Below are 142850 nucleotides of genomic sequence, written 5' to 3' on the forward strand. Positions count from 1 at the left end.
ACACCATTTTTCACTGAGATTGCTTAAAAATGCAAAATCCTTTATAACCTTCATCTTTTGTCATTTCACTGACTACAACAGCTTTCACTTTGTTCTCAGATCTGATTCACTCAGTAATACAAATATCTGTAAACTCTGTGTCACACACGACTAGTAACCCCTTGAAATTTCATCAGCATACTTGTCACAAGCATGCAAAGACTGTCAGACTGAGGGACCCTCTCTCACAGATCACAGAGTTACCCCTGAACACTTTCAAACCCAGTCCTCAGCAGCTTTCAGCTGCCCTAGCCATACAATTTATGATCGTTCTCAACACAGACCCTCCTCACTTGAAATGCTTTGTGAGCTATGCAAGTAGTTAATAATTTATTAATTTCTCCTCCTGGTCAAGAATGAAGTTGCATATTTTGCAAAACAACATTTCTTTCTGTCCCAAGCTGTTCTCTAAAAATAGTTAATAAAATTGTTCAAGGCTGAAGCTAAAGATAACACTCTCATTTAATTTATTTTTTAGTGGTAATGGCTCTACAAAGTAATGTTACGTCTTTAAGTGCTGGCCCCAAACAGATCTCTAAATATTACCTTTTCAACTTTAAGAAAGACATGGTGACATCTGTTTTCTCACAGCAGATAATTTGTAAGGCCAAGCAGGCTTGTGATCTGGGCTGTCATGAACCACCATCAGCCAAATGAATATCTCCCTGGATCAGTAGTACCTCAGGTGAGATGGCTGCACTGCCCCAGGTGAATAGAGGTTACACCAGGACACCTTTCCTGTAGCTCCAAGAAAATCAAAGTCCACCAGCCTATATTTCTTTCTTTGTAATGGTTACTGCCACCCAATCATTACTTAGGTAATCCACTTGGACTTTTCTCTTAGAACATTTTTTGACTTATGTAAGAGCACAGCCAACAGTATATTTTAAATATAATAAACATACTTTAGCTTTTAGACATACAGAAGTCCTTTCTGCTAAGAAAGGTTAAGGTTTAGGCCAGCACAAGTATATTGGGCATATATGGTAAGGTTTTGGTGGGCACCTGGCAGACAGCGAAGGTTAACCCACAACAACGTGCAAAATGAAGTATTATTTATAAAGTTACTTTGATGCATTGCTGCAGAAATCCTTGGGATGTAAAAAGACTGGAGTCTATTATATGCTCTGTCCTCTCTAACTGGTCTTACAAGAGGTCAGTAATTTCAGACAAGGGATCTCAAATATTTCTATATGGTGCTAATCTCGAGTCACTTCTGAGACTAGTTTTAAATGACTTAAACAATTCTGCTATTTCCCTTGAAGTCTTAAAACAAAAGGCTTCCCCATTCTCTCTCCTACATTTCCTCTTCATTTCATACTGTTATATCTAATTACACAACAATTCTTTTCCTAGCCTGATATTTATGTTGTTTAAAAACATGTTGGAAGTATTTTTAGACAAGACAGTTAACATAATACAAAGCCATGTTTCTCTGATAAATTCAGAACTGCAGCATAAAATTTCACTTCCCATGACTTTAGACATGAGATAAAAGTCTATGGGAGAAAAAACAAGGCTGAATAAAGAAACTGTGTACCACTCCCAGATCAATGAATTCAGAGGATGAGACTCCAGCTGTCATGCTCTTTGGAATTCTGTCATATGGCCCAAGTAAGAAACAGATATAAATCTCATTTCTTGTGCCCTCTGTTTTTTGTTGTTGTTGTTGTTGTTCGTTTTTTGTTTGTTTGTTTTGTTTGTTTTCCTGGAGAGCACCTTGTTCAGCACTTAGAATCATAGAAAGATTCAGATTACCTGGGACTTGTGATCCAACCTCCTACTCAGAGCATGGCCAACTTCACAGTTAGATAGGGTTGCTCCAGGCCTCATTCAGGAGAGTTTTGAAAATCTTCAGGGACAGAAATAGCACTTGTTCCAGTGCTGAATGAATCACACTCAATCATGGGATACTCCTTCCCAATTACAGTATTTTTTTCATAGCTAAAGAATCATGAGATCAGTGGTGAGTTTGCATGTAATTTATTAACCAAACAACACACATCGTGCTGCAAGTATGACTTCCGTAGTCCAGACTACCCAGTTTTACCAGTCATCAGCTTATTCTTAGTCTGTCCCCTGCAGTTTGGTGAAACTTGGGAAATTCCAAATAAACAAACCACAAAACACCCCTCTGAAGCCTTATTTTGGAGTTCCTCAACAGTCAACAGGTGGCAACTCCTTCAAACTTCCCCTGACTCCAGGATCATTCATCTAGTCGAACAGTTTCAAGGCAGCTTTACAGAAGAGGGATTAAAATAAAAAGTTTTGTCTGTGAAGGATGATGGTCATTTTTAATAGCATCATTCCCTTTCCTGGTTGCCTGCAGATCTCAGCAGTCCCCTAGATTACAACCCTGAGATGACATAAATATTTTAACAAAAACAGAAACTTGGAACACTTTGCCTTTCCAAATATTCATTGCCTATATCACCAGAATATTAAACAGTAAGCAGAGAGACAGCAGTGACACTTGGCCTAAGGCTGGCACAGCCAAGTGATGTTTAAGAATGCCTCTTTGAATTCTGAAGCACTCTTATGTTCTTTTCTGTTCATGTACCCCTGCTTTGAAGTTCATAAACATTCCAATGAATAGCTTTTTGATTCATGTGAATGCTTGAAAAATATCTATTCTCTCCAAAATGCCTGCACATAATCAAGTTTTTCAATGCAGTGGCACAAATATTTACTATTCAGCATTCTACTTAAAAAATCTGTGCTTTAGTCTACGAAAATCTATGTAGCCATGCAACTACACATATATCACAGAGGGTAAATAGTCAAACTGAATAGATTGCACATGTAAATTGAAAAGTGTTCATCTACATGAGCCACTGAATAGATTTGCAGAATCCAGAAACAGTTTATAAACATTTCCTGAATAGTAAAAAAACTATATTTCACTTGAATAATTTGTTAGTTCCTTAACATTTCTGAGTTTTAATAATAAAAAATAAGCAGTATTTTCACTTCTTGAACCATTACTCCCTAGTAGATTGTTTAAAAGCATGAAAACTACCAGACATTTAAGGGCATTTCTGTGCTTTGATTTTTTTTCATTTGTATTGATGACAATAAAAAATGTGAGTCTGCTTCATTTCTCACATGTAGATGTGATAGTTTGGTACTTCAAATCATCACAGCATTGCCTTGGAGAAAATAACCCACTCCAGCAATTGCCTCACATAGGACCTGCTAGAGATTTATTTAGTTACAAAAGTTTTAATTATTAAAGAGATTGCAGTGTTTTGCAGTCTTCACAAAATAGTCTTACTTAGAGAAAAAGCAAAAAGTTGTGACTCAAGGTCCAGCATTTACCAAAATTGCTACACTTCAGATAGTCCCAAGCAAAAAAAAAATGAAATCCACAGTGCACTGCACTGTTAGTATAGTTGACTGGAAGTACTGTGACTGAAAGTACTCTTTGTGAGATTAATTCTGCATATTAAACTTATGCTTTGAAACACTGGGTATATCCCCAGATATGTTTTTAGCCTGAATACAAACCTTACCTTTTGACGTTGTGGAAGGGCAGAAATAGCACAAGGCAACATGAAGCTTTATACAAAGCTCATTTTCCACCAGGAAAAGCCAACACAATGACCTTTTGTTGGCATTTCTCCTGATTCCTGCTGAAGGAGGGTGCATTGAGATAATACTGGCAGGTAGATGCAAAGCAAAGCAGGTAACTAAATCTTCCCCCAAACTGCTTGGACCTATGCCAGGCATTGAGTGGATGCTTGCCAGGCTCTGAGCTCAGAAAGTGCATGGTCTGGTGTGGCTTCCACAGTGTGTCCTCAGCCCAGCCATTCCTACACTAAGAGGAAATGAGCCCTTCATCTCTGTTGCCTGCAACAGGTTGCTATTACACAAAGCACTTGTGGTTTGACTTGTTTGTTATGAATTCACTGCCTTCCTTTCTCAAAAAGAAACCTCTTGATCTTTGAAGTGGGAAAGAGGTTTTTTTTAAAAAAAAAAAAAAAAAAAAAAAACTTTTTTCTTTGAATCTAAACTCTTTACCAAGTTACATAAGCACTCTGTTTGAAGTTTCCATTATGCAAAAGCTAGTATTTGTCTTGTAGTCATGGTCCACCTTCACTGAATTCTTCTGATCTCTCAGATAATTTGATTATCTCTTATTTAAAATGACAGAAGAGTGCCCCAGTCTATTATTGTTTGGATCACTACCTATTACTAGAACTACAAAAAAGGCAGATGTAAGTCACACACAGTTATATTGCCCTCATCCCGGTGAGAACAAAAAAGCCCTTAATAGAGCAAATGTCCTGGAGATGAAGGAGTCTGACACTCTCACATTACTGTGCAGCTCTCTCCAAAGTACTCTGAGGATGACATTGTGTCACAGCTTAACGAATTACCATGCATCAGCTGAGCTATGGTCATTATCAGTATTACCGTGCTCTGAAACCATACAAAACCTCAAGGAAAGCATTTAAAACAGATGCACATTTTTTTGAGTTTCCTACAATTGCAGAGCATGATTGTTTCAACAAAAAGAAGCTTGACTAAGAAATTTTTGACACACATTTTCAGAATGTGCTGCACCTCAGCTAAGACATAATTCTGAGTAATATGAACAGGCCTGATCTGCTGCAATGCAAAACTTTTTTTTTTTTTTCCTTAAATCAGTACCAGCAATTTACACTAAAAACCCTCTGAGAACATCCCAACAGTACATGCACAGACATTGTGTACTTCAGTGTACACAGGGACAGACAATGCAAATGGTAGTAATGTATTCAATGCTTAATTTTTTCCTTAGTCTTCAAAGTTAAAGCCTTGTCTAATTTCTCTGTGCTTATCACAGAGTTTGGTAAGGAGAAGTATAGCCAGCAATGGGAGAGTAACTGATTATAGATTTGTGGTGGTTTTGCTTGGGTGGGCAGTCAAGCTCCAGGTCAGCCACTCTCTCACTCCCCCCCCTCAAAGGGAAAGGGTGAGAAAATATGATGCAAAGGGCTCAAGGGCTGAGATAAGGACAGGGAGGTTGTTCAACAATTATCATGATGGGCAAAACAGACTCAGAGTAGGGAGATAATAAAATTTATTGCCTATTACTAACAGGCTAGAAAAGTAAGAAACAAAGGGAAGAAACCAAAAACACCTTCACCCCCCACCCACCCCCTTCTACCTCCTCCCCAACAAGCAGTGCAGAGGATTGGGCAATGGGGGCTGGGGTCAGTCCCTGATGCTTCATCTCCGCCGCTCCCTCCCTGCCCCTGCTCCCCGTGGGGTCCCTCCCACGGATGCCGTCCTTCCCCAGCTGAGCCTGCGGGGGCTGCCCACAGGCAGCAGCTCTTCAAGAACTGCTCCCCCAAGGCTCTGTACCATGGGGTCCATCCCCCAGGAGCAAACTGCTCCAGCACGGGTCCCCCACGGGTGGGCGGCAGCTCCCCCCAGACCCCTGCTCCTGCGTGGGCTCCTCTCCACGGGCTGCAGCTCCGGCCCGGGGCCTGCTCCTGCGGGGGCTCTCCATGGGCCGCAGCCTCCTCCAGGCCACATCCACCTGCTCCACGTGGGCTCCTCCACGGGCTGCAGCGTGGAGATCTGCTCCGTGTGGGACCCATGGGCTGCAGGGGGACAGCCTGCTCCACCAGGGGCCTCTGCACAGCCCGCAGGGGAACTGCTGCTGCCTGCCTGGAGCACCTCCTGCCCTCCTGCTGCACTGACCTTGGGGTCTGCAGGGCTGGTTCTCACTCCTCTCTCTCCCAGCTGCTGTTGAGAAGCAGCTTTTTTTATTTTTTTATTTTTTTTTCCCTTTCTTATATATGCTTTCACAGAGGCACAAACAACATCACTTAATTGGCTCGGCTCTGGCCAGCAGCAGGACCCTTATCTAACATGAGGCAGCTTCTGGATTCTTCTCACAGAAACCACAATCATGCGCCCTTGCTACCAAAACCTTGCCATGTAAACCCACTGCAAGACTATACAGAAAAACTAATCCAGATCTGCAAGATTTGCCCAAGGGTGCTGCAAGTGCTGGCTGATGTGATAGCAAGGCCCCCGCCTACCATCTGTACAAAATCCTGATAATCAGGGAAGGTGACCTGACTACAGGGAAAAGACCAGTTAAGGCCAGTCTCAAGCAGAGAAAGCAGCAAGGCACTATAGGCCCATTGGCTTCACCTCAGCTCAGGAAGAGACACACAAACCACCTCCTGCAATCCATTCCTAAGCACATGAAGGGCAAAAAAAGATACAAAGGGACACTTAGCAAGAAATTTCACAGACCTATCATCCTGCCTGACCAACCTCACTGTTCTCTATGACAAGATGACTGGCTACGGGGATGGGCAGAGAGCAGGGGCTGTAGCACACCTTCACTTCAGTCAGGCTTTTGACACCATCACCCACAGCATTCCCATTTTTGTAGAGCTGGACAAACAGACCACTGGGCTATGGCATTGCACCCAAAAGAGCAGAGATCAATGACTCACTGTCAGACAGAGTGCCCCAGGGGTCATCAGTGGAGGGAAAATTGTTTAACATCTCCATCAAGAACCCACCTGAAGGACAGACCTCACACTCAGGCACTGCATTAAGGAGCATAGCTGGCATGCTGAATGGCACAGCTTAAATCCAAAGCAACCCTGAAGAAGGGGAAGATTGGGCCAACAGGAACCTCATGCCATTCAACAAGGAGAAGGACAAAGTTTTGCAGCTCAGGTGAAACAACACGATGTATCACCACAAGCTGGAAGCAACTGTCAGTTGCTTCCAAGGGACTCTTCACAGTTGCTTCCAAAGGACTTCAGTTGATGGCAGACACCAGGCTGAAGAAGAGACAGCAGTGTACTCACACTGTGCATAGAGCAAACTACAATAGGTCACACTTGGAGGGCTGTGGACAACATGTCCAAGCAAGTTTATTATACTTGTCTGGTCAGCACTGGTGAGAGCACACCTGGAATACTGTGGCCAGCTGTGGGAACCCAGTTCAACAGGGACAGAGAGAAACAGAAGAGGGACTGGCAGAGGGCTACCAAAGAGGCCAGGGACCTCAAACACAGGAGCTTTGAGGAGAGGTTGCAGGGACCTGGGCCTGTTTTGTAAATGAGGCTAAAAGGAGAATTCATAGCAGCTTACACTGACTTGAAAAACAGTTACAAAGGTAACACACACACACACACACACAAATCTCTATAGAGTCAGGAAATAACAAAAGAGGTAACATCTACGTGTTACATTTTGAGAAGTTCAGGTTGAACATATAGGACAGCATTGCACACTGTGAAAGCACACTGCTCAGCGAGATCATGGATTCTCCATCCTCGGAGGTTTACAGAAGGACCCAGCTGGAGAGAACCCCAGTTGGCCTGACCTAGTGTCAGGAATCTATCTGATTTTAAGTGGGAAGTTCTCTGTGAGCTCCAGCGGTCCCAGCCAGATTTTTCTATGACTCTATGATATTGAAATGATTGTGTCCCTATGTACATAGGAATGCTCATTCAGATGTATTTCAGCAGAGCAAAATATCAGGGGACAGGAGGAGAGAAGGCAAAGGGACCCACCAGTCCCTGAGTTTAGATAACAAGCAGATGGTGCTCAGAATCACAGGTTGGACTCAGGTGCCTAAAATCCACATAAGGACTTCATGGCTTTTGAATATATCTGTTAAGGAAAATACGAATCCACCGCTTATATCACAGAATGCCACTTTGTGACTTTTGCCCAGAGAGGTAAGCAGGCACCCTGAAGCAAACATTGCCTTGCTTTTGCAGTTAGGTGGGAAGCACGTGCACGTCTCTTCCCTCCAGTCCCCTAATCTCAAACTAGCCTGACTAGACTAGCTGCCATTTCTTATGATTTGTTAATAATACAGTCCAGCAGCAAGTCTGCCTGAATACTCTTTTGAGATATGGAAGAAACTACAAAGAGGTTTTCCTCCAGAAGAACATTTCCTTCCGGAGATATTTTGGGAGTGTAGACTATATGACACTGCAGTACAGGAGACAGAAAAAGGCCCAAGAGTTGTGTCCAGCATGTATACATCTTTCAGGGGATCAGAGGACAGATGTTCTCCACACCAGCAAACCCACCCGGCTCAGTGTATACTGGCTGAGGTCCAAAAGCATTATAGCTCTGTTCTACAATTTGACATTCAATCTAAAGAATTCCCCTGCATGGGCTAAACTACTTCTGCAATTAGATAGTCTCCTGAGGTGTCAGAGAAGCAGCAGTAAATTAGCCGCCAGAGCCTCTGAACTAGGCCCACTGTTTAAACAGCATATTGAAAGTGGCCTCAGGCTAGTCTCGCCTTCAAGGCTAATGAGCATCATGATACCCTCGTGAGAAATCTCCTGACCAATCCTCATTACTTGACTCCCTTATCTGCGTTTTCCTCCTCTCAGCAAAAAGTGAAGGATTCTTCAGGCTCCCCTTACCCTAAGCATATCCTGTCCCTTTCCAAGAAGCTTTGTCATTATTTTCCCTTGTTCTGTGCTGGTTCTTATAAGCCAGACAGGAGATCAAATGTTTGGTCTAAATCTCCACAACTGTGCATCACTGAATTGCACAGTGGAGCCAGCCATTCTTCCAGGTCTCTAAAGAGCTAGCATGCCCTATCGCAGGTCTTCAAGCTTGAAGTCTCTGAACTGCAGGCATAAGCCCACTCAAGACTTACAGCTAAGCGTATTTTAAGAGATCTTTATCCTCTCAGGCATGCAAGCCCATGAAACAGTTTTTTTTAACTCTCTTCCAGTTTCCTCAGTTTGCACATAACTCTGCCTCTCTGCTAATAATTGTGTCACGTAAACCCAGCTCCTTCAGTGATTTTTGTATGGAAATGCTCTTCTCCCCCACTGTTCTCCTATTGCAAATGCCTATCAGAAGAATTGATCCCTCACATCTCCTCACCTCTGGTAGGAATGAGAACTATTTCTACTGTGTATGTTCAAACTGTGAATATGATGTCAAATGACAAATCACCTGTCCTCCAAATCAGGAACATGGATTTAAAAATCCTAACATAATTAAAAAATAAAAATAAAAAGCCCTCATGTAGCAACCACATTCTGGTTTCTGAACATTTCAGACATATTCACATCACATGTTCTTTCCTCTAGAAATGTTAAGGCTAGAAGCAAGCTTTCTTTTTTTTTTTCTTTTTTTTTTCTTTTTTTATAAATGAAAGAAGAGACTTACAACAAAAGTATCCATCTGCAGGATCTAGGTGCTACAGACACACAATAAATAACAACAGGCTCAAGATAAAATCGGGACCCTAAACAGTATGGTTTATCCCCAAACCAGATGTATTTTACTTTGACTTTCACAGTTGGGTTCTGCCTCTAGGCTTCAAGCTTTAGAGCACACTTGTAGCCTTTTTCTTGCTCTGTGTGGTTCAGATGGAAATCTGTGACTGATCGTACTTGGCCCATGGGATGAAAAGGCATAGGATGTAAAAAGTCAAGAAAATTTCTGCAGCCCAATGTGTTGCATTTAGCTGGGCCTTGTACTCCCTTCAAGGATTTCCTCTCACTCTCCTTCCACTGTTGGATTGCAGTTCCACTGCAGTATTTTTTCAGGCGCTTCAGAAGATGCTTGTGAGTTCTTATATTTTTTGGTCCCTTTCAAAAGAAGTCTCCTGATATTTTTTTTCTTTCTATGAAATATAATCCTAAAATTATTCTTTTTATACTCATAATCAGGGTAATGATGAACCTGGAAATAAAAGGCCTATACACTTATTAACGGTTTCCATTATGACTCTTGGAGGAGGATTATATAAACAACAACAACAGGACAGAAACATCATGCAATCTCAGTACCTTCCAGGGCTGTATAGTTACTAAAGAAAACAAGCGTCGCTGATATATGAGACAGTATGCTGGGGATTAAGTAGCAGAACATAGAAATTCCTTTTGAAAAGAGATTTAAATTGTGGAAACAAATGAGAAGTGAAAGGAGTAATGAAAAATATCCAAAGGAGAAAATGAGAGAAGCATGATGCAGAAATGTCAAGGGATGAGAAAACTCTGGTAAAATGAAACATTTGAATTGGCAGGTGGTAAGGGAGCTGAGAAGAATAAACAGAACAGCCATAATAAGAAGGTAAGAATAATAGACTAGCAGCAGGTAGTCTTCAGAAAAGATGGGAACAATGAGGAATGGTGAAAAGTGACAAATCAGTCTGATCTGCATAAGCTTTAAGAGACTGCAAAGAGTATGTAGTGAAATGAAAAAATAGGCATAAATGATATGGTTGATGTTGAGGTGCAAAACAAGAGAACCATGGAAGAGCTTATCCACTGAACCAAAATTAAGAAACTTGGTGACTGCGCTTAAAAATATACATGCCTGTTTTGACAGTGTGGGAGAGAAGGGTCTAGGGCAGAGCACCACTTGTTTTTAAAAAGGTATTTTCTTGGCAATAACAACCAAAATGACACAAATGTTGCTACTGAGAAAAGAAAGATGAATAGTGAGAATCAGAGAGGAAGAATCGAATTTCTGTTTCTGTTATCTTTAAAGCAGTTGTATCTCTCCAAGAGGAAGATAAGGGAGGTAGAAACAGAATTACTGATGAGAATGTGAGCTGACAAGAAAGAAGAAACTTACCTAGGTGCTATGAGCATTCCAATATCACTGGCCAGGAGCAAAAGTGCTGCTGATAGGGTAAATGTAAAGATAACATACAGACTGAAAACAATACCCTGGACAACCTTCTAAAAGAAGCACCTCAAAATAGTTAAAAACTCAAGAAAATTCAGTCAGTGAGGTTAGAAGATAGGTGAGCTAAAACCCCAGTACCATGATAATAAAGAAGAGGGAAATTATCCAGTGTTAAACACAGCTCAGGAGAGTTGATTCCTGTGCAAAGCAAGAATGTGTGGTAGTGGAATGACACAGAGCAAGAGCATTAAAGAGCTTCAAGGGCTCGTCCCTTAATGCTTAAGGACTATCGTTAAGGTTACGTTTTTCTCCCTTGGAATCTCTTTCTAACTTAGTGCATTCCTAGCTTGGTGGCGTACAATGATTTGTGTTTGCGGTTTCTCTTCCCAGAGAGGCAAAGCAGTCATATGGCAGGGGGAAGGAGCAACATCTAAAGTGCACAGAATACTAGCCACAACTTCTCTCTGCTACAATAAGTATACCATCACTGCCCACTCAAGAAAATGGGAATTTTAACCTTCAGCTGTAGCCCAGACAGCCCTAGGGAAGACTTCAAAAACAGCAGAATGAAAATGTTAAATGACTACAGCCAAAATAAGTCACAGGGCAAGAATGAGAACAAGGACTAAAGACTCTTCTAGTCTGCTGTTCACAGAATAGAAAGAAAGATGCTTTAGAAAGCAATCTTCTTGCATCTCACAAAAAGAAAAAAAAAAAAAAAAAGGAAAAAAAAAAAAAGGTTGATCCCAGCTTACATAGTAGGAAAACATTTTAAGTTTACAAAGAAATATAGAGAAAGAGCAATCAGAAATAAGGAAGAGAAGGCACTGATAAATTCTCTGTGAGACTGAAAAAAGAGAAGTGTAAGACAAAAACACTGATCAACTGAACTTCAAAGAATTAAAGTAACATGAGTTATATACTTGTACATATCTTAGAGGAATGATCCCTGTAGGTGAAAGAAAACATGTGCATTACATGTACCTTGATTAGTTTCAGCAGCAACTGTTTTTGCTGCCGTTTTAAATAAATAAGGAATTGTTTATTTCTGTCTTAAAATGTCATGTAGATCTACTGGAAAACATTCAGCAATCACCAGTGCTAACTTCAGAAGAGGTTGCTCTTTAGTCATTACTGAATTCCAGTACAGCACTACTTGCAAGAGTCAAAACTATACTGAAAAGACATTCCACTCCAATCCCACGTTTTCACTGACTCAGGCCTCTCTAGGGGGAAAAAAAATGGACAGAATCATTTCATGTTCCTAAGTACAAAGGGAGCTTTATTTTTTTCCCCCATTAGGCTTGAGAATTATTCTTTGGACTACAGAGTTTGCAAAGACAGCGTATGCATACAGATAAACATGAGCATGTGTATACCAGAACAACTTTAAAAGAGCATGAAGAACATGAGGAACATGAAGTCAAGCCCTACATTAAAGTGAGAATTAAGACTGTCAGAATAGCTTACTCTCATGCTTTCTCCCTGCTTATTAATTATTATTCAGCATCTTAATCACATTTTTTTTTCTTTTTTTTTTCTTTTTTTTTTTGCGACACCTCATGGAGGAGAGTATACAGCTGTCTGACTGTCCCCCACATCTACATGTTTCTATAGCAAAGAGCAGAGAGAACATTCCTCAAAACAGGTAATGGGATTCTTCAGCAAGCAAAGAACAGTACTGGTCCCCCCTTCTACTTCCTTCATGCTGACGGAGACCCCTCAGTACTGGTCTCCCCTTCTAATTCCCTTCTTCTCCCCTTCATGCTTCCCTCTTTGAAAAAATGGTGTTATAAATTTAAAACATGCCTGTTGGCCTGCGTGAGCTGCATTTCCTCAGCAGATTATCCCTGATCTCACTGCCCTTGGCAGCATTAGAGGGGTCACATTTTTACACGGCTGAACTAGTTGAACAATTTCTTCAAAGTATGAAATAAAAACATTCTTTCCTTCAAAGCATCCGTGCATGCTTTCTTCTTTATTCTGTTTGTTCAGTTTTTCTTTTTAAGTCAATAAACACTTCATACCTTTTATTCATTGCAAGAAAAACAAATTACACTCCATTCCTAGTATCTGCATTCTGTTTATGGCATCAGCTGCTGAAAATTAAGCATTTCAAATGTTAAGGTTTAATTGCAATCCCTAAATGATGTTCTCCGCAGCAAAAGTTCTAACTGCATTTGGCAGGAATGGAGTAGGAAGTGACATCTCTGATTTTCTTCTGCCAAGCCTCAATGAGTTGCTGTGTCCTCCTTTCTGGTTCCCTGGAGAGAGCCAGTACAGTAAACACCAGCTTCCTAGGTACTACATGTAGCAGCAGCAGCCACATTTGCAAAGGTCACCTAGCAGAAGGCATTCCTGCCAACTTTCTTACAAATTCAAGTGGTAATCATGAACTATATAATGCAGGGTCTGCTTATAGTTAGTAGAGTGAACCTGAACTGCATGTTATGGCTCTCATTTGTTATAGCCATAAAGAGTATAGGAGATGGATAGGGTACGGTGAACATAAGGTAACCTAAAACTCACCCAGTCCCTTCATACAGTCAAAACATGGAACTTCAGCCTTTCTGAGGCCCTGGAAAGATGAGACAGCCTTTTTTCAATGTTTTTTTTTTTTTTTTTTTTTTTTTTTTCTCTTTGAAACATGTATTCTCATACAAGTCCAATAAAGGAGATTACCTTCAACGCTGAGTCAACTTTCATTTCATATTTTTTTGTTTCCTAGACAGACTAATAGGATTATCAGTACTATATCCCGAAATTCATATTCAAAAGCAATAGCAGCCAAACCTTTGCCATGGAGACCAGAGTACTGTGAAGGTGTTGGTTTTTTTTAGTATTTTTTTATGTGTGGTTCTTCAGAAGGCATTAAAATGCAGTCAATAAACTCATCCAGCAGAGAGAGACTATGAAGGAAAAAACAGTGACATGCCTGTAAGAATCCAGGTCTACTCGTTCTGAAAAAAAAAAGAGAAAAAAAGAAAAACTATATATATATTTCCTTATAGGAATTCTTAATTAGTTAACAAACTAATACATCTGAGGCATGATGGATTTGTGCACTCATATTCTCATTTGGTAAGAAGAGTTTTAGAGTTACCATGGGCTCTTCAGCTGATAGCCTGCTCCTGCTGATCCCACATATGCACCCCTTCTTAGCCTCCAAGTCATGCTGCTGTGCATGTCCCTTTCTATATGCACTTTCAGAGCTCTCCTCTTCACAGCCCTGTATCTGCCAAACCAAGCCCTGCTCCATTTCACTGTGGAAGCTGTCTTCTCCTCTTGCATTCTCCTCAGAGGTGTATAGTCATTTCTGTGATCTCCCTTCCTGCATCCAGCAGTGCAGCACCAAAGAGCAGTAACTCCAAAGAAAGTCTCACTGAGCCCCAGGTGACGACCAAACAGTGCTCCTGAGCCTGAAGATGAAGACCAACAAAGAGATGGAATACGTTCAGTGTAAAAGGAGTCCTTGAAAGAAATAAGCCGCTAGGTGGGTTGCTGCTGTGCACATGTAAACTGAGGTTTGGGGGGGAAAATAACTAGACAAGGTTCTGTTTTTTTTAAAAAAAGTAAACAATGGAAGACATATACCTCATAGACAGGGAACTTTTTTTTTTTTTTTTTTTTTTTTTTTCTAGTACCCAGGCATTCCAGATCTGCTCCTCACAAAAATAAATAAATAAAATAAAAAAATCTCCCACTGGACTGTTTTTCTTTAAGCTGCAGAGCACAGTATTTTTCTCCAGTGCATTTCTCAGGAAGGCCAGAAACAAACTTGCACAAAACAGTACAAGTCTCTGGCAGACCTGCAGCCTGAAAAAGTTCACCCTCTAAGATCAACAAAGCTATAAGCTTCTCTAACTTGCTGGGCATTATCAACCAGAAGTCATGCAACCAGCTTCAAGTAATATCTATTTTTAATATCCATCTTAAACAGTAGTATAAACTATTACGGATAAAAGAAAACTTGAAGAAAAATTGATAGATCTTGCCCTTATCAGCAACAAATCAGCCTGGTTTACCTCAATGGCCTCTAAAGTAATAAATGAGGGAAGAATCACCTGAAGTTTTTCAGCTATTTTCAGACTTCTGCCTCTTGGCTGTCTGCCTGTGAGAGTTTGCATCTCTGAAACAGCCTCCCTGATGCATTGTTTCCTGAAAACAAAGAATACAAACAGGCAAGCATAATTATTCTCATTGTCGGGTACTTGAAACAAACGGCAGGAGACATAAATAATGAGAAGACCTATAAGCCTGTATCTGATGAGGAATAATGAATTTTTGTAAAGACGGAGAAAAATTGAAGTGCAAAGGCATGTAACGTTTTACACATTAATAATGTAATCACATTTTCTAAGATCATGGATCTTTTTATTTATTTATTTATTTATCTTTAAGTGGGATCATAGTGTTTTGACTTACTTTACTGACATACTTTATCTGGATCATTTCATCTACTAGCATTACCAAGTGACTGTAGGAGAACAGTCCTTTTACTGATTGACTTGTTTAACCTTAAAGTACCTGAAGTGTTTTTTAGCTGTATCCTACAGGAAGACCAACACTCACCGCTAAAAACAGTTCATTACCAGTTTTCAAAAGTATGTGTGAGTTTTAAGTAGCATTTGGGGCTTATCATTAGCAGTAACACTCAAAAGGCTAAATATACCCTGGAACATCATGAACTAGCATTACAGTTGCTATTGGAGTTGGTTCTGTAAAACAAAATTCCATTTCACCTTTCTCTAGCCCCAGTAAAGCATTTCAGGGGTCTCCAGAGGCCCGGAAGGATAACAATAAAACCTTATTTTGCCAAGCTGATAGCTGCAAACCTCTCTCAGATGCACTGCGTTTTCCCTCTGGCTTAGATGCCAAGAATATTTCAGCGCTTGTGGACTACTTCACTAGTAACACATTCATTTTTCATGCACATGTTCATCTTTATGTGCCTTCACAGAACTTCAATCTTTCTAAGAATTTTGAGAAAAAAGAGCTCAAGTTTTAGGTTATTTTTTCGTTGGAAAGAAATGAATCACAGAATAGATTATTTAGATCCAGGTCACTGGGAGCAGCATTTTTTTTTTTTTTTCCAGTGGGACGAATACTTTACCCATAACCCTGCTACTATTTTGGACTAAAAAAGGGGCAAATTTTATAAATAAAGGATCATTTCAACACTAGAAAGCTAAAAATAAAAAATAAAGAGCTCATTATCAGATTGCAAATAATCATTTAACAAAACGAAACAAACAAAAGATTTTAAAAATCTTTAATTAATCCTTCTAACTGCAGATAGCTAAATCGTCATTCCAAATTCTTTTTCATCTAAGTGTCAATCAGAACCTTGGCTTGAAGTCTGTGGTTAACATTCAGCCTTCAGCATCTCAGATTTTATTTACTACCTCAGTATATCTAAACTAGAAGCCAGTCATTTATTGGTCCAGGAGGACAGGAAAGGAAGGAAGCTCCATGTCCATCTGGCAGCCACTGAGTTATGGAATATAAGTTAAATAAACTGCAGCTCTTTATAGATTATGGCCAAACATACTTGCTGCATCCAGTCTTCAGGGACCCTGTCATGATCAACGTCAGGTTGATAAGGAACAGTGGACAAAAAAAAAAAAAAGCAAGTTATAAAGACAGGCTACAGGAACTGACTTCACCATCCATGAGATCATTTAGTGTTTGAACTTTTCAGCATGAATTTGTTAAGCAGAATACCACAAAGAAAACAAAGACAGACAGCAAATTCCCAGCTTTGAATTGGCCGTGTGGACAATGTGATTCATTATAAGATTCCTCTGTGTCTCCAAAGGACAGACATAGATATAGACACACAGCTCCATTAAATGACAAGGTTATTTACAAACAGATCCTGCCTGCAGCTTCTTAGAGGGGTGCGGCCAGAACATGCCTGTGACCTCCTTTGTTGAACGTCTGGTACACAGATGGACTGGAACAAAACTGTACTCCGTGCATTTACCTCCTGGAACAAAACTGTACTCCGTGCATTTACCTCCCAAAAGTGACTAATGCCCAGACTTTCAGAAGGATTCTATATCCCATCTCCTCCATTTCCCAGTAGACACTGTTGAAGTCTAAGCACTTCTGAAAAATCTTGACCAAGATTACTAGTTTCCTGAACGTCCACTAACTATCACGTCTTTCTACTCTTACTATTAACAATAAATGAATAGTCTATCAATTCTGGGCAAGGAGATTGCACGTGGTTGTGAAAGTATCTGAGCAATCTCAGCAGTATGTGCCAGCTCTGAATATGGTGTTTTTAAAGTGCAGTTATAGTTCACTGCATGTTTAATTTTTCATAGTTTTTAAATTTATAACTATTGCCTATTTGTGGTGTAGGAAGGTCTGGAATCAGAAGGTCGATACTGGATCATTTTGAGGTCTAACCCACAAATGATTTATTCCGTGGTGCCAGCTAGAGAATAGAGTTGAGGATGCCTGCAGAGCTTTCTGAGGAAAAACAGTCTTCTGAGAGTGGTCAATGCATTCAACCGGAATTCTGCAGTCTGCCTCAGACATGGGGCAGAAACACCTGCCCTCCCAGTTAGCAATGAGCTACTCCAGGCCCGCAGTTTACATGACTTAAACCACAGGTGATACAAGAAGTATGAATCATAGTACCAAATGTACTGATGGGATTTTAGTATCAGGACGTCCAAGACCCCAACCTTGACCTCTGCGCTGTGCCGCCATCTGAGCCTATAGTGCCTGGGCCAGCTGCACTCTGAGGCACTTCAACCTGCAGCTGTAGTTCTGCCTCCCCTTCCTTTGCTCCTGCCCCTTTCCACAAAGGAGGGGTGGTGCCATCTATGCAGACCCTCTGCTCTAGTGGTGTGACAAGCAGAAATCAAGCTCATTTTCATATCTCCTCCCTTTGGTCAGTGGCACACCACTTTTTCCCTGACAAAGGGATGAGGTGGGGCAGAGAAGAGGGTATTGTGTATGAGGGCTTGAGGGCTTAGGGTAGAAATAAAATGTTTTGGGGTGTGGAGGTTTCAACAGGAGAAAGGGCCTCATTCTCCAAATGGAGATGAGCTCACAACCTGAGAAATCTTGATGGGGTAGAGGACCTTGCTCCAGGGAAGATGTGGAATAGGGGCCTCAGCACCCAACTGGGTGACAGCCTCTACCACAAAACTATGTCTTCGGATAATTCTTGAGTTCAGCTCAGCCAGTCTCCAGTACTGGTGGCAACAGCTAAGAATTATGTTTTGCTTGTTTTTAATGGAGCTTTGATGGAAGACAGTTGGATCTTCAACATCTCATATCATTCAGCTGTAGCCAAATGAATATATAATCATTCTGAAACCTATCTGCATATACAGTGGTCAAAGACTACACTTACCAAGATATTCTACTCACAGCAAAGAGATAAAGGCCACTAAACATTTGCACCTATATACCCAATCATGTATTCTTCAGCCATGAGATAAATTTTGGACAAGTTCTAGACACTGCATATGCTCAGTCCTTAAACAAGACCCCAGACTGTCCTTGCTCTCACTTTGGCACAGGAGATGCTACTGGAGCCTTAGGAGCATCACTGGAACAGCTCTCCTGAGTGGCATATATCTCACCCCACAGGGCAGCCAGTTTGTTCATTGCCTTGGAAGACAATCTGCCTTGGCAGACATGCAACAGAGCCAAACGGTGTGGTCTCTGCTGCCGCTCTGTCACTTGCCAGCAGTATTTCCCTGGACTAGGCCCAAAGTATGAAAAGGCTGATGCAAGAAGACCACAAACAGAGAAGACCATTTCCCAGTAAGGTGCAAGAAAAACAAAATCTCCCCTCTCCTAATGTTATTGCACTCTTCAAATTAACCATTTGTACACTGCAGATCCAGCTGGGTTTCTTTCCATATCGGTGTGCAATTAGCGGTAAAGAGCAGTCTTCTTAAAGCTGAAGTATTGATTATGCTAACAGTAGAAACATGGAAAGTAGACAAAGCAATTTTAGAATAGAAGTCTTTGTGTCCATCTTGCCTTATCATTGTATAATGATAGCATAGGTCAGCCTGACTTCTTCAGAGGCACAGCTTCAGTCTAAGCAGTCCCCTAATAGCTTCCCTTTTTGGAAAGAGAGGATCTCTTTTTAGTCATCCAGAGTTTCTCTGTTCCTATTAGCTCCAGCACTTCCTCTGCATCTTCAGCCTTCATCATTCCTGTTTTCCCAACAGCCCTAATTTAGTATTTCCATATAGCAACTGTCCCTCAGACTTAATTAACATACCTCGTCCGTAAGACACAACAGTTACATGTTCATGACACATTGTACTCTGTAAATACTGGTGGAAGGTTATGTTATAGAGATGTATATCAATTCACTTTCAAGTGGCTCAAGGTTTTAAGCACCACAATACCAGCAAAGTAAGTGGTTTCAGAGGTTGGACTAGGTGATCTTGAAGGTCTCTTCCAACCTAGCTTATTCTGTGATTCTGTGGTTCTGTAAATGAATGCAAACTTGGATCAAAGTCAAGATATACCTGCAAATTTACATGTGAAATAATGACTTTTTAAAGAGACCTATTCTCACAGGCTGATATTTAAAGGTTTTTAAAAGCTATTTACTCAAAGATACATATTTGGAATAACAAAAATACAGAAAGAAATAAAAAAAATAGATTCTTCAAAAATTCTATAAAATAAGGAGTCTAGACACTCCTTTATTTGTATCTATTTCCAACATTTATTTTGTGTATGTGGCACACAAACAAATAAACGTGCACATTGAATGCAATTGCATTGCATACAGATGATTTCCTCTCTATGGAACATTGTGTACAGTTATGTCCCGCTCTCTGGGAGGAGTTTATAATGTCTTCTCCAAAAGCAGTTGTTTGCATTGCTCTTACAAGACCCTCTCCTGCTATTGTTCATACGTTCTCTATGTCTACTCACCTGCACACGGTACAGTCTAAGCCTCGTCAGATTCTTAGGTAAATAAAGGAGAGATGAGGGCAGGCAGAAACCACACAACTCGCTTTTATACAAACACGGGCCCGGCTGTGGTGATGTGATTGGGAGGATGGAAAGGTTATGCATACACCCCATGCAGCAGCTCTCTGATATACATGTGCTGTAAGACTTACCTATGTCTGCAGAAAACAGGACATGGGGAACTTTTAACAAACAGTCTGACAAAAAGACAAGTTTTTGCTTGAGCACTTAAAGGCTATGCCATATCTCCCATACTTTGGGAACTATACACTTCCTCTGACAGGGATTGCTTTGCCCAGAAGTATGGTAATGTATCTTAGCAACAGTGGCGGGGGGGAGGCTTACTGTACTGTAAAAGAATTCAAACAAAATGTATATAGCTGCTGACTGTTATAAATATATCCCTTCCACTCTGAGGGGGTGTTCAATTATACTCCTGGTTTCTTCCCACATTTCCTTTCTCAGAGGGGCGGGGGCATTTCTCCAGCTCTCAGCTCACCCTCAAAGAGCCCTAACCACTTGAAATCCCCTTCAGCCTCAGCTCTGACCAGACAGGCCTTGCAGCATAACCCATCGCTATCCCAGCTGCATCAGAAAAAGCCATTACCATAGCACCCTGGAGATAACCTCTTCTGAGCCCAGCTGCCGCTCCCCCCCAGGTGTTCAGCTGCCATCCCTCCAGAGCAGCACTTCCCAGCTCTTCTGTCCTGAGCAGGTGGGACTACACACAGCAGGACTGCAATATTTCACCTTCCTACTTGTCAGGCAAGCAGAAAGCTTCCTGCGGCCAGGGAGGTGCAGAGTTTGCACAATTGAGCCTTTCAGTAAGATGCATTCTTTCCCACAAGTAAAACAGAGCAACCTTTATCTATGCCCTCTACTCAAGTTCTCTGTCAGGGCAATCCCACTGCTCACTTCCTACCTCCAGCACAGTAACGCCGAGAGCCTGACAGAGCATTTCTCCTCCCTATGGAGAGCTCTGAGGTGGATGTCTGGGTCTGCATCACCATCTGCTGAAACACCCCAGCAGCACTGAAATGATCTAAGGGATGAGTTACAATGTGAGGAGAGGGGTTCCAGAAATTGAATGACAAGTCAAGGTATAGAAAACAAGTCAGAAAAGTGAAGGCAGCCTTTTTCCTGCAGAATGAGGGTGTGGGTTCCAATCGCCTTGCAAGGATTACCCTTTGCAAGCATCTCTGGCGCTAGCTATAAATAACAGCCTCACCAGAGTGCCCCCAAAGAATTTGCTCAGTCTTCCTGGGAGGAAGCACCAGCACGTAAATAAGAAACTTCACTCAAGTTCACTGAAACACTTGGAAACCCTAAGGAGGATTCTTCCTTTGCAGAGAGGGAGGGATCCCTCGCTATTAGGAGAGAGATCTCAACTTTGAGCAGGTTTACACCTAAGGAGAGAACGGGGAGTTGCCTAGGGTGTGCCTAGAACACCAAAGTACCTGGGCTAAGATGGCCAACCCTTCCCATCCTTCGAAAGGCCGCACTGGCCTGCCGCTATTAATTCCGCGCATGATGAAGACATTTAAAGCCTCGCAGTCGGTCTTTCTAATAAGCAGGCGTCTGTCGCGCCCGGTTTTACGGCAACGCGCCGTTCATAGAGGAGATGAATTTCCACACAGACACATGGACACACGGACACCGCCACCTCACAGCACGGATCCCCGGGGGGGGGGCGGATCCTCCGCCGTCCACCCGGGGCTATCGGAAACTTTCCGCCCCGGGTCCGAGCCTCCAAGTTTCTCAGCCTCCGCCTCCCCGCCGGCGGAGGCCGGGCGGCCTGAGCGAGCAGCACAACTTCCCTGGCCGGGAGAAAGGCGAGGAGGAGCTCGGCGCCGAGGGGAGGGGGGAGATGGAGCCGGGGCGTGGGGAAGCCGCTCCCGCCTTCCTCCTCCTCCTCCTCCTCCTCCTCCTCCTCGCGCCGGCTGCTCCAGCCCGGCACCAGGCGGCCGCTGCCTCCCTGCCGAGCGCCGCAGCAGCCGGGACGTGCCTCCGGGATGGGGGCGCCGCCGGCCGCCCCCAGCCTCCTGCTGCTGCTGGCCGGCGCCGCGGGGCTGTGCCGGGCTTTCTTCTCGCTGCCGCTCCGCGTGTCCCAGCCGGCCGCCCCCCGGGGATCGCCGCCCGCCCCGGTGCCGCTGCGGCCGGGGAACGGCGGGGGCCGGCAGCGGGATGCCCCGGGAGAACCGGGAGGCTTGGCCTTGGCCTCGGAGCCCGGGGGCAGCATCAACTTTTTGGCCATGGTGGACAACCTGCAAGGGGACTCCGGCCGCGGGTACTACCTGGAGATGCTCATCGGGACCCCGCCGCAGGCGGTAGGAGCGGGCCGGGGGGGAGGATAGGACGATACCGGGGGGGGGGGGGGGTATTTTGCGGGGGTCGCATCTCAGCGGCCGGGCTCTGCCGCCCTCCCCCGTGCCTGCCCAAACGCAACTTTCTCTCTCCGTGCCGTGCCGGGCGGGACGCAACTTCTGCTGCCGAGCCCTGGGGGGACCCCACCGAAGGACGGGCCCCGCCCACCGAAAGAATGGGACCCCCCCCTTAGGACGGGGACCCCAGCCCCCCATTGCAAAGCGTCGCGATCGCGGCTTAGAGTAACCCATCCGCTCGGGTGTGTTTCTATTTTCTGTTAAAGCCGCGCCTGGGCGATCAGGGGGGTGCTCGTAAGTGCCCTCCCCCGGCGAGAATCGCTCCAAATCCTTCGCTGGAGCTGAGCAGCGGACAGGCAGCGTCAGCCCTGGGGGGATGAGAAGTTTCCCCGAGCCTCCCCCGCCGAGTCACGGGGCGGCCGAGACGGCTGCTCGGCTCCTCAGCTGAGCCCAGCTCGTTTCCTGCCTGCCCTCGGGGCTTTTCGCCTCCCTGCCTCGGTGCCTGCTTCTCGCAGGCCGAGGAGCTCCGGCCTTGGCCCTGCACGCAGGATTCCTGCTCCTTCTGCCCGGGCTGCTGGCGAAGAGCTAAGGAATGCCGAAACGCCTAGCCAACAGGGAGCGTGCGGCTGTTTGCGATTCTGTGGGATCTTTACTTGTTTATTTATTTTTTTTACACCTGGATATAAGAGGGTTGGTCAGATTGTTGCTCCATGCCATCAGGCTCAACACGTGTATTTAAAAAAGGTTGTGTTGTTGTACGATCAATAAATGTAGTTAAGAAGAAGCCGACCCCGTCCAATGTATCAAAGCATGGCCCGATAGCCACAGAGGCTGTGAAATAATCTTTCCCTCTGTGTTACAGGCTGCGTGTGTGGTGAGCTCTGTTAGCATGGCATCGTGTGGTCTTCATTACTCAGGGGAACATTCAATATTGGTTTCTGCCAGAATCCAGATATCAGGTTTGATTGGGCTAATAATCCAATTCAGTCTGTCTTAGATTAAAAAAAATAATTTTAGGAAGAAATAGTGAATGTAAAGGATGTCATCTCCTTACACGTCTACAGGGATTTTGAAAGTGAAAGAAATGGAAAAGGAAAAATATGACAGACACTTGATAATGTAACTGGATGTCTGCCCTCAGTGCACCTTGAGACTTCACTTAACAGCTAGTATTACTTGCATTACATGTGATGTAAGGTTTCAGTTAAACTTGCCTCCCTGATTTTTCATCTGAAAAACAGCTCTGAATCCAGCTGCAAAGCTTTTACTATTTCAAACTAAGTTCTGAGTTCTTTCAAACTTAATTATTTAAAAGATTGCTACTGGTGGTTAGCATATACAAAGTTTTATTCACAGGACTAGGCCCACCAAGGTTGTAAATGTAAGCAAGTAAGGTTATAAATGCACTTGGGTTTCCAAAAAGTCAGACCCCAGTGCGTAGCGACTCAGTAGAGTGGTGTTAAAATTTATTAGCTGCTTTGGATAGGAATTTGTTATCTTCTTCCCTTCCTGAAACTGGAATACTTTAATACCACAAATGCGCGTGCTGCTTTTCTGCTCTACAACAAACAACGTAAAGCTGCAAAGCTGCTACAGGCCGGTTCCCCTTGCGTTCTTTATAGTGCTCACACTAAAAGCAAATATCTTGGCTCTGCCAAGTGCTGGGATCGAGTTAAACTCCTTGGGCAAGCAATCGCTGGAGTCAGAGTGGGGCATGATCAGGTAGGAAAGAGATGTTTTTTGTTAAATGTTCCTCCCATCCTGACTTTGCCACCCATCAGAAGAAACTGCAGTGTATGGTGATGCTTAGACACCTCCCTTCTCCCCTACAGCCCTCTGGCGTGGGACTTTTCCCCCAGGCTGACTCTTTCTCACCTGGTCCCCTCCCAGGACCGCTGAGCCCACATACAGGGCACTGCTGCCCTGACACTTCGCCTTGGGGGAAGAAGAATCCTGCCAGTGAGGAAGAGTTATGGCGAAACTGGAGCAGAAAGGTGGGGAGCAGAGCTGCTGCTCCACACAGCATCTTGGCGAGGGGTGAGCGAATGCAAGCAAGGCAGCAGCAGACTGAGACCAAATAGCGGGTTGTGAAAAAAGGCATAAGATTTAATGTTGTGGTTACAAGACTGCTGGTGCCTGGTAACTTTGGAAATGTGCATTTAGTCCTGAAAGCCTGCTGTGCCAGTATGGGCATAAACATTTGTTTCACAGGGGACTTTAGCACTGCTGAACTTGTATTACTGCTCAGTTGCATTTGTAGAAATTTCCCTTTTTTAATTTCTGTTCTTGGAAGGAAGCTACTATGAAAGAACTTCTCTTTTCAGGTCATTTAAGACATGCAATTTGGCTTTCATTCCAATGCTGGTTTGTCATACAGCAGATAAACACAGTACAGAGCTGAGCATCACAATGGCAGTTCTGAAATAATTGTTCTGCCAATATAAAAATAGAGTAGTTGTGTGAAGTCAGATTTTTTCATTTTTTCCAAGGGAGGAAATTTGAGTGCAGTCAGTCCAGTTTTGCAAAGTGTTTGCAGCCAAAGTATTTCTGACCGTTTCCAGTTTTACGATACAGTATCCTAATAATAGATCTCCAGACTAGCTACCAGATCGGTGTCAGCTGTCACTAATTCTCCCCAGCTAATTCTCATTAATTCATATACAGCTCTACTTAGGAATTATGTGAAAGCTGAAAAAGGAAAAAGTTTTGTATTGTGTTGAAGCGTGTGATATATTTGTCTCTTTCTTCAAGGATGTATTGTGTCCTACTTCTGATGGATTACATGCTTTACACCTGTCCACATAGGTGCGCTTTCTCCAATGCCAGATTTAAATATGAGGCGGCAAGGGTCCAATATGAATTGTGTGCACCGCTCTTACTTTTTATTTCTTTAAATGATCTGATGGGATACCTTTGCTCTATCTTTTATTGTTTTGCCTGCCCTGAGAAGCCCTGTGAGGAACAGAATCAAAGATCATTTAGTTTTTTTCCACTTTCTTCACCACAGTTCTGTTCATATTAATTTTGCTTCTCTTACAAGCTTTTGACAAATGGAATAGTCAAACTCTTAAGGCACCCTGTGTTCTTCACAGCTTTCCTGAAGTCCATCTGGACAGCATTAAATCTTAGGAAAGAAACTACTGTTGTCTCATCTTGCCACTTATGTTAGTCTTGATTATATGAAGTAGAGGTAAACCTGCCTGTCTCATTGTGTTTCCAGACTGCACATTTGGTGAAATCATGTAAATACTGTATGTGCAACATCATTGCAAAGGGAGGATCAGCATGCACCTCCTGAGAGCTCAGAGTCCTGTAGCTGTGCTTTGGTTAGTGGGTACTGAAACCACGACAGGATCTGATTTACGATCTGAACGCACAGGCCCTTTCTGAAATTTAAATCTTTCATTCTATGCATGAGGAGGTTTTGTTTATTGTTCTTCCTTATGGCAGTTTGTTCCGTGCAGGGGGTGAACATAAATCTCACCTGTAAACTTGCTCTGAAGTTTGCAGGTTAACATGAGTGTTGGGTCTAGTAGGTTAATGTGAGTGTTGCTGCAAAACACAAACTTCAATTTCCATGTAATTGGTGAGAGGTTACCGTTCCTTCAATTTATTCCAGCTATTAGAGAAAAGAAGGATATGTATTAAACACCTTAGGTGTGTCATGGACTCTTATAATTTATAGCCTGATATTTTGAAGGTGATGAACATGCACATTAGCAAGTTCTGAACATGCAGCCATTCTTTCTTAATTGTTAATAGCTCTTATTTCATGAGAGTTGTAAGGAATGAATAGTGTGAGGAAAAAATCAGCCACTTTTATAATTTTGTCACTTCACTGGTCTTACTATAATAGGTGATAAGGGCCTGATTTCTGGAGCTGTCATTCCCTGAGAAGCTGAGGCTCTGCTGTCTTAATTTTGTTGAAAAGAGTTTACCCTCTTTTTAGATACAAGGAGTTTTGAAAATGTTATCCTTCTAGGTTCAAATGCCAGAAGGCAAGCTCCAACTCAAATCTCTGTTTTTTTGTTGTTGTTGTTGTTTGTTTGTTTGTTTGGTTGGTTGTTTTTTTTAATAGTTGCATGGGCCTTTTGTGTTTATTTTTGAGCTTTTTATAGAAGCTGAAAAAAGGAAGGTTTGAGGAGCAAAGACAAGTACTGGGGCATATTGGAGTATTTTGAGGTGGCAGCCTCAAAATCCCTCCAGATCCCTCTAATGGGAGTACTATGGAAATGCAGTTGGGTAGGGTTTGTTGCTGCTGTTGGATAAGTACTATGGATAAATTGGGTAGATTTTTGTTGTTGTTGTTTTGGGTTTTGTTTTTTTGACTGCTGTTGGATCCCAGCAAAATAAAAGGACAAGGACCTGAAAGCTATAGGAGTCAGGACTAATACTGTGGTGTAATGTGGTGAGGCATAATATATTTTTGGCCAAAGACAAAGTAAACAAACATACCATGTTTAGGTTGACAAAACTGTCCCTGCCTTTACAGATCAACATTCCGGCACCCCCTTCATATAAAACCAGTCCTTGCAAATGGCCTGCATGGAAGTAGTGGAACCTGTACTATAAAAATAGTCCAAACCATGAGTATAGTACAGTTAGTGTTTTGTAGCAAGGCTTTGCCTGGGTGTGTTTTTTGAGAGGGTTGTAATGGACTGTGATGTCTATGTACAGTGACACTGGAGGGAGGAGGCTCATCATGACCATTCCTCAGGACATGTTGCTCTCCCAGCACAAGCAGGTTTGATTAGAGCCCCACTAGTTTCTCCCAGGATTGCTTCTTTTAAGGCACTCACCTTCAGAGCAATGCTGGAAGCTGTTATCCGTGGACAATGGTCATACCAATCATGCCAGTGGTTCCTGGTGGGTCATGGAAGAAGGTCTGTTGTGAAGATCAGTGAAGAGGCAGGACGTGGCAGGTTCATGGTTTTACTGCTCCATGGATTTCATCCCCAAGGCAAAAACAGCAGTTAAATTGGAAAGGGTAAGCTAGCAGGTGGGCAAATAACAATGTTGCCTACTATGCAGGAGTGAATCAGCTGGGATTTAGAGTAGGAGTGAGGCGAAAACAAGGCAGTGAACAAAAGCCCACATGGAATTCCCATATGTTTGGGATTATCAAGGAAGGATTTATTTATTTATTTATTTATTTTAAGCTCTGACCAGAGGCCAGTGAGCTCTAGGGACAGTCTTTGGCAAGACCCATTTAAAAATTACTACATTTTGTTGTGGTCTTTCTTTTTGTGAAGTGCACTTGTGACTTTGAGTCTGTGCAGACACATTAACTGTTACATTTTGTCTCCACATTTTTTTTATCTTTGAAATTTTCTCACTTATTGTAGGTGAAGTGAGTGACCTGAAATGTTATCTGGTCATTGTCAAGTGCAACTACCTTTGAAAAATGAAGCTGAGACAGCCCTGCACATGTGCATCTCCAGTATGAATCAAACGTACCACTCTCCCATTTCTTACTTGCTGTAAAATATAGATTTACTCATGATTTATGTAAATAAGTAAAGGAACTTGTTGCTCCTGTTTCTGACCAGATTAGGATTTGAAATCATCTTCAAAGTAAAGGAGGTAGCATTCAGCTGCCCCAAAAAAAGGAAATGTATTTTCCTGCCATTGATGGGATATTCATGCATCTTGCTGTTTTTCAGCCTCATTTTGCTATGTAAATCTGAGCTTGTGAAGCAAATGGTATACGCATTCTACAGATTCTAGGCTGCTGTTAAAAAAGTTTTACATTTCAATTTGTATCTGTTGGCTCAGTGCCTTTCAAAGCACTTAAATAGCCCAGGACTGGAATAGATTTTATTTGCAGTATTTTGCACATGAGTTCTCTTAGTTTTAAAATATCATGTTAGCTGACTATCTGTCTTCTTTTCTCTACATATGTCTACATCACAGTCGAAAAAATTGGCCAGCTGGACCTCTCACTACTACTGCCTTACAGGGCTACAGCAGGGGAAAGATGTTCTGAATCTTGGTTTCTATTTTGTAAGAGACCTTCTCGAGTAGGTAAAGTCTGTGGGGTACGGTGGAGAGGAAATCAGAGTAAAATAAATGAGCTGGAAAAATCTTATACAAGTAAAAATTAGAATTCATGGGTTATATGATTAATGTGTCATAATTAAAAGGCTCTTTTGAAGAGAATCTGTTAAGACAGTAATTGCACTCTGCAATCCGTGTTCCACTCACCACTACTTACTAATAATTTTAAATTGTGAAAAGTAAATTATTTGTGGATTTTTGTCATCTTCGCTCAGCTTGTGTGTACTAAAATTAGTTGATTTTATTTAGCTTTATGGTTGGTTTATTTTTGTACTTACTAGCAAAAACTGCTGTTAAGCTAGGCTGCATGTGCTTAGGGAAAATGTTTGTCCAGTTTTAATTTAAAAGAGGAAAGGTATTAATGCTGCAGTAACACTTGGGAAGCTCCTATTTAAAGACATGAATCAATTCCTACGGATCTCAAATTGCTTCTTAGCATGGCTTTCTCCCATTATTTTTTGTTTGTTTGTTTTAAGAAAAAAGACAACTGTGGAGATAAAAGAGTAACCTTTTGCTTATGGTGAAACCATTCTCTCATTAAAGGCCAGCTCCTGCCATTTGACAGGGAAAAAGCAATCGGACCTTTCTGGCAGCTCTCCCTCAGGTGATTCCTTCTGATATTTGTCTGTGGATATGCCGATGTGAGCGGCCTGGAGGCCGGCACCTTGGGGCCTGCCACACCAGTGAGACCTGCACGTGGCCTCACAGCGGGGCCAGGTGAGGGGATTTTCTCCCTGGCCCAGGCTCTTCCAGTTTCTCACTTCACTGCCATAGGAGTCTGCATGCCGGAGAAGATCTGTCATCTGAGGCTTTTATAGTACTGGAAGGGTTACCTACAAAGCTGTGATATGGAAGGGTGGGACCTCCCCCCCCTTTCCACCGACATTTTAAATAGTATTAGGGAAGAAAGTGTAAGTTTCAACTGCAGATCTGTTTTTCCAAATTACAACTTTGACACTTTGACTGCAAAATCTTGAGAGAGATTTTTCTTCTTTTTTTTTTTTTCCTCTTACTGTTTTCTACTTAATTGGAAACATAACTTCAAAAATTCCACTGTGATCAACCAATTAATACAGAAACTTTGACTGTCAGTGTTTGCAGCTAAAGAAATTGATAGCTGAAACGTCTTTTCAAGACAGAGAATGCTGTACCAGTTTGGAAGGGCTTCAAGACAGTGTTATCATGCTGCCTAAGCATGATTCGGAAAACCCTGTGCTTTCCTCCACTGTGCTGGCTGGTAGATGTCTGCCACAGGTGAGGGGGAAGTGTGAGGGCTGTCAGAAACTGATTCATCAATCCTGCTGATATTTTCCCATGAATAAAGAGATTTTTATTTATTTTTTCATTCGTTTTTCTTCTCTGTGTCTCTCAGGTTGCAAATAAGAGACAGAGGAGTCCAAAGGTGGTCACACTTTCAAAAAGTCTGAGACATGCTGTAGCAAGAAAACATCTGATGCAGTCACACTGCTTCAGTTTATCTGTCACAGAATAATCTTCTCATTTCTTCGTGGATGCAAAGTCCTTCAGGGAATAGCACTATCATTTCACACAATCCGATATGCCAGATTTTTGCATTTGGACTGGTGAGATAAATAAAGTATGAAAAAAAATCGTAAAAGTTCTCAGCAGCTGTAGTCATGAATGCTGGTACATGTTACATGTTCAAGCTACAGTTAACTTTAATTGGCTCTCTGCTTATTGTTTGGTTTAGAGTTGTCTCAGCAAGTGCACAAATACCAGTGATATTATCTGAACGTATTTATTAAGGTTTGGAAACTTTCTTAATCCCGGGTGTGCCCTGCAGCATTTGCCGTTGCCAATAGCCAGATTTTAAAACTCCACTGGCCTGAGCTTCAGCATGGGCAGCAGTGTGACTGCATGCTGCAAGACTTTAGGAAAACCCTTCCAGGTAGTATGTGAAGTGTTAGAACCCTGGGCTGCTGTAGACCCTGAGAAACCATCATCAGACAGTGTTTTTCAGCTCCTGGCTGAAGCAGAGGGTAGTTTACTTCTACATACAGACTGATATTTGGAGGAAAGAGGAGTAGGAACCTTTCCTCTGCATGAAGCAGCCTCTGTAAACCCAAGAGAATAAAGAAGTCTTTTAACTTCCTGCCCTACAAACTCAACCTGTTATCTGAAAATAAAGCTGTGTTCCTGCACGCTTCTGTGTTCTCCTGTGTAATAAAGATTTTTATAGTGGAACTTAGTTAACAATTGTAATGATGTATGAGCCACAGGCAAAGCTAGTTCATTTCCCAGAGCTGCTGCCTCCACAGTATTAGCCAGGGTAAAGAGAGTAAAGTGTGCATGTTTGAGAAAGAGAGAAAAAAATAAATGAGTCCAAGAGCATGGGGAGTAGCATGGTGTTTTGTTTTATTTTTGCAAATAAGAAATCATATCTTATTTCACATGAAAATCAAATCTGCCTTTTAAATTGCCCTGCCAATTTTTAAGTAAAAATGTTAGGATAAATATGAATAAAAAAAAAAAGATTGTACTTATTTTTAATAAATCAAACACATTGTTGTGACACAGCATAGCAGCTTGTTTGTTTGTTTCCCAATCAAATAGCTATTCCTGGTGTTATGGATTTCTCTGTGTGCCTTTGAACTCCAGTGTATGATTCCAAGAAATGCCAATGATGGCAATCAAATTCTACTCTTTGGTAATACCCTAAATAGGTCAGGTGGAAGGGGGAGCAGAAGCTTTCCGTTTTCAGCATTCCCTGTATAAATTACAAGGGAAGTTAAAACACTGGAGTTGCATCACCTAGTTTGTGCTCGGAGACCTGGGGCTGCCTGTCTACATTCCCATGGCCGCTCAAGACAGCACGGAGCAGCGGGCAGCTGTTTGACCCAACACCGTTCCCCCAGAGATGTGGTACAGCTTTTCTAGCAGTGAATGCAATCTGAATAGTCAAATTACAGTCCTTGCGCTTGACATAGCTGAACCTGGTGGTTTTTCTGATCTCTTCCCTCCCTTTCTCTTCTTTCTTGCAGCAGCTGATCCAGGCGTGTCCCTTACTATCCACATGGCAGCTACCCAGTAGGTGTGCAAAAGTACACGATGGTGGCTGTTTTGGGGCAGAAAGGGAGGAATGGAGGTTGGAGCTGCTCTGGCACATGGGGATGAAATAGTTCAAGGGAGTTTGAGGATGTGTAAATGCAGTGACCAGTTTCTTCTGCTCCCTAGGTAGAAACACCCCTATACTGCCATGTAAAATACTATAGAAGCTATCCTATGTTAACCAAAATGTAACAGTGCTGCAAGTCCTGTCCTGAAGAACAAGTTGTAGCATTTTTATAGCAGAGGTCATGACTTGAAATACGAGGAGCTGCATAGTTGATTTTCCAAGGAAGGTGCTGATGTATTTACCTCCCTGTGTCCAACAATCCTGGCTAATCCAGGAATGCTGATAGGTGACCGTAGGCTAGTCTGTGGTTTTCTGACATCCAGGAGGGAGAGGCTGCTCTCACAGCCACAAACTCCACTTCAGCAGTGAGGTGGGCATTCTCATGTAGTCATCACCATTGATTTTCGTGTTTTGGGAAGATTTGTTTCACCATTGAGGTGTATACATGGAGAAAATCCAATAAAAATTACACTTATCCACTTTGGTTTTGTTATGATGCTTTAAGAGTATGGATGGCAAATACTGTATAAACATTCAATGTCTTGTTTTAAGAAGAGCTCTGAAAAATACACGTGAGATCTTCCTGAAGCCAGTCATTACGTGCAACTGGAAGGACGTTACAATGAGCGGCAGCCCTACAGTGTGGATTAGGCACCTGGATGAGGACAGCCTGCGTGGGGAGAGCAGCTCAGCCCGATATGTCAGGATTGTCCTTCCTTCACCTTTCCTTCTTGCAGCTCACCAGGCTTTGAAAATCCTTCACTAACAAACACCCATCTCCAAAACTAACATCTTGACAGGGAAGAAAAAAACTGAACACAGTCGTGTAGCTGCAGGAGTGAGCTGACGGGGAGGAGAGGGAAAAGGGCCTGGCATTTGAGATCAGGCCAAACATGCAGCATTCTTAAAACAAAGATTTTTTTTTTCCACTGCTATCCTGCAAATGTCTTTTTCTCCTTACCTGTCTCCAAAATGTAGCCTTGTTCAAAGTTCATCTTTGCCTTCAAAAACTTCTTAAATATTGTGGGAGAAGCTTTGGCACTTAGTTTCACATCACTAGTGCGCTATGAAAGCCAAGGCTTTATGTAAATTTGAGATTGAAATTCAGATCTTTGGTATGAGGGAGACCTTTAAATGGATGAGGAAGTACAGGAGTGAGACTGAGGCTCTCCTGAGAGGCTTCTGCCAGCACTGCCCACCACTGAAATGTAAGGGTACCATGGTGTATGTGACAAAAGGGAGATTTAAAGAAGTACATCAACACTTGTGAGGATAGAGGTACCTCCTAACCTCTCACTCACTGTAGTGTTAAGAATGGATTTCATAAGCTTTGTTGAAGCTTGAAATGTGGCCTTTGATTAGTTATATCATTTCCAACTGGCACGGTAAACATGGATAGTGACTCACGGTGTAGAAGCTTGTACAGCATGAGGAAGGTCATAAGATTAGTGAGGTCAAGCCTTCTTCAGTTTATTTGGTGTAGTGTGGCTCTGTGTAAATGCACAAAACTCTTTCAATCTTACAGACACTGCAGTTGGAGGGGTGTTTTTTTAATTATATTTTTTTTATACAGGGTAGGACTTCTGAGGCTAGGTAGAAAAAAAAGGACTAAAAATGCACGGTGTTTTTCACACAGCAGTTTCTCTGATTCTAATGAACAATAGAGGTAAAGAAAAGAGTTAACTGACAAAATAAATTGGAAGCTAATTTTGGAGAGCAAAAGCCTCAGAAAATTGAAATTCTAAACTGTATGCAGCTTCTAACTATAATAATTCACTGCATATAATACATGAACGTAGGCTTACTGATTTCATTTCCTTTAAAAAAAACACAAAGCACAAAACCCTGCTTGGATATCATATTTTGAAAGGTATTATATTAATATGATGAGTCCCTTTCTCCTGATTTTTGTTTGTTTGTTTTTTAATTAAAAAAATAGTTTCTGAAATTTTTTGGCATAGTACTGTATTTTTAGAAGAATTATGCCCTAAGAAATACTGGTAAACAGAACAGACATAGCAGATACTTAACCTAAGACACTTGAGGTGGATGTGTATTTATTTTTTATTTTTTTATTATTTTCTTTTCAGGGAGGTGGTTGTAAGTTTTACAGTGAAAGTTTAGCTTCAGGTCAGCTGAAACAATTTGACTGTGTTTTCTTTTACTTAAGGAATGAAGTGTGGTTAAGCACATGGGTACAAGTGCGTAGAGGCTTACTGAGGAGGAGCTGGCTGGGGACAGTGAAACCCTTTATGGCTGGCGGGTGTTCCTGTATTGTGAAACACAGCGGTGCACTCCTTCCCCCATCTCCATCACTCTGCTATTTACTGGGGAGCTATCTCCATGAACTAGTAGCTATTTACTGGGGAGCCATCTCCATGAACTAGTAGCTATCACATCTGGGTGGCCATTGGTCCAAGGAGCTAAAAAACTTGCCCAGGAGGTCTTCTCTACCTTGGCTGTGTTCTGTGGTTTCAAAGCAAGAACAGGGTCCAGGTTGAGAGGGTGACTGTGAAATCTGTCATGGCATTCACAAGCATATCTCCAAGAGTCAGGCTGGTGGTAGAGAGAGGCTGCAGGCATTTATCCTAATGTGTGTTGTTTTGTTTTTTGTTTTTTTAGCTGTTGGATTTATAAATTAATAGCTGTCTCTCTAACACCTTGACCACTTTGGTCACTGGGGAAGGAGGAGTGAGCTCTGGATGAGATGCTTTCTAATTCAGATGTTGCACAGAGATTAGACATAGTCCATGCCTCTAAACCAAGGCTGAGTGGGCACTGAGATTCCTTGAGAGCATTGCAGTTAGATGGGAGAGTTGGTCCCAGTGGTGTTCAGCCTATCTCCCTTGTCTCTCAGTGCTGTACTATAATTAGTGGAAAATTGATGGATTTCCATCTACTAACAGGTGGAAGCTTGCTTTTGGTTTAATCAGGGCTTTGTGTATACTTATATGTAAATGCCTGATGTGTTCTGTTTTCATTCTTAAATATCAGGGTGTTTGTGTTTTTGTTGTTGTTGAATTCACAAACATGCTTACTATAAATGTAGAAAAAATATACTTTTTCCTCACTGAAATTTGTGAGCACATTGGTGTCTTACTGCTGTTAGTAAGAGCTAGCTGTCTCCTACTTCACTTTAGAAGTTCATGCATTGCTGGCTAAAATGGGAAAGGCTGGTGAAGAGACAATGAGCTCATGTGTAACCATACGTCTGTTAAAAGACAATCACAGTTTTCCACAGCCTTGCAAACTAGTCTGAGCCTACCAATGCCTATTTACAGATTTTCGTAGACTGATTGTCATTAATGAACTTCCTCTAACTAGCCTAGATTTTCCCTAAAACACAATGTCTAGAACAGGGCATGCCTTCAGTTGAGGCATAAATGTTTAAGGTGAGTGAGGGATGAGTGAGCTTCACACACTTAAATTCTTTGTCAGCTACTGGGTTTCCAAGTCAGTGATATGGGAAAGGGACATATATCCAGGAGAAAAAAAAAAAAAAAAAAAAAAAAAAAAAAAAAAAGGTTAATCTTTTCTGAAAAGGCAGTGAGACAAAATAGCTACGATTCACACAGCTCTAAGATAAACAAGTAATAGCTCATGTTCAACAGCGAAGCATGTTCATATAGCATGAATAGGATGGATGTGTTATATGATAAATCTAGACACAGAAAATAAATTTCAGCTTGAAAAATAAGATACCACATGAGACAGCATGTGCAGCTAGAATTTTAATGTTTAGGAAAGTGAAGGAACTGGTGAAAAGGAGAGCGCAGAAATGAAGAATAGATATTTTCCTTTTTTACCAGGATTGATTGGCTATTTTTTTTTTTTTGGTCTTCAAACCATAATAGCCTTCCCTTATTGTCAAAATGATAATATATATAAAGCACTTCCTGTAATATTTCTCTTCAAAATGACTATTCATCAGTCCCAGAGTCAGACGCTCATATTTCAACTCACAATTTAGTTTAGCAAGTTTATACTTCAGAGCAATCAGTCATCTTTAGCATTAGTGTTTTTAATACAAATCTCAGCTACAGAAACACACAGTGCACTTAAGCAGGGAAAGATTGGCTAATCCTGATAGTACTTTTCATCTTCTGGCAAAGAAAGAGATTATTGCTTTTCAGAGAGAAAAAAAATATGGTATTCTTCCCAGTCCAGCAGCTCAGTTCAGACCATGAAAAGACTGAGGGCAGAAGACTGTCTTCTGATAGCCCAATGCGGGTGTGACAGTGCCCCATGACAGATGAGTGCTTTAGAGGCTTGGTGGGGTGAATGAAGGTAAGGCTACTATAAATAGGGGACCAAATCATAGGTCCTGACACAAACTGGATATGTGGTGAGGGGAATGACAGCAAATGACAAACAAGCGCTGGTAGCTTAATCTAGTGCAGCCCTGAAGAGCCTCCATTTACAATTTGTTCTCCAGTTTACTACATAACGTACTTTATATACCACACTTTCTCTGACAAACTTCCTGCAATTGCCAGAGAAGGAGTAATCTTTAGTAACATGCTTGACTTTCTGGTTTGGCCAAGATTTCAAGCTGCAATAGATCACCTTCCCCTGTGTCCTAAGCATGACGTTGCAGTGAAACGTGGGCACCACCTGCTTAGCAAACTGCATTAGAAAATCATTAATCTCTGTTCCATTTTTTTATTTGTACTGCCTCTCATATCTCATCTGAATAGTTAAACCTTTCTTATGAAAACAGGAGGATTTCTGGGGGGGTGGTAGCAAAGAATTTGTCTGTTGTCTCCTGTGAGGTGACACCCTCCACCCCCCTCAAGGCACCATGTGGAAATTCTCCTCCCGGATCCAGTGTAACGTGGGCTTCTCACTTCCTCCTCCTCCTCAAAGGTGAAGTGTGTTATGGTCCAAGCTGCAGGGAGCTGTTTGGCTCTGGGTGGGGTGTTTTTCCAACGTCACCAGTGGCCGGGCTGTCAGTCAAACAGCAGAGTTGTTTTCTGGATTCCTCTGCTCAGCACTGGTGAGACCACACCTGGAGTACTGGGTCCAGTCCTGGGCTCCCCCAGTATCAGAGGGAGAGACAGGCTGGAGAGAGTCCAGCAGACGGTCAGCAAGATGATGAAGGGGCAGGAGCACCTCTCCTGTGAGGAGAGGATGAGAGAGCTAGGGCTGTTCAGCCTGGAGAAGAGAAGGCTGGGGGGTCTCATCAATGTCCATAAATACCTGAAGGGAGGCAAAGAGCCAGGCTCTTCTCAGTGGTGCCCAGGGACAGGACAAGAGGCAGTAGACACAGGCTGGAGCCCAGGAGGCTCCCTCTGAGCACCAGGCAGCACTTCTGTGCTGTGTGGGTGAGGAGCCCTGGCACAGGCTGCCCAGAGAGCTGTGGGGTCTCCTCCTTGGGGATCTCCAAAAGCCTCCTGGGCCTGGCCCTGGGCAGCCTGCTCTGGGTGGCCCTGCTTGGGCAGGGTTGGAGCAGGTGGCCTCCAGGGGTCCCTTCCCACCTCACACATCCTGTGATCCTGTGAAGTGCTGCAGAGTAACAAGGATGGGGCTGCTCCAGTCCAGGGGCTGCTGTTGAGGCTGCTAAAATCAGAGAATCCTGTCCTTGCTCCAGTGTTCATCAGCAGTGTGCTAATATTTTGTATGGACTCACAAACTTACCCCTTTTTGTTTCAGTTTTGCCTGTCCAGGAAAAAATGCATCATTCTACAAGCAGAAGTGTTTTTGTCATTGAGGATTTTTCAGTCTACATGCAACTTTGCAGGTCCCTACATCTATAATCTATACACGCTTTCAAAGGTTCCACTAACTCATGTGTTAATTAGATTTTATTTCTGTATCTTAAAAAGAAGAGATGAAGAATCTGCATTAAACTTTGGTCTTCTGAATTAGTTTACTAGAAAGTAGGCTGTAAATGCTAATTCCAGATAACACTGAAAGTAGTGTACAGTAACTCTGCTTAAAAAGCCGTTTTATATTATAACATTATTAATTCGTAGAAACAAATTGCTGAAATAACCTGACTGACAGTCTGTGCCAATAATAACACATAATAACTGTGGGCAAACACAGCATATAGTTACTAGAGTGTTTTCTGTTTTGCATGATGGTTGTAAGCAATTCTTGCCAGATGGGCTGATAATGTAATTAGGAATCGTTGTGTTAAATGAGGCAATATTTAAATTGGCAACTAATTTTCCTATCTATTAACCAGCTTAAAAAAGAAGAGCTGTTACCCAAATGATTTCTAGCTGCTAATCCCTAACAAGAAACGTAGCACTTCTTTGCACTTTTTTTTAAAGCACTGTCTACCAAATTATTTTCTGTAGGGTCTAATATGTATGGGACAAAATAAGAAAGAGAGGGATTTAAGAGATGTTGCAGGTTATGGGGGTTTTAGATGGAGTGGACTTGTGCTAAGCCAGTACATCATGATATGTGGCAACAGCTCATGAGCCAGTAATGGGATACTTCCTATATATAGACTCTAAATGTGGAAAAAAAAAACACATTTTTACTTTGTGATGGTTCACTGTGTGGCATACTCCATCAAGCAGAGTAGGACTATAAGCCCTATTTTAAGCGTGTGCGTGGGAGAAATCAAGAAAGCACAGTAGGACAAGATTTTGAACGGCATATGAATGTTACTAGTGTGAAACGGTCGCACTTTACTGGGAAAGGGAGAGAGGGGAATAGAAAGGGAGGGCATTGGGTCAAGTTAAAATGTCCAGGGAACGTGTCCAGGGAAGGCACGTTCATTTGTAGTTTTCGTTGTGATCATTTATGCATCCAGCTTCATTGGACCTGCTGGCTTACATGATGGAAGCTATCAATTGCCTAACATCAAGATTTTGACTGAGCCCCAGAGTAAACATACAACCGAATGAGATTCATTATTATATTTACAGGTCTACCTCTGCAGATCTTATTCTGTTCTTTATTCCCCTATGCTTCAGCTGAAGCAAGGATGAAGATCCAAATGCATTTTTGCAGTCTCGTTCATTCTATCCAGTGATGAATCTTCTTTGCTTGACCTAAAAGAATCAGGCCCATTAACTTGAAAAACTATAGTGGATTTTCCTGCAGGGCCACTCTTTTAATGGGGATGAAGATTATCACTGTCTCAGTGTGGGTTACCAGGGGAATTATATCAAAAACAACAGCGCAACAAGGCTGCATGCAAGCCCCAGGATTCCACACCTGGCAAAGGCTGTGTATGCTAAGCCACACAGGGAGCTGCTTCAAAGAAATGCATTATGCATTTGCAGCCTGTGGGATTGGTTTTGTATGTTTTTCTGAGCATTACAAAAAAAATCTGACCTCAGACTAAAACAGGAAAGTTCACCGAGTCTGAGTAAGGTGTGGGTCAGAATAGAGGTAAGATTTGTCCCTGTGTGAGGACAAGGAAGTAACTTTCTGAATACATGGTGAGTTTAGCAAACTGCACATTACTCCTCACTGATGCAGCTAAAGTAGGGATAGATAACGCCTATTGGTGGTGACGTTGCATTGACATCACTTGCGGTAAGAGATAGAACAGTTACCTGAACCACAGACAGAAGAAGCTTTGTTGAGTGAAAAAAGATGATAGATCAATAGAAAATTTTTACTGATATCAAAATACAACAATATTCAGCAGTGGAAAGAATAAAAAAAATTAAAGACATAGTAATAAGTTAAATTATTGAAGCAGGAGAGCATACAATAAGTGCTATTTGATGCTGATGCTACATCAAATACTGGAAAGCTTGAGGGATCCTTGAAGTATTGACAATGTATTTGACTACCAGATGAAATGAATCATTACAACTGTTTTATTTTTTCAGTGTCTCCACCAATTAGAGTAAAAAACAACGTATAAGATGCATGGTCCACGGAGGCTTCTGCCTCTCTGTCAATGCATTTCAGTGTTCACAACTTTCAGTAAATAGCTTTTGATTTGAGCATACAGATAGGGTGCCAGATTTCCTCTGTAAGTTTGTCATGGCAGAGGTGGTTGTTACCACCATGGTCACTCTACACCCAGAAATCTTTTTTAACCTTTCATTAATAACTGTACTATTTCTGTTCAGAAAATGCATCCAGCAAAATAATCTCCCATTATGGTATGAGGTGCAGGTTTCACATCCCACAGCTGTGGTAAAGGTGACCTCTGGGGGGAAGAAGGCTTTTATATCTGCTGTATAGATCTGAAATTGAACTTGGAAATGATCAAAAAACAAACAAGGAAAAAACAAACAAACAACAACAACAAACAAAAACAAAACAAAAACAAAAACGGACAAAAAAATCTGTAGACTTTCCTTTTGTGCCTCACAGTGTGAAAGGAAAGGAGTCTTTCATTTTTTATGACTAGCACATGATCAGTCAGCAGCCTTTGGGCAAATTCTCTTTCATGGCCTCATTCAGATGTCCCTCTCTGATCTTGTCTTTTGCCAAATCTGACTTCACCTGACACTTTCTGACAAAACACGTCAATCGCTAAATAATCAGCTGTAAGTGACAGGACATGATTCTTTTGAGGTGGCTGTCATAAATCCAGTGGACCTGCTTTGCCAGTGAGGAGAGCTCTGGTTCATGGTCTCTGATGCTTTGCCAGGAGGCTGTTGAAGAGGACGCTACCACCACTGCTGGTTCTCCCTCAGCATCAGTACCTTCCTGCTACAGAAAGGTGAAGGTACAGAGAAGTATGACCACTCTCCAGCTCAATGTGTCGAGGTGGTGTTGAGCGGGTGGTGAAGTGCGGCTACTGGGGAGCAAGTGTGCTAAGCGTTCCCCTCCATCTCCTGGGGACTGGGCAGGGCTGACCTCTGGAGACAGGGCAGGGCAGGCAGCCCTGGACCACGAGGCCTCCAGCTGCCACCCCGTGACTTACCAGAGCTAGTCTGGAAGCTGCCCAGCAGCCCAGTTAAACTGGCAGAGAATTGGCACAGAATAAAGTAGGCTCCGGCAGTGACAACATGAAAGTGGATCTTAATGAGATGTGGAGGCACTAAAGAAAATTCAGACCCAAAGGGCGGCAGGCAGAGAAAGAGCGCCCAGTCAGTTATACCCACCCCAGAATGATCTGCTAATCACTGGCGCTATTGTGAGGGCCACAATAAATCTGTGTCTGCCCTGGTCGCCTGCGTCTCATTATGCGAAAACATGCAGATCAGGAATGTCAGTCTCAATAGCGATCTGTCGTGTGAGCGTGGCCATGGCCGAGTGGGCTGGGACCTGCAAGGTTAGCTGCCTTTGTGTTTTCTCCTTTTTTTTGGAGGGGGGAGATACCAGTTTTCTTTTGGAAATGTTGATTTGCTCCATCCTGTGGGCAGTAAACTTGCCCTTTTCTTTAGTGATTTCTGAATTCTGTGATAGTAATATTTTATTCAAGGTGTGGGGGTAAAATATCTTTTATATAAGTCATAGTTAGTGGTTGAGATTTTTTTTATTATTATTATTTCCCCAGTCCTCCTCCATGTACAGTGTCATACATACTACTGAAGTTAGGGTAACACCTACATCTGTTTATTCAGTTGATGTATAGTACCCATTACTCAAACATCACAGACTGCCTTGGAAATGCTAATTAATTTAAGCCCTGCAGCACCCCTTGGAGGCAACTTTTGTTGGTCCTGATAGATGCACACGTTGTAGCTGCTCTTTGTTATTTATTTTTAATACAATTTCTATCCAAGAGAGGGAAAAAAAGAGGGAAAAATTTTTAAAAAAGAACAGTTCTTACTGTGTTAGGTGTTTGACAGAATGTTAGATTTTAATCTCAGTAAAACAAAGTATGAAGCAAACTTTGGATTTTATTGCAAGTCATGCCTCAGAGGTTCTTGCTTTCTTTTAAAGCCTCAGCTCCTGGAGCCAGGTGAACTTGGATATGTCCTTTTCTTTTTAAAAGTCTATCTAGCTTGTCTATTTGCAAAATAAATTTTAATGTATTGTTTTCACTTAATCTAAAATCTGAGATGCAGTGAGGCAAGTAAATAACTTGACTGAAGTTGTGGTTTTGTTTATGTTTAGTCTTTAAATTTTTTCATGATTAGGATTGGGAATACCAATGACAGAGTACATGCAGTTCAAAAGAGAGTCCCACAGATTACTAGTTTTTTTTTATTGGCCCTCAGACCCATATTATATTTACTAGGTCAAACAGGGGCAACCTTCTTCCTCCCCTTCCATGAGCAAACCAAAAATGTTTTTAAACATCAGCTCACACTTTTTTTTTTTTTGCCTGTACTCAGTCTAAAATCTATTAAAGAAGAATTCTGCATATCTTCTCCTAGTGCTTTATCCTCCTTTGTCTTTACACTTCTTTCTGAACTGATTCTATTTCTCCATTTCCTTTGTCAATGTTAAGCTCATTTCCCCCATCGTTCTCTCTTACAACCCAGCAAACTGAAAAGGGCAATCACCCTTTTCTAGTATCTGCTCCTCCCATCTCTTTTCAAGTAGCTGTCTGATAAGACAGATTACTAATGTTTTTTGCAACTGTAGGTAAGGAACCTGATCTGATTTGCAGCACAGCCACATGGGTGCTAGTACTTGTGCCAAGAAGCCATGGGAAACATCCAGCCAAGAGCAGGAAAATAGTGTGTCCACCACTTTGGTAATGACTGATTTAAATTATCATTTAATGACACCCCCAAGCTGTAGTTTCAATGTCCCTGAATGAGGTGATCCTACACCTCTACTCATTCCCATGCTGTGACCGGCTTCGTGCTAGCACAAGCATTCATATAGCTGTGGTGAACCTGACTGGTCACCTGAGCCAAATGGGGAAAGGGAAGGTCTCATTTTTTTCTGTGTGGTTTTGTTAGGCAATTTTTGGCCTCAATTGTCCTCCCAATTAATTGAACAAGTGGTCCCCCCCTTAGGCTGCCTTCCAATCAGTGCTTTTCACTGTGTCTATAAGTCTGCCATCCTCCTGTTCCCAGGCAGTGAAGACTATGGTAGGTTGGCACCGCTCAGAAGGAGTTGCACCTTCTCCCAGTGCTTTCTAAGCTTCACGTTTCTTCTTTCTGCTCAGACTGGCACTCAGCCCTCTACTTAGAAACCTCATCAGCCCTAAGGCAAGCAGTACTTTAAAGAGGGCACAAAGCAGCATGTGTCCCTGACAAGGCAGGTTGCTGAGACACAAGGACTGGGCCAAAAAGAAATTTGAGATGGTCACAAATTCATCTGCTGAATAAATATGGGTTTGGCGGATATTCCCCTTCCATGACCATGACTATTTTAAAGTATTTCATTATAATCAGCTGTTCTAGAGGTGCCACAGCAGCATGTCTTTCCCAAAAGTGACATTTTGTATTTATTTTTCAGGACAACTGTCTTCATTTTTAAACTAAAGGTAGTTTAGACAAAAAACTTTAATGTTTTTTTTTTGTTTGTTTAGTTGAATATGAAAACCACCTCTCCTTTCTTCTGTTTCGGCAGTTAAATATTCTGGTTGACACTGGAAGCAGTAATTTTGCTGTAGCAGGTGTGCCTGATCCTGATGTCACCTCCTACTTCAATACAGAGCTGTAAGTACCTGTTCTGCACGCCTTGGTGGGATAGGATGTCTTTGAGATTCTGACTCCTCCATGCCATAGAGGATGATCAGGCAGTTCGTGGGGCTTTTCTGACATCCCATGACAGTGGGGTGTTTGCTGCCTGAACCAGAAGGTTGGCTCTCCCTGATGCAGAGTCCAGACTGACACCACAAACAGTCTCAGTGATAACAGCAAGACTGAGATCTGAGCCCAATACTGATTAGAGCTGGGGAAAAAGAAGATCACAGGGTAAAAATCGTTTCTAAAATCACACCAACTTCAGCCAATTTCTTATCTGAATAGTCTTGGAATTAATTAGAAATGTGAATTTATTTTCCTTTTCTTAATAAACAAATAAATAAAAAACAGTAATTGTATCTGCTACTTGACATTTCATCCAACACAAAACTTGATTAGTCAAAAACTAATTTGTTATTTAGTTTGGACAAGGGCCTCAGTCAGTCAGTGGTTGGGACAGACCCTGTGCTGAACTGGGTTGTTTATAAGATACAACTTGGAGATTTTAGTGCCTGTTATACTCAAAATTTGCTGTTTAGCAAGAGCTGACATTAGTCACAGCCAAGCACAGCTTTGTCTGAATTACTTTTCCTCCTTTCTTCCTTCCCTTCTGCCCATCTCTAGTTTAAATTTCAGGTAAATTTCTACAAAACAGTGTCTATCTTTAGCTAAAGAATATGATTCAAATTACTTAGAGGACAGGGAGGCAAGAGAATATCACTTCTTCTTATATTTTAACATGGGGTATTGTTTTCTTCCAATAAGATGCACTGGTAATGGAGGCAAAGTCAGTATTTCCATGCTGCCTAGTACAATAGCCTTACGTCCTGCCACATATTCAGCTGTTAACAGAGATACTTCACATAGGTCTGAAAAGTCCAGAATTTGCACCTGAGAGCTATTTCTGCACTAGTGCAGAATTTTGCTTGCCAGCTGTCCCCTTCCATAGGTAGTGCCTACAATTATAAGGAAACTTACTTGTCCGGAATTAAAAGCACAAGTATTTCCTTCTTCCTTTTCTCTTCAGTGACGTTACTTGGGAAGGGCAAGGCCTCTCGTAAGAACCACACTGTTACAAACAGTAACAACAACAGATGCTCTGTGTTGAGAAAGCCTGAGAAATCACTTGAAGGTTACAGCCTCTTATCAGTGTTCTCTGTGTACATTGTGTTTTCAGAACTTTGGTACAAAATTAATAATGCAACCTTGAAAATTAGTCCCTGCAGAGTTAAGGGTGCTTTATCAAATGATTCAAACTCAAGTAATAATAGAAGAGAGCAATTGCAATAGCAGTTCCTGGTTTGGTTTGGATTGATGGAGAACAGGAATATGTTCAGAATAAAGTGCAGGTATTAGCATGCTTGAACCTGGCTACATCGTGCTTTTTTCATTTCAAATAGTTTAAGCATAAATATCATCTGGGGGGCATCTTGGCCCTATTGAAATCAGTGAGACGTTTAAATGCTGTTTGGAAGAAAATTCTGTAGGTCACCTCATACATAATGTCCCTGATACTGGGCTGTCATTAGATTGGATCAGCCATGGCTGAGTCCAGCCAAGTCCTGTAAGCCTCTGAGGGTGGAGAATCCATAAACTCTGGGCAGTGTGTTTCAGTGGTAGGCCATGCTCTCCAGGGGAGGAAATTGCTACCTAATATCCAAACTGAACCTCAAAAAATGTTACTCAAGGGGTGATACCCCTTGCATGATTGTTTGACAAAGAAGGTTGTCTGTGTCATTTTAGTAGCTGTCTTTCAAGTCAGTGTAAGCTGCTATGAACTCTTCTAGCTTTGTTTACAAAAAAGGCCCAGGTCCCTGCAGCCTCTCCTCAAAGCTTCTGTGTTTGAGGTCCCTGGCCTATTTGGTAGCCCTCTGCCAGTCCCTCTTCTGTTTCCCTCTGTCCCTGTTGAACTGGGTTCCAACGGCCCACAGTATTCCAGGTGTGGAATGCCAACTATGCTCCTTAATGTAGTGCCTGAGAGTGCCATGATTATGTCTGTGAAATTGCTCGCTGAGTGTACCTTTGTACTTTTTTGCCCTTCATGTGCTTAGGAATGGATTGCAGGAGGTGGTTTCTCTGGCTCTTCCTGAGCTGAGGTGAAGCCAATGGGCCTATAGTGCTTTGGGCACTGCTGCTATCTCTTCTTGAGACTGGCCTTATGACAGTCTTATCTCTGTAGTCACAATTTTACACAGATGGTAGTGGAGGCCTTGCTATCACATCAGCCAGATCTGAAAAATGACCTAAGACTGACCTTTACCTGTGTGTAAGTGAAACAGATAGCCTATGTGCACTTTTGTTCCATGATGTCTGGGTCACTTTAAAATTACATAAAGACGTCACCTCTCATCTGGTAATTATTCCTGTAGTTTTTCACTTTATCATCATGAATTGCTTCCATATCAAAGTCATAAACTGCAAATTGAAGACAAGGGGAGTGAAGGGTTAGTAATTTGTTAAGTTAATAAAACTACTGGGACTGAGTTAGATATGTGCTTATTATAATATTAATATTGTGTTGGAGACCCACAGTGATAGGTCTGAATTTCCTGATTGCCAAGATCTTGGTTTAATTTTATTCAAATTAGCAAAATATAAAGTCAAATGTGTGATTATTTTTGGACTGAAATTGGGAGGGTGTGTAGAAAAGTTGTTGTCTTTGCTTTAGAGTCTCTAAAAACATGGCATGTGTGTTTTTCAGGACAACCCTCCTTGAGCAGTTTTGGAACTAATTTGTTAAATCATGTTATGTGTCACATTTTCATATCATATAATTGCACTGTTCAATTATCTGGTGTTTTATGTACAAAATAAATAGAGCTATTCTCATGAACTCTTTCATGACTGGTTTTTGAGTGGCTCTTACAAAATTCTGCTGTGAAAAGTTCTGAGTCTGCTGTGATGATCATGTTTTATAAGTCACCAAGTTATGTAAGGTTTTGGGCAACAGCCTGATTTGTCCTCCTAAACTGAAAAAAGCAGTCACAGTATTTGTTTCTCATGCTGTTCAAAATAATAAGTAGGTTTTGTTGAATATGCTACTTATGATAAAAGAGCTACTTAAATTTATAAAGGGATTTTCACACTTGAAACTAAATCAGTGTTGGCGTGGTATGTGAAAGAGTGACATACTGAGGCTGTCAGTATTCAGCAGTAGTATCTAGTAATAGTATCCAATCTTATTTCAGTGTGAGTATTGCTGCCTCGTGGTATAAAGTTTCAAGAGCAAACTACTCAAGAGATGATCCCTTGATGAGGCGGGGGGGTAAGAAAATAATGAGCAATAAATTGAGATAATACAATAAAGTACATACAATTTAGCAAAATAAAGCTTCTGCTTTGCAGCATGATTCTGTGCATTTGGTTGTGTACACTGTAAGTTTTATGGTTTGGGGTAAATTATAAACTTGTTCCAGAACCCCTGCAAATTAGATGGGACTTGTTGGTTAAAAAAAAACAGTAATTTAGGTTGTGAAATATTCTTTAGACAACTAGGTTGGTTGTTGGGTTTTCACATTTGCTTTGCCTTAAAGTCATTGGCCCTGAATCACTCATTTTGTGCCATCTATCACTAGAGAGGGGATCAAAGTTTCTATTCAGATTTTTTGGTCCTTTGCTTCTTTCCATCCCTTCTTTTACATATTGCTGTCTGTAGAGATGTTGATTGGGTGCTTAGGGAAAAGAGAATGGGTAAACAAGAAAACCTGAAGTCCTTGTTTATTGCAGACTGGCAATGGGAGAGCATGGAATGGAGAAGGAGTTGCATGTCTGGTGGGGTCAGTGTTAAGCAGGGCTTTCTGCCTAGTGGTTTTGCTGTTGCCATGTCGAGCATCCTTCAAATATAGAATGACATGAGAAATCGTATTTAGGCTATGTTTTGTCCAGTGATATAGGCTGGAAATGAGGAGCAACTCTGCATAAGAAAATGAACTCCTTGCTAGTTTTCTCAGGTAAGGCTGGAGAGCTATTCAAGGTCTGAGTACCATTTTTCTGTTTGCTGCTTTGGAAAGAAGACAATAACTGCTAAGGAGAGGGAGAAGGAAGTGGTGGTACCACAGCACTATCATCTAATAGACCTTTTTCCTTTCCTCTGGCAAAGGTACACTCTGTCCTACTGGAAGAGTTGAATTTTTTATATTTGTATCATAACCAAAATAGTTTGTTTGGAATTTCTTGTGCCGTGTGTTTGTCTCAAAATACTTTGCCTGTGAATTAAAACAACTCTCTCTTTTTGACCTCTAAAGACGTTCCCTTGTTTTGGAGCAGTGAGGTGGAAAAACATGGGCTGATTACAGTCAGTAAGATGGACCAGGAAATGTCTTTGCAGAACAGAATATAATTACTGCCACAAGGACTGCATGAGATCCCTCCCTAGGGCAGTAGGAATTTTGGTCCTTGAAATAAATAATAAGGCCTCCTCTCCAATATGACATTTGTGTGTTTTACAAGTGAGATGAGCATCCTCATACCCATTTGTACAGGTAGGGAAGCACAGAGGAAGTGACTTGTCCTGCCTTTCCACATAAAAGTTCACCAGCAATACACATGATCCCAGTCTTTCTATATCCTGTTCCAGAGTACAATCCATGAGGGATTCTCCTTGCCTCTTACCTGAGGGAAGAAGACTTATGTGCTGATACTGTTGCTGGTCATATGTAGAGTCTGTATTTGCAGATGTTCTTCCGGTACTCATCTTTTTCTCCAGTTTTAGATGATTCCTCTTCAGCTGCACAGCCATACACTTTTTTTAAATGAACAGCCCTGTATTTTCCCTTCCTTTTCCTGATCCCTCTGGTTTCTTTTATGTCACTAATTGTTTGGACTCTATTTTGATTTATAAAATGTACTGCTGGTATCACAGTGGTGCTCTGAAGACCATGACTGAGCAGAGACGTCCCTTTGTCTAAATGTCACAGAAATGCAAAATTACATATAAAGTTAAAACAGGAGTAGCAGTGACCGGATACAGGCAGTAAGTACCGGAATCTCAGGTACCTTTGTGCATTTTGATGTATAATCAACATGGCCTATTGCCTGATTTATTTCTGCTGTCTTGGATGTTACAAGCCACTGGATCCTGAAGACCCTTGAAGGGTTAGGCATTGGGAGTATCAAGAACTAGTCAGGTTTAGAGCCTTCTCCCCTCTCCCTTAGATAGGAAGAGAATCACTTGCATGGTCCATACGATCAAATCGCTCCATAAGATGAGAAGTGTGTTCAAACAGGTTAGGAGTCGTCCATGTAGCCATCTGAAAAGTGTTCCCTATAGCAGGCAAAATCAAACCAGCTTTCTTCTGGCTAGTTCAGGTAGGGGTGGCTGTGAAGCTATCCGTGGATGAGCTGGCTCCGAGTCGGCTCTTGTCAGCAAGCTCCCATCTTCTGCACTCCAGCCACAGACTTCACGGCTTCACGGCTGCTTCTGTCAGAGCAGCTGCTAGATTAAAACTGTGTGGATAAAGCTGTCCGCTGTTGATAAATCACCTGCGCTTTCTATTGTGTTACACACGTACTTTTTTAAAATTTACTTTTAAAAAGTCTGTCAAACTAAAAGTCTGTTCAGATGAAGCAAGCATGGTCATTTGTCTCTCTAGGAGAAACTACATGCCAAGGAATGGGACCAAAATAGATTGTAAGGGATCTAGGACTTCTGTAGCTCTGTGGTAGTGATGCAGATGGAAGGTGATGGCTGTGTTTATACTATAGAATTTTAAAATGAAAAATCTCATGGTGTTTCCTATAATGCTTTTGTTAAGCCTTCTAAACAGGATTCTTTTTCTTTGCTCCTTTGCTTTTGCTATCTTTGTCTAGAAGGAACTCCTTCCTTTCCTCCTATAAGTTAGTGAATCATTTGTTAGTTATATCCAAATCCACTTACTTCCTCATTGGCAGGCCAGACTGCAGATTTAGACAACCTGTGTCTTCCTGCTGTTGCTCACAGTAATATTCTATTTTACCCAAAATGGAATTTTAATACTACTAATGAGGTAGTAGTCTACAGCTATTCAGTTAGCTTGGCATTTCAATATTAGATTTGAATTCAGAAGCTTTTTATTTCCTAGCACCACTTAATATGTTCCATCCCTAGTTAAAGAGTATTGCTCCTATTGTGATGGGCCAGTCTGAGTCAGGGACACATTGCACTGGATGGCATAGTATCTTAGATTAAAAACAAGAACAGAAAAACACATTGTGAAAAATTGAGTCATTGATGGCTTCAGGATAAAAACAGGAGCTCAAGGTTTTTTATTATTATTATTATCACATGGTACTGCTTTTACAATATGACCCTGTTCTGTAAGGACATGTGATCAAATTTGCAGACTTCACTATTTTTCCTCTCTGGGAAAAAAATAATATTGGATGGTATTTTGTTGTCTTGCATTGTAAATAAACAGCTCGTGCATAAGTGTATCTTTTCCTTTTGAAGGTCAAGTACATACAAATCTCAAGGGATCGATGTCACAGTTAAGTACAGTCAAGGAAGCTGGACTGGAGTGCTGGGTACAGATGTCATTACTATCCCCAAAGGAGTTGATGGCAGCTACACCATCAATATTGCAACCATTCTTGAATCGGAGAATTTCTTCTTACCAGGGGTTCAATGGCATGGGATTCTTGGTCTTGCCTATGACACCTTAGCCAAGGTAAATGATCCTTTCTTCTGCTTTTATCTATCACAATGATGATAAATAGAAATCTAAGTATTAAAGTAAAGAAGCTAGGTGATCTCTCAGCACAAAGATCCTCCCTTCCAACCACTCATTCCTAAGGATCTTTAGCATTTGTTAAATTTCAGAGAGAACAAATTGGGTTGTGATGGTACCACAGTCCCATATGATGATTTAGTCTTTCCTGGTTGTAAAGGCTCCAGTTTTAGCTCGTCTGGAATGAATAATCTTTTACAGAGCTTGCAGTACCAAAGGATGGGAGTAAAGGTTATAAGGCTTCTGGTATGTGTGTAGAAAGTATTTATTAGGGCTCTAATAATGTCCTTCAAGACTTGTCAATGGACTGATGAACTTGGCAAAGCCCTTGGCAGTTTGTTCTAAGACATCCTCCATTCATCAAGTAAAGGTTGAGATGGAGGGAAAATGTGGGTAATTTCAGAACAAATATTAGCTACCTTGTTTTTATGAACATAAAACCAAACACATTCTGTTCTTGTGGAGGTAAGAAATTCAGGCAGAAGTTTAAATTAATACCTAAAATTTATAGACTAAAATTTGTAAGCTTATAATCTAAAACTGAAAATGTGATTGTAACGCTACATAGTCATAGCTTCCAACCTACACAGAACTGTCTGAGAAATTCACAAACCGAGGTGTATCCATTTAGAACAAATGATTCAATACTGTCTGCCAACTCTGGAATTAAAAAGCTTTATTCAAGAGCTGTGTGATCATTGTATTGACTTCTGCCTTAGTTGCTGTCATGCACTGTCAACAGACAGACAGGGAGGAGCTGCTTCTCAGACTCTGCTTTGGGCAAATAGTGCATTCAGGGTATTCATTTTTCCCTTCTTCCAAAGACTTAAATGTTAGCTTCTGAGGCTGCCCTATGCTCTGTGTAGTAAGAGCACTTGGCACCTTGCAAACTAACCAGTGGCCCTGCCTCTCATCAGATGTACCCACACAGATATCTGAATTACAGTGAAATTACAACACTCGAATAAATGCAAAGGTAGGCATGGTATATAGTGTAGGAAATAACCTATTAGCCAGTAATCAGTTGAACTTAGACAGAAAGGTCTTTAAAAGAAAGAAGAGGAAATAAGGGCATTGAATTCAAAGTTCATTAGAATTAAACTGTTTAAAAACTAAGCATGGGAGGTGGGAAGGGCATGTCATATTTGTCTCTTCTAACAACCCAAAGCGTCTTCCAAGCAGAAAGTATCATTGAGAGGTTCTGCCTGAAAACTAAAACTATGATTTGAATTTGAAAACTGCAGTTCAAAAATACTCTCATGCTTTAGGGACTTCTGACAATGGTCAAAAGTAAAAATGCTTTTAAGAACAACAGAAGAGAAATGACAGGTGTTGTTTTTTTAATGATTTATTATATAGGATTTTCATCATTTGGTTGTCAGAAATTCAATTTAGTAGCTAAAAGTAGTCATATTTGAATGACTTGCTCATTTCTGAAAGGGAACTTTATAATGAATACTTCTGCAATTTTATTTTTTTAATTTTTTTTTCTCTTCACCTTCAAGCCTTCAAGTTCTGTGGAGACATTCTTTGACTCTCTTGTGAGGCAGGCAAAGATTCCCAACATTTTCTCCTTGCAGATGTGTGGTGCTGGACTGCCTGTTTCTGGAAGTGGTACCAACGGAGGTAGTCTTGTGGGTATCTGTCAATCTGAGAGGGAAGATGTATCTTTGTGAAACTCTCTCCCTCTTTTCTATAACTATCTTATTTCTTCCAAATTTAGTCGTCAAATATATGAAATGTTTTATATATTTTTAAGGCAAAGTTAAGTATTTAGGCAAAATTAATAGTGTCTATTTGTTTTCATTCCCCGTTCTTTTTTCTCTTTCAAGTTTGAGTAAACTTCGGCATTTGGAGTTTTGTTTCAATAAAGAAAAAATAAATTTCATGGTGCGCTTCCTTACCTATTGAGTTTGCCTAACTCAACTACTAAGCTTGCTCAAATTTATCAAAATGCTATAGTACTTTTTTATATGATGTGAAAAGGGGGAGAGGAATCAAGGCTCTTTGTCTTTTTTGTAGACAACACAGCAAAGGAAAAAATTGAGGACCAGATCTTTCTCTTGTTATTAATTAGGAATTCTTTCCACCCATTTTAGTAGTTCCAGGAATTAGCTATTATTTATGTGAGATCATTATTTGGAGTAACTCTTCATGAATTATGCTGAAATAAACATATCAGCAAAGGAATTAATCATGAATAGTTATTTTGCTGTAAATTCACATACTATTGTAAGTGTTAATACATTTGAGATAGATGAAGCCCGAGAGAGCTTCCTTATGTTAGTTCAGTTCAAAGTTTGATGGTCTGGTATGCTCCCAGAGAGCTTCAATGAAAGTCCTGATAGAAGCTAGTAGTGGTAGCCACAACATGATGGTCACATTCCATTTTGCCTGTGCATATGAAAAATGAAATGTTGATAAGCAGCTTAATGCTGCTTTTTTAACCTGATATGCTGCTTTTTTGACCTGATAAAGTGAATTTATGATGTGCAAGTTTTCAATTCTGTCCTGGTTTTATATATTGCCTAGCTCAAACCACCAAAGATATGGTTTTCATTTGAAACACTAGAAAATCAGTGTGAGTTTGTAGGTGTTGGAAATTTGGCCCAGCATTGGAAGGTGCTGGCCCAGCACTGGAACAGTGGTTTACTGAAGCAACATCTTCTTAATTTCTAGTTGTTTCAAACTGTTCTACGATTGGTAAAGAATTTGTTAGCAAAATCCACAGAAATTGTGCTAAATTAAGATTTTGATGTGCTATCACAATGAAACGTTCTCCTTTTTACCTGTACTTGCCCCAGAACTAAACATCCAGGATTTTAAAGCATGTGAATTCTTTTCTTTTCCCTCAGGTTCTAGGTGGCATTGAACCAAGTCTCTACAGGGGTGATATATGGTACACACCTATCAAAGAGGAGTGGTATTATCAGGTCGAAATTCTCAAGCTGGAGGTTGGAGGACAGAATCTGGAACTGGACTGCAGAGAGGTATTTGCAATAGATTGTTTCTGTCTATATAAAACACAGGTTTATTTAAGAAAAGCACCTAATTGATCATTTTTGTCCTTGCAGGCAGATGTGTATTTCAGTCTCCTCTTAGAATTAAGTCTGTATAGTAACTTTGAAAAGAAATGAACAAGCCATGTGAAATGTAATGTATACATGCTAAAATTGCTTCAGAGGACTTCAGAGTTGTGGATAGCATTTTCAGTAAAGTAGGGACCACTGAACAGTCCACTGAAAGTAAAGTAGCTACAGTTTGCTCAGCCCCTTGACTAGTTTCAGTTGTACTGAGGGTGTCTAAACACTGAAGGTTGTGCATTGATTCAAGGAGACAACAGTCTTTAAACAACTACGGGCTTCCTGTTATGCAGTAAAGTCAAATCAAAGTATTTAAAAACAGTTGTGGTCAAACAAAGAAAAGGGAAGATTTTGGAATGAGCCCTGTGGAGGTATCCAAGCACATAATTCATGATGGTGGCTGGCTTCCCACGGAAGCTTCCCAAGACATCTCGTCCCATGCTTTCTTTTTATCTTTGTACCCCCAACAGATATCAGGATGGTTGAAGCCCCTCATGAAGACCAGGGCTTATGAATGTGAGACTGCTCCTATCTGTCTGTAGAGGGCCTTATCCACTTGTTCTTTCTGGTTAGGTGCCCTGTAGTAGACCCTCAGTATAATGTCCCCTCTCACTGCCCTCCCTTTAATCCTGACCCACAAGCTCTCTGTCAGCTCCTCACCTATCCCCAGGCAGAGCTCCATGCTCTCCAGCTGCTCACTGGCATAGAGGGCGATTGATGTCCCTTCCTTGTCTACCCTGCCTGTCCTTCCTAAAGATCCTGTATCCTTCCATTCCAACACCCCAGTCATGGGAGCCATCCCACCATGTCTCAGTGATGCTATAAATTCATTTCCCTGCAGACGTGCACCTCTCTTACTTGTTTTGTTTATTGCCCGTACTGCATGCATTGATGTATAGGCACTTACAAGGGTCACTGCAGCATGTTTAGTTCCTGGAAAGTATTTGGGGGTTTCTCCATAATTTTGTGATCCCTCCCGATTATATCACTCCATGCCCCTTGTTCAGCAGCCCTGTGCATCACTCACTCCTTCATGGGGCTACTGGTTACCTTCTCCCTCCTTCTTAGCTTAAAGCTGTCCTAACAAGGTTAGCCAAGCTACTAGCAAAGATATCTTTGCTCCACTAGAGTGTATCATGTCCCTCCCAGGCAGACACTGATCGTCAAACAGGGTCCCAAGGTCATAGAACCCCAAACACATATTTTGCTCACTTCAGCCTTACCAGCTATTTTTCCTCATGTACATGTTTCCTGTTCATATTAGGAATAATGTTTTGCTGTCACTGAATCAGTTTAATAAGACTGTGTTGGTGGAATTTTTTGCTCCAAAGCTGTTTTGTTTTTCTGAATATGTGTATGTGTGTGTTTCATTTGTTTCTTGCTGTTGCTTGTTGCTATTTGTGTTCTATATTTTTCATGCCCTGTTTTCATTAGACATCTTAATTTTATCTTGTGGTTGTTCTCTTAGTTAAAAATAAGTGGAATATGATCATTCTAAAGTTTTAATAGTTCTTACAAATTAAGTGAAATTAATGATAAAAATGTGCATATGCATAAATATATTTCCATACAAAATACAGAATTCACATTTCCATATAAAATATTTAAAATTGATCATATCACCTCCAACCTAATAAGCAGACCAAGGTCTATTTAAATGCCTCTCTATTATCTTGTTAGGAATGCAGAACTGCTGGGTTTCTAACATAAATATGTTTGCTTTCCTTTTCTACCTTAAAAAACAATCAACATATTTTGAAGAGGAGTCCTTGTGCTGGTGGTTTAATCCATGCTGTTTCCAAAAAACAACTCGCTTAAAAATGTAGCAGTGTTATGAAAATTTCCTGCTATTGTCAGTCTTTCTAAGCTATGGTTTGCTTTCACCTTGGATGTATTAACATAGTATGCACATCAGGGGTACAAAAAGCATCATTCCTGTCATGATTTAAGAATATTTCCCAGCAGAAGTTTAGAGGAAGAGTAGTAAATTAAGGCTAGTTGATGAAAAGTTAGCTAGTTAAGGGCTTGCCACGGATGCATAATTCTTTTTGTGGGGTGAAGAACTATGTGCCCTGTCTTCTCCTAATTGTTTTCTAGGAAATGGAACATTTTTGTAACAGTCACCAGAGACTAATCCTTTCCTGGCAAGGAAAAAACAGTCCCCTGCACTTCAGATCTGGGGATAGGGCCAGAATAACACTGCAGCTTTGGCCAGGACCCTGGCAGAGCAGGGCCGAGGAAGCACAAGGCTGCCACTGGTGCACACTGCCTAGGGTGCTCTGTTAAATATTAACCAGCAAGACTGAGAAGGCAAGAAGTTACTGCACACTGAAAGTACACTGTACACAGCATGGAAATCTGTAAGGCAGGAGTTCTGCATGTTTGTTTGTTTGTTTTTTATGTTAGTGGTTGGCCCTTTTTGGCTGTGCTTTTACCTACTTTTTTCCTTAGGTGGTGGTCTTGGCGATTGCATGTTTGTGTTGTAAATACGTTAAAGTGGATTCCACAATGCCATAATATTTTCCTCCCCTTGTCAGAAATGTTTCTGAGTGTGGGATAAATGGCAGGTGGTGCATATCAGTGCTTTTCCTGTTTGCTTTTCTTTTAGTGCTGCTTGGCAGCCTATAGCACCTCTTCTTTCAAAAAGAAAGTCAGTCAGTTTTTGTGGGGTTTTATTTTTATCACTGCACTGAAGATAGTGCATGTGACTTGATAATATCTCAACCAATGTATTCTGAATTCACTTTCTCTTTGACCTCTTCCTAAAAAATGTATGCTGTTTGCTTTTGTCTTTTGATTATGCCATAAACATGTAATTGTTTGGTTATATTGATCCTGCTGCCTAACCTGGTAAGAAAAGTAGTTAATACAAATAGCTGCCACTGCTGCTTGCCTTTTCTTTTTAAAATTAACTTTATTAATTAAGTTTTTTAAGGGCTCACAAAACAATATGTACCTCTTAAAATATTTATTCTTTTTTTTAGTGTATCTGAAGTTTGATGAAATATCTGAGGATTCGGATTTTAATAATGAAGAGAATTTTATACCGAGGGGTGTTTTTTGTGCAGACTTCAGAGCAGCAGATTGAAATTTTCCAATTTCTTTGTGGTTGCTTTTGCCTGTGTTTTCATGGTTTTCCAGAGTTAAGAGAAAAGGTGTACTCTTGAGCTAGAACCAACCCTGACATATAATGAGGACTTGTGTTCCCTGCCTGTTCCCAAGGTAGAAACACTAGTTATTAAAAACAAGCTGCAGTATTATGTTTAAACTAGAGTGAGGTTTTTTTGTTATAGCTGAGACCTCAATTCAGGGTATGGACATATATGTAAGCCGCATCAGTGTGCTTACCCTGTGCCTGAACTAACCATGAGAGTGCTTTGTGCCCAAGGCATATGAGAGGTAAAGTGGATTAGCGTACATCTCTGAGAAAGGCTGCGCTATACTTCTTTTTAGAATACTTTGTCCACTTGCAACAGCTGTGGTGACATGCAGTAATTTCTTGAACAGTGCAGATAAACTCACTCTTGTGTCTAGGCTGTCTGTATGTTGCTTTTGCTCTCAAGCTTCATTTGAATCCAAGTTATCAACTCAAGAGAGCTGCTGAAATGTATGACATACAGGTTTGTGAAGACAGCTACCAAAAAGGAACAGCCTTGTAAATGCTATGAAACAGTTTAATCTGTATTACATTAACTACAGTGTGTAATTTATCTCCTTTTTCCCCTTCCCTAGTATAATGCTGATAAAGCGATAGTAGACAGTGGGACCACCCTCCTCCGTCTGCCCCAGAAAGTCTTCAGTGCAGTTGTGCAAGCAATAGCTCGCACATCCCTGGTAAGCTAATGTCATTAACTCTCTTTGAAATGTTAAATTCCTATTAAGCGATCGCATGATCTCTGAAAGGAGTGTCATCTTTTCTATCTGCCAGGTAAGTCAGGAGGTCTCTGACTTGAGAGGAGCAGAACCTTCCCTGGCGTACTCCTATTATTAAATAAAAAAATGATGGATGGTCTTTGGAGGCAGAAGAAGGAAAGGGAGGTGAGAAGTCCAAATGTAGGCAAGAGGCGCATGTACAAAAATGCATCAGAAATAGTGTGGAGACTGAGTATTTTGCTCTAAGCATTTCAGAAATATGGACGTAATTCTTGTCTTTCCAGTTCAGAGTATTAAGAGTACAAAAATCAGTCCTTTCATTCAAAACACAGTGTTTATAAAGTAAAAGAACCTGCTACTGCAAGCAGTTATTTTCCACATATAAAGCTTATTGTTGTATAGAATGGATGCCATTCATAAGGATTGTTCATGTCAAAAAAGCTGCTTTTGAACTTCATTATTTATGTTTAAAAGTATCTTTGGAAATAGAGTGGGCTTTAGAAGTAGGGCAGGGGCATGGTGGATTTCTTTCAGTGTAGAGTAACTGAAGCAGTGTTTTCTGGTTAACAAAAGCTATTCATAAATTTTGTTTGAATACGATTAACAGCATTGAGAAGGTTAAAGCTGAAGAATAAATCCCAGATATTTCAATGTCAAAAAGTTTCATATTTTTGTCCTGGCTTCAGGAATGGATAGTGGTAGGATGGGGAAATCACGGGAAATGCAGTAAGCAGGCTGTTGGCCAGTTGCCCAAAAGGCAGCATATTTGCCTGTATGCTAATAGTTCAAGATTGAGACCCTTTGCCTGACTGAGAGCAGAGATTTGGCCTGAGGAGTTCTTCACTGCCAGTACACGTCCAATATCTGAAATAAATATATGAATTATCTTATGTAGCTCAATCTCCCTGATTGAAAAGTTCTACTCTTTTCAAAGCACTTAAATATTGACTGGGACAATTGCAGCCAATGGGTGGAGAATGGAAAGACTACCCCAGAGCTCTTGTAATATGGGTACAGCATCCTCCTGTGAAGTGATCACAGTGGTCTAGATTCCTCCCCGATGTTGGTCAGGAGGGCATTTGAACAAGAGCCTTCCACATGCCAACTAAACAGTCAACTGATCAATAAAATATTAGAAGGGAACCACTCGCTTTGTCTCATGATTTTTATTCATCCTATTAAAATTTCATTTTCTTCTAGGGTTTCTTTTTAATCTCAAGGACCTTGTTGTACTCCTTTCCCTCTACGCAGACCAGAATTTATTTTCACAGCTCTAAACAAAGGAGATAGTCTACTAAATAAGAAAATAATCACAAGATGTAAGGATTAGTTTCTGGCATTGTACGAGCAATGGTAGCAAAATGGGTACTTTCAGCAGTTATACCATGGCATCACAAATGCGTTCTTAGTGCCCTGTGCTTCTGGCAGGCTATGTATCACTGAAACATAAAATCATCTGCTGTAACCAGACATACTGCTCTGACCATAGGTGAACCAGATTAACAAGTTCCTGCTCCTAGCTGCTTCTTACAAGCTTCCCAGCAAGACGTTATTGCTCCCTCAGGTATATTGGCATAACTGCACGTGTAGTGTTCCTTTAAAACTAAAGGAAAAATAATAATAATAATAATAATAATAATAAAGGCTGTGGGCTTTATGCTCTTTGATGGTGTAAATTGTTTTTTTAAACCCCACTTGATTGGACTGAAGTCTTTTAGGGGACAGCTATAGCTACAGTTTGATGATGGCAAGTGTGAAGGGTAGAGGTGAGCCACTGAGGAGTGGCAGCTACTGCACCTCACTGAGCTGGTCAGAACAGCATGTCTCCTCACAGTGTCAAAGTAATGCTAAGTTGTTCAGCTGGAGGAGGGAAGGCTCAAGTACACTTAAAATCTTTATTTTAATAACCTTTTGGGTATCATAAAGCCAAATCCCTCCCAATGCATTTGTTCAGCATGCATAAGTAAGGCAAAGAAATGCCATGTAATAAGCAGTCTTACTGGGAAATCAAAGTAGGTGCTTAAAATAGAGCACTTGATAGATTTTGTCTGTCTGATCGGGGTGCTACCCGGGAGCTCTTCTCGCATCACAAGCTTTGCTTTCCAATAGCAAATGGAAAGAGAGGAGAGCTATGTTTTTAGCAGATCTGACCTGGGACTCGGCCATGAGGGGCAGAGCACTTCTGTCCCATGCCAAGAGACTTACTGAAGCATGCATTGAGAGTTAAGTGTAAAAACAGGCTGTTTATGGCTGTAAGTCTCATTCTGTGTTTATCTGAGTGTATGCTTGTTGGTCCAAGAATCACCTGGAAGTATAAGGTCTCTAATACAGCCTGAACGAATATTTATTTCACTGGTAAGTATGTGGGGGTGTGTGAACACTTGTCACTTGTAAAATGCCATATAACTGATGTATGAGCTGCTGTTTGCAAAACAATCAATATCACAGATAATTACAAATGAGGAGGTTAGAAAGACTGGATTCCGTCTTTCTTCTGCACCTGAACTGTTTTGGCTCTACAGTGTCGGAACAGGATACTGCCTTGTATGTTGCTTCACAGGGGAGTCAGAGTCAAGCCAGCAGAAAGCATTGCATGCAAATAATGAAGCGTTTTCCTCTGATCTGGCAGCACATTAACTTCGTGTGTTTTAGGGAGCGTGCACTTCAGGCAAGATTTCTGACTTAGGGGAAGAAGCGCTGTAGGAGTTTAATGTGTTCACTTGGTTAGTGTCATGGATACATTAAGAAACACTGTTAATCAACCTTATTTCAAAAGCATGTCGAATTATACTGGTAATGAATGGAAGGGCAGCAAGAGAAACAGAGGGATGTGTTTCTTTTCATTGACCAATAGACCTGGATTCCCTTGGATGCTAGGGGATTTTGGCTTATCCCTTTGCTTCAAAACTCTGAAGCTCATAGAATCACAGAATATCTGAGTTGGAAGGGTCCTACAAGGATCATCAAGTCCAGCTCCTGGAACTCGAAAGACCGCCCAAAAATCAGACTATGTGAATGAGAGCACTGTCCAAATGCTTCTTGAGCTCCAGCAGCTCGGTGCTGTGACCACTGCCCTGGGGAACCTGTCCCAGTGCCCAATCACCCTCTGGGTGCAGAACCTTTCCCTAACCCCCAGCCTGACCCTCCCCTGTCCCAGCTCCATGCTGTTCCCTCGGGTCCTGTCGCTGTCCCCAGAGGGCAGAGCTCAGCGCCTGCCCCTCCGCTCCCCTCGTGAGGGAGCTGCAGGCCGCCATGAGGCCTCCCCTCAGCCTGCTCTGCTCTGGGCTGGACAAACCAAGGGACCTCAGCCGCTCCTCATACATCTTGCCCTCCAGACCCTTCACCATCTTTGTAGCCCTCCTTTGACAGCTTTATATCTTTAGGTTAAGTTGACTACAAAATAATGTGTGGGAGGAATAGAAGCAACTCATTAAACATTCATGTAGTTTGTATTTTGCTTTGTGTTTTTAAAAACTATGTGCTTCTTTAAATTGTTGGTGTTGGGGCAGAGCTATCAAAATCTATCAAACTGTATGTAATCTGTATGCATCATTTTTTCATAGGTACAAGAATTTTCCTCTGGTTTCTGGACTGGTACACAGCTTGCATGCTGGGATAAAACTGAAAGACCCTGGTCTTTATTTCCCAAACTCTCCATTTACATGAGGGATGAAAACTCCAGCAGGTCATTTCGCATCTCTATCCTGCCACAGGTCTCAGCTTTCTTCATTTATTCAGTTACATATTTATTCTTACTATTGTAACGCATACGCTCTTAAAAAGGAGGAGCTATTCTTAGCAATAACAGAAAATAAATTTATTGCATGTGAGGGAATTTAATGTTTTTTTTTTTTATCAATATTTAAATAGGAAAAATGACAAAGAAACTTGCGTATCACAAGAGACTCAACACCTAAAGCCAAAAAAGAAAAACAGAGTTTCCTTGAGTGCAGTCCATGTAGCTGGAAATGAATTTTTCAAATTGTCAGGAAAAATATGCAAGTTTTGTTTTGTTTTCTTGAGCATTAGCTGCATTAGCTATCGATACAGAATGTCGCTACTCATTTTGATCTTCTCATTTTGGGAGAAGCAAATTGATTTGTTTTTCATGGCATTCTGAGTTGGAGCACTTCTCCTGAAAATGACACTCTTGGCAAGGAGCCTGTGTGATCTCTTCACCAGTTCATACTACTTGGTTGGTTTTTCTTTTATTAATATTCCATGCCAGCTTTTAGAATGTAATGTTGTGCCACTTTCATTTTGCTCTCTGGCCTTTTTTTTCCCCTATATAGGTTGCAATACAGCCTTGTATCCTCTAACGTTACTAATACAATCTATTACCTCTGGGGATGGTCAGGAGCAAAGGGGAGAATGAGCCTTCTAAGTACATTTTAACTTGAAATATAGTAAGGCCTCACGATAAGCTTTTTCTGTATTGATCATGTAGCATGTCAATCTTTCATCTTCCCTGGGGATACAAGGGGTAAAATGTGACTTGAATTTATGAATCTGGAGACATCAAGATGACACTGAAGAGAATGCTCTGAGTCAATTGTATCCTGATAATTTTTTTTAATAATAGTTTTTTTTCTCTAATTCAAGTTTACATTCCAAATTCTTTCTTACCTATCCTCCCGTTATGGTACATACAATAAAGAATGGTTTCTGTGAATTTGCTAGTGCTCTTCATGTATTGAATGATTATGTTCAAATTTAATCTTAGACTCCCAAGAGCTTTACCTCTTACCTGCATGTAAGTGCTTTAACTAAATTTAAATTATATACAGAAGTCTGTTTGATCCTATTAATTCTTAATTACCAGTGGAATTTGAGTGTTTGATTGTAAAAACCAAAAGGTCTGGACTGTCATCTTCTAAGTACTGTGTGGTGTTGCTTCTTACACTTTTTTTTTTTTTAATAGCTTTATATTCAACCCATCCTTGGAATAGGAGAGAACTTGCAGTGCTACCGATTTGGGATCTCTTCATCTGCGAATGCCCTGGTTATTGGTGCTACAGTCATGGAAGGCTTCTATGTAATATTTGACAGAGCTCAGAGGAGAGTGGGCTTTGCAGTGAGTCCATGTGCAGGTAAGAGAAATACAGTTCATGACTGGTGAGTGAGGAAACACATGCTACTCTCAAAAAAACATATTTGTCCCTTACATGATGGGAGACAGCGTGATTACCAATCAAATGTGAGGGCTATATTTTTGAGCAATCCCATGGTATTCAGATTTCAAGGGGAAGGAAAAAAAAATGTATTGCACACAACAATCTTTTGGTGTGAAGTAAATCATCATCAGCTTTGGATATCTTAGCTGCATTCTTCCCACTGAGAGAGGATATTCTTTCTGAGATGTCTGTCTGTGTGTGCAGTTTCCCCAGTACAGCTGGGGAAAGAGAGTCCTTATTTTTAATGCAGCTTTATTTGTGTAGTCCTGTTCTAATTTTCACATAAATGGATTCTTAACTATTTTTTGCATTGTGCAGTGATGTACTTTACTGCACAATTTTTGCAGTGTGCAGTGAAGTACTTTACTCACATTTTTCTCTAAATTGTGCCTTTTCAGCCCTTCAGAAATACTCAAGGCAAAGATGAAAATGGGACTCAAGTTAAGACTTGTGATGTTTGTGTTAGTTCTAAACAAATAGTTTTCTTGGTGTAAATAGAAAACCATTAACATTTTCATTAGCTGCTGAAGAAATGCGAAGAAAAGCACTGATAATTTTAAGATGATTTCACAGTGCTGGTTAACTTTCTTGCTTTTTCATGAATCATCTTATCTCACTAAGGGTAGCTAAAGACAAGTACAAGTTTGGGTGTGTCCTCCCCTTTCTGATGAGACATTGCATTGGCACCACAAGAACATACAAACTGGAGAGGAAGGAAAGGCTGCGTACCCATATGGAAGTCCCTATCACAAACATAAGTGGTCTATGCCCAGAAAAACATTGTAGCATCTATTATCTACTTGAGAAAAGGAGCATGACTGTGCTACTTTACTCCCCCGTATTTATGATAGGGAAGGTAAGGGCAGTAAGTACCTGAGTGCTTAATGCAACTAGGTAATTGAGAGGTAAAAAAGACAGACACTAGCTAGTTTGAGTTGTAGCTCTAGGGCATTCTAAAAGCATTTTTTTTTTCCTTTTTATTCTCTCCATTGCTGATGGGTTCAAAATTGTTGTGTTTGACCTTGCTAAGCAAAAAACTAAAATAAAGAATCTGGACATAGATGCAGGTTGCTTAATGAAGACCTCTATGAGAGATCCTGCGGTGATGAAAGACATTTTGAATGCATCTGGAAGAAGGGTGTAACTAGACAAATACTACAGACCAGGTTTTCCTGCCTGTCACTCTTCTGTTTGCTTCCTGACTGCAATTTTAGCAAGCCTAGAGCTGCCTCCTGTTCCTGTCATGCTGCAGCCATTAATGAAGAGAAGGGGCATTTTGACACAACATACTGACTGACATCAGGTCGGCAGGACACTTTAGCCTGCTGGTGCTCATAAGAAATGCTTTGAGAGCATGTCTATGTTGAGAAAAAGAGTCAGGGAACCATAATAGTACCTTATTGTTAATATTGCTAAACAGAAACATGGAGTTTGGCCGCTGCATGTAGATCTGCCAACCTCTTCTAGAGCAGAAGAACTGAGCTTGCTGACTAGAAATTTGAATCCACATGAGCTTGGACACATGATGATCCCGGCTGGTGTTAGATTGCATTTAATTATTGTTTTTTTTGTCCATGTTTCATGCATATGTCTAACCTAACATCATGGGAACTTCTTGAGAAATCAGGTGATACAAAGCACTGACTGAGACAAGATAAACCGATTTGTCAGACTCTATTCACATGGGGCAGATGACATTTTGCTGGATGTGCCAGTTATTCTGAATTCACTTCTTCACAGCTTGTGGCTTCCATATTTAACATTACTTTCATCAGAAAACCACAACTGTGAGTGGTTCTGCACTGACTGGCGAGCAGTCAGTGCAGTGTGCGGGATTAAGCTGCCTAACTGGCTTCCTGCGGAGGCCAGCCATGTCCTCCATAGCAACTATATTAATGTAATTTGTTTGGATCTTTTTAGTCTGTTAGTGGGCATCCATTAAATTGAATTACTGGTAGCATAAATCATCAAAAATAGAGAATATAAAGGACTTCTTTTGGTGGGGCTGTGCTTGTGTTCACTTGTACTTTCTTGTTTACAGTAGTATGTTAACAATAAAGTTAAGCCTATCTTTTTGCAAGGTATTAAACAGGTATATGCTGAATTTAAAAATGGCAGAAACAGAAAATAAGGCTAAAGCCCTTAACTTCATTGAACTCCAAGTTTCTGTTGAGACTTGTTTTGAGATGAGAAATTACTTACTCTTCAGTTCTCCTTCGTTTTCATTCTCCAGGATGTACCCCCCCCAAAAAAATAAAAAATAAAATAAAATAAAATAAAATAAAATGCGAGGAGAGTTAGTTGGAAAGCAGTGGGAAGCTAATCCATCGTGGCAGGAAAATTTGCTTATTCCTCAATTAGGTGAAACCCTATAGGACTTATTCCACCCATTAATTATTCTGAATCATTTCAAGTTGTCTGTTGTTAATTTCATAGATACCCTAGTATTTAAAGGATGACTAGGGAAGGTTTGGGGTCAGGCCCATTCTTGAGACCAGATGTTCAGATCACCTAGTTAAGTGATGCAACCTAATGGTACTTCAGCATCGAGTAGGACAATACCCCTTGTTATTTTTGTAGTGAATGAGAAAATCACAGAAGCAAGGCTTGAGTGTTTGAAGGGAAGAAATGCACCAAACACTGCAATCATAAGTGACTTCTACATTAAACTGTGATGAGGCAGAATGCACCCTCACCAGTTTTTTGAGCCCTAAACTTGGAAGAACAGCTGTCATGGTGAATAACAGAGCTTCAAGCCATAAAGATCATAGAAACATACAGGACTGAGCAGCTGAAACTTCATGAGGTTCAGTGAAAAGAACTGTGGAGTTCTGCATCATGACGAGAACCATCTTGCATGAGAACCATCTGGGAAGGGGCCGGCTGAAGAGCAACCCTGCAGAAATAGAGCTGGGAGTTATGGTGGGCACCAAGTTGAATGCAAGCCAAGGGTGAATGCAAGTGAAACCATGTAACAAAGGGCAACATCCACCAGTTAGTTTGAGAAGTTTGAGTTCAACATTAGGAAATCCTTCTTCACAAGGAGAGAAGCACAGCACTGAAAGAGGAAACAGATTGCCCAGAGAGATCATGGGTTCTTTGTCCTCGGGGCTATACCACTGGCTGGTCATAGCTGCAGCTGACTTGATCAAGTGATAGTAACAGTCCTGCTCTGTATAGGAGGCTGGACGATGTGACCTCCAAAGATCCCTTCCAGGCAGCATTCTACTATTCCGTGCTATACTCAATCTAACTTTAGGTTTGCTTCCTTTCTAAAACATCCAAGGCAGTGAGAAAAAGTGTTTGACCTTTTCAACTTTGAGTTCGACACAGATGTTATAAAATAGCATTTTTCCAGAGGTGCCATTTTTGTCCTGTAATCAACAATAATGTAGAAAACCCCATTTGTTTTCAAGGTCAAGAAATTACTGTAAGTAGCTAGAACCAAGTATTCTAAAAAAGAAAATGCCAAAATATCCTCTCATCTAATAATAATAATAGGTTAAGTATGGGGCTTGGCTTATATTAAGGGTTAGTTTGAACAATTTAGGCAAATTTCCTCCTTTTTATTTCCTTTCAATTTCCCTGGAGGTAGAAGAGGGTGAAGGAAAAGTTTTGTTTTTGGAGGGAATAAAGTGGAGGCTATGCTGCTATCAAGCATTATCAAAATGTAATTTACAATGTCAGCCACTACAGCAACAAGTTTGTATTGCCTTTTTTAATAGCAGTAGTTATTGTACTCAAGCCAAATAATGAGTAATTAGGGACTGTTTATTTTCAAAGCTATCTACAAGGTGGAAAATTGTGCTGCTTTTTTTTTCTTCTTCTTCAAAATACTGAATTGCTAAATAGTAATAATTATGCCTTGCATTTCATATCAGTATTATATGTGGCTTACTTTGGTTTTCCTGAAGGACTTAATAGAGACAGAGGAAATGGGGGGGGACGGGACGGGATGGAGTGAAATGTCTCCACAAAATAATTTTGTGGCAGACAAAATATAATACTGGGACTACGAACGGAACAGATTTCAGTTTTGTTTTTGTCACAGGCCTTCTAGGCAGTCTTTTGCAACTCTGTCCATTCCTGTGCAGTTCCCTCACCATATCTGTGCAACAGCAGTGCCTTGACATGTTGATGATACAGGGTACACAGGTCACTTTATTTCAATCTGTTGAGTTTAGATAAACGTTTGGTACTCACCAATGTCAGGATGCTTCTGGGTGAAGCCTTAAGTTTCACCCAGCACACTCTAACAGCACCATGCCACTTAAGAAGACTTCCCACACCTGCAGCTGGAGAAAGGGTTGGTTCAGTGAGTGATCCCACAGACAATTCCTGGTTTTGGTGTTAGTTTGTTATGACAGGTGTGTTTTCCATCAGATCAGTGAGCTGTTCTGACTGTCCTTACAACCTACCCATCACTAACATCAACATAAAAGGGGCAGCGAGGGCAAGCAGCCTCCTTCAGCAGCATCCTACCATTATGTTGAATTAAGTCTAATGAGACTTGAACCTTTATATAATATGAGGTCATGGGAGGCCAGAGACTGAATACCAAATCTCTCCATTTCCTTCCAAAGGGTATTTTATGCCAATTTCTTTAAATGTGCTTCCAGGAAACTTGTTGAAGCTCTATGTAAATACAAGATACTGTTTACAGTAGGCAGGGCCACTTATGATTTTGCATGAGTGCGTGCATGTGTAAAATGAACAAGAAATGAAGCAGGAAGCTTAAAACTGAGGACTTTATAAGAAATACACAACTGTGTCTTGGAGTATCTGACTAGAAAAGTGAATACAACCATTTGGAAAAATTTCTAAAATGCACAGACTAACTGTGTGCTCCTGGTCCCCCTAAGCAAGCTAAAAGACATGCATCCTTCCCCAGCCACAGACCTGCAGATACAAAATGCTCTGAATATTTTGTTGCCCTAGGCAACTCCTTTGCTCTGCCTTTACAATACACATAGCCCTGTCCACAACTCAGGGGAACTTTGCTGTGCTTGCCATGGTTACTGTGACAACCATGGGCAGCATAACCTTTTTCAGCAAATCTGGTTTAACAAGTACTGGCTTGTGATGGTAATGAAACAAGTCACACAGCCCGTGATGTTACCAAGATGGATGGCTGTTCAAAAACAGCTTCCAAGGCACCCCTTCATGCTTCTTGATATAACTTTGTCTCATCCATTTTTGAGTTGCTTGGTTATCTTCTCGCTGCCTGCCTACAGCAGTGTTCCTTCATGTCCCAGCTCCTCACTACCGACATTGAGCACCCCCTCCAACATTCCCCTTTCCTCTGTATCTGTCACTGAGCCATCCCTGCTTTACCTCCCCTTCCTTCTAAATTTTCATCTCAGCAGTACCACTCATAAGGCTAATGTTGCTGGTTTCTGCCCAGTGCCTTGTGCTTAGGATATGGCCCTCTAAGGTATCTGTGAAGCTAATGAACCTGCATGCTGCTCCCTAAGACCCTGGGAGGTAGCTAATACAGAAGATCTAAAAATCCTCTGAGGTGCTCTTCCACTTGTTGCAAATGCCAGAAACAACAAAAGCTCCCCATACCCTGAACTGCTCCAGTGTATTGGTACTGTAGGATTTTTAAGCTTTATTAAGTTGATGCTTCTGAAAGGTTAGTTCAGAAATAAAAGGTGATCCAGTGGCTGGGACTTTTAAGTTGGGCCATGGGACACCTGAGTTAAATTTCTGCTCTCTCACTGACAGCCTATGTAGATGTGGAAGTATTATGGTCTCCATATGCTTCAGATTTCCGTTTTATAAACACGGTGTACTAGCATTTTTTTGCAATAAGAAATAGATTAAAAATAAGTATGCTGAGATGCATGATGATGGAGGGAGAGGGGTATATAGTTATTTAAGCTAGATCTTCTGTTGTTTGCTTTTAAATGGTGTCTTACAGACTTAATGTTTCTCATTTTGTAATTTCTCAGAAGTCGATGGCTCGCCAGTGTCTGAGATTGAAGGTCCCTTCACAACAGCAGATGTTGCAAGCAACTGTGTTTCTGTAATTTCTTTCCATGAACCAGTGTTGTGGATTGCCTCCTATGCTCTCATGAGCCTGTGTGGGATTATCCTCCTTGCACTGATCATCCTGCTGCTTATTCCACCACGTTGTCAGCATCGCTACACTGACAACGACGTGGTCAATGATGAGTCCTCCTTAGTGCGACACCGATGGAAATGAGAACCTCAGTTGTGAAACCTGGGACTTCAACAGAATGAAGAACAAAGTACTTCGCCAACAGGAAGAAGCCAATGCCTCAGTCCTTTTTACATCCATTACGAATTGCTGTGGAAATCCCTCCAAATATCATAACTTTTTAAGCTTTATTTTCTAACACTGATTCTGAACCAAAGCACTGTTAACCACCTCATAAGTGCTACGGTACTGGATTTGCTACTGCAGTACAAAGAGCCTTTATGCTCTCAATAGTACCTTCTTTTTTTGTTAAAAAGAGAAAGAAAAAAGCACCATAATGTTCTTCCACTATCTGAACAAAATTGTCCATCCTTCTTTCACAAAAAAGGAGCTGTTAGCGTTTTCTAACTAATCAAGCCCTGACTGTAAAATAAGAGAAAAAAAAATAATAACCTTTCTTACTAATCATATTAAATGAATACTGCTTTGTGTTTACATCAATTCATTCTGAAGCTGTGCTTACGGTGCGGGCAAAAGAGAAAGGTCAGACATACGCAGCAGTAAAGCAAATGAGGTCAAGAAGAAATGGTGGTTTGGGTTTTCATTCCTCAGAATTACTGCTGCCACTTGAGAGGGTCACCATTCCTGGGCGTCATTGCAAAATAGCTTGAGGAGGTAAAAACTAGGAAACTTGTTCAGCCTTAGTGTAAAACAAGACTACCTCTCTTAATTTTACAAGGATGCTACCACTGGTAAGCATGTGACTTAGAACTGGTCTTTAAACACAGGATGCCCAAATGTAACTCCTGTGCTTCTAAGTAGTTGATTTTATAGAAATTAATACTTCATAACTTTCCACTTTGCTGCACAAAAAAAAAGCCTTTCAGTTTTCCCCCTAATGTGGGGGTTTGTGTGTTGTTTGTTTGTTTGTTTTAATTCAGGATGAGTGATATTTAGTAAAGGCTGGATTGCAAATGTATAGACATTATAATCCTAAGGTCCACGTTCTGTCATCTCTTTTCCTATTTCTAGTGAATGCGTAACAAAAAGGAAACAACAAAATGAGAAAGACAACCATTTTTTTTGCTGAGCTCAGCAACATATAAGTTCAAGTGAAAAGTATGTCTTCATGGACAGACTGTGAAGTCAAAGTCTTAATGCTGGCTTGTCTTTAAACATGAGCAACGGTGGGAGGCTTTTTGTTTAGCTCCAGTGGTGTGTCAGTCAAATGAAAAGTCTACTGACTGACTGACACGTGGTGAGACTGAAAAATATGAAGGGAAAGAGAAGGAAGGAATGTATTTGCCAGACCTCCATTGTGCAAGCATAGATTGTAATGCAGAAGCCAGAACATGGCATTTTCTTTGCAGACAGAACAACTTTTGTGTATCTAGTCAGTGAGCACTGCACCTCCATCGTTTCCCTAGAGCACTTGCATCGTGGGTTCAAAAGATAAACAATGCAAGGTTGAGGAGTCCAGTGACAAGTACTAGTAATCTCTTTGAAAAATAACTGAAAAAAAAATAATCATTTGCATTTCAATTGTACAGCAGTTTAAAAATCTGTGTGGGTAACAAGAAAAAAAAAGAAAAAAAAAAGGAAAAAAAAAAAAAAAGGAAGCTTAGCTCAGAATCTCCCAATCCCTTGCCTAGAAATTCTTCTGCCTGTAATCCCTTCATGCAGCTTTCTGATTCACACTGCCTCTGTTTCTGACTCTGCAGGGAATAAGCAAAGATTTCTTTTTTTCAGGAATGATACTTTTACAGAAGTACAAGTACTGTGTGTGAAAATAAAGCACTGCTGTTTTTTAAACTAATGTGTATATCAGTTCATAACTGGAAGTGCCTGTGTTTTCCTTTTCTTTTTAATTCCTGCATGTTCAGACTTCTTGGCTGCATAAAGTGTAATGATTCATGTTTTGATCTAACATCTGAAAATGGTTTTTTTTTGGAATTAGGAGTTGGAAGTAGGAAATCTTGAGTTTGCCTCTTTCCTCCTCTTCCTCTTAGTTTGTAAGGGGAGAAAAGCAATTAATTAAAAGGAATGTAAGAAACAACAGAGTTTAGGTGTTTTCTCCCTAGCATATCTTCCATATATCTCTTTCGTAATGTCTTACAATTAGGATTTGTAGTACATTTTATAAAAAGAAGTTGTTCCTTTGGGTTTTTCTTAAAGCAATAGACTTTGCTCTGAAAAGAGTAAAGTTTCCAGTTCTGATTCGGTTCCACGTCATCCTCCTGCATTGGGTTTGACACATAGCAAACCATTTCAAAGTTATATTCCTTCTTCTACAGGACAGTAATAGGAGTAATGCTTTTGTCACCTGTTCCAAACAGAAACACATCGTGCATGTTTGGATTGATACAGTGGTAAACAATGAGCCCTTTCAGTTCATAAAGTAGTATCAGTTGTATGTATTAGGTTCTTCTCTTTCCCTACCCTCTCTTACTTCATTACACAAGGAGTTTTACAAATGAATTTATTGGGAAAGGTTCCTGGTGTGCTTTCTGATGACAAACCAAATGTCTTCTGAGTTGTTTAACAAAGTCTTCTTAGTGCAGAGGATTTCACATAAAGGCCTTTCAGTTTTACCCTTTTGTTTCGAATGTCATTGGTCAAGACATTTTAATAGAAATATTTGAAATATATGAGCAATAATCAAGTAGCATAAATGAAACAGTAATACATTCTTGAGTTTTTATGGCACACCTCGCCCCTAAAATTTGGATTATAGCAAAAATGCTGTTAGTGACATCTGCTAGCAACACAAAATTCATCTCGGCTTGTAAATTGATACTTACACTGGCAGATATTCAGGTGAGTATTGCTTTGTTGCTCTGGCAACAAGAAGAGCAATAGAAGCCCCTTAGGGTTCATTTTTAGCCTACGGCACATTAAGAAAAATAATGCTCTTGAGCATTTTTCTATGAAAGAATAAATGCAATGATAGACTATAGTGTTACCAAGTGTGTCTCACCAGTGATCTTTTCCTCCAATGTATTTTTTTAAAGTAGAGTTCCATGAGGTGTTTTATAGTCGTGCTAACTAACTTCAGAGATCAGATTAAACCATACCTAGAGGAAAACAAAAACCAAAAAAACACCAAAGCCAAAAAGCCAAAAAGCAACGCTTTGGGTAAGGATAGTGCTATAAAACATTCTCTATTTATTATGGAAGACAGGATACTCCAAATCACAGCACTCCAAATCATTCCTTGTATACATATCAATATTTGTTGCAGAACCAGCATTCTCCTAGTGTGAATGGAGTATCATGTACCATGAAATGTCAGAAAGCCATGTTTCATTGGATGCAGCCTTTTAGATAAATGATTCAATCAGTTCAGTCATTAGGGATTTGAAGATTTGAGTTAAAGTAAAGTAGTTAAACTTGAGTTCAGGCATGGGAATATGTTAGTTATATCCCCCTGCCTTCACAGGTTTTAGAAATCTTATCATAGCCTTTTTGGCTTAGTTTAAGAGCTGAAGAAAACATATGAAGGATTTTTATAAGCTTTTTTTTTTTTTTTTTTTTTTTTCAGCTTCAGTAAAAGGAGTTGGAGGGGATTGTTCTGGTTAAGGTGAAAGAGCTTGCACTTAGGATTTGTATGTTGGACCAACTTAAATGCAATGTATCAAGGCAGGGTGCCATTCCAGTTCTCAGCTTTGATGTTACGCATGTTAATCAGTTGTAACCACAGAGCTATTGTTTTTTGTATCTCTTGTTAACCTATCAATTGTTTAACACTTAACTCTTCATCAGCTGAAATCAAACGATGCGTATTCTACCCCCTGACTTGTTGTCTCTATGAATTAGTTATGTTTCATGGAACGATGACTCATTTCTATACTAACCTTTTTGATAGCCTCTTAACGTGGTACTTTTTCAAGGAGAGTTATTAAGTTGTCCAATAATCCCGAATGATTGTGCTATTGAAATGTTCTTTGATTTCTATAGAGGTTCTGAACAGCAAGGTTGGTTGGTTATCATATTCTGACCTCTGACATGAGCCTCATATTCACGAGTAGTAGTAGTGCCTCATCATATAGGCTGACCTATTGACACTACAATGATCTATTGGCGTGAAAGTAAAGGAAATTAAAGAAAGAGGAATAAGTAAGCTACTCATAGCTTCACTTAATAAAAATTAAGAGCATAACTGATTGATCCTTTTAAGAAACATCTGTACAATTTAGCAAGATATTAGTTGCTGTCAAACTTGACTCTGATTGAAAAATTGTTCACTTCTGGCTGCTGAAATCCCTTCTGCTGTTCAGAAAAGAGAAGACAGATGGTAATGGGATAAGAGCAATCTTCCGAGCCAGTCATATCTTATATCTTTTAGAGCCTAATTAGACTTTAGACCAGGCTTGTGAATAATCTAGAGTCCCAGTAATGGCTCCTCAGGAACATTTCCTGAAATCTAATTGTTGGCTGCAGCCAAACCCCTGGATGGGATCGATCTGTACTGTAAAAGCCACCATTAAGACTTGCACTAACTGACAGAGGGACCAAGGTGAGCTGAGGCTGGCCCATTGTGTGAAATGAGGAGATGCTAACTTATTGAGTCTTCTCCCAGAGTTCCAGATCAAGGCTGAGAATGGTTGGTAGAGTTCTGTTGACTCCAACTCCTAGACCTCTCTCACTTGGACATATTTAGCTGCTGGTCTTCCTTGCTGGTCCTGTACTTTTTGGCCCCAGATTGCTATCCCTTTCTCAGTACTGGAAAGCACTTAGTGTGGCACACTCTTCCCCTCCTGGACTTATTTCCCAGCATACAGAACTGAGATCTGTAGCTGCGTAACATGGGGCAGACCTCCAGGGAATATGCCCTGGAAACCACTGATGTGTACCTGTGCTTTTTCCTCATTCTCTGCTCTTACGAAATACAGGGGTGGGGGGAGGACCACAAGGAGCAGTGAGTCAGCACCATTCTTTAAGCAGGTGATGGCCCCCTCATTGAAGGACTGTCTGGGTTTGTCTCCCCTATATATCTGTCTCCCAACTATAATGACTTTTGGTTCTTCTTTCTGAATGAGAAACTTCTGCTTTTTCAAGTTGAACAGTTCAGCCTTACTCTTATTTTACAGTGATCTGTAGTTAGGCAAAATACTTGAATAAACTACATTGTTTGTAACCATTACATTCTTTGAAGGACACCTTCCCTCACAGAAATACATCAAACCTGTAAAGGGTATGTTTATTCCTGTTTTGTTAGAGGCAAGTCATGTAACTGAATGTTTAAATGGCTGTATTTGCAATATAGCTGTCCTCTGGAAAATTCTGAAATATATATATATATATATAGGTTCAAGCAAGTCAAGTTGACGTGGTACTGAAAAGACAAATAACAATTTCTTGACAGCACCAAGGCATGGATTACTGCAATATGTCCTGAAAGAATTGCTTCACTAGCCAATACTCTGTGTGTGTATAAAACTACATAAGGTGGAATGTTTAAATAAGATTTATCTGAAACAGGCAGTTCACATTTTTTATTGAAAATTTTATATGGAGATACAGAAATCTTTTAAGACTAACACTATGTCAACTGTTATTTGATGGTTCTTCAGGAAGTGTGGGAAGGTTTTCGCCTTTAAGGAATGATTCCATCCAGTACATCTAGTACAGGCATTTCTTCATCTGATTTTTTTTTTTTTTTTTTTTTTTTGTAATAGATGCTATGTAACATGGAACAAAAGGAAAATAGGATCAGAGGATCAGTACTTTGAAAAAAGCAGTACAGTCTTTTTTTAAATTAAGCGTTCAGGTGATGTTAGGTTGTCTATCCCAATTACTGCCAAGCCTCATTACTGAATTTTCCAAAAGTTGGTATTTTGTACTTTCAGGTCTTGCCATTTTCAGATAAATACTATGTAAAAAAATCAAATTTTCTGCTGCTTAAAATAAATGATTAATTCTTTCCAACCATTCAGCGTGTCTTTTTAAATCCTGTTAAGATGAACTTCAAAGCCGATAAATCATATCCATCCAAATTCTTCCTAGTACTTTGAGACTTTCAATGCTAACTTCTGTCTTTAGCTCTGAAAAGAAAGTAGAACTGCTGAACCTTGCAGGGAGGGAAGGAGGCAGACATGTTTAGCTCCAAAGCGATTTTTCCTGCTTACACTCAGATAACTTGATACATGCTTTCTTCAACCGTCTGTCAATGCATTTCCATATAGGATTAAAATAATTAAAAAAAAAAAAAAAAAAAAAAAAAGCATGCATAGGCAACAATTAACTCGAGAAGATAAAACTTCTGATCATTTGGAATTGATTGAAGTATTTTAGACTGCTGCCCAAGCTCCGGAACAAGAAGGCATCCAAGCTGAATGCCCCTGTCACAGGACAGCCTCCCAGATACGCTGGTTTCATACCTTCGGAGAGCAAGTAGGGTAGTTATGTGCGCTGCGTTTTGTGCCCCGGGAGGTGGCGCACGAGTGTTGTTTTTCAAATGCAAGTTTTGAGTCCTTGAGCCGCAAATTCTCTTGCTTTGGTTGAATTCTATTAAACGTACTTTTTTTTTTTTTTTCTTCCTAAATATCCGACCGAAAAAAAGGTCCTTAACATCCTGATCATTTCGAATTAACCCTCTTCCCTCCCTAAATGCCTTATTTTAGAAACCTATTATTTTTACACCCTGAGTTTTTTTCTTTAATGGTAGTAAGTGGTATGCGTGTTGATAAATCAAGGGGACGGGTCAAGCACGACAGGTTAGTACAAATTGTTTAATGTGGTGTTTTTATTTCACAGATTGGAAAGTTGTCTGGTTTTGCTTATTACTGTCCTAACCTTCAATGAAGCCCACCTACCATTACACAGCTCTGTTCACAGGATCACTAGACGTTTTCAATTCTTTCTCACGCTGAAACTTCTCCTGTGTGTCTGAAATTACCAGCACCCTTTGTGCTTCAGGCTTTTTGAATCCAAACCTGTAAAACTGTCTATTCTGACACATATTAATAACTATCAATCATTCACTCTTCTCTTGCTTTTTTTTTTCTCTATTAAAGGTGGCCCATCTAGACCTTTTAAATTTGTTTGCAAGAAGACAGTAAGAAATTATTGCAAGAACAGGGGTTTTGATCACCACAGTGCAATATAAACAAGTATGTGCTGAATTGTTTACAATTCAAGTACTCAGTCTAATTTTTCAGGACATGTAATTCTAACATGAAATTCAACAATTCATGTAAATGGATGTTTAAACTGTAAACATTAACTATTCTCGTGCCATCACATCTCTGTGCTTGTGCATTTCTATCAAAATTCATTCATTATTATCTGCATGGCTGTTACTCTGATACCACTAATAGGACATTGACATGTAGCAATCATGGTAGTGATGACATCCAGTATTATATAATAATTAACATAATACAACTCAACTCATGGGCTGTTCTCACCCAGTATTACATCCCCCTGAGGTACATATTGGACCTCCCCATTCTTTTGCATTACCCACCAAGTGCATCCAGGTCCCTGAAAAAAAGCAATCCCACAAATGGTTTTGCCTTTTCCTGAGGCATGAGTAGCCCAGACTGTCTTACCCAGCGTGTTTCTTAGGTGCACTGCAGGAACTTTATCCACTTCTACAGTACATAAAAGGTTTGATTGGGCAGGTCCAGCTTGGTTGGCAGATTCCCTAGTATTGACTAAGCAGGTGGCCTTTGCCAAATGCATATTCTAATTTTTGAATGTCCCAGTGCCCATTGCTTTCAGTGTAGTTTTTAACAGGCCATTGTATCGCCCAGCTTTCCCGGAGGCTGGTGCATGATAGGGGATGTGATACACCCACTCAATACCATGTTCTTTGGCCCAATTATCTATAAGGCTGTTTCAGAAATGAGTCCCATTGTCTGACTCAATTACTTCTGGGGTGCCATTGCTGTAACTTCTCATTCAGCAATATCTAAAGCCAGCTGGATGGCTTTCACTTCTGCAAACTGGCTCGATTCACCATCTTCCTCAGCAGCTTCTGCAACTCATCATATAGGACTCCATAGAGCAGCCTTCCATGCTGTCCTTCAACCCTCAGCAATCCCACAACAGAAGGGTCTTCCGAGAGACCGGGCAAGATAGACAACTGTATAATGTCCTCCGTCTCTACGGCAGCTATGCCAAAAGCCCACTGGAACCCTTTTGGGTCCTTGAAATACGCTCTTCTGAGATGGTCTATGCCAACGGTGCACGGAGCATTGGATTTCACAGAGTGAAAACAGCATTTATTTTATGAACAGCACATTCTCACAATTTCCACTTAATGAAAGCAATGATAATGCCACCAGTATCTATCAAAATCTGTTTCTACTTAATCCAAGGCAAAATTTGAACTTCCATTAAAGCAACATTTTCACACAGCTTGTTGTTCAATCTTAACAAATACTTAAGAACATTCTTCAAAGTCAGGCTTACCTGTATGCACTTGAGCTTCTGAGGTTGCGGGTTTGTTGTTGTTGTTGTTGTTGTTTGTTTGTTTGTTTTGTTTGTTTGTTTTTAAAGGTTTTTCCTTCACCTCCTCTTCAGATACAAGGACTTGTGTCTCTTTCACGCTTCTTCATTAGTAAACAAACCAGGACAGATTAAAGCTTCTTTCTTCAAGTCAGTAAGATAATTGTCTTTAGTTTCTGTGAGAATTCAGACCCTACCAACTGCAGTTTCTTCTGTATGGTGTTTCTTCTGTATGGGATAATTTCATTTCCCTTTTGAAGACTTACAAGGATGTAGTAACAAAAGCAAAGGCATAAAAAAGTACCTGAGGTATTTCACCTAAATTTTACTATTTTGCAACTCCTTCATGTATACACAAGGAATTCATGTCCCACCCCCTCATGCCCCCTCCCTCCCCCCCCCCCCCCCCAAAAAAAAAGAGACATTGAGCACAGAGGTATAATTTCAGTTCACACCAGAAGACATTCTTCTCACTGAAGTACCATTAAGCCCCACAAAGTGACGAAAAAACCTGCCAAAAAGTAATGCATTTATAAGTTGGTTTTACATGTTGGCATTATTTACTTGTCTGGTCTCGTATTCAGGACTTGATATATACGGGTGGGAACATGAAAAAAAAAAAAAAAGTTGTTAAAATAAAAAAATATATATTTTTTTAGGACATTTCACCAAATATGTAATAATTTAGTAGTAAGCGGACTACAAAAGAAAGGGAAGATGAATTGACTATTGACTAAAATTTGACTATTTATGGTTAAAAAGAATTTCTGGTCAATAACCCTGGCTGAAAAAAGTTCTGGATTAAGGCAGTGTGATTTAACACATAACACTAGGAATATTTTGAAGGAACTTTAAAAGTCAGGTCACCACAGAGTACCTAATTCCCAAAGAAGGCTTCTTACGTGGAGGAAGTTCTCTGGTGCACAGCATATCCTAAACCACAGTTGGCTTCTTAGGCTGTCACCTCTGCTTGACTGGCTCATAAAGTTGGAAGTGTGCAGAAAAATGTTAAACAATGTGCTCCACACTTTTTAGCCCTAATGTTTAATCTGTGGTGGTTTGCAAAGGAGTTTTCGCACTGGCATGGATACATTCAAGTAGTTTTGTGGCAATGCAATGTATTTTTGGAAGTTGTCTTGCCCTTTTATGCATCTGCAACATACTCCCTTCATCGAGAGGAGACATTATGAAGTCTCAAGTTACAAATCTCTTATGCAAAATACGAGCCCCGCAAAGTAAAGGCAGTTCTTCATCTTTGAGGGGGTACATTTGAATCCAAAACTCATCTTAAGGACAGAGGCATGGTATAAAGCTTTTTATGTAAATAGGAACATGAGCCTCTCCACCTGGAACACAATTCAACAGAGCAGTCAACCATTTTTTTAGCTTTGAAGACGCTGAAATGGACCCTGGGCTAAAAAGAATCGGTTCCCAGCCTGTCCCTAAAAATAGTGGCTTAAGGCTAAAAGCTGAGTTTCCTTTCTGTTATGTGAAGATCCTAAGAGACTCATCCTCCCTTCTCAGTTAAGTTCGGTGCTGCCCAGTCTTAAGATTTTCGGTACTCAGTAGCGGACCCCGGACTCTCATTTTTTGAGAGGGATTGCACTCCCCTTAAAGAAGATGCAAATCCCATTTTTCTGTCTCAGGGGTAAATGGTGTAAGGCACTTAGAAATCATACTGCAGATTGTGGTGGTTGTCAACTGCCAAGTAAATTATGCCATGCAAGTACCTTCTACTACTGTTCCATCTTCCCTTTCATTTGTAGTCTGGTTACTACTAAATATTACGTAGTTGGTGAAATGTCCTACAAAGACATTACTTTTTAATTTTAACAATTTTTTTTTCTTTTTTTTTTTTTCTTTCCTAAGGCTGCCAGTAGCTGACAAGGTAGAAAGACATGCTTTTCTCTTTCATTCTTCTGAAGTTAGAGGCAGTGCCAATGTGACTGTGCCTGTGACTGAGGCTCTGCAATGATGCAAGTCCATCTTACTAATTCAAATTCCGTGATGCTACCTGAGTTTTCATTAATTAACTTTCAACGATACAACCAATTTAAAGCTTTTGGACAATGACAATTATTTGAAAACATTCTCACAGGTTTATTTTCTTCATTTACATTTGTTTGCTCTCTCCATCTCATTGAAAGCAGACAGGACTGGATTGCTTCTCTCTTCTCTGGAAACTTGCACGAGGAACCATTGTTCAAATCAGAATCCTGATCTAAGAGTATGCTGAAAAACGTTGCACTCCAAGTTGGAAATGGGAGAGGAAAATGTTCATATATAAGTAAGAATTGTACTCAAACAGCTGATTCCACCTTTTCTTACACCTTAACAGATGCTTACGCCTTTTAAGGGAAAACTTGGAACCTGAGAAGCAACGGGTAGTTTCTAGATTTTCCCTTGGGGATAGTGTACTCTTCTGTATTTTGCTTCTCTACAAAGAGTCAAAGAGTTCAAAATTTCAGACCTACAGCCTGCTGCAGGCTCAAAAGTAGCCTATGCGTCAGGTACTGTTTTATGCCTTTGCTTTTGTTACTACATCCTTGTAAGTCTTCCAAAGGGAAATGAAGTTATCCTATACAGAAGAAACACCATGCAGAAGAAACTGCAGTTGGTAGGGCCTGAATTCTTGCTTGAAACCAAAGGCAGGTATAGAATCATACAATATCGCGAATTCTAAGGGTCCCATAAGGATCAGCGAGTCCAACTCCTGGCACCACACGGGTCTACCCAAAGCTTCAGACCGTGTGACTAAGTGCGCAGTCCAGATGCTTCTTAAACTCCAAGAGGCTGTGTGCAGCGACTGCTTCCCTGGGGAGCCTGTTCCAGTGTGTGACCACCCTCTCAGTGAAGAACCTCTTCCTGATGTCTAGCCTAAACCTCCCATGTCTCAGCTTGACACCATTCCCGCGGGTCCTATCACTGGTGACTGAAGAGAATAGATGGGCGCCTGCCCCTCCACTCCGCCTCGTGAGGAAGCTGTAGACCGCAATGAGGTCTCCCCTCAGCCTCCTCTTTTCCAGGCTGAACAGGCCAAGTGACCTCAGCCGCTCCTCATACGTCTTGCCCTCTAGGCCCTTCACCATCTCTGTAGCCCAGTATCTTACTGACTTGAAGAAAGAGGCTTTAATTTATCCTGGTTTGTTTACTAACGAAGGAGCGTGAAAGAGATGCGTGTCCTTGTATGTGAAGAAAAGGCGAAGGAACAGCTACTGCAAGGAACACAAAAATCAGTTGCGCCAGACTAATAGGTGGTTGTAGCTGAGCTTGGAGACTGCAACCATCTTCAAATGTTCAGATCTAGAGGAACACTTTGGCTGCAGCCTAAAAGCCACATGCACAGGAGCTCCCCCAAGCCAGCCAATCTTCTTCCCATCACCTGCCAGAAAACAGCAATGTAGGCATGTAACCAAACGAAAGCCAAAACTTTCAGCCCAGTCCTTGATCTGAATAGTGAGTGAGGATCTGGATCCTGGCATTTATACGTGATAGTTTATATACAGCCCAAGTAAATACTGTAGTCAAAGGTAATGGCGCGAGATTTTGAAAAGTCCTGCATAAAGAAGAGATCTCAGAAAAGCAAATGTAAATAACATTAATGTCAAGAAAAGGAATTCTGATTGCTCCATTCTTCATCTGTCATGACTACACAGATGAAAGTCTATGATGGCAATTTTGCCTTTAAGGACATTTTCTTTTTTCTTTTATTTATTTATTTATTTTCATTTGTTTTTTTTTATCAGGCTCTGTACTAATTTTCCTCACAGAATGACTAACAGAAATATGACCCTTGTGCAACTTTTGTAGTTAATTCATTAGGTCAACTCTAACCGCTAAGCCCCTTGTCAGGTTATTTTTATTAGTGATAAGGAGCAGTTGACCTTAAAACATTGAAGCCAGGTAGATGAGCCTATTCCACAAGGTCTCTTGGCTCCACCCTTGTTAAGTGAAATCTGCCAGGTGTGGATCATTTGACCTTTACTATATAAGAAGCATGAGGAGTGGGGGGAATTGTCCTCTGAGGGGGTGTTGGAGGCTTGGGTTGCCCAGAGTGCTTTTCTCTCATGGTGAAATGGACTCAGCATTCCCCAGTGGGCTGCTTTTTCTTCATGTTTTCTACCATCTCTGTGAAATAGTTTTAGAGGCTCTATGAACTAGTTATGTTGGTGGTGTCCTCTCAGTACAGTAAAACCCTGTTAGTACTATTTCACTGTGAAGCAGGTTGGAAGTGATTCAAGTTCAGAAGCCAGCAGGTAAGTGTTCCTGGGTTCTATGGTTTTTTAGTGTTGAGGAGTTTGAGTACTTTTTTCACTTTATCTGTTTTCAATTGAATTACTTACATAGATTCTAAGCTCCCTTCCCAGCCCTAGAAAAACAAATACAAACAACAACATCAGAAGCTCAAGTGCATACAGGTAAGCCTGACTTTGAAGAATGTTTTTAAGTATTGTTTAAGATTGACCAACAGGCTGTGTGAAAAAGGTGCCTTAACGTGAATTCAAATTTTGCCAATTCAAATTTTTGCCTTGGGGTAAGCAGAAACAGATTTGGATAGATACTGGTGGCATTATCATTGCTTTCAGTAAGTGGAAATTGAGAATGTGTTGCTATTAAAAGAAACACTGTTTTCACAATATGCAAGTCATAAGGCTTTAAATTACCAGAAGTTATAGCTTCAAGGAGATAACTTTAAAGAAAGAAATTCAGGTTGGATATCTCCCCCTGACCCCTCCATAGATTGCCTCTTTGAAGAAAAAGCATGAAAGGTGTAATTGTTAATAGTTTCTCAGGTAGGGTCAGGGGAAGATGTCTTTTCCCACTTGTTCATTTCTTTTCTTCTCCACCAGGAGAGTTATGGTAGCTTTCCAGAACTTGTACTATCCTTGGGATGTTCAGACCAGCATGTTCTTATTATGTCTCCCGAATGAACTTCAGGTTTTGTCTAAGGTTAAACAACTACCTAAGAGTGTCATCCAGAGATCTGTCCTGAGGCAGGATAGTTATGAGTGGCAAGGAGAGTGGGAGGAACTGAAGGCAGGTATCTTCTTGACTTGAAGGAAGAGGCTTTAATGTATTCCAGTGTTGTAGTTTAACCCGGCCGACAGCAAAGCACCACACAGCCATTTGCTCACTATTCCCCTGTCCCTCTCTGGTATGGGGGAGAGAAGCAGGCAAGTGAAGCTGATAGGTTTGGATAGAGACAGTTTATTAACACAGAAAAAGAATAATGATAATAGTACTACTACTAACCAAGTACAGAACAAGTAATACACAGTGCAGTTGCTTACCACCTGCTGGCTGATGCTGGCCCCCCACCCTGGCTATCCACCCCTATATGCTGTTTAGCATGCCATCAGATGGTATGGAATACCCCTTTGGCCAGTTTGGGTCTGCTGTCCTGGGTCTGTCCCCTACCAGTTCCTGCTGCACCCCCAGCCTGCCTGCTGGCAGGACAGAGTGAGGAGCTGAAAAGTCCTTGGGTTGGTGTAAGCATTGCTCTGCAGCAATTACAACATCAGAGTGTTAACAACACTCTTCTTGTCCTAGTAAAAAAAAAAAAGATAGCACCCTACCAGCTACTAGGAGGAAAGCTAACTCTACCCTAGCTGAAACCAGGATAGTTTGCAATAAGACAGTAAGAATTTATTGCAAGAACATGTTTTTTTTAATTACCACAGTGCAATATAGACAACTATGTGCTGAATTGTTTGCAATTCAAGTACTCAGTCTAATTTTTCAGGACATGTAATTCTGATGGATGTTTAAACTGTAAATAACAACTATTCTTCATTTTCTACACCAAAACAATAAATGGCATTTTTTTCCTTCTAGAGGCTTAAAAGTAACTAATGCCTAGACCTTAACTCTTCTTTTTTTTTTTTTTAGGAAATTCAATACCATTTAGTAAGAAATGCATGTGACCTCAAAGAGTCAGAGAATCTGCACTGACAGTTTATGCATAAATATCAGCATATTTAATTTTTACAGTTGGCAGGTAAAATAAACTACTTTTTGTGAATAAACAAGGCATTATGATTCTTCAGCTTTTTTTATGCACCCAGCACAGTTCTGAAGTATTCTGTATAAGAATATTAGTTTACCTTTGAAGCTTTAGTTGAACATACACTTACCACTAACTTTGCCTTTCCATAGTCTCACTGAGAATATTTTTTTTAATTGGTGTACACCTTAATCATTCTCTAGACTAGTGTTTCATAGTGACTTTTTTTGACTGATATATTTGTATACAGTATTCTGGCTTGCTTATATTCCTTTTCATTGACTAACTTGAATCCACCATTTCCCACACTGACCTAATCACACAAATTTTTTACCTCCAGACTTGGCTGTAGACCATGTGGGATCCTACAAGATAGGGACCTGTAGGCCTACTGACTGTACCGACAGCAGCGTTTCCATAGAACAGACTACAGATATCCTGGGGGGGACATATCACTGTATCCATCTTTAAGAGAGGGATTTTCCTCTTCCTCTCATTTTGTTGTTCCCCTTCCTTTCCTCTTCTGAGAAGTTTAGGTCACTATTAAAGGTAACTAGATTTGGGCCCATAAGGTACTGAGTTATTGCTGCTAGTACTAAGGAAAGTTTTCCTGTCAACATGTTATATCTGGATGAAGTGCAGCTTTTGTTTTATTTTGTTTTCTCTAGTAGCTCTAGAAGTCCTTGTAACCTCTACAAGTGAAGACTTGGTACAATATTCTTACACTGCCTCTGTTTTAAAGCAATAATTCTTGTAACTCATCCTAGCATGACTTAAAAATACGTTGTCAGCCATTTGTGGATGAGCAGAAGACTCTAAATAGCTGTGAGGACTGGAATTAGGCACACTATTTCATTAGCCAAGTGGGGTGGATGAAGAAAACGACTCGGGAAATACAGCTGCTCAAACGGCAAGCAGGAACTTTGTCATTTTACTGTGCTAGTGACTGCCCATAAACATTCTCCATGGACTGTGGCTTTTATGATAATAAAAGACTAACATGTAGGCATTGTGTACATACGCACATCTGCTGTTTAGTTTCTGCAGGAGTAATTTGTTTTGTGAATAGGTGTCCTATGCTGCTTCTCACCAAAGGATCTTACAGTCTCGCAGGCATCTAGAGTGAAGATTAATGTTCTAAGTCTTTTTTTCTAAGCTTTCAAATTACAGAATGAATGGTTACAGAATGAACAGAAATAATGATATTTTGAAAGTGTTCTGCATCCTACATCTTTGATTAATTACTGAAGACAACAGTATTGCATTTCTTTTGCAGACACAAAACAGCAATAGTTCGTGTTTTATAGTTTCCTAGTCTTTTGGTATTTAAATCCCCCCACCCCAAGCTAGAGACCACAGGACCCCTGGGATTTGACAAGCAAACCAATCACAGCGTTGCCTGGTTTTGTAGCAAGTGCCTGGGTGGTTCATACAGCAGTGAAAAAGAAGCAAACTGACAAGTTTTTCATGTGGCTAAAAGCAGATAAACTGGGAGACAACCCATTGATGCTGACTACTAATGATGTGTTTTTTGTTTGTTTTTCACAGTGAAGAGTTTAGGTGGTGACAAAGCACCCTGGGGCTTGAGATTTTTACCCATGGAGTACATGACCTACCACTGGTCATACAATAAATTATTGCAAAGTTAACTTATCCTGAGTCCTAGTTAATTTTCCATGCTTTAAATTTTATTAAGTTCTGATTTTACAGCGGAATTTTCCATTTGGCTGCCACCAGTAAGTGTAATCTTTTGGGTTTAAAGACACATTGTTTTTATTTTAGTGACTAGAAATACCCTCTTTAACAGTCTCAACCATTTAGTAACAGACACAATTTTCTGATATGTCATCTTACAGAATGACAGTTCCTCCAAAAGTAATTGCATCTTTTTATTTGGAAAACTAAGACAGAACAGTGTGGTTCTTAACTTTTTCTTACCCTCTCATAACTCCTTTTCCTTTTTGCTCTATGCTTTTCATTTCTTAAGCTTATTTGTCCTATGCTACCACTTCAATTATTTGCATGCCTAGCTTTTAATGGATGTTGCTTTTCATTTGCAAGCTCCAGTATGTTTGACAGTAACCAGCAGTAATTGATTCTTTAGATTTTACCTTCCCTTTACAGGATACTATAATACCCCATTCACAGATAGGGACAAGAAATGCCTCTTCCCCATCTGGACTGGAAACATCTATCGTTCTTGTAAGTATCATGGGAGGAAGGCAGAAGTCCCAGTCTCACTGAGGTCCTGGTATGTGCCCTCCTGTAGGATTTTTGTTTTCTTCTGTTGACTAAACTAAACACTTCAGTGCATCATCGGAGGCAGTGGGAATGAAACTTAAGGGAAACTAAAGCAGACAATTCTAAGGGTAAATAATACATGTAGTTCATGCAATTTTAAGAATAAAATTACTAGCTCCCTTGTTTGGGTTTTTGCTCCACTGGAGGTCTTTAGCTTGGTTTTCTGAAAAAGTCTGAGTGGCTACATCCATCCTTAGAAGACATCTGTGATGTGTGCTGTAATTTCCTCAGGTCTGTGTCAGGGCTGACCTTGCCGAGGCTCAGTGCCCACACAGGGTTGTAAACACCCATTAACCAAACCCTGCTGGAAACTGGAATAGTTAAAATCAGAACAGCAAGTCTGTGGTGTCGGGCTCCAGCTGGGCAATGGCTTTATCTTGCATCATCTGCTCTAGACTAGAAAACATGCGTTGACAGCACTGTGCTGTAGTTTCACACTCCTTAATCTGGCCTGTAGGGTTGGGGAGTGGGAGAGAAGTGGGGCTGCTGTTCCATGTTAGTCCAAGAGGTGCTCAGTTTTTTCACAAGGTGATGGGAGCCAGGCATTGACTAGGTTCCCCCCCGGTAAGGAAACATGTCCAGGCAAGGGTGTGCAATGCCTTGCCCACAGCACCAGCACAGCTCATAGCAGTAAAAGGTGAACCAAAGGCTTGGTCCAGTGGCCATGATAGGTGCCAATGGTAGAGCTTGCATCTGGAATGGCGAGTGGGTCTTAATGCAATCCTGCTCTGAAGTTTTGGCCAGTGCACAGCTTCCATCTGCTGGAACACCACATAGACCTAAGGCAGTGCTGAGAAAAAGCCCTTACTGGTGTCTTGTTTTCCAGGTTGGGTTCAACCAAGACTTAAAAATCATAGAATCATAAAATATCCCAAGTTGGAATGCACCCACAAGGATCATTGAATCCAACTCCTGGATCCACCCTGGACCACCTAAAAATCAGGCCCTATGTCTGAGAGTGTTGTCCAAATGCTTCTTGAACTCCAGCAGGCTTGGTACTATGACTACTGCCCTGGGGAGCCTGTTACAGTGCCCAACTACCCTCTTCAGAATATCCAACCTGAACCTCCCCTGTCCCAGCCCCATGCCATTCTCTCAGCTCATGTTGCTGTCCCAAGAGGGCAAAGTTCAGCAACGGCCCCTCTGCTTGCATCATGAGGAAGCTGCAGGCTGCCATGAGGCCTCCCCTCATTCTCCTCTTCTCCAGGATGAACAAACCAAAGGATCTCAGCTGCTCCTCATACATCTGTGGTGGTTTTACCCTGCTACAGCTGAATTTCACTAAAAGGCATTCTCACTCCCCTTCCTCTAAGGAAAAAGGGAAGAAAATAAGACGGAAAGGGCTCAAGAGTTAAGGACTGGGAAATCACTCAACCATTACCATTACAGGCAAAACAGACTCAGCAGAGGGAGATCAATATAATTCCATGCCTATCACTAGCAGACTAGAGCAGTGAGAAATTAAAAGCACGCTAAAAACACCTTCCATCCATCCACCATCTTTTACATCCTCCCCATAAGCAGTGCAGAGGATTGGGGAATGGTGGCTGGGGTCAGTCCCTGACGCTCTGTCTCTGCTGCTCCTTCACAGTCACTCTGCCCCTGCTCCAACATGGGGTCCCTCCCATGGGATGCCGTCCTTCCTGAACTGAGCCTGCGGGGGCTGCCCACAGTCAGCAGCTCTTCAAGAACCGTACCACGGGGTCCATCCCCCAGGAGCAAACTGCTCCAGCACGGATCCCCCACAGGCGGCAGCTCCCCTGAGACCCCCTTCTCCTGCGTGGGCTCCTCTCCACGGGCTGCAGCTCCGGCCCGGGGCCTGCTCCTGCGGGGGCTCTCCATGGGCCGCAGCCTCCTCCAGGCCACATCCACCTGCTCCCCGTGGGCTCCTCCACGGGCTGCAGCGTGGAGATCTGCTCAGTGTGGGACCCATGGGCTGCAGGGGGACAGCCTGCTCCACCAGGGGCCTCTCCACAGGTTGTGTGCCAGGAGCACCTCCTGCCCTCCTGCTGCACTGATGTCGGGGGCTGCAAGGCCAGTTCCCTCACATGTTCTCACCCCTCTACCAGCTGCTGTTGCATGGTGTTGTTTCCCTTCCCTAACTCTGCTCTCCCAGAGGTCCACCCAATGTCTCTTCCTGCCCCAGCTCTGGCTAGCAGCAGGTCCCTTTTGGAGCCAGCTGGTGCTGGCTCTGCTCTGACATGGGGCAGCTGCTGGGCTCTGCTCACTGAGGCACCCCTGCAGCCCCCCGCTACCAAACCCTTGCTACATAAACCCAATGCACCCTCTTGCCCTCTAGACCCTTCACCAAAATTAACTGTTTCACTCTGAGAGTTGGGGCGTAACAGCTTCTCAGATAGACTGCTGGATGGCATGAGCCTTGCGTCTGACCCTGCAGGTAAGCTGTTTTTGTTCTACAGAAAATAACTTTGAGCACTATCTCTTATGCAGCTGTACGAGCATGTCAGGGGCATTAGCTTTTCTGGCGGAGAGCCAGGGTTGTACTCTACAAGCTCAAAAGGCAGTTTGCTTCTTTGCTTCACCGATAAATCCTCCTTTCCTCAACAGTGGCCCTGGCCGTTACCAGCGTCTGGCCTTTCGCCGCCCCTGCCAAGGAGCTAACGGGAGACCTCCATGACTCCCAGTCCTCCCCGACACCAGCTAACGGGGCAGCCGAGCAGGGCTTCGCAGCTCCCCGGCCGCACACCGCCCCAGGACCTCGCAGCTCCCTCGGAAAATGGCGGCGGCAGCTCCTGCCCTGCCCGGCTGCGCTTCGGGGCCGGGGCAGCCCTAAGCTCAAGGCAGCGGCGCAGCCCGAGCAAGCCGCCTGCTTTCTTTCCGGGGAGAAGAAATCGCCCAGGGCAGAGGGGTACGGGGCGGTGCGGACAGGTAGCCGCTCCCCTTGCCGAGCCGCCGCCCTGGTGGCTGCCCGGCCCGTGCCCGGCCGCAGAGGAAGAGAAGGCGGAGGAGGAGGAGAGGGAGGAGGAGGAGCTGTTGCGCGGGACGGCGGCGGGCAGGGGGCAGGCAACCAACCCATCCCCGTCCCGAATAATGTGGCAGAGCCGGCAAAGTGAGTAGCAGCCCGGCGGCGGCTCGCCCTGCCGGGTGAGGAGCGGGCGCTGGGGGCCGCCGGCGCCTTGTCCCGCCGTGCGCCCTCCCCAGGTGGGTCCTGAGGCAGCCCCAGCCCCCTGCGGCCGCGGGCAGGGGCGGGATGGCCGCCCTCGGCCGGGCCGGTGGCTCTGAGGGCAGCGAGGGTCTGGGTTGCCCCTTGGTCCCAGCCCTGGTTGGGGGCCGGTGCCTGACCTCGCAGCTGGGAGACCTCAGGGTGCCTCTGCGCCGAGGAAAAGGGGCTTGGTTTCTCCTCCCCTTCTCTTTTCTTCCTCCTCAGAGTTTGTGGGGTTTCGGGTGTGGAGGGTAAGTAAATGGCCCTGCGTAACACAGCATTTACACAGGGCGCCCCTCATTTTCCCCTCAGTGCTCAGCTTCCCCCCGGGTTTCAGTCACCTGAATCACAAGCCCCTGGCCAACACAAGAACAAATCCACACCAAGACTCGTAGGTCAGAAGAATTGAGGCGATTTTTCCCCCTTTTAAAACTCTGCCTTGTAGGGGTGAGTATGTATTAGTGAGGTGTGGCAGCATGAACATTTGAAGTAGGCTAAACGCAAAAAGGAAATACATTGCATTTAAATTGCTGCCAAGGTACAAGAGAGCAGCTGATGGAGAAAGGAAAGTGGGAGCTGCAGGAAAGTGGGATGACTACTCTTTTCCTGTGCTTTCTCACGGGCTCTTCCTTACTGCCATCTGGATTGCCCCTGCCTTCTCATCCACTGGGTGCCCCTCTGCCCTTTCATCTATCAGACACTAGGTATTGCTCAATATCCCCGAGTGGCTGATCCTTTTCCTTGAACGGATGGCAGGAGGAAAACTTGTGTCACCTGTTAACTGCTGACAACACGGCCTCTCTGTGGCATGTGAAACCCATGCTGGTCTTTCTTTCTGAGTGTAATACTGGTGAGGATCCATAGTCTCTGAAATCAGCACTAGTACAGTCTTGCTTTTGTGAATGTAGACCTAACTTTGCACTTTGTAAATTCTAAGTGCTGTGTATAGCAAGTCTTACAATTTCTTAAATACCTTGTTTGAGCTTGTCATTTAGCTGCTATAGTGTAGGTTTTATGCATGTCTCTGTGGGTACTCAGTAAAGAACATGTATGTACAGGATACGTAACCTCAGTAAATCTAAGTGTTCCAGGTGGACCCAATAGATTCCTTCAGTGCAGTCCCTCACTGGCTTCTGAATTCAAGAAAACAAAACCAGAAGTTCATTAGCAATATTTTTCAGCAGTTTTGTGAACTGAATACAAACTGTGCTGGAGCGTTGCTAAGTGTATCAGCCATCCTGCTATCTGTTGTGGGTACAAGACAGTGGGACATAAGTAATCCAGGGGGCTTCTGGAGTGTGTTGATGACAACTTCATTCTCCAAGTGACAGAGGAGCCAACAACGCAAGGTGTTACGGTGGATCTCATTCTCACCAAGAAGGAGGGACTGGAGAATGTTAATCTCAAGGGCAGCCTTGGCTGCAGTAACCATGTAATGGTGGAGTGCAAGATCCTTAAGGCAGTGAGGAGGGCGCACAACAAGCTTACTACGCTGGATTTCAGGAGGGCAGACTTTGGCCTCTTTGGGGATCTGCTTGGTAGAATACCATTGGATAAAGTTCTGGAGGGAAACAGGTTAATATTAGAGGATTACCTCTTCCAAACTGAGGAGCAATGCATCCTAACAAAGAGGAAGTCAGGCAGAAATACCAGGAGGCCCACATGAATGAACAAGGAGCTCCTGGCCAAGCTCAAACACAAAAAGGAAGCCTACAGATGGTGGAAGCAAGGACAAGTAATCTGGAAGGGATATAGAGAAGTTGTCCAAGCAGGCAGGGATCAAGTGAGGAAAGCTAAAAAAGCCCTGATAGAATTAAATCTGGCTGGGGACAAGAGGGGCAGCAAGAAATGCTTATGTTAAGTGAGTTAGGGATAAAAGGAAGACTAGGGAAAATGTAGGCCCTCTCCTGAAGGAAACAGGAGACCTGGTATACAGGATATGGAGAAGGCTGAGGTACTCAACAATGTTTTTGCAAGTACTCTAGAAGCCACATGGGCCAAGTCACAGAAGGCAAAAGCAAGGACAGGGAGGATGAAGAACCACCCACTGAAGATCAGGTTCAAGACCATCTAAGGAACCTGAAGCTGCATAGGTCCATAAGACCTGATGAGATGCAACCATGGGTCCTGAGGGAACTGGCAGATGTTGTTGCTAAGACACTATCTATCATATTTGAGAAGTCGTGTCAGTCCGGTGGAATTCCTGCTGACTGGACGAGGAGAAACATAACCCCCAGTTTCAAAAAGGGAGAAAAGGAAGACCCGGGGAACTACAGGCCAGTCAGTGTAACTTCTGTGCCCAGCAAAATCGTGGAGCAAATCTTCCTGGAAACTATGCTAAGACACATGGAAAATAAGGAGATGACTGGCAACAGCCAGCATGGCATTACTAAGGGCAAATCATGCCTGAGAAACTGGGTGGCCATCTATGATGGGGTTACAGCATTGATGGATAGAGGAAGACCAACTGACATCATCTACCTGTACTTGTGCAAAGCATTTGATATTGTCCCCCCGTGATATCCTTGTCTCTAAATTGGATGGACCACTTGGTAGGTAAGGAAGCGGCTGGATGGTCACACCCAAATAGAGCTGCAGTCAATGGCTCAATGTCCAGATAGAGACCAGTGACAAGTAGTGTTCCTCAGGGGTCACTGTTGGGACCAACACTGTCACAGACATCTTTGTCTGTGACATGGACAGTGAAATTCAGAGCAGCAAGTTTGCCGATGACACCAAGCTGTGTGGTGCAGTCGACATGCTGGAGGGAAGGGATGCCATCCAGAAGGACCTGAGCAAGCTCAAGAGGCAGGCTTGTGCAAACCTCATGGAGTTCCACAAGGCCAAGTGCAAGGTCCTGCATCTGGTCTGGGCCAATCCCAAGCACAAATACAGGCTGGCTGTGAGAGCAGGAGAACGACCTGGTGGTGGTGGTGAATGAAAAACTGAACTTGAGCCAGCAATGTGTGCTTGCAGCCCAGAAAGGCAACCATATCCTGGGCTGCATCAAAAGAAGCATAGCCAGCAGGCCAAGGGAGGTGATTGTACCCCTCTGCTCTGGGTCTCCCTCTGAGACCCCACCTGGAGTGCTGCATTCAACATGAGAAGGATGTGGACCTGTTGGAGTGAGTCCAGAGGAGGGGGTTGGAACACCTCTCTTGTGAAGACAGGCTGGGAGAGTTGGGCTTGTTCAGCCTGGAGATGAGAAGGCTCCAGGGAGACATTATAGCAACCTTCCGGTACATACAGGGGACCTACAGGAAAGCTGGGGAGGGACTTTTTACAAGAGCATATAATGACAGGACAAGGAACAATGGCTTTACACTAAAAGAGGGTAGGTTTAGATTAGATGTAAGGAAGAAATTCTTGACTGTGGGGGTGGTGAGGCACTGGCACAGGCTGCCCAGAGAAGCTGTGGGTGCCCCATCCCTGGAGGTGCTCAAGGCCAGGTTGGATGAGGCTTTGGGCAATCTGGTCTGGTGGGAGGTGTCCCTGCCCATGGCAGGGGGGTGGAACTGGATGGTCTTTAAGGTGCCTTCCACCCCAAAACCATTCCTTAAGGTATCTCCTGATCTAACCATTCTGTGATTCTATGATCTACATTCTATTCTTCCTCTTTGAGATTCAAGGGCAGAAGTACCGCAGTTTTACCTCAGTTGTTAATGATGACTGTGTCAGAGAGAAATTGTTTCTTCTAGTATAAAGAATATGGACTTTTTGTGACTCTTCTTAGTAACGTTCAGTGTTAACTTTACTAATTAGTATTTTCTGTAGAGTTCTGTTTCTCATGTGTGGGCTTTGGTTTGGTTTGGGTTTATTTAGTTACAATACAGGAATAATGTCATATAAAATACAGTATAGGGAATAGCTATAGAGTTCAAATTCTTGCAGAACAATAGACTTCTTTATGGGGGATTATAAACTGAACTTGACGCAGTAATTTCTACTCATACGAAAAGAAGTCAGACTTCCTTCTGACATGAATAAACAGAAGCAGAGCCTCCAGAACGTGTGTATTGGACCAGGTGTCTTCTGCTGTAAAGTATGCAGACCAATTAGTCAGTCAACGGGAAGGTGGTAAGACCTGCAGAATAAGACTTGAAGAGAACAAGTGAACAACTTGGCTTTATTCTAGAGACGGCAAAAACAGGGAAGGCGCAGAAATGATAAAATTTATAGAGGGCTGTTCCAGGAAGGAAAGGAATGTCCTCTTAAGTGTAAACTATTACAAGGAAGATTATGGCTAGGCAATATATACTAGTAGGTTGGCAAAGTGAACATACTGGATATTTTTGGACCATGGTTTTATTAAACTAGATGGTCAGGACTGCAAAACTCGGAATTTTCAACTTTCAGTATAATGTTCCAGGACATGTAAAGATCAGGAAGTATCTCACAACCTCAAAATCTTAGTGTTTTGCAATCCTGGTTACCTGATGATGCAGTTGTTCTTGTCAGCCTTCTGATGTGATGGGCTGGCTCCCGGCTCCCCTGTCGCTGACCTTACTCTTCTTGCCCTCACGGAGGAGAAAGGGCAGGTGGGGAAGCCTGAGTTACAGAAGCAGTGAAAACAGAGCCTGTTCTGCAAAATGCTGCCATCTGGTAGGACCTGGACAGGCTGGAGGGCTGACAGGAACCTCATGAAGTTCAACAAGGAAAAGTACAGAGTCCTACACCTGGGGAGGAACAACCCCAGGCAGGACATGCTGGGGGACACCCAGCTGGAAAGCAGCTCTGCAGAAAAGGACCTAGGAGTCCTGATGGACACCAGGTCAGACATGAGTTAGCATGTGCCCTTGGTGCTAAAAAGGAAAATGGTATTCTTGGCTGCATTAGGCAGATTCATGTCAGCAGGTGAACGGGAGGTGATCCTTCCCTCTACTCAGCATTGGTGAGGCCACACCTGGAGTACTGGGTCCAGTTGTGGGCTCCCAGTACAAGAGAGCTGTGGGCAGACGGGGGAGAGTTCAACAAGGGGCCACCAAGATGATGAAGGCACTGGAGTGTCTCTCCTGTGATGAGAGGCTGAGAGATCTGGGGCTGTTCAGCCTGCAGAAGGGAAGGCCCAGGGGGATCTCATCAATGTCCATAAATACCTGAAGGGAGGGAGCAAAGAGGATGGAGCCAGGCCCTTTTCAGTGGTGCCCAGGGACTGAACAAGAGGCAGTGGGCACAAACTGGAGCCCAGGAGGCTCCCTCTGAGCACCAGGCAGCACTTCTGTGCTGTGTGGGTGAGGAGCCCTGGCACAGGCTGCCCAGAGAGCTGTGGGGTCTCCTCCTTGGGGATCTCCAAAAGCTGCCTGGGCATGGCCATGGGCAGCCTGCTCTGGGTGGCCCTGCTTGGGCAGGGCTTGGAGCAGGCGGCCTCTGGGGGTTCCTTCCCACCTCACACATTCCGTGATGTTGTGTTTCTATAAAATGATCCCTGACTCTGAGGCAGTGTTACATCAGCACCCTATGCCCACACTCCCCGACAAAGTGCTGCACAGACACTCACCAACAGGGCGTTTGTTCAGGGGGTGTGTTCGTTCAGCCTTTGCTCAGGCAGAAGCTCCTGAGGGAACCAACTCTCAAAGACTGGGTGGTTGCTGCCCAGGGTGATCAGGCAGCACAAGCCTCCTCCCCACAGCCTCTTGAGCTGCATGCGGTCAGGCTCCGCAAAGTGTGGTTTTGCGGTGGAGAAAATGTGCGGGAGCAGCTCCCGCTGCCTATTGCTCAGTGTCTTCTCTGTGTCCAGTGTGCTCAGCCCTGTGGCACCAGCACCCAGCAACTCGGCCGGGCAGGTTCCCCAGTTCTCCACCTGCCTCCTGGTGTGAGCATACCAAGGCCCACCAATGGTGTCTCTCACTAGGTCTCTGAATGTTCAGCTGAGGCTGCAAAGGGGAAATTCTGGGCCCTGGTGCATTTACCATCTGTGCAGTTCCAGTCAGTGTGAGGGGAGAGCAGGGTGTTTAAACCCTTCCTGTAGTGTCTGCCTATTGCACAAAACCAGCAGTAAATGCATACTACCTGTATAGTTGTGTGTGTGGTATCTGGTACTTACTTTTCAGAGTCAAATTCTGCTAGGACTGAGTTGAACTTCATGTTTCTTTGCAGCATTATGGTCGTGGATTGAGGGAACCTGGGGGGGGTTTCTCCTTGATGATCGAGATTTAGAAATAAAGTGGGTTGTCAGAGATGGAAATGCAACAAACTCTATTGCTGCATCTCTGAAGGCCATTTTTGCAGCAATGCCAGAAAAAATACATTATTTTGTGTGTTGCTATGAGTATGTCTTTATGTCTTTGTGGTTTTCTCTTTCTTCTTGACAGCTATTGTGAAATTATCAGGGCTTGTGTTGGCATCACTGTTGGCTTGGTACGTGGGATACTTCTTTGCTGTTCTTTTAACCGAAGACTCAATGTCAACATCTATTGCTTATCTTCAAGACATTGGAAAGAAACCAGTGTTGAAGGGTATATAGTTGTATTTCCTTTTTTTTTTCTTCTACCTAATATTTGGTGTTAAATGACAAATGGCTTTTTAGCTAGTATAATATTGTAAGAATGAGATGGCTGTGTAAGGTTAATTAATTAGTGCGAGTCTGATCTTCCTTAGATGCTATCTTTGATGACACATAACATCAGCCTATATTTACCAGTATGCAAATACAAATAATTGACTATTAATATAACAGTGCTTTGCTTGTTTGTTTGCATGTAAGCACAAATCACGTGCAAAGCTGCAGCTTTGGTTCTACCACATGTATTTTAGAGTTATGGTAACTAACCAGACTGTGACATAGTTCTAATTTTTCTTCCTCTGATTTGACTGTGTGGTTTAATTTGTACATTTTTCTCATTGTATGACTATGTTCTTGTGTGAAAAGGATTTAAAATTAGAATTGTAACTGTTTACTTGAAGCTATAAGTAGGAATGCTTTGTTCTTCTAGTCCTCATTTACTGTTAAATGAAACAACAGAATAATTAGTATGGTCTGATTTGAATCAAGAGTATATGGGACCTTTTTTATCTAAATAAGCTTGCTTTTGGTCCCAGCAGCTGTTTGAAAACCAACGATAACCTAAAGCCAGGCAAATCTGTGAGAATGTTGCCAGGATACTGGAAAACTGGCAGGATTGGCCTCCACTTATACAGTTTGAGATCAGTATGTTGACATTAAGTGATTCTTTCCATGTATAAATTTTTTATGTAGCATTCAAGAAAACATTTTCTTATGTTTGTTGTTGTAGCTCCAGCTCCCAAAAGGCAAAAATGTGATCACTGGTCTCCCTGCTTACCTGGGAGCTACGCCTATCGGATTCGTAGTGGCGGTGGCAGAGAAAATCTGGCTAAAATCTGTTTTGAGGATGAGCTGTAAGTACCAGCCTGACTTTAAATATAAGGAAGTGCTTTGTAGTATGAAGAAAGGTGTTCCATTTTGGTATGCTATAACAAGTAGGTTCCTGCCAAGGGAAAGAAAAAGTTTATTTGGTAAAAACATATGCAAAAAAAAAGGCCACTGTTGTATCTTAGCTTTTCAGTGCTCATAAGTATGCCGTAAGACTCTTAGGAGCATGTGAGTTCTTCCCTTCTGTTCTGATTTTGAATTATTGTCTCTTCATCTCTGTCTGAGGTTTCACTTTTTATGGTATTTTTGTGCAGCATGCCTCATGGGGTCCATCTTAAATACAACATCTCTGCTTCTTTCATTCAAATGGGCTTTGTGATGATGATTCAAACCAAGACAATCCATCTCCATGGAACTCTGGCCTAAAATAAAAGCTCAAAAAAATGGTAATATAGGGACTAAAGATAACTTGGAGATAGTTAGCTTGAATTTATACTTATAAACACATTTTTTTTTAAGATCTTACATTTTTCTCTAATTCTTGTGTGTTCTACTTTTTTGAATAGAACATTGTTGTCACATGGGTGACTGCAGCAATACTGTTTTCACTGAAGGGTGTGTTTTCTGCTCGTGGACTCTGTAATTTCTATGTAGTATACCTCCCTTTGCCCTGTCTCCTAGGTGTTCGAATGGCTTTCTTTTATTAGCTCTGACTGACTCATAATTTTTTATTGCTAAGTAGTTGTAATATGAGTGCTTGGAAGACATGCCCTCTGAGTCATTTAAGCGTAGATAAATTTAAGCATAGAAATAATTCCAAACTGTTGATGTTTTACTGGTGATAAATGTCAGAATATGTCTGACACTATTTAGGTTTTTTTCTTTCTTTTTTTAATACTTAAATCTCAGGTGACTTTCTTTGTTCCTCTATAAACGCTGCATTCAGCTGTTCATTTCAACTATGATTTTTAGTTTTTGTGGTTCAGGATAGACAGCTTAAAATTTGTTGAATGGTCACCATCTCCTGAAAGTCGGTTTCACTCTTAGTTTTTTTCAAACTGGACAAGTAGACTTACTTTAAAACCCTGAAGTGATTTTTCTTGTTGATATAGTCCACCCAGACTACTACCACCAAAAACAAACAAACCCCAACATTTTGTTGTTTTCTTCGTACTAAAGCAGACAGAAAGAAAAAGTAGAAAAAGATCTTTCTTGATCTGGCTCATTTTGCAAGACTCGTTGTGCATCTTTGAAGGAAATGAACTGGTATGATATGCAAGATTTTTAAGCCATAGCTCTTGTTTACTACAAACTCTTGAATTAAATAACTGAAGAAAACAAGAACACCAAGAAGTGACTTAGCATTGGTGAATCTGACTTTGGATCAGAGATGAATTCTACTGATACTGATGAATTCTACTGTTTATTTCAATTCCAGGATTATAAGTGAAGAGAAGGGTAATGTTGGAAGAGGTATAAACATTGCCATTGTGAATTGTAAGTAAGAGAAAAAATGCTAGAGACATAACTTTATAATGGAATAAATTTATTGGAATTTTTTTAGTAGTATGGAAGAAAAGGAAAACAACTGCAAACTTGATTTGTGTTAAATATGAGAAAAAATACTGCTTGAGAAGTAGTCTTCTGGATAAACAAAAGAAACGTTCATAATCAGTACAAGAAAGTAATAAATGTGTATACAGAAGTGGAGTATGTGTATTTTGTCAGGAAAAAAATAAATGCTTCTTAAGTAACATAGCAAAATATCTGTGACATCCAGCAGTAACACTTAATTTTCATGTTCAGTCCATGGTTTAAAGCATATCTACTGCTCTACTGATGGGGCAAACCATAACTGAGAATTGCAGTTCTGCTGCAAGGTACAAACTCCTTTTCCAGACTTGGTCAGTAGACAGAAAGAGAAATTCAAGGCTTGATTAAAATTAAACTGCCGTTATGTCTTTGCTCATAGGAGGAGCTGGTGGATAGCAGAAGCTGTAGTTTGTTCCAGATTTGGATGAACCATTTTAATTTAGATGAATGGGTATGGTGGTGAAATTGGGACTACAAAGTGTGATGTCTTTTTTCCAGTTAACTACTGCATGTTTTATCATTTCCAGTGAGGAATCTTAAAAGCTTTACTGGTTATAATAGGTAAATAGTTAACAGTGAGTTTTCAGCATAGAGCCGTAGATGCCTTGGCAACCATCTTGAGGAAGAGGAAGTTCTATATCAAATTTTACACATTTTAAAAGACTGAACAACCACTTCCTTCATCACATACATAGTCGTTTCAGCTACCCATCCATCTCCCTCTGCAGGTAAATCTGTCCAGTGTCTCAAAGTAGTTTGTAGTGAAACATATTTTCTGTGTGTCTTCTAATTAGATCAGTCAAGTTAATGACTGTGTCCAATAAATTTCCTGTAGCATCCACATTCATATTTTATTTCATAATTTCTCTTTCTTTTCTGAATGAATGTGCTCTTTTGTAAGAAGGAAGACAGAGCTATTAAGCCCAAGTTACAAACACAGAAGGAGAAAAAGAGTTGTGTGGACCTCCACTGTCCGTACTATAGTCCTTCCCTTTCCCTGTCCCTATCCCTTTCCTGGGTGATCTCCACTTAGAAGAAGCCCAGTTCTAGAATTTTGTTTTTACTACTGACAGATTTTACCACCTTCTCCCCCTCGTCAGTGTGATAAATCTGACATTTCGAGTCCTGTGATTGGAAGAATTTTCCTCCAATATTTTACCATGTGTGGATCAAAGATAAGCTAGAGAGAAATAAAGAGCTGCTGGATCTTAGGATAAGAAATAAGTTGACGGTATAATACATAGAAAAAAACCTCTCACATAGCAGGGGTATAGGATCACCAAAGTAAATGAGCTCAGTTGGCATGAATTTAGATAATTGAAAAGTATTTCCAATTGTTCATGCCTTCTAAAAACAAAGATAACCATTTCAACAGCAGCATAACCAGCTATGAATATTGACCATAATGTTTTGGAATGACTAATTGTTTGCATGCCCAATTTTTGTTATGATAACAATGTCTGTGTGTTGAGTTTTTGTCCACTGAGATTCAAATAGTATGAAAGCCTGCACATCTGAATCACGGCACCGAATAGGCCCATTCATAGACACCCAGGCTTAGCCAGTTTTCCAATGTATGACTGTGACCTAGGGCTGTATGTGTGTATATATAAAACCATGGAAGTGCACAATAAACTGAATTCCTTCCTCAAACTAAAAAGTAATAAAAATGTTTTAATCATTAATGATGATTCAGATTCAGACTGCAAGTGACTTCCTTTAGTTGAAAGAAGAATGCATTTATTTCCAGTGTGATTTTCTTTGACAATCTGCAGGGCTGTGCTGTAATAGAAATGATTTGTGAAGAATTTTTTTCAGCTGACTGCTGCCCCAGGCAGAGACTATACAAAACAAAATACTCTCCCCAAATATTAAACTTACTTTATTCTATATTCTTTCCAATTTAAAATTCAAACAAAAGAAAACTCAGAACCACAATAACACTGGAAATTGGAGATGCTTTGCTTAAGCTGAAAGTGCTGCTGCGTATGCTGACTAAATGTAACTTTTTTTGCTCCTATTTCCTTTTTTTTAATTACAGATCAAACAGGAAAATTGGTATCAGCAAAATTTTTTGACATGTGGGAAGGAGGTAAGAAAAAGTGCAGTAGAGCTTTTGTTAATGTTTTAGTGTTAAGTAAAGACATATTAAGTATTTATCCTGCTCTTTAAATGACTGTCTCATTGAAAGGGATCAGCTAGAAGCTAACAGCTGTTGTTTTTGTTAGAATATGCTGTGGCCAGGTCTTCTGACAACAAACTTTGCCTGAAAAACTGCATTTCTCCTGTTGGTTGAGTTAGTTAATGTTTATTGTATTTAATTGACCTTTTTTTCTTTTTTTCTCTCAATTTTTTCAGTCTGGTAAGGATAGCACTTGTCCAGGATGTGGTATCTCAGTCCGCAATCTCAGTCACCATTTTCTGATACATTTTGTTCTATTCTGGTTGTAAAACCATCACAGAAAATATGCTAGTCTGTCCCTTAATATCCTTCAATATATCTAGAAAGAAGATCTGCTTTAAGAATAGTTTTTAATACATTTTCCAGACTTTGAATGATACCAATTCCCGTACTTACTAGTAAGGAGAAACAGAATGCTGTGAGGCACTGGCAGTTGATTCGTTGTCCACTTAAGAATGCTTATGGCCGTACATGTATGAATAGAAATCACACTGGGTCTAATCATGGGGCTACAGTTTTATATACAGTATGTAGACTGCCATGTCTCCAGTGTTCCTGTTACACAACATGCTTATTTTCTGTAGAAAATAATGTATGCCTAGCAATTACAAAACCAATAAATAGCTTAGTGCTGCAAATAAGCAGCCCCTCTTAATGAAAACGGGCATACAATGGGGTGAGTTACTTAGCTCTACAGTTAGCACAGTAGTTAGCACACACAAAAATAAAGGCACAGAATATAAGTGACTTCTGCTGGACTATTCAGTGTTCTGCCTGCTTTTGTTATCTTATATGAGGTAAACATAGGAAACCGTCTATACATTTGTGTATAAATGTTTTCTTTTTCAGAGGTTCAGAAGTATCTTTACTGGGAACTGTAGATCTACCTTTGCTCTCCTAGTCTTCAGTGAGAGCTAGCAGCTTTCTCCATCTTTCAGAATTAGACAGGCCCTCTGCCTGCAAATAGAATAATTGCCTAATTAGGTCTCATTTTGAATAGGCAAGGCCAAAAAGTGAAGAGAACTTGAAAGCAATAGAAAGTAGGTGGAATGTGTTATGTGTGTATGTAAGGGAGAAATGAATAATCAGCTGTGTGTAATTAACTCAACAGAGCACTCAGAAGAGATGGCGACTTTCATCAAAAATGCACCACAAGGGTCCCTGCTTTTGATGGTGACTCATGACGATGGAAGCACCCGGTAAGCAAACTATTCATGACAGACTGAGATAGAGCAGCACATAGTCTGACAATCACTCTTTTAAAATGGTGTAAAGGAATGATTTGTTTCATCGTGTAGTCAGGGTTGTTCTCTCATTGCTTCTCTTTAGGTTTTGATTTCATATGCATTCGGTGCTTGCCCATATCATGTATATGTTGATGCTTCCAAAGATGGAAGGAGTGTGTTAAACTTGTTTAAAAACAATGGTTATTCTTATAAAGGGCCATGCCATTACCTCTGGGTCACAACCTTCTCTTGAGGTATCTACAGCTCTAATTAGAATGTATGTAGTTAGCATTCCTTTTTACATCTTAACCTGATTCTTCAAGTCCTTTCAAATTCTATGTTATTTTGTTCTGAAGTGATGATACCATAATTGAACAGGAACAATCTTAATCATTTGGCTGATAAACATTTGATGCCCTTGTCCATATTTAAAAAGGGATGAAATATCAAACAGTATTTGAGACATATTTACTTCCACTGTGCTGTTACAAACAGGTTGTATCAGCATCAGGGAAGCAGAGAGGAGGAGGAGAAGATAATTTTGTTCTGTAAGTTTAATGGCATGCTACTAAGATAGCGCTCAGGAAGTTTTAAACTTCTTATTATTGCTCCTGCTGACGTACTAACATAAACCATGAAGCCACTGTGTTCTTTTTCAGGTTGTTTCATGTCATGTATTTTAATACTTTTTTCACTAAATTTTCCTAGGTTAAAAAATGATGCCAAAACATTAATAGAAGCCCTGGGAAGTAAAGAAATACGGAATATTAAGTTCAGGTCAAGCTGGGCTTTTATAGCTGCCAAAGGCTTCAAGCTGCCAGATTATATCCAAAGAGAAAAGGTCAGGTTAATTTTATTTTCACTTTGTATTTGTCTGTATATCAGGTGTAACCTTCAGGTGCAGATTTCGTGGAGTATCTGTCCTAACTGTAGTCTGATCAGTAAGCATCAGTTGTGCAAAGCAAGTTCTCTAATGTTTCATCATTCTTTGCTTTGAATCTGGGCCACGTACACTACTGACTTCTAACACTCCAGCATTAAATCATGTTGAGACTTTTTTTCTGTAGACAAATTTCAGAAGTGATCTAGAAGATGATTCTAGATAGTCTCAGTTTTGGAATGTCCAATCTGATACACTGTATAGAATCTTGCATTTTCTTCTAAAACGACAAATTTTAAGAACTTCCTAAAAATGATGACTGCTTTTATATCAAAACTGGGCTGTCTCAAATTGGCTGTCCATGAATAGCAATCCCTGCATCGAAAAAACATTTTTGAATAACTTGTCTTCAGGCTTCAGGAAATCTAAAAATACCATTTTTATATCAGATTTGTGTTTACATCTGTGACCTTGGTGTATTTGTTTTCTGTAAGTCCACGTGCTTATCTGTATGACAGGGAGGCAGACAGAAATGAGGTTTGACAAACTAATTTGCAAATGATAAGCCAAGTATCGATGATGATGATTGTTGTTATTATTTTAAAACAGATAAATCACTCTGACAATAAGAAGAACAGATACAGTGGCTGGCCAGCTGAAATTGTGATAGAAGGCTGTATTCCAACAAACTTGATCTGAACAAATGTATGCCTCATTAATTAAAATACTTATATGTTTTTATATGTATGATTAGTGGGCTGCATCCAGAACCCAGTAAGCATCTGAACAGCAGCTGTAAAATAAGTCATATGTACAGTTTTCACCTTTGCTTTCAACTGTGAGGTTTTTCTCTAATCTGAAAACAAATAGGTATTTTGATGACAAGTGAAAATAAAATACTCTCTGTTTTGGTATTATAGTGCTCAGGAAATCAGTTGTAAACTACCAGGATTACTGAAAGTGATTGTACATTGTCCTTAGTAATTTGTTAGTTATTTGTTTTCAATACATGTTTTCTTTTGGCCCCCTTTAAAAACTAATATAAAATAGAACTTGGTATAGCTGGTAATATAAAATCACTAGCAATGGAACAAGTTGTTTTGATGTTAATTTATTAGTAACTTTGCTTCTCTTCAGAAGAAGTAAGGAAAAAGCTGTTATGTTTGTTGATCTGTTTTTGGTAATGTTAACGATATAGAATAATATTGTTAACATGTAAAGATAAGTTACTTGAATTATTTTAGTAAATGTAAGCTGCAAATTTACTTGGTTCGTTTTATTTTCCCTTTCTGTATGTTTAACTTAATTTAAAAGTTTGTACTGACTTCATGCAAGCTTAAGTGTTATTCATGCTAACTGGAATGAAACACATATGTGAAAGGAAACAATAGGATCCATTTATTCAATGTTCCTTTTTCTGAAGTAAATGAAGCATGTCTGGACTGTTCTTAACTGGTGTTTGTCCCACCTGTTGTTCAGAAGCATCCCATAAAGCAGATGCCAAGTTGCTTCTTGTACCATTTCACTGTTTTCAACTGTTGAAGTTGCAGCATTTCACTGTTTACAGCTATTTCCTGCACATACAGAATTAACCTAAATGGGCCAAGCCAATTGCACAGATAATAACTTAATGCCGTTCTCTTTACGCCAGTCTATTATGTATTTGAAGACTGTCCTCATCCTCTCATTCCTGGACTGAATCTACCAGGTGCATTTTAATCGTTCTTTACATTATTCTCATCATTGAAATGTTCATTTAGCAGCAACTTCCTTAACATGTCCTGCTTCAAGTGGGCCATGGCAGCCTTCACAGCTCTGTACTATAGTCCTGCACTCTAGAATTTGGGCAGGAGAAGATCTGAAGTGGTGACCTGAGGGGGTGGCTGCCAACAGATTCAGTCTGCTCCTGCTTTCTGTGTTGCCTGGTTAAACCCTTGCAGCAGTGCTCCTTATCTCTACCCTTGTCACAGCTGCCACTACTCACTGCTGTGTTCCCAGCAGCTTTCTGGTAGCCGTTCCCCCCGCAGTCCCTAGGCTTAGGGATATGGTTTAGTGGAGGACTTGTTAGTGTTAGGTCAGAGGTTGGACTAGGTGATCTTGGAGGTCTCTTCCAACCTAGATGACTGTGTGCTTCTGTGTAAAGCTAGCTTTTCTGCTGCCAGTTTAAAAACTGCTCCATAGTCCAGGGACACAGCCAAAGAAAGCAGCTAAATTAGTTTAACACAATTTGACTTTGGCAGACTCACAATGGTTGTTCCTTATCACCTTGTTACTGATTAGGCAGTAAAAATAATGAGTACTTAAATGGCTATTTCAATATTTTTATACATTTAAATCATTCTTCTTTTGTTCTTTTGCTTGTTCATCCTACAAATTTTGTAGATCAAAGGCCTCATTTTGGTATTTTGCATATCTAGTAGTAAATGCACTGTTTGCAATGAACTGTTGTGCCACATCCTAAATTTGGGTGCACTCTTGAAACCTAGAGATTTGGATGAGAAACCCAAGATCTGCCAGCAGTTGCAGGGTAGTTCTCAGTTAAGAAAAGTACTCTGCCTCTGCTGCTGTTCCTTAGATTTTACCGAGAGAAATGAGAGATATCATAAGCATCTATTTTGGATGCGAGACTTGCAGCTTTCTGGAGCTCTAGAGATATTTCAGAGGAGATTCCTTAGGAGATTCAAAGCAGTAGGCTGCAGGTGCTCTGTATATGCTTCCTAGGGATGTTTCAGCATGGCAGATAAATTACATCTCACCTGTGCTTCTGATAAGTGATCTAACCAATTTTACTTCAGCACTCATGTCAGACAAATCTGTGCTAATACATACAGCCTGCGTATGTTCATGTTCTTAAGGGTACACCTTCACATGATCAGTAATTTGTTCAGGAAGTGTTCATGTTACTGGCTGAACAGTTACATCATACCTATTCCTTTACATCATAATCACCCTTTGTTACATGCCTGATATAATGTAATTACAGTAATAATGGTAAGTGAGCCTCAGGATGCCGAGCTCTGAGACAGTCCTGGGACTCCGCAGTTTGACAGTGACTGCCTTCTACTCCAGCCCACAATTAAGTCAGTTACAATTAAATTTTACATCAATTTCTGTTTAGCAGTTATCACAAAGTGTACTGCTGCTACCCTTTGGAGATAAAAAGCAAAATACAAAGTACAACCAAATCACTGTCAACAGCATCTTGCTTTACTGCTCCTGTGATTGCTTACAAGCCTTAACACCCCCACGGAAATCCCTTCTTAATGTCATGATACGGATGTTACCCTGTTGCCCAAACAACCTTCCATTGTTAGAAGACATTTGGTTTTGCACCTCCACCCACTAGACAACTGCTCTGAGGTACCCAGGAACAGGGAGACCAGTTACAAGCACAGTCCTTTGCATTATCATCACCCTGCCCATCAAATCCAAATCACACAGGTACTGCTTGTTTTGGGTCTGTGGGGAACGTGTCAAGACATGTTTTGCCCAGCTGGCAATACAATTAGTTTCTATTATCTGTGTATCTTCTAAGTTCTTAGCTACTTAGGTAGAAGCACCTGCAGTGCATATAAGCTACCAGTGATTTACAGAGCAAGAGCCGTTTCACGCAGCACGTGCCTTGCCTAACAATTCCAAAAGAAGCTTTTAGTGCCTTTATTTCTACCGAGAGGTTGGTTTCTTTGCCCATCCCTATGGAGCAAGTTCACAGTGCTCCATTCTTTACAAGTGGACCACAGGAAAAGGTGCATCCTGGCAGTCTGAATCAAAGCTGACTACCAGCGTGCTCTTCACAACACGTCCCTGCAAAATGCTCCATCAGGTTTACACTTTCTCAGAGATGCAGTTGAGTCACCTAGACAAAGACAGGTAATAACTGTGCAGTGTTGAGGAGCTGTTGGCTTTGTTTTCCTTCAATCCTTCCCCAGTGCTTACGTATGGAGGAGCCTCAAGAGCTTTGATACCTCTCTGATCTCAATAAATCACAGAGAAGCGATCACCTGAGTAAAAAGATGTCACTTTTTCCAATCACTTTTCAGAACAATCTTACAATCAAAGCAATCTTACAGAGAACTGGTTTGAAAATGTTTTTTCAATTTTGCACACAATGAGCACATTTAAAAGACCTGCCTTCTAAATTGGAGTGAGAAGCACTTTCAGGGAACAGTAATTCTGAAAAGGTGACCTGGGGAAATGTTAAATAGCTTTGGATTTCAACATGATAACAAAAATCAGGAAATTAAATATTTAGTTTTATTTGAAGGTGAGGCAATAGTGCGTAGGATCCCTTGTGCAGATCTTACCTCCTCTATCATGCACTGTTGACCACAAGCAGCAGGTAGGAAGCAAGTTGCTGCACTCCTCTCAGGTAAGTGCTGTGGTCTTCATCATGCTTCATGAAATAATACTCAGGGTGGTTAGTGAAGGATGGGTGTCACCACCAACAAACAGGATTAAAGCCTTCAGAGGAACCAGGCTGTTTCCAAGCCATAGTGCACACATCGAATGGGAAAACGTGAGCTTTAGGCAGCAGTCCTTACTGCTCAGGGATGGGTTTATGTATCTGAAAGCAAAATGACACAGCAGGTGGCAGCAATGCTGTTCCTGTCTCTGTAGGGTCCCCAGGGCTGTCACACCGGACAGATGCCTGCTGCCACCTGGCCATGCTCCTGCAGCTGGGAAGGGAGCCAGCAGCTCTGCCTGCAACGTGCCAGATCCCTCATCCTGTGCTTTGCCAGCAGCAGGCTCCCATTTCAAGCATCTCCACAGGCAGCAGCCTGTTGGTCGGCATTCCTCACTGGAAGTGTCCAAATAGGCCCTTCGTATACCCTGGGCATTTAGATAGACTTCTGGACAGAGACAGAAAAAGTAGCTGCCATCCCCACTTTTCCCTCCAGTGTAAACATGACAGAAGCAATCCTATAAAGCATAGAGTGCCAGGACAGAAACCCTTTTTATCTTTCTGTTTAAGAGGATGAAAAGTGTTTTAGGGTCCTGACATGCCTCTTTAAAATCCCTGATAGATCTTGGAATCCAGCTTGATGGCAGTAATAGGAAATACCAATCAAATAATAGGTAACTGTGGTAACTGTTGCTTTAGGCTCTTTGTGCAATGCTATCCATCACCAAATGGGAAGTTAACAGAATATTTAAAAGAAAACTGAAGTAAGGAGATATTGAACAGCACAGGAAATGTAGAGTCAAATACAAACTTCACACTACGAGCTCTAACATGATTATCTCCCTGTTCCGAAGACAAGAGCATAGAGATAAATGCTTTAGGCTTGCCCAGTCTCCAGTGTATGTCTTGTTAAAAATAAATATTATTTAGTAGCTGTCATTCAGCCAAAAGCAATATGCATTTCAGCCATGTACTTATGAAAAAAAATAAATAAATCTAGTGAAGTTATACTTTCTATAGCTGCTTTCTATCTCTTGGACATTTACTACCAGAGAGTTTTCAGGAACGAGACTGACCTTCTACCTTCTCCCTGAGGCCAGAAGGTCTATGAGAACTTGTACCTCAAAAAGAGGAACTGAGTCCTGATGTAAGCCTTTCCAAAGGGTTATATATGCTTTGAAGTCACATCTGACTTAAGTTCCAGTCTTCCTCCCATCCTGGCTCATTGAACATTACTGTGCTACATGATCAGATTTTACTGCTTGCAAGAACTAAAAGTGACAGAATTAGACCTTGAGTATCTGGTCTTGCCTCACTCACACCAGTCCCAATCCCCAGTAGCTGATTTGGGAACACACACCACTCCCATCCAAGGGCTGGGAGCAGGATATATCTATTCACCCCAGTAGCTGAAGCTAGGACCACACTCACTCCAGTAGCTGACACCACAGGCTGGGGGCACCCACACGCACAGTCTGACCAGCTTTACTTCACACACAACCAGCCCTTTCATACTATTTTCTACCTGTTCCCCCCCAAACACACTTTGTTCCTCCTGCTCCCCCTGCATACCCTCTGTGGGTTTGCTGAGCTCTGCAATTTATGCAGCCTCCGAGGGTGGGCCCCTTGGTTCACAATCTTATCAGTGGCAAGGTTCATCCTTCCTGGAAATGGTACTTGTAGCTTGTTAGCTCACCAATTAGTGTGGCTGGGAGGTTTGTTTCTTGTGATTGTCTTCCAGCTTAGAAATCCTCCATCAGGTGACCGTGCTGGAATAAACATTCCTACATTGTCACATGGTCTCATGAATTAGTGTGACTGACCAGACTTGGTTGCATCACTGCCTCCCTTTTGTTATTATCCCAGGGAGGTACTGGGGTTTGGCAAGAAGATGTTAGGTGAGAAAAGGGAGACCTTACCGTCTGGCTTGGATCACAAGACCTGGCTTCAGGTGTCATTGGACTGATGTTCTCCTGCAGACAGAAGAACTTGCAGGTAAATCTACCAGTTAGAGCCTGTTCTCAGGTAAGACTGAGAGGATAACAAGGGTCAGTAGGCCCATCTGCAAAACTGCAGGCTAGCTTCTTTAACCAGCTCAAGCATGGTTTTCGTTAGCCATGGCCAACATTCACACCAATTGCAGAAAAGCTCCATGGCTTAGCACCACTGATCTAGACCAGGGGGTTCTTAAGAGATGTTTTATTCTTCCCTTCAAAATCTTCCTAATACTGATGGTTTCTTTCCACTCATAACAAAGATTGTAGAGTTGCTCTTTGCTTTCCATGTAGTTACAGCATTTCAGTCCGTGACTTGTCACCACGGTCCTGAAGCTGCTCCAGCTCAACTGCTGCCAAAGCCAGTTTCAAGCCAGCTCCTGAATTTCCACACCTGCTTTCTGGCATTGCAGCGCAGCAAAGCTCCTAGCAATAGCACACAGCACTCCACCCTGTCAATAGCTCAACAGTTTGCTGAAGCCCTTCAGCCTGAATCAGCCCTTGAGATGAATGGCTCTCAAAACCAAAACAAATAACAGGCACTCCTCTTGATAATTTTTGGAATTGTTGGTAAGCATTGTTCTACCAATAACTAATCCTTCCTAGTTTAAATTGCTTGTTGATCATACTTTTAGTCCTTTTCTCTTGTTCTCCTTTTATGCCTATAATTCTTCTTTGTCATGAAATCAAGAAGGAAAGACAGAAAGATACCAGCCTTACTTTAACTCTATCAGAAAAATCCTGTAAACATCCAGAAGCACTGCTGCCCCAGCTGGTACAAATTTTAGCCCTGATTACCATCTGCTGCAGGAAATTTTACGGGCAAGATTGAGCTATTTGCAGAGGTATTTTTGTTTGTCCTAAGATTTACTGCTTTTTTTTTTTTTTTTTTTTTCCAACACAGCTCTTTAAATGTAAAAATACAGTAAGTATTTTTTTCCAGGTTACTGGCAAATAATTGGATTTTTAACAAAAAGCAGAGGTGACAAACAGGAATATGTTTCTTAGCTGCTCCCTGTTGCTGTGTGCCTTGCCAACACAAATGTGCAGCTAAAAGCCTTGGGTGCTAGAGGGGCCAACGAGTCAGAGGAATTGCAAAGGAATCCAGGCATGATGCTAAAACAGAAATGTGTCTGCAAAGATAGCATTCATGTAGGTACAGCCTGGAGCTTGGGGCGTTATTGCATGTAGGTGAAATTAAACATCTCCATGTGTGTCGTTTTGCTGAGCTCAAACAGTGCTGCATAGCAGAGCATGTGGGAAGGGTTGAATAAGATATTGCTGGAAACTGACCATTGCTTTATTGGTATTGTTGTAGTTGTAAAAGTATGTGATGCTTTTGGAGAGTGAAAGTGTAGTTTCATAACACAAATACAATGAGACTGCAGCTGTTCTGGAATAGCAAAGCATGTGTTTCTGGAGGAGAGGGTCTAAGGTTACGTCCTGGTTTTGGCTGGCAGAGAGTTAACTTTCTTCCTAGTAGCTGGTAAGATGCTGTGCTGTGTATAAGGAGTGAGAATTATGCTGATAACACACCAATGTTGTCGCTGAGAGGTGCTTGCACAGAGCCAAGGACTTTTCAGCTTCTCACATTGCCTTGCCAGCGAGGAGGCTGGGAGTGCACCAGGAACTGGGGGGGACACAGCCAGGACATCTGGCCCAAACTGGCCAAGGGGATGTCCCACACCACATGGTGTCACACTCAGCAATAAAACTGGGGGGAGTTGGCTGGGGGGCTGCCGTCACTTGGGGACTGTCTGGACATCATTTGGCCAGTGGTGAGCAACTGCATTGTGCATCAATTGCTACTTCCTTTGCTTATTCTTTTTTCCCTTTTTTTTTATTTTATTTTTATTTTCTTTCCTTATTTTTCCTTATTAAACTATCCTTATCTCAACCCGTAATTTCTTGCACTTTTCAGTTTACTCCCCCATCCCACTGTGTATATGGGGGCGGAGGTCAAATGCTGTTCAGCTGTCTTGTGGGGTAAACAACAGCAGGCTAACACAAATTTCTTTCATTCCCCTCAAATGTAGAAGATGAAGGATACCCCAACATGATGTAATCGCGTAGCTTTTTAGTTGGTATTGTCATTAATACCCACAGGCTGTAAACTTTATGCTGCATTTGTGAGGCCTCAGCACTGGGGTTTGTCAGATCTGTTCTACCTGAAATTTCTGTGGTCTATCTGTAGACTGTCTACTTGGTTAAGCTATGACAACAGCTTCTGTAATTGAGCGGGTATCTATATCTAGTTTGTTTTGCTCTTGTTTATTTTTGCGTGGTACAACCATGGATTTATACAAAAAGCAGGAACAAACAGTAGAATGTGGTATCTGCAACTCCAAAACAGCGATGCAATGTAGAGAAATACAAACAGCACAGGACTCGAGAAGCAAAGAAATGGTCTGTGACATCAAGGAGTGCAGGTGCAGGATGGTAAGAGATGGGACATGGGCTTGGCACTGGAAACCCCAACTCACCAATGGTCAGTTAAAAAATAACAAAAAATCTTTCAGAGCTGCAGTTGGACATAACTGGCTGTAGGTGAAGTAAAGATAACAAGGAAATGCTATTTCACATGTGTAAATGGTACCATATATTGTGAATTCAGATGTAACCTGGAGCTACATACCAATGAAGAAAGAGAAAGGTGTAAATATGCGCTAGTGAGCACAGAGATGACCATAAGTAGAAGGAGGAAGAGAGGGAGGAAAAGAGAAAATGAGAGGAGGATGAAGCCATCAACATCATATTCTACCCCACCGCTGGTGAAGGTCTCCATGTGCTGACAACTCACTGTAATATCCCAACACCAGCATGATTTATTAGCAGTCTAGAGTTTTCCTCACTCCTCTCCCAAGTGCACAGCATGGGTGGGGTAGTCTGCAACCATTTCTGTCCAAGTTCTTATGTTTGTTCTGCAAGGATCACCAGCATGGTCACAGGTTTCCCAGTATTTTTAAGTGTGTGAATCATATAGAAACACCAAATGGGCTTGCAGGGCTTTGCATGCAACTACAGCTTCAGCAAGGCCTGGACAGGCTGGAGAGTTGGGCAGAGAGGAAACTGATGAGGTTCAACAAGAGCAAACAGAGTTTTGCACCTGGTGAGGAATAACTGCATGTATCAGTCCAGGCTGGGGGCTGACCCACTGGAAAGCAGCTCTGAGGAGAAGGACCTGGGTTGACAACAGGTTGGCCATGAGCCAGCAGTGTGCCCTGGTGGCCAAGAAGGTCAATGGGATCCTGGGGTGCATTAAAAGGAGTGTGGCCAGCAGGTTGAGGGAGGTGATCCTCCCCCTCTACTCTGCCCTGGTCGGGCCTCACCTGGAGTACTGCGTCCAGTTCTGGGCTCTCCAGTTCAAAAATGACAGGGATCTTCTAGAGAGAGTCCAGAGGAGGGCAACAAAGTTAAGGACCTGGAGCACCTCCCCTATGAGGAAAGGATGAGAAACCTGAGTCTGTTCAGCCTGGAAAAGAGAAGACAAATATGATATGATCAATGTTTATAAATATCTAAAGTGCAGGAGGGAAATGGAGGGGGGCAGGCTCTTTTCGGTGGTGTGCAGCAACAGGGTTTGTGTGAAGAATGACTTGATTGCCTCAGGGTTTTTTTCTAAGAACCAATCTGGTAGCAATGTTGTGGAAAATGAGCTCCAGTGAGCATGAGACAGAGAAGCACAGGGAGGAGAGAGGAGGCTGCTCCCAAAATGATGTGGCCAATACTTGCCCAGAGCTCTGCTTTGCATAAAAGCACCACTGCCTATCAGGGGATCCAGGATCCACGCTCACTCTGTCTTACCCCTACACACAAATTACAGGGCTTTCCTCCAATAGCGGCAGCACCTTAGTGATGCTGCAAGGCAAAAAGCAAATTCCCTCACTTCATCTTTCAACTGTAGCCAAAGGGAAAGGCAATGAGAAATGTCTGGGAAGTTAAAGAGCAGAGGAAGAAAAAGTGCAGAGTGAGCCCTAAAATCAGAGCCTCCTGGGGCTGCAAAACCCAAGCCCTCATTCAGAAGAGAGTTCTTCTGCACAATCCTAATTAAAGTCTCCTTGTTCCCAGATAACACCCCGGCGTGCTGAGTTAAGTTGTTTTCCTACATTCAGATGTGATGGCACATAATGGTCTCTCTCAGTGCGAACCTCACAGACTTCATTTGTGCTCTGTGCAGTCTCCCTGGGAAACAAGCCACAGCTTTGTTCAGTGCCTTTCAAGAGACTGCCCCTGCTCACAGAAAAGGTCTGCAAACATCGGGATGCTTTGACTTTTAATCATATAAATATACCAGCTTCCCAGCCAGAGCCCCATCGTCTCTCTGGGTTCTGCATCTGTGGCTGATCTCCCACAGATGCTCACTGCCCTGGCATCTGCGACCCAGGGGACCTTATTTCATTGGATATTCATTATCTGTTAAAAAGCAACTTCTGCAACCAGCCATTAAATCCTGGCCTAGAGACAGGATCCCCACTGCCTGTACTCAGTGCATCTACAGGGGCACTTACTCAGCAAGTTAAAGCCAGAACAGGAAATAACTTTTTGCTAAACTTGTTTCTGTAGGTGACATGCTCAAAGCAAAGCCTCCACAGAAGGAATGGGAAGTAGGCATTCTCTTCCCATTTAAAGCCACATGACTCCTCACAAGTCTTTCCTTTGCTATTGAAGGCACCAGTGGTAATTAGCTTGCAGTTGGCCAGTATCAAACACCAAGGAATCTAGTATTTACTGTTGAGACTGCTTTCTCGTGCCATGGAGGATCAGGCTTTTAACCCCCTTCACTTAAAATGCAGCGTTCTTTGTTATCACACACAGGAACGTACAAGTATGTTAGAGCCAGGCATGCCAGCTTTACAGCAGATAACTCAGTCTGACAGGCAGGGCCGAGGAGCAGTGTCATGCAAGGGCTGGCACAGCTGATGGAAGCACCACCTCCCTCAGCTGGCAGAGCTGGATCTACTTGCATTAGGGATGAAGTAAAATTGAGGAAATGGAGGCTTCCTCACTCTGCTCAGCGGAGGGTAGGAGAAACGTGGAGAAGCAGAGGTGATGTGCTTCACCCTCTAGTCTCTCCTGGGCATTGTGGCATAATGAAGTGGGGCCATCTCCTCTCTCAAAACAAGGTTACAGAAGTGTCTGCCCTTTCTCTTCCAGGACATGTGCCTTGACCAGCAGCTCTACCCTCTGTTAACAGTCTCCTGCCTGGATGGCACACTAAGTCACCCACAGTGGGCATCACAGAAAGATGATTTGCCAGCAAATGATTCATATTTAGGAGGCACAGTGACATAGCTGCTCTCTTCACTTGCTTTTCCTACAGCTGCTGCTCACAGGCTTAAACATTGTGTGATTCAACAAGGATCCATGCATACTTTTACAGTATGTCCCATTTTTCTCTTCATCAAAATTATTTCCAAACATACTCTATACAGCTGAGATTTGAATGAAATTCAGTTAATCTATTTTTATACATCCTTTATTGTGTTGTCTTAATCCATAGAATTGTACTGCCAGTGGGATAAGCTGGTATAAGTCATTACATAAACATGAAACCCGTTTTCAATGCATTATTTCCCAGTGGGTTTTCCAGTGGGTTAAAGATGTTATTACGCTGATTCAGGAGAAAATAGGAGAACCTAAATCTCTGCAATGGGAGAGAGGAGAACCTTGGGCTGTACCTGCAGAGCAAGCTGCAGAATCCTTCTGGTGCTGCTCAGAGCTCCCCTCTGAAACACACAGAGGATTGAACAAAACCCTTTAACCAAGACAACCCCATCAGCAACGCTCAAAATTAATACAGCAGTTGGTGCATGTGGGAGCCCGGTCCCTTGCAGGTCTGTCTCCTACATGCCTAAGGGCAAGGGGACCAGTGCCAGAGGGAGGCCAGGACCGGCCGCAGCCCTGATGGTGGTGGCCCACATGTGGCAGCGGGTGGGACAGGGAGGGGGGACAGGGAGGGAGGAAGATGGGCTGGCTCTGGAAGTGCAACAGAGCATTTCTGGTCAGTCTAGCCTGCAGGGGAGAGTAGGGCAGTTTGAGAATCTCTTAAAAAAAAATGGAATCGAGAGTGGCTGATAAAGGCAGCAGTCAGAAACAGAGGAAGTGAGAAATAACAGAAAAAGCTGATTTTGCCTAACAGCTCAGAACCCATAAAACACCAAAAATGGGGGCAGGAGAGTGAAGATAGCAGAAGAGGGAGCATCCTGACCCAATAACTCTGAGAAAAAGTGTGGAAGCACTGGAGACTTCACCTGCCCTGCAGTGGTGTGCAGTCTTGAGAAGTGCCTGGCAGCAGCCCAGGGCAGCAGTGGCTCAACCCTGCCCACCTGGCTGGACCGGAGGGGCTGGTATGGAGGTCCCAAAAGCACACACACACACACACACACCCCCCCCCCCCCCCCCCCCCCTCCTGCCATTTGTACAAATTGGGGTGCTGGGCAGCAGCAAGAAATCAATTTCTTTGAGCTTTTCCCCACACCCGGTAAACAACAAATTCCTCCCCTGATCCTTTTCCTTACACACCAGCCAACTTTCTTCCTGATGTTTTGCAGAGACCAGAAAAAAAAACTCCCTCTTCTCCCCTTCGGTAGGACCAGTGGGCAAATGGCAGAGGTGCCAGGCGATATTGTTGGTGAGCAACAGAGGTGCAGAGGGGCCGCTTTGATTAGCCAGCCTTCTGGGGGGAGGTAAGGGGCTGTTGCTTGCCAGCACCTCATTTTGCACGTTTTCATCCCGCTGCAGGGGGAAGGCACAGGATGAGGAGGGAGTTTCGTTTTGTTTCTGGCCTCTGCAAAGCACCAGGAAGAAAGTTGGCACTGGTATAAAAAGGAAAAAGACATCACGTTCCTATTTCCAAAGATGTCAGGAAGGAGTACCAGTTTCGTTTCTCCCAGTCCTTGTCACAGTGTGTAGGTGGAGCCTGTACATAGAAAAGGACCCAAAGCAATTGAGAACAGTTACTGTTTCTCCTTGCTGCCAGACATACTGTGAGGTAAAACTTTTCCTTTACCTTTTTTTAATAACAACCATGTGATTTTTAATTGCTGTCTTTGTTGCTTTAATAGTTGGTGAGAAGGCTGCATAAGAATCTAAAGTAAGTGTGGTTAAAAATTAGGTTGTCAGGAGAGGAATCTTTTGTTTTCTGGGGTGGGGAAAAATTAAAGAAATTAGTAGTTCTGCCAACCTCTTAGTCATATTTTACAAAGCACAGGTTAAAACAAAAAATATTCGCTTGGGCTTAACTCTCTTTAAAAGAAGATAACTGAAAGATGGCATTTAAATTGGAATACATTCCTTAAAATATGTAATGTGGGGAGGCAGTGCTCAGTAGCATGGTCTAGCCAGCGGTTTGTGTGTATAGCATTGTGAGCATTTCATTGTTTTCTTTTTTTTCTGAGAAGATAGAATTAAAAAACACACAACCCAAAGGGCTGTGCAGATTGCACAGCTATCCTGTGGTCAGGCAGAAGTCTGTGCGCTCCTCTGGTGGGACACAAACTGGATAAATTTTGCACAGAAGAGAGGAGGGAGGTTGCAGGCTCAGCACCACGGTTTGCATTTTGGATTCAGTGATGGGTTTTGTGACTTCTTCTGGAGATGTAAAGCCAGGATTGTCAGAGGAAAGAGAAGCAACTGCTGCAAGAGAAGGAAAAGCCAGGCTGGCAATTTGTGCCACCCTCACTGGGTTATCCTGCCCAGAAGAGCTTCCTATGGTGCAGGACCTTGCTGGCACAGAGGCAGGCAAACATTTAAAGTTTGAGGAAACTGGTATCGTACCAATGCCACGGCAGTTTTGGTGTCAACAGGGTGTTGTTTGACTTGTGTGATCAGTACGTGTCCAACAGGTTTTGCCTGTTGACTCTGGCCAGCTTCAGAGGGTGCTTTAACCATTGCAGCTGTTTAGTTCCTGGCTAAAAGAAGCTCTTATGCACGTGGTCAGAAACAGCCCTTGCACCAAAACATTTCAAAGTTGTCACTGTGTTTTCAGATTCCCTAATATTCCCAGGTGCCACAAGTTTATCTTCCAGGAGCCTTCTTTTTCTTCTGTTTCCTGGTGGCCTCACCTCACCACTTCTGCATCTCATCCTAGTCACTATAAAGCTTGCTGCATAGGCACTGTCTGAAGGAACTACATCCATGTCTGTGAGGCCACATGCTAATAGTGGTACAGGAACAGCTCTCAGCTCAGCATAATGAATATAAACAATAATGTAAAAGTGATGGACGATTGTTCTTGGGTAATATTTATGTTAAAACCAAAACGTGTAGAATGCATTCATTCCACTGAACTGAAAGGAGGGTGGAGAATGGGAGAAAGGGGCACTAGACAGGATTACTGTCAGAAACATTATCATCAGTGCTTTATTTTCTGTGGCAATAGAAAAACACAAAAGAATCTGATTGCCTGTGAATGGGGAATGTTTGTTGCAGATAAGGCTCTGAGTCGTCATTCAAAGAAAAAAATCTTAAAATTCATTAATAGAGCAAGTTCATAGTGAAACGAGAGTGAAAGGGAAGGTGTGGAAAAAGGTGAGGAAACTGAGAAATGAATACCTACGTGAAAATGAAAGTAGTTCTGTCATCTTTTATTGTTGATATAAAATCAAGCTTTTTCCTCATAGACATTTATTTTGTATGTTGATTAAAGGAGACAGGAATACTTTAAAAATGTACTGCTTTATTAAAAAGAGACTGAATAGCAATTAAGGAAGTAATTTGTTTGTTTGTTTGTAAACTTTTTTATGCATTGGAAAAATAGCTTATGTTGTGTCTAATCTTCCTGTTTTGACATCTGCTAAAAAGACAAAACCTGCATGCTTAATTCAACTAAAAAAAATGAAAGAACAGGAGTTATTTCAAGAAAAAAAATGTGGTTTTTATCATTCATAATTTCAAAAATTCATCATTTTCCCAAGTGTTTAGTATCAGCAGATTTTGGGAAAGACAGGGGGGTTAAAAAACAATAGTTAAAAAATAATGTTTTTGTTTGTTTGTTTGTTTAGTTTGTTTCTTTAACTCATTCTCTCTGCAAATCACTTTCCCTGGAATATGCCTCACCCCTAGCATTCATTTTCCCTGGAATATGGCAATGTGCTCCCAGTTTCTTCAGTCAATTGTAGACTGTTCCCAGTCAGCAGAGACGAAGCGTCAGGGACTGACCCCAGCCTCCATTCCCTGTTCCCCTGCACTGCTTGGGGGGAGGACATAAAAGAGGGTGGATGGATGGAAGGTGGTTTTGGATTGCTTTTAGTTTCTCACTGCTCTAGTCTGCTAGTGATGATCAGTATATAAGATATACTGATCTCCCTATGCTGAGTCTGGTTTGCCTGTGACAGTAGTTGGTGAGTGATCTCCCTGTCCTTGTTTCAACCCATGAGCTTTTTCTACTGTATTTTCTCTCCCCTGTTCTCTTGAGGAGGGAGAGTGAGAGAGGATGTTGTGGAGTTTAGCTAGCCATCAGTGTGAAACCACCACCTCCCACCCCCCCCCCCACCAAATAATAATAATAATAATATTCTTGTTTACCTTGTAGCAAAAAAGAGAGAAAAATGGCCTAATTCAGGTAGGGAGAAGTGTTTCAACTCTGGAGATCAATTTTACTGATTTGAAAAGAATTCTGCCACTAAATCTCTGCTACGGGTTTGAACCAGTAGGTAAAAGCAGTGCTTTGATTTTCTGGGCTGTGGTTTCTGTTGCAAGTTGGAGTCACTCAGTGCCCCATGTTTGATTTCAGAAGCTGTACAAAAGAGTGGTTGGAGCTGATAAGAATCACTACTCAGCGTAACACGGACAAGCCACGTAGCAAGCCAGAAGACCAGTGGAACATGTACAACAGAAGTCTCAGGTTCAAAGCAGTGGCCAAAAGACAGAGTCCTGTACAGATGAAAGATGATTTTCAATCGCTTGCCGTACCAGTATGTACAGAAGCTTTTGCAGTGCCGCTGCCACCAGACTTGGATGATCAAATAGATTTTCCTGTGCCAGAGCAGGCTACCAGAGAGTCTCAACAAGAGCAGAAGGTGTCCATGAAGCTGCATGAAGGAGAAAAGGACATGGTAAGGCAAGCAGCAGGGAACAGCACTGATCTTCTCATGCTCACCCCTGTGCTTCACTTCGTGCTCCTAATGAATTCTTCTGTTCCTTCAGGCACTTGTTAGGTCTAAGCAGAGGAGAACTTTGGGGATCAAGGCCAAGCACTCATTTGTGTAGCTGGGAAGATGTGTGCCTACCATTAATTGGAAGGCATAAACAGCACAGGTGTGATAAAAAGCATGGCAGAGTTACAGCAGCCAATTTAATGTGTGAGATACATCTGTTCCATTAGGAACACTTAGCAAGCGTTAAATGGGAATCCTAAAATCTAAGATACTCTTTATTTGAGGCTCTGCAACCTTCAACAGAAATATAAAGAAATCTTAAAAATAATCTGTTGTATACATAACACTGGAAAAGATTTTTTTTAAAGTCTTTTTTTTAAAATTAATGGGGTTCCTTGAGAATGCCTGGGATTTACTAGCCAGCAAACACTGTAATGAAGATAATGGGGAAGGGTTAACAATAGGGTTTTTTAATTCCTTCAGCTAGGGACATGTACCCCCTTTCTTATCTTGAAAGAAAAATCTGCTTTCTGATTAAATTTGACATATTTTCAGAGGTGGCTTTCTTATAAAAAAGTGATGATGGTGGCCCGTTGGGGTCTGTAAAATACTGATATTCTCAAAATTGCCTTTCTGGAGATGGCCATCTGGAATATGGTGAGAGGAACTGAGAGAAGGCACCAGGATGATCTTTATACACTTCAATAGACATCTTTAACAGCAGGTGGACCAGCTGGGTAAAGGGTTGGAAATTATTCAGTTTGGCTTCATGAAAATGGAGAGCATGTGTATAACAGCTTGCAGTTAGTATTAAATAATAATAATAATAGTAGTAGTAATAGTAATAATAATTCATTTAAAATAAATCACTCATTCATTCCTTATCTTCACCTGAAATGAGGCAAAAAGAGAAGAGATATCGTGAGATTTTAGCCACCTACTAAGAACACCATAGCAGAATGATTTGGTGTTTGCTCAACAACTACATCTCCAAACTTAAAAACAAAGATTTGATAATCCTCTCTGTAATAAACTGTTTTATTACTGTGACCAGTCTGTATTTGCACACATATTCTTCAATACATCTGTAAATGAGTGGAAGAAAATGTCAGTAATTTAAAAAAAAAAAAAAAAAAAAAAAAAGGCATATTTAATGTTGAGATCTTCTTTCACTTTTCACCTTTCAGTACAGCTTACAAAATTTGCTATTTTTACCAAGGTTGTTTCGGTCACTGAGCCAACCTCAACTAATTTAGCTGTATTTACAGACATCCATTTATAGCATGGAGGTGCAAGGATGCATAGTGATACGAAGTACAGCCAGAAGCTAGTACATAAGGTCTACTAGAGAATGATGAACTGGAAAAGGTGCCAAGAAATATGGAAAAAGTGCCAAAATATTTGTTTTATTTTGTGGAAATAGTTTATTTTAAAATTATGGAAAATTCATAAGATCATTCTAAGTTTAACTCCAGCAGGCAGCAGAACACACCTTGCACAATCAGTATGAGGAAAAGATTCGGCCTTGCATTGATCTCATTGACAGCCTGAGAGCACTTGGAATAGAAAAAGACCTGTCATTGCCTGCAATCGCAGTGATTGGAGACCAGAGCTCTGGGAAAAGCTCCATCCTCGAAGCCCTGTCTGGTGTTTCTCTTCCTAGGGGCAACGGTAAGAAATCACTTTCTCAGGTTCTCACCTGAATTTCACTCTGATGAGGTGAAAGGTTTTTTGTTGGTGGTGTTTTTTTCCTGGTATCTGGGAGTAGATAACACCATGACTGAGGCTATATCTGAATGATGAGACTCCAGGGGCTTTCTCAGCTCTGGTTTCCAGTTGAAGAAATGGATGTGAAGGTGGGGCGCTGTAGTGTTACCCAAACAGGTCGCATGGTTTGGGTGATCAAGGGAGCGGGAGTAAGAAGCATGTACTGTAGCACACTTGTGTCCAGGTCGGGAGCCCCCAGCACAAGAAATTTTTTTTTTGGCAGAAAATTTATAAAGATCTCTGCTTATTAGCATATGGAAAATTGGAAAACTTCATTTGCAGCTCAAGAAGATTCACTTTCCAGCTTCATATGTGTGTGTGCATCTACATGCATGTATATACACACACATGGGTTGTGCAAGTCCTGTACTGGCTGGCAATACCGGCGCTCATATAGGCTTTCAGGCTGGAGTTGAGGAAAAGGTTTTATTTCATAAGACGTAGGTGCAGCTTCAAAACAGGTCATGCAGAGAGGAACAAATCTCCATCCTTGTAAGTTTGCAAGGCAAGACTTGGCTGGTCAAGCCACGTCTGACATCACATAGTGCTGGTGACATCAAGCGGGAAGTCAGATGAGTGTCCTTTGGCCATGTCCCTTGAAACTTTTCTGTACATCTCTCTGAAATGTTAGGTAATGCTGTGCACACACACTCTCTGTCTCTCATGTATGACAACTGCTAACGGCATTACCTCTGTCTTTGGCATCACTGTAGGTATCGTTACTCGATGTCCCCTGGAACTTAAACTGAAAAAAATACCCACTTCACAGGAATGGAAAGGGAAAATTTCTTACCGCAATACCAGTACAGAGCTGCAGCATGCATCAGAGGTGGAGAGTGCAATAAGTAAAGGTGAGTTGTAGCATATCGCCCTGATCTGACTTGCTCAGTCTCCTTTGAATCCTTTCTCCCCGTTTCCTAGGCTGAGCTGAAGTCTGTGGACAAACACAGGGATCATAGGTAGCTAAGAGCTGAATTCAAAGCAGAAGAAGGTGAGGTAGTGCAATATAGGTCAAGAAAGTTGTGCTACTTACTGCTTCAGGGATGAAGATGATTCATGATGTCTGATAAAAGCTCAGGCCATGTCCTCAGATAGCTGCCATTTGCCCAGTTTGGGGAGTGTATCTGTCAAGCTTGAAACATGAGAAGCCCTAAATGGTTTGTGTTGTCAGCTCAAAATCTGAGGAATGCCTGTGGTGTCTGTGGCTGGAAATCCAATGATTCTGGAGAAAGTTAAAAGATGACAGAGGGGAGGGCATACAGAGCTTCCATCAGTTAGTGTGACCACAGTCTCAGGTACTGCCCTTCCCATGTCACATCTTTACTTTTATTGTATTTCCTGTTTTAAAAGAAAACACTTTTCTTACGTAAGGGGTAAGTGCTTATGCACTTGCCCTAAATGCGAAAGTGAGATTGTTCTAATTTCCTTGACTAAGACAGCTCCACAATGTTTTTATTCACTGTACTGTTTCATTAGTTTTTCAATATGTTATTTGGAGATTTCCAATATGTCCTTCAAAAACTGCAAGGTAAGTGGTATGATTTGAATAAGCTAATTACAGAGCTGAAAATCTTTAATGGGAATGGTCACAGTGTCTCCCTGCTCCTCAGTGCTGCTCACAGTCCATCATTGCCTTATAAGATCTGGGACAAAATGCCTGGCCTCTCAATACCACTATTAACATGTGAAGAATACAGAATAATACCTATTGATGTTTTAAGGCACCCAAGGATTAATGTCTACAAAGTATCTTGATGTTGAGGAATAATTTCTGCAACTGAATAATACCTTATCCTATCGCTTTTGTTATTGATTATTTATGTGTATTTTGTCTTCATATGTTGCAGTCCACAAGCACATGCTCTGTGAAATACTGAAGTTCCCGTTCCAAAAGGACGCCACATAGTCCATAATAATTTCCTTGGATTTTTGCAGAAATAGATTTATGTTTATGGCTGCATCTGGGAATAAATAAATAAATAAATAAATGCTTAAAATAACTAATTGCCTAGGTGGTAGTACATACTTTCTGAAGCCATCATATTCCCACTTCATCTTCACTTTGATGCATCATTTGAAGCCTGTATTCATTGCTTTGCTCTTTTCCCCTTACAGCCCAGGATGCTGTGGCTGGTACAGAGGGCAACATTAGTGGAGAACTGATTTCCCTAGAAATCTATTCCCCACATGTCCCAGACCTGACACTAATTGATCTTCCTGGAATTGCCAGAGTGGCCATGAGGAATCAGCCACAAGACATTGGGGAACAGGTAAAATTCAGTCTCTTATGCCAACCTATGGAAAGACTCACTTTTATAACCTACCTTACATGCAGGTCTCTGCTGCAGGACGTTGCAATAATTGTGCTGGGCTTCTGAACTAGCATGATAGCTATGCTAGTAAGCAGCCAGGCCTGGTTTTCAGGAAAGTAGTGCTAACAGAAACAGCGATGACCAGGATCCACTCCAGGTGCCTGGCAAAGGCAGCACAGAACATCCAAAGAATATGCATTAACGTAGAGGATATCTCTATGCTTCCCCTGGTGGCTTTTTGAGGAAATGCTGGGGAACACAAAATTCCAGGAGATGGGGTCAGCTGTGAGGGTGTTGTGCAGGAGCTGACCATGTTGTTTCTCCTAAAATACCTTTACACAGGAATTTGAAATAAAAGTAGAACAAATTAAACTAGATGTATCAACATTAAAAGTGAGGCATGGTTGAATAGTCTGGTCTTCTTTCTCTGGGAAAGTGTAATTTCATTTTACAATTAGGCAGTAACTTTTCCACTGTATTCAGAAGAAAGCGGCAGGTTTGATGTGACGCTGCCCCATTGTACCCAGCTGCCTGCATGCTTCAGACATATAGCACTTATATATCTGTACTATAGCACTTCATCATGTCAGAAATTGGGATGAATGGGGATTAGAGAAGAGAGACACCTTTACCAAAACTCAGAATAAAGAGTTAAATTGCTTCAGTATAAGCACAAACTCTGAGAAACTCATTTGCTTTGGCACTGAAACATAGAAATGATACCAACTAAATGTCATGAGAGGTGGTTTTTCACAAATCATCCACAGAAAGGTAAGCCAAAGATATTTTCTCCCCTTTCAGAGATACAAATTTCATGTCAGCATAATGACTTCCTTTCATTCCATAAGTATGTAACTAGGCATCATAACTCATTTTTCTTACATGGGATTATTTATAAAATATCATTACTACTTCCTTAATGAAAGATGATACGTATGAGTTTAAATTTTACATAGTATGAGGGGTTAAATTTTCCCTAATTTACGTATTTTTTTCAGGACAGGTCTAACAATAATCTGCTCTCATTCACATTAGATGTTTTGATTTATCTTTATGTAGGAAAACAGGCTGCAGTCTTCTGTTGACACATTTCCATGCTATCCTTTAGTATTTAATAACATCCTCAGTGTATGTGACATTTCGTGTCATCAGACAGTGAGGTGGCTTATATTGCTAGAAATGCTCATATCCTACATGCAAGCATTTGATTTCACTGAACTTCATTATTTCTGTATTCCATTTCAGATAAAAATGCTAATTAAGAAAATTATTAGCAGCAAAGAGACAATCAATTTGGTAGTGGTGCCATGTAATGTGGATATTGCAACAACAGAAGCACTGAAAATGGCTCAAGAGGTGGACCCTAAGGGAGAAAGGACACTTGGTAAGATACTTTTTTAAGCTGCAGGTATGGATCTTTTACTTCCATGAAGGCCACATGTTCTGCACTGCACACCAAAACTGCAAAGTCCTAGTTCAAAGCTACTAGCAGGGAAATAAATAATGACTAAATAAACTGTTTACAAAGCTGGAGTAGTTCTAAGAATACCTCAGTTTTGAGACTTACTGGCATCCCCACATTGAATAATTGGAAATTGACAATCTGAGTTACTTGTGGGAAAACCTTGCTGCTCTCTGTTAAAAAGGTTTGCAAGGTTATAGGTGTGCTGGGAACCCTACTATATAGCAAGTTTTACAGTGCAAGGTCCAAGAGCTGAGAGCTTTCTAGAAGAGAAAATGAAATGAAGAGCAGCTGCTTTGTAAAATGCTGCAGGGATTCCACTGTGACAGACAGATGTCCTACTGCTCCTCTTCCACTGTCAGCTTCTGCACCGGACTAACTTTCTCTTTGGGTAACTTCACAGGGATCCTCACCAAACCTGACCTGGTGGACAAAGGAACTGAACAGTCCATCATTAGCATAGTACAAAATGAGGTCATCCCCCTCAGAAAAGGCTACATGATTGTGAAGTGTCGTGGGCAACGGGACATCCACAAGAAACTGACCTTGGCGTCTGCCATCCAGCAGGAGAGACAATTCTTCAAGACTCACAAATACTTCAGGTACTTCTTATATAAAAGACATAACCCAAAGCATATTAAAGTCACTTCAAATCTTCCTGTTGATGTGTTAAAATTTAAATTAGGGTTAAAACCAGAAATGAATTATACTCACTATTTCTCATTGTCCATGTAGTATTGCTTTCTAGTAAGCCAGAATAATTTTACATGGCAAGTAGTCTTTTAAAATATATTTTTGTTGCAAGTTTGATTTGTAACTCTCCTTGACTCTGACTTCATGAGAGGAAGTTTGACTGGGAAGTTGCCAAGCAGTAAAGGACCTGGGGGTATTTGTCAACAGCCAGCTGCATATGAGCCAGCAGTGTGCTCACGTGGCCAAGAAGGCCAACAGCATCCTGGCCTGTACCAGAAATAGCATGGCCAGCAGGACCAGGGAGGTGATTGTCCCCCCGTACTTGGTTCTGGTGAGGCCGCATCTCGAGTACTGTGTTCAGTTTGGGGCCCCTCGCTACAGGAAGGACATCGAGGTGCTGGTATACAACCAGAGAAGGGCAACAAAGCTGGTGAAGGGACGAGAATGCAAGTGTTACAAGAAGAGGGAGAGGGAACTGGAGCTGGTTAGTCTAGAGAAGAGGAGGCTGAGGGGAGACCTCATTGCTCTCTACAACTACTGAAGAGAGGCTGCAGCAAGGAGGCTCTCAGCCACTTTTCCCAGGTGACAAGTGATAGAACGCAAGGAAATGGCCTCAAATTGTGCCAGGGGATGTTTAGGTTGGATATCAGAAAGAATATCTTCATGGAGAGGTTGGCTGCCCAGGGAAGTGGAGAAGTCCCCATCCTGGAGATATTTAAGAAACGTGTGGATGTGGCACTAAGGAGCATGGTTTGGTGATGAGACTCAGTAAGCAAGCTGATGGTCGGACTTGATGATCTTGAAGGTCTATTCCAACCCAGATGACTCTATGATTCTAAGTGCAATTAACCTCATGGGATCAGAATAGTCCCAAAGAAGTCAAGTTAAGCATCTGAGCACAACCGGTTAAGCACTGAAGTACTTCTGTTCACTGGAAAACACCACAAAAATCAGTATGGTAACAGATAATGCTTGTGCTGATGTTTCCCCAGAAAATGACTCACCAGCAAATCAATCATTACATGAAGAATAACAGGTAAAAAGGTTTTTGAACCAGCATACTTCCCACATGAAGAAATAACAGCAGTACAATAATCTGTTGTTAGAAATGGCCATTTTAAAATTCTTCTCTGTTTCCTTTGGCTCCGCTAGTTGCAGTGGCTGTCAACAAAGTCTTGCAGAAAAGATGTAGAGTCCACAGAGCCCTTGGCTGCTGCTTCATCTGACCTGGCACTCCCCTCAGGGCTATTTTTTTATTATTTTTTTTTTACACAGTGTGTGCAGCAGAACATCAGTGCTGCCTCCTTACCCTGTAAACATGCTCTGTCCCAGATTTCCTTTTCCCAATTTTTTGCAGCACTCTTCTGGATCAGAACAAGGCTACTATTCCTCATCTGGCAATGAAGCTCACAAATGAACTTGTGGCACATATTATTGTAAGTAACAGAGGTGTCATACTAAGCTATGTGTACAAGTTACTATCTAAAAATACATCCAACCCTTCCCCTTGAATTGCATTTTTTTTTCTTTATATGCATAAATAAGACTTAACTATCCTTCAATATGGTAATCTGAGAGCAAATTGAGATGAGAGTTAGAGGCAAGGAAAACCATGGTGTGTCCTCAGACTTGCCTTTAGCCAAAGGATTGGCAATGGGCAACTCATTTCATCTGTTTGTGTATTATAACCCCTGCCTTTTAAATGGCAGTCATTATACTTTTTTTTGTCTGTAAAGTGTTGATAGGCTGAGCAACAAGTTACTACTATCAGCTTTCTAAAATACAGTAATTTCTATCAAGGAAAAATGTCTTCAAAACCTCAGTTAAGATCTAATTATTTTATGATACTAGTAAGCTAATATATTATTTTATTATTTTATAGAAATATATCCAAAATAATATAAGTTGTTCCATGAAGGGAAATGCTAAAATACAGGAATCATCTAAACTCAGCCCTGAAAGAGGAAAAAAAATCTGTATTTATGTAAACTTACATTAAAAAAGCAATCAAACAGACATGCCCAACCACATATTTGTTAGAAATAGAAGGATCAGCACATTCCCATCACAAGCTGCCAGGAGACACTTTTTGGCTCACTGTTTGTGAAACCTAGACTGCAGCTCCTCTGCAGTGAGGTCCACCCTGGTATCTCAGGTAGCCCCTGAGATATATAAGGCCACATTTGCACTGTGGTGCTATCCCATCATTACTCTTGGGATGCAGGTGACATGGAGCTCTTTGACTCTCAAGAACAGCAAAGGTCATGTACAAGCCTAGGTCACTCCTGCAGCTATTTTGTTTTCCTTCCCAAACCAGATGTGTTCAGCCTACCTAAGAGTCCTCCTTTCTTGTCTACCCTCCAGAAAACGTTGCCTGCAATAGAGAACCAAGTACGTGAGGTGCTGCAAAAATCAGTGCAGGAACTACAGAAGTACAGACGAGGCACACCAACAATAGAAACAGAAAAGCTGGCTTTCCTCACAGATGTAAGTATCAATATTGATTTAGTTATAGAGTAGAGCAGACCTTTTTAAAGCAAAGCAACAGGATGGACCAGGTTGCTTCTTGGATCTGTCACTGCAGGGCTTTGAGAGTTACCTAGATAGACCTCTGGCAGGAATACATCATACCTGCAAAAATTTTGGACTACAGGACTTCATGTTCCTATCTGGCAATTTTTTTCCTCTGATTATGTGACAAAAGAACTCAACAACAAATTGTTTGATTGGTCAAAATCAAGCATCTCAGAGAATGAAAAGCTGCACTCTTGTCTGCTCAGCTCCCTGAAACTCTCTGCAGAGTTTCCATTGTTTACAGCACTCGTAAGAATAAATGCCTTCCTGATATCGATCTGGTTTGCAAGTCCATCTGACTGTCTCCTCTCAGGGAGCTCATCTGTTGCAAAAAGCTTTTGGTTGGACAGCAGAGGGGCTTATTTAGGCTCAACAGCCTCCAAAGGCCGTTCCATTACAATTTAGTAAATAGTTCTAAGAATTCACAGGGAAAAAAAAAAAAAAAAAGCTAAGAGCATAAAAATTGAAAGGAAGGAATATTTTCAATGAATCCTATCTCATCAATACGACAGCAGATTAACAAATATAAGTCAGTCTGAAGAAATGAAACTTTAGTACATTGTTATGTTTTTTTTTATTGTTGTTTTGTTTTGTCTTTAAATTCATTACAGTTGATCAAACTATTTAATCAAGATGTCTCTCGGGTGATACGTGGAGAGGAACAGTTGCTTGGAAATGAAATCAGACTTCTTACAAAACTCCGCAAAGAGTTTCGAACATGGGGACTAATTCTCATGGAAAATGCTACCAAGGGTAAGTATAGGAAACCATTATTTACACCTTATTTGAGAGAAGCTAGGAGCATTTATCTGCTGGTATGTGAGGCAAGTTATGCTTTGATTCTTAGGAACAGAGACCCAGCTTGTATAAACTGCTGTCTTTACAGAGATGTCTGAGCCTCTCTTCTCTCAGCAGAGCAATAAAAGCTCTGTGGACCCTGGCAGAGAATTGGGTGCGCATTCTCTGAACCATTCTTCTCAGTAACAGCAAAACCAACAATAATAATATTTATACTATGTAATGAATTAGTTTTGTTGATATTGTTGTTGTTATTCACGTTTTGTAATCTTGGTCTTTTTTGTTGTGGTTTGATTTTGAACTCAGCAGTGACTGGTACTGGCCAATATTGTGAGGATAGCAGTTCCAGGAAGAACCAGTATTTCTGAGCCCTCTCACTTCTGAATTGCTTTCTGTCTGCTGGATGCTTGATCCAGTGGGTGAGATGGCTCATTCACTGTGCACTGAGAGCCAGCTCCATTCTGCAGTAACCATGTTGCTTGAAAGATGGGCTCAGTAGTTGTTATTCTCAAGAGCAGTTTCAAAGTCAAGAAAGAGACTTTCTTTAAGAAATTTAAGAGAATTTCTTTAATCAGAATTTTATGCAGTGACTTAGTAGTAAAGCAGTGTTATCTTAATATTGCAGTTCAAAAAAGCATACCCAGTAAAGTATGGCAATATGAAGACCAGTACCGTGGACGGGAGTTTCCAGGCTTTATCAACTACAGGACGTTTGAGGACATTATAAAAGAGCAAATCCTAGACCTAGAGGAGCCAGCTATTGTGATACTGAACAACGTGATCCGTATGTCTCACAAGCCACATGAGGCCATCACATGGGTGACGCTGGTGTGCCTGATAATTTTGTTTCCAGGATAAGCTGAAATGAACCTCATTCAACCTGTGGGATTGCTCCTTGTCTAGAGCTGAGACCTCAAATCTCTGCACATGCTCTTCAGAATTCGTTAACACACTTCCCAGTGGCTGGGAATGGGGAGTTAGTTAACTATAATAAGTAACACTGTAATGAGGTGTTGCAGTGGAAGTACCTGGTGCCAGCCAAGCTGGTTGGTATTCCCAGGAGCAGGGAGTGGCATGCACAAAACCCAAACCAAGATCCCAGCTTCTTTGCCAGTTATATAAATCCCAGCTTCTTTGCCAGTTATATAAATATTCTTTGCCATGTTATATAAATTAAACAGCGACTGCTGGGAGTGGGGGAAAGGGATTAATGTATCCAGTAAAAAACACCAAAGGAAAAAGTATGTCACAGTTCCCATGTTTGCCTTAGAAGGCAGCTTTGGCATCTGTGCCAGACTCAGTGCTTCCCTGGGGAGGCCGCTCTGAGATGTGCTTACGTGGCCAAGTGATGACCCACCTGGACAAACACAGCTGCAAGTACATAAATTGTTTTATCAAAGAAATCTCAGCAATATTCAATTTCTGACAAGATAAGTGGTTACAGGAGGTCTTAAATGGCTCATGCTCTTCATCCTAGAAATCTAAATTGCCAATTGTTTCTATTAGTTACAAGGGCATACTGCAGAAAGCAAGCAGTTTTCCCCAGCCTTGTATTGACAATAGCTTTAAAAACTTATTTGCTTACCTGACTTTTTGTCTGTCTGTTCTTCCCTTAGGACTGGTTGAAGAGAAATTTCTGGAGCTCACTAACAAGCATTTTGCTAATTTTCGGAATTTAAATAGAGCTGCTCAGGTGAGGAACTATCTATAACCTGAGATAATTCAAGAGCAAAATGGAATGTAATTTGTAAATACAGCCATGCTTATGGTACCTATCCCATTCTTTTACCTTTATGCAACCATGCAATTTCGTGACAGTGTATGATTTGTATAAAGGAAGTAAGAAATTGAAAACGAGCACGTTTGTAATGACACTAATGAAAAGTGCATTTTGCCTTTCAGTAGAACTTTGACAAGATCTAAAATATACATCCATTCTAGTCACATTCCTGATGTACACAACACTGTGCAGAGAAAACTTGGTGTGGCTGCCTTGAAAAGTCTATCATTAATATCAGTTTTAAGTCCTGCAATGATTTCTAAGTATGTGGGTAGTCTCTGAGCATTGAGGGGTGCTTTTTGCTTTCTGAAAGACAAGCCACGGTGTTAGCCAGGGCAGGCAAAAAGAAGCAGTGGCAAACAAGCGAAAAATCATTTAACCATGAAAGCCAGTATACTCCTGTTCACAGTTTGGAGGCTTCCAGGTTTTGGTGTGGAGTTAAATGACACTGATGTCCTCAAAGACCTTTTCTGTGAAAAAGCTTTGAGGAAGAGGTAAGAAGCATTGCAGGCCAGCCAGAAAGAAGAGCCCACTCACCTGGCACGATGCTTAAAGGGAAACTCAAATGCAAATGTGAGTGGAACAGGTCATTTGCTATGTGACTTGCATGGCCAAATCCTACCGAAGACCCAGGTCAACAAGACAGCAAGCAAATAAGCTATTTCAGCCAAGCACAGAGGTGTTTTGGGTGCATCTTTAGGCACAGCACAATCAGAGAGATGAAGAAAGGAGGAGGTTTTGGCAGACTCTGAAAAAAAAAAAGACTTTATTCTGATGCAGGGATGCTAAGGTAGCATTTTAGGAGACCTTAAGTATGACTGAGGGGAATATGTTGCCCCCACAGACTTCCAGGTGAAAGCACCAAAAAGGCCAGAAAAGCATCAGATTATTTTAATTAAGATGCCAGATAGCAAGGAGGTAGACAAGGTTGGTTTGCTGACAACAGATAGAAAACAGCAGTTTTTGAGAACAGTGAGAGGAGAAATGAATTTCACTTCAGTGCCTGCTATCACGGCTTACTACAAGAGGGAGAAGCAATTGAAATGCATGCAAAAGCATCCAAAAGGCATGCAAAAAAAGAGGGCAGGCTGAGCTAATTTCTGGCAGTTGCTGCTTGTTTCCACCAATTTTGGGATTTTCCCTCAGGGTCCAGGCACCAGTGTTTGACTGAACCCACTCCTGTTTAATGGAGGGACCAAATGCTACCTGTTCCTGCTCTTTCTGCAGTGGCAGAGGAACCTGCAGCTATAGCATTACTGCATGCACCAAGAGGCAGCCTGGGATTATCCAGTGTTGCAGCGAGGTGTAGAATACTGCGTCCACCTCACCTTGCCCCAAGGACACTGCTAAGCATCTCTGAACTTTTTTTTTTTTTTTTCTTCCCTAGACCAAAATTGATGTCATTAGAGATACACAAGCAAGGAATGCTGAAAATCACATCCGGAACCAGTTTAAAATGGAGAGAATCGTATACTGCCAGGACAACATTTACTTGGATGATTTAAACTCTACCAAGGCAGAAATACGCGGCAAAGACAGTGGGAAGGAGATCAGTTTTGGATCCGTTCCAGATCAGAATGCCTTCTTCATCAAGGAAATGCTTTCTCACACGAAGGCCTATTTTACTGTGAGTTTACAGCCTACAAGCCAGCACAGCAATGCTCTCTGGCTGGCTTTTCCTATGGGGACAAGTGCTGGGGGGATGGAAGGACTGTTACTTACCTGGTTTAGGAGAGGCAAGAAGATGGGGAAGAGCCCTTAGCCCTGTAATGAGAAGTTATTGATACTCAGATGATGGCAAGCCCCGTCCTCCAGTAAAGGAGCTTTGATCATGCACATCTGCTACCTCCAGAAAGTGGTTGCTGTGGCTTCCAGTCACATTTGGCTCTATGTAGCGATCAGGTGAATACAACACATTGCTCAGCAGAAGTTAAGTGAAGACAAATGGGATGCTTTAATAAAAGGAACATTTCAGAGCAAGAGAGCAAAGAGAACACGTAGTATCAGAAGGTGCTGTTGGTCTCTGTTTCATAGAACTCCCTCAGAAAGCACCAATTAAATATTAATAATGCAGTAACTTAGGTAGTGGTTTGCCTTGAATTTCAATAGCAAGGTTTTGACAAATTCCTGCAATTAAACATTCAGGCTACTCTTCCAGATTTTCATACTGAGAGGGAGAGAAAGCCATTAGTTTTAATGGAGCAAGAGATAAAGGCAGAACTGCTTAAGGTTCTTCCCTCCAGCCCCACAATACCCTCTGCTATACCACAAAGTCTTGAGTTGTACATTTTGTAAATGCCCTAAGCAGCCTTTCAACAATAACCAATGGATGCCAGGGCATTGCATCTCCATGCAACCTATGAGAGGCCAAATATATGAGATGAAATGAGGTGAAAGCTCTTAAGTGTCTATGGCCTTCACAAATAGCAAGCATGAACCCATGTCATCTATGGCAGGTCCGCCAAAGTTCTAGGTAGAGCTCTGCTGCAGAAAAATACCCATTTTTTAAAGCATCTACACCCCCCAGCAATAGTCAGCAGTGCCTGGAGGATAGATAGGCTCAGTAAGTTTCTAGCTGACTCAGCTGAACTGCTCCTACAAACTAGAAAGAGAAACTGAATATCTAGTCTTCAGTATTTTTCAACATAAGCATGATCCCATCCTTGTAGATCAAAGATTTGCAGCTGCCAAGATCCAAAGATATCTGAAACCAGAAAAACCTTAGACTTTTCTGGAGATGGTAGCCTAAACCCTTTAAGGCCTCCAAATCAAAAGTGCCGCTGCCTGGTCTTCTTGCTGGTGTTTTCAAGCCACATGCCACAAAAAGAAAGGCAGATCTGTCATTTGTAGCCAGCCAGTCACCCTTGCATGCTCCCCTGCCAACTGTGTTCAGTTCCCTCCCAGCCTCGGAGAGGTTTGGCACCTCCCATCAGCCAAGAACACCAGCTAAGCCCCCATGCCCTGCGGACAGCTCTATGGAAAGGGCCTCACAATTTCTTCTAGGACAATCTGTTTCCATTTTCATAGATAAACCAGGCCAGAGAGTTTTTCAGGTTATGTAGAAAATTCTTATCGTTTTTCCAATAGGTGTAACGTACTTGCAGCCCAGTCTCACTGTTGCTGAAGATGTTTTCCCATAAAGCTAAAGCTTACTCCAAACCTGTCATACTCAAAAGGACAATCACGTTGAAACCCCATCTAAATATAGACATTTGCTGCCTTTTGGGCGGAACAAAAAAAGCACAATTTAATTTCCAGTACCGTAACAGATTGGTGGTATTCAGAGAAAACAGGTTTGATACCAGAAATTGTTGACAAATTTTATTCGTGGGTATGTCCTAGCATAAATCTTAAAAATGATAGCCAATAGAACTAAGTAGGGAATTAAATACCTTGGCTTTAGTTCACGGAAAAACAACAACAACAAAAAAGAACAGCCGATATTCCCATAAATATTAACTTTAAGATTTTTAGGCATGAAAGAGACTAACAGGAAATAGTTTTTAGTTCCTAGAAGCACTCACTTCTTGAACAGTAACTCAATATAACATTTCAAAACATGCTGTCACTTAGTAGATTACCTATACACCCCCCCCCCTTTTTTTTTCTTTTTGGGAAACAAATCTTGTAACTTTTTTTTCCTCCTCGCAGGGAGCGAGTAAACGCCTCTCCAATCAGATTCCTCTGATCATCCTGTCTGCTGTCCTTCATGACTTCGGAGACAACTTGCAGACCTCAATGTTGCATCTTTTGCAAGAAAGGGAAAAATTAAACGTTTTACTTCAAGAGGACAGTGAAGCTGCTAAAATTAGGAATTACCTCAGTGGCCGAGTTAATCGGCTCAGCAAAGCCTACCAATGCCTGAAGGACTTTAGCTGTCTGTAGATTTCTTCACTTTTCAGACATATTTTTCTACTTTTGCTTTCTAGTATTACTGATGTAAAATCCTCTAAAACATAACATCAGCACTGACCTTTACTGCCAGTTTCTCAAATTTTCAAGAGTGGTCAATTCTGTCTTATTTTCCATAATCTACACAAACACCTACTCTTGTTTAAAATGTTGTATTAGTAGAGATGTGGTTAAATGAATGTTATCCCATTTCTAAATGTTCATTTTATAAACTTTGTCTACTCTGCGTGACTGAGATATTTTTTAAAGAAAAGCTTGAGCTCCAAGTTTGGTGGGTCTAGTGTTTTATTTGCTGGTGTTTTTACACTTGGTGCCCATCCCTAGTGTTCCTCTGCTTCGCTCTGTGTTTGTGCTGGTTGTTGTATTTCCTGCCCTTGCCTGGAAGATGCCTGTGCAAGGAGTCATTGCTGTTAAGTCTCATCCCAGCAGGCAGAGATGGTGCTCACAGTGGGTATGAAACGGTTCCAGACTAAAGGGAAATAAAGTTAACTACATCTGATAAGTATATCCCCAGGATCATGTTAGATCTGCTTCTCCTTTTTCAGATCTCTGAGTTGTAGAGAAACCCTAAGAATCCTTTCTTTTGGATGCCTGGATCCTTGGCTGAAATTTTGGGTCTGATGGAGGATTTCACTGGACAGCTGGATTTGGATATCCGTAATGGATTAAACCACCCAGGACACTGATGTCTCAGCATGGGGATTGATATCTGTCATCTTACCCTCCAAAGCGTGAGGAAAACCTTTCCAAAAGTTGTCTTTTGTTTCATGGAAGCCAGTACAAAACTGGAGGAAGCCAGTACAAAACACGGAGGATTTGTTTTATGGGCAAAGCTGTGCTATGGGCTGCATAGAGACAAAAAACACGTGCTTATGACAGTTTGTCATGAAGTAATTCCCAAGATGCTTACAAGAGATGCCTTCTCTTCACGGCACTGCAGCAGTGGTGGCTGACTTCTGCAGCACAGCACTCACCGCAGTGGAGCATACAGCTTTTACAACCCTGTTCAGCACTATTGAGTTTTCCATGTTTGCTACTGTAGACTTGCAACACTGCAGTTCACGAGCCATATAACGGCCTGATACCAAAACAATGAACATATTTGATTTCTGTTTTGAATGTACTTCAAGTTCAATGACTACTTCATGGTATCCCCCAAGGCATACTTGACACTAGTGCCATTGAAAACACCCTGTAGCGCCTTGAGAAAAGAGGCAGGTGCACATTGCTTTAGGCTGCATGAGATGCAATAACAAAACAGGGTGTAAGTGTCTCAGCCCACTCCTTCAGGCTAAGCTTCCTTTTACCTGTTTCACCAGTCTGAGTGATTTCATCAGACCCAGCCACTGAAGACATCCAGCATTCCTGGACATTCAGCTCTTCTCCTGTATATTTTTAAGGACCTGAAATACTGGAGTTAAACAAATCTCTTGGATCACCCTCTTACATTTTTTTGTTCTTTTTTTTTCCTTAAATAAAATTCTCAGAGGATTTCAGACACTGAGTTCAGCAATTTCTTCCAAAACATTCCAGACAGAAAACATTACAAAGTTAAGTTATTTGTAAAAAATATATATTTATTTGGTGCAGTGTTTTCATGCAAGATAATTGCATTTCAGTACCAAAAGAGAAAACAAGACTAGTAGAGTCATTTCATTCAAGAAAAATTTTTAAAATTTATCCTTCTTAACAAATGTGACTTGTTATGGCTTTTTGATCCTATGTACTGGCTATAAATTATCTTCAAAATCCTAGTCGAGGTGGCACTGTGATATCAACTGCCTTTTGCTAAAAACATCATATAGGTACCTAAAGGAGAGCTCTAAGGAATTAAAAGCCAAATTTAATAAATGAGGTAGTTCATCCGGTTAGGCAGATTATATTTCTTCTCACAGAACATCCAGCCTCTGAACGTGCACTGCAGCCAGAGGTCCACTGCCTGCAGCACAGCCTCAGGGACACGATGTGCTCAGCCAGGGACCCCTGTCAGGATGGTTAACTCCCTGTATCCCGCTGCAGCTCCAAAACATCCCTCTTCTTGGCCTACATCAAGTGACGGCAGGTCCTGCCATTCCAGGTTCAGAGCAGTTTAAGGCAGAAGAGCACTTTTAATTATAATTACTGAGATAGCCAGGCTGATCTCTCTTAGAACAGTCTGACTTGAATGACGGCAGTCAAGGTCCTGAGGATTTTTAACTACCTGAATATACAGTATTTTTTTTCCTGTGTCTCTACTGTAGTGCATGAAAACTTCCCTTCATATATACCAAAAAACATTAACTTCTTAAATTGCCAACCAGCAGCTCAGAGATTCAACGTTCACATTACTTAATATTTAAAACGCTACTAAACCGTCTCAGTATCCTGCTACAAAAATCTTACGTTAAATTGTGATCAAAATTGCCATTATAAACCTGTACCTGATTATCAAGTGAAAGTACTCAACTAAAAAAAGACATCTCAGAAAGCAGTTGGCAGAACAACTTTCTGCCAGGCACCACATCAAGAAGAAAGGTGCTCATTGTGATAATCCTTCACTGATTAAAATCAGTCACTGTAGCCAGTACAGAACCGAGTGTGCAATCCTTCATGTTATTTTTAAAAAGAAAATTCAAGGAGACAAATCATTTGTAAAAGTGAATAAATATCCCATGGCTTCATTTTTTCTTGTTCTCAGAAACATTGATCATCAACAAGGACAGACAGCATTGTCATCTGTTTGCCTGTTTAAAACAAAAAACAAAAGAGTTTCTAGTTGTGCTAACAGACCACCTTATCCATTATTTGGATGCTTCTCAATCGAATAGCTTTATCAGACAACTCACAGAATATGAATAATTAAATTTAATTTTCAGGAATTGGGGCATTTAAAAATATTAAAGACCAAAATATCTTACCTGCATATTTTTATAAATCCAGTCTGTAAACACAGTCATATTCCCATAAACTCCAGGTCTATTGGGAGTAGCACAGCCAGTTCCCCAGCTGGTATCTCCAACCAACCACCACACGGAGTTTTTATTTGTTACCAGAGGACCTCCGCTGTCACCCTGCACAAAATATATCCATACTATCAGTGACCTGGCCATCAGGAAAGACACTGAATGCGATTCATTTTATTTCAGGACTACAGGTTAGGTCTCAAAAAAAGCTAAACACCATTTCAAGAGAACAACTAAAACAAAATGCTATGGCAATTACAGTATTAAATGATAACTGTTTGCCATAGGAATGATTTTTTTTTTTTGCCCAAAGCACCAGATGAGATAGGCTTTATTGACTTTCTTGTTCACAAGTGTAATGCTAGGGTATTGTAGTGATTATGAAGAGCTTCGTTTTCAAGCACACAATCACAAAACATCCTCAAAGCATTAATAAGGGCCACCTCACCCTCTCAGCATATATAGCAAGACTTCAGCACTTGCTACCAATCAGGACGGCACAAAATGAACTGGAAGCCCAACCAAAGAGTTAGTCATAAAAATATATAATTGTAGGATCTGTTTTTAATTAATAGATGACAAAATTCCTCCTAAGAAGATGAAAAATAATCAGCCAAATTATTAAGTGTTTATTAGGAATAATTACCTGACAGGAATCAATTCCTCCTTCCAGATATCCAGCACAGATCATTGTAGGCAAAATCATACCATTATAGATATAGATGGAGTTACATCTAGAACGTTCTATTAAAGGTACCATAACATAATTCAAGGTAGTTGATGTTTTACCTAAAATTGAAACATGCACATAAACACACACAAAAAGACAAGGTTAGAACAAGCATCAGGTCACACTGCTATTACAAGTCCCAGCAGCTAGCATCGTTCAGGGTGAAATAAACCCACTAGAAACTTTGGCATGGACTCTTAAGACAGATGGTCCATCACACAGAACACTGACATTAAAATTCCCTTCCCAGATGTCAGTAAGTTACTCTGCGTTGCTGTCAATGTACTCTAAGGCAAGAGAACAAGGACCTGCTCACCACAACCCTGAATCAACTGCATAAGACACAGGGCTGTTAAAGGCCCATGAGCAAAGCAAGGGGTGAGAAGGTCCGCTGTTTCATAGTCGAGAACAAGGGGGCAGCAATACCCAAATTCAGAGTCTATTTCCCCCAACAGCCCCCCCCCCCCCCCCCCATGCCTACCACAGAGCAGGACTTTCTGGCACTGAAAAAAATCTTGCTTCCCTTTTCCTTCTCACTTATACATTTACCTAGCCAGAAGAGGACCGGCTCTGTAGAAGACCCGAATATCCCAGAGGCACTCTTACCTCCTTGGTACTCTGCTCCCCATCCAGATATCCAGCACTGCTGATTGGGCTCAAACATCATTCCTGGATTAGGCAGACAAACTGGCTGTACGTTATCTACAAAAAAAAAAAAAAAAAAAAAAAGTGACAGTCTGCAATCCCAGATGTCCAGGTATAATGCAAAACAAATGCACACGAAACTTCTCAGCATGACCATCACTTGCTTTAAATATATACGCACCATGTTTTTTCTCCTCTCCTTAAGATACTGTGCAACACGCAGCAGTAGAAATTTCAGCAGTGGCCCCTTCCCAGAGGGCTACCTACTGCATTCTGACCTCAAAGTGAGGAACAAACACAGTTAATGGTTCTAGCTCAATTCATCAACAGTTAACACCAGTCCTCTTGATCAGTAAAGGAAGACAAAGAAGAGAACAAAGACTCCTAACAGCTAGCTTCATTCTGTTTACAAAACCCTGCTGAAAATAATCAATGCAAGCAGGATTCAATGCCTGTATACAAGAAGTATGAAATGCAGAAGGAAAAAAAAAAAAGAAACTTTCTTGGTAAAGGCAACCTTCCTACACCCAGCAGAATATGACCCCCTCCAGATTATCTCTAGTAGTTTTAAGCTAATGCACTGAAATATACAGGACCAGTATATAAAGCACCTATACACATGTAGGACCTACATACATAAAGCACTTAAAAGCTTAAATAATGCTTTCTCTTCTAATTTTTCCTGATTGCTTACAAAGAATACGCATCTACTTTTAAGGAAAACCCCTTTCAGCTTTATGTGCTTAAAAAAAATGTTAGTACTTCATGTTAGTAGGTTGCTATGTTCCTCCATCTGAGCAGGAACTTCTTCAAACAGGTTTTTGTTTCTTTGGACTTTGTGGGTGTGGGATGGGTGGGGGTGGTGTGTGTTCCCCCCCACCCCAGTAGTTATTTGATATAACTTGGTTTACCACTTAGCCAGTTGCTCCACCCTTACTCCCTGAGACTGCACATACTGGAGTGATAACACTTGAACACCTTACAGTACTCTGCAGTAAATGTACATTACCGACCATGGAGAAAAGTGAACAAGGTTAAACCTAGTCCAAACTCCCTTACCCGGTACTAGATGTAAATAAACCCTACTTAGGAAATCAAAGGGCACCTGAAGGTGTCTCTACCCACATGATGCGTTTTTCCCCATGAGTAAATATCTGCGAGGAGGATTTCTTCATTAAATTCAGAAGTTTTAAGAGATGTGCTCATTGCCATTGGACTTTTTCCTTAAGAAGAACAGAATACATACCAGTAAAACTCAATGGTGTCTCTAACTTCATAAGGGCAACATCATTGTCTTTAGTGTCCGTATCATAATCTGGATGGGAAATTATTTGTTGCACTCTATATCCGGCTCTTAAAATAATGTCACTCTGGCTCACAATCCCGGCATAAACTCTCCAGATGTATGGATCAGAAAGTTGTCTACAGAAAACAAAAAAAAAAACAAAAACAAACAAACAAAAAAAAAAAGTTAGAAGGTTTGCTTCCCTGGTAGGGAGTTCGGCTTACAAACTTCAAAGAACTGTCTTTAGCATCCATGACTAAGAACGTACATGCATTTGACTACCACTTCTGAAGATAAATTAAAAAGTAACTCATGTGTTCTTTGTTTTTGGCCAGCCTCCCCTAATCAGCCAACTAACAGAATGTTTTTTACTGATGTTAATCCAAAATATTAACGTGCGGCCCCCCCCCCCCCCCCCCCAAAAAAAAAAACAACACACTAGAGAAATCCTTGTCCAGATACCTGTGTCTCATACTCATCAAAAAAAGGTGAAATGGACAAATAGCATAAAAGGGAGCTAATTTAATCTAAATATATATATATCTATCTTGTGGTCAGTTTTTTCTGAAAGACAAAGTACAAAATACCTAACTTTGTGAAAGTTTGTCTCTAGTTTCATAAATATATAAAAAAATATTTCAAATAGGTTAAGAATTACTGTCTATCCCCTTAGTCACTCAGCACAGCAAATTATAGGCTGAGACTGCAACACTGAAGCCTCTTTTTTGATTTCAGTTGCTGAGGGATCAAGCTGTTATTTCTAAAGTCTCACATGTCAGTGTTATCACTTGTGCACTATCCAAAGCACGGAAGGACAGCAGAAGCCAGAATTAGTAAAAACATGATCTACTGAAGGAATTTCATTATCTTGAAAATGTTATTAGGCTGTTTGGTTGTTTTTTTGTTTGTTTGTTTTGGTGGTTTGTTGCTTTTTTTAATTGCTAAGCATACTGTCTAGATGTAATTTAAGTAGTTACTGTGCTCCAGTACAATTTACAAATGCTCAGTAGAAAGCTTTCTACAACTGTTAAAACTCCCTCCCTCAGAAGTGCCAAAAAAAATATTCCTGAAAGCATGTATTATTTTTAACCCAGCTACACTTTGGTTGACCATTCCTAAAGTGTTACACATTACAGAGCTCACACCTGGAAACAGAGGGGGGGATAAGATCTTTACATAAAACTAAACACTTGCATTCCTTTCTCAAGGTGAAGGACAAAATTATTTTTCCATGGCTGCGTCTCAAACTGTGAGCCAGCCAACCAACCGTTAAAATGTTTTTGCTTACTGGATTTTCCTCCAAAGAAGAGGAAACATTCTGCCACAGAACACCCTTAACTGTCCTTTAAAACTGTGCTTTCACATTAAAAAGGAACAAAGCTTTTCTGTTTCTTTTCTTCTGTTGATGCCTACATAAAGTGTTCCTTGGATAGGTATAACTCTACAGTTAATACTGACTTGGGCTTTACCACTTGACCCTGTAGCATGAAGATAGGAGGAAATAAAGGGTACAGACATGTTTGTACTGATCATATCTACAGTTTGGTAATATTGGACATTTAGCGGGAAAAGCGTAATGCCTTTGTGACAGCATCATGTTGTCTGGCATCAGTTTGGCACCTTGAATTTGCCTTTTAAGTTGGGTGGGTATCTGTGCCCAGCACCTCCGTCCAATTTAATTTCCCCCTTCAACAAGCAAAATAGGATTTTCTTCCTGTAGAAATCAGATTATCTGCAGCTTCCAAAACTTCCCTCAACACTTTAGGTCTACATAGCTAAAATACCATATCCAATGCCTGCATTTGACTCTGTTTTAAAGCAAAAAGCTGCAAAATCAGTTCTGCCCCTCTGCCAGCCCGAAGCAAGGAAGACCACCCGCAGGCAGACCCACGCAGCACTCACCCCTCCACGCAGTGAGCCGCCGTCACCAGCCACTCGCGGGTGATGATGGAGCCCCCGCAGACGTGGGTGCCCTGCACGTGGAGGCTGAGCTGCCACGGCCACTGCCCCAGCACCGCCGTGCTGCCACCCACGATCCTGTTCATGATGGCTGTGCTTTTGGTGGGCAGGCCGCACTCTGGGGAGTCAGGCACACACACAGACAGACGTTAGAGAGAGATGGTCTTAAAGGTGGTTTCTTCAGCCCAGGCTTCGCTGTGGTACAGCAAAGAGGGGAGAGCAGACTCTGCTGCTGCTTGATCCCACATCCCAGCCATCGCTCTACAATGCTCACTCACGGGAACGAGCTGGGCTGAGCCTCACGTGGCCCAGGCACCCTCAGGGCCAAGGCACCCTTCACATCGCAAACACTGTCCTGCCTCGCTGGCAGCTGTTGCCCTCAGTTCATCACTTCAGAAGTGAACCATAAGAGGGTGGTTCACTGAACACTCTGAATGCTGCCGTTCGAGTATCTTTAATGAGCCACATAAACACACAACATTGTGTTGTGCAACAGAACATGCAACGCCCAGGAGTCATCTCACCACAGTTACTACGGTGAGGAACGGTGTCCACCTGATGGCCACATGTCAGTGACTGTGCTACAGACTTCCCACCACAGCAACATAGCAATGGATACAAAGCACACCACGGGCAAGCCATTTAAAGGAAATGGTGGCAACAGAGATAGAGCAACAGGGGACCTAATATCCCCCTCATCTCCTCTTCAATCCTGCTTCTTAAAATGTGAAACTTGGGAAGCACAGTTAAATCATCTACACATCAAAAGACAGCAATTATTTACGTTGATTCAAAAAGATTTACTGCTGCAGCGTTCAAATGTGTGAACATGCAAAGGTCTGGAAAACAAGGACACTTACTTATGCAGCGTAGAGAAACCACGTTTCCTGATGCACAGGAATTGCTGCAATAGAAATTAAAAAAAAAAAAAAAAAAAAAAAAGGAAAGAAAACAGGCTTTTAGGCATCCAGCAAGGCAAATGGTAGGCAAAGCTCACCTTCCAGCTGCTTCCTACCCGTTCCAGCTATGTGCCCTGCCTTCACACTCATCTTCCTGGTGAGGCTTCCCTCCTTTCTTCACTCTTTCCAGCTACCCTACCAACACCCATCTGTCCTCCACCATTTCTTGCATTCACCAAAACTGTCATGTGGAAGACCACAGACTCCCGTAGAGGTAGGCAGCACAGAAGGCTTGTAAGCCTATTGAGGAGCAAGATAAAGAACAGCGTAAGATAAAGTTGAGATGATTTATGAAGTAGTTGTAGAAGAATTTGAACAAGGGAGCCATGGAAACTTTGCAGGTACAGCAGTCTACAGGTAAGGAAACGAGAGGCTTCAGAGTTGTTTAAGGCATCGTAGACAGGGCAACCTTCTGTACAGCATGGGAAAAGGATGGGACACCTACGTTTTTTGAAAAGGAGGGGAAGGATGGAAAAGTGACAGATGTGCTTTTAAACAGAGGTAAGAGCAGTTGCTGCAAGCAGATTTAAAAGGAAGCCTCTTTCACTCCAACAATGCCCACAGAAAGAAGTGCTTGCATTATGCTGTAGGCAGAAGCTATGCGTCCCACAACAGCTAAAGATATCCCTCATAAAAGGAAAATAGTTTGTATTAAGATACCTGTTATGCAGCCTTTTATACAGGTCTGTATTCCCAGCACTTGTGTTCAGCTTCATAAAGCTTTTAAAGCTGACTTCAGCTGCTACTCCTTGACTATAGTAATATGTATCTCTGTGAAACAGAAAGAGTCTATTAAGAAACCCAGCAGCTTCAGTTTTCAAACAAGTGAAAATAAGTAGTGCCAAGCCAGAGCTTCTGACATGAACAACGCTAAAATATATATATATATTTTATATTACAGAATCACAGAATAGTCTAGGTTGGAAGAGACCTCCAAGATCACCGAGTCCAACCTCTGACCTAACACTAACAAGTCCTCCACTAAACCATATCCCTAAGCTCTACATCTAAACGTCTTTTAAAGACCTCCAGGGATGGTGACTCAACCACTTCCCTGGGCAGCCCATTCCAGTGACTAACAACCCGTTCAGGAAAGAAGTTCTTCCTAATATCCAACCTAAACCTCCCCTGGCGCAACTTTAGCCCATTTCCCCTCGTCCTGTCAGCAGGCACATGGGAGAATGGACCAACCGCCACCTCACTACAGCTTCCTTTCAGGTACCTGTAGAGTGCAATAAGGTTGCCCCTGAGCCTTCTCTTCCCCAAGCTAAACAGTCCCAGCTCTCTCAGCCGCTCCTCGTAAGACTTGTTCTCCAGACCCTTCACCAGCTTCGTTGCCCTTCTCTGGACTCGCTCAAGCACCTCCATGTCCTTCTTGTAGCGAGGGGCCCAAAACTGAACACAGTACTCGAGGTGCGGCCTCACCAGAGCCGAGTACAGGGGGACAATCACTTCCCTGGACCTGCTGGCCACGCTGTTTCTTATACAAGCCAGGGTGTTGTTGGCTTTCTTGGCTGCCTGAGCACACTGCTGGCTCATATTCAGCTGACTATCAACCAATACTCCCAGGTCCTTCTCTGCCAGGCAGCCTTCTAACCACTCAAAGCACAGAACCCAACAGAACAGTACAATGCCAGACAAACATGTTCCTTTAAACATTCATCAATCTCAG

The 142850-nt window shown here is 41.6% G+C and overlaps 4 protein-coding genes and 3 long non-coding RNA genes across 15 annotated transcripts in view; 4 read left to right on the forward strand and 3 right to left on the reverse strand.

Moving 5' to 3' along the window:
- Positions 1–11975: 11975 nt before the first annotated feature.
- Positions 11976–21495, reverse strand: LOC118160827. Its single transcript, XR_004747697.1, has 4 exons — positions 21102–21495; positions 14742–14835; positions 13471–13637; positions 11976–12941 (listed from the first exon to the last, which is right to left on the reverse strand). It is a non-coding gene; the product is annotated as an uncharacterized LOC118160827 (long non-coding RNA).
- On the forward strand, positions 21474–69321 carry BACE2 (beta-secretase 2). Of its 3 annotated transcripts, none has more exons than XM_035315834.1 (9): positions 21474–21971; positions 42581–42710; positions 49165–49381; positions 50947–51075; positions 52297–52431; positions 56257–56358; positions 59961–60110; positions 61319–61487; positions 67526–69321. In XM_035315834.1, exons 1-9 carry the CDS (start codon positions 21512–21514, stop codon positions 67777–67779), a joined length of 1746 nt encoding a protein of 581 aa, XP_035171725.1. In that variant the 5' UTR covers positions 21474–21511; the 3' UTR covers positions 67780–69321. The 3 variants fall into 3 exon arrangements, with proteins under 3 accessions (XP_035171725.1, XP_035171726.1, XP_035171727.1); XM_035315835.1 differs by having other exon boundaries at positions 21536–21971; positions 42622–42710; XM_035315836.1 differs by lacking the exon at positions 42581–42710 and having other exon boundaries at positions 21691–21971.
- LOC118160828 lies at positions 28569–30244 on the forward strand. The gene is made up of 2 exons (XR_004747698.1): positions 28569–29336; positions 29455–30244. It is a non-coding gene; the product is annotated as an uncharacterized LOC118160828 (long non-coding RNA).
- An 18090-nt stretch (positions 69322–87411) lies between the features above and the next one.
- On the forward strand, positions 87412–102252 carry FAM3B (FAM3 metabolism regulating signaling molecule B). Of its 3 annotated transcripts, none has more exons than XM_035315891.1 (8): positions 87412–87563; positions 93968–94111; positions 94889–95012; positions 96425–96483; positions 98621–98671; positions 99873–99960; positions 100696–100828; positions 101477–102252. In XM_035315891.1, exons 1-8 carry the CDS (start codon positions 87545–87547, stop codon positions 101564–101566), a joined length of 708 nt encoding a protein of 235 aa, XP_035171782.1. In that variant the 5' UTR covers positions 87412–87544; the 3' UTR covers positions 101567–102252. The 3 variants fall into 3 exon arrangements, with proteins under 3 accessions (XP_035171782.1, XP_035171783.1, XP_035171784.1); XM_035315892.1 differs by having other exon boundaries at positions 87517–87655; XM_035315893.1 differs by lacking the exon at positions 87412–87563 and adding an exon at positions 92841–92887.
- A 10031-nt stretch (positions 102253–112283) lies between these two features.
- On the forward strand, positions 112284–133165 carry LOC118160829 (interferon-induced GTP-binding protein Mx). 4 transcript variants are annotated; one of them, XM_035315838.1, is made up of 14 exons: positions 112284–112541; positions 116997–117318; positions 118836–119031; positions 119841–119978; positions 121243–121397; positions 122685–122823; positions 123305–123503; positions 124952–125030; positions 125959–126081; positions 126780–126921; positions 127592–127750; positions 128583–128659; positions 130134–130373; positions 132398–133165. In XM_035315838.1, the coding sequence occupies exons 2-14, from the start codon at positions 117088–117090 to the stop codon at positions 132629–132631; spliced, it is 2112 nt and encodes a 703-aa protein (XP_035171729.1). In that variant the 5' UTR covers positions 112284–112541; positions 116997–117087; the 3' UTR covers positions 132632–133165. The 4 variants fall into 4 exon arrangements, with proteins under 4 accessions (XP_035171729.1, XP_035171728.1, XP_035171732.1 ...); XM_035315837.1 differs by lacking the exon at positions 112284–112541 and adding an exon at positions 114088–114254; XM_035315841.1 differs by lacking the exon at positions 112284–112541 and adding an exon at positions 114088–114254 and having other exon boundaries at positions 118839–119031.
- LOC118160831 lies at positions 114841–133601 on the reverse strand. The gene is made up of 3 exons (XR_004747699.1): positions 133468–133601; positions 132267–132272; positions 114841–114853 (listed from the first exon to the last, which is right to left on the reverse strand). It is a non-coding gene; the product is annotated as an uncharacterized LOC118160831 (long non-coding RNA).
- A 1021-nt stretch (positions 133602–134622) lies between these two features.
- Positions 134623–142850, reverse strand: part of TMPRSS2 (transmembrane serine protease 2) — a 22975-nt gene continuing 14747 nt past the window's right edge. For both annotated transcript variants that reach the window (XM_035315842.1, XM_035315843.1), the window contains 8 exons: positions 141839–141949; positions 141080–141123; positions 140163–140337; positions 138222–138397; positions 136937–137032; positions 136247–136389; positions 135556–135708; positions 134623–135381 (listed from right to left, as the gene is read on the reverse strand). In XM_035315842.1, the coding sequence (XP_035171733.1) occupies positions 135370–135381; positions 135556–135708; positions 136247–136389; positions 136937–137032; positions 138222–138397; positions 140163–140337; positions 141080–141123; positions 141839–141949 (910 nt within the window). In that variant the 3' untranslated portion in view covers positions 134623–135369. The remainder of the gene's footprint in view (positions 135382–135555; positions 135709–136246; positions 136390–136936; positions 137033–138221; positions 138398–140162; positions 140338–141079; positions 141124–141838; positions 141950–142850) is intronic.

The sequence above is a fragment of the Oxyura jamaicensis genome, chromosome 1 (assembly GCF_011077185.1).
Source record: "Oxyura jamaicensis isolate SHBP4307 breed ruddy duck chromosome 1, BPBGC_Ojam_1.0, whole genome shotgun sequence".
NCBI classification, from domain to species: Eukaryota; Metazoa; Chordata; class Aves; order Anseriformes; family Anatidae; genus Oxyura; species Oxyura jamaicensis.

What these genes read in the sequence shown, in the direction of transcription:
- FAM3B (XM_035315891.1), top strand. An exon ending in AAACATTGCCATTGTGAATT is followed by an intron (nt 96,484 to 98,620) that starts GTAAGTAAGAGA and finishes TTTTAATTACAG; the next exon opens with ATCAAACAGGAAAATTGGTA. An exon ending in CATGACGATGGAAGCACCCG is followed by an intron (nt 99,961 to 100,695) that starts GTAAGCAAACTA and finishes AAATTTTCCTAG; the next exon opens with GTTAAAAAATGATGCCAAAA.
- BACE2 (XM_035315834.1), top strand. Translation starts at nt 21,512, where the DNA reads ATGGAGCCGGGGCGTGGGGAAGCCGCTCCCGCCTTCCTCCTCCTCCTC. An exon ending in TCGGGACCCCGCCGCAGGCG is followed by an intron (nt 21,972 to 42,580) that starts GTAGGAGCGGGC and finishes TTGTTTGTTTAG; the next exon opens with TTGAATATGAAAACCACCTC. An exon ending in CAATAGCTCGCACATCCCTG is followed by an intron (nt 56,359 to 59,960) that starts GTAAGCTAATGT and finishes ATTTTTTCATAG; the next exon opens with GTACAAGAATTTTCCTCTGG.
- LOC118160829 (XM_035315838.1), top strand. Translation starts at nt 117,088, where the DNA reads ATGTACAACAGAAGTCTCAGGTTCAAAGCAGTGGCCAAAAGACAGAGT. An exon ending in GGAGAGTGCAATAAGTAAAG is followed by an intron (nt 119,979 to 121,242) that starts GTGAGTTGTAGC and finishes TTCCCCTTACAG; the next exon opens with CCCAGGATGCTGTGGCTGGT. An exon ending in AGCTGGCTTTCCTCACAGAT is followed by an intron (nt 126,082 to 126,779) that starts GTAAGTATCAAT and finishes AATTCATTACAG; the next exon opens with TTGATCAAACTATTTAATCA.